Genomic DNA, 128694 nt, shown 5'->3' with positions numbered 1-128694 from the left:
ACCCGACTTGCTTAATGGCGGAGTTTACGGAGACGCTCCGCCATCTTGGACACGCTTCAGATTTTTAAATGCGAATATCTAGTGTGTGGATTGATCGATTCTAAAATAAATTATATATTTGGCCTTTCCAGTAGGGTCTCCATTCACAAAAATTATACTAAAGAAAAATATTGAAAAACAAAAAAAGTTGAAAAAGTGCACATTTTGAATTCACTTCCTGTAGCGACAGGAAGTACTGACGACACAAACGAAGGCAAAATTGCACATCTATAACTCATGGTCTATCATCTCTAACAAGTCTCCAGTTAATATCTTGAGCCATTTTCGAGAACATTCGAAGACAAAATTGCATTTTAAAATCAGGAAATTGCCCATAACTTGGCACTGGTAGCGAATTTTCCAACAAACGGAATTTTATATAAAATTCATATAGTGACCTTTTATTCCTGAAATTTTCATTGAAATCTACTGAATGGTTTACGAGAAATCGCCTGCACAAAATTTTGTCTAAAAAAAAAAGAATAATAATAATAATAAGAAACAATAGAATCACTATAAGGTCTTCCGTGAAGACGGAAGACCTTAATAATAATAATAAGAAACAGAGTAAAAACAATATGTTCCCCAACTTCGTTTGGGGAACATAATAACTAGTGCTAATTGTAACGGGAACCGTTACAGATGTTCCCCAAACGCTCCCCAACTCCCTTTTCGTGCCATATTCCCTGTAAGTTTCATTAAAGAAGGCAAAATCTATGCATTTAAGACATAAACAACGTTTTCCCAAAAGTATACCAAGTATCTCAAATTTAAGCAATGCAGGCGTGCGCATGTGATTGCATGAGCGTAATGACGATATTATCTTGTCTACATTATTTTACTCATTGCACGTGCACGTACGTGCATGATGACCATACCTTCTTGTAGGAGTCTATTATGTCTGTCTATGTTCTGAATTCCATCCTGTTTGGTTGAAAAACAAGGGAGTTATAGCCATTTAAAGTTTAAGCCAATCAGATTGCAGCGCACGTACATGCGCGTGTTTTCCTGACAATTATTATAAATCATATTGTAGGACATCTTAAAGTATGCCTATGTTTTAAATTTCAAAGCATTTTGTAAAACAACAGAAAAGATATTGATATTTTTGTTTTAGCCAATCAGAGCAAAGCGCACATGCACGCACGTGCATGCATGTGAATGTTGACCATACCAACTTGTAGGAGTCCTTTATGTCTATCTATGTTCTAAATCCCATGCTGTTTGGTTGAAAATCAAGGGAGATATAGTCATTTAAAGTTTCAGCCAATCAGATTGCAGCGCACGTGCATGCGCGTGATTTTATGAAAAATTTTATATATCATAATGTAGTACGTCCTAATGCATGTCTATGTTATGAATTTCAAAGCATTTCATCATAAAGCAAAAAAAATATTAAGATTTTTGTTTCAGCCAATCAGAGCAAAGCGCACGTGCATGCGCGTGAGTTCTTGCAAATTTGACCATGTCATCTTATCTACACAACTTATATATCTTTATATAATGAGTTTCAAAACATTTCATCAAAAAATATAAAAGTTACAACCATATTAAATATATCAGTCATTTTACTCATTGCACGCGCCCGCACGTGCATGCGTATGCGCGCAAAATGACCTTCGTTCCGCACATCTACACAACATGCCTACTAACCCTAAAAAGGTTTTAACTTAGTTTGGTGAACAGTTTCTGAGAACACTTCCGGACAAAAAAGTACCGGAGAAGAAATAAGAAGAAAAAAGAATAATAATAATAACTAGATGAGATCTCGTTGCGAGCAACGAGTGGGTCTTCCGTCCAATTCTTGATGAGATGAGATAAGATTTTGATTGCGATTTTCATTCTAAAATAATGATTTACCACAATCTGTAAAAAGACATTGAACATTAAAGACTTTAAAAAATCGGCATTTTGCCCCTAACGGCCCCTAATTTAAGGAATCGGCCCTCTTTTTTCACATCATCTTAAAGCTCTTAAGATTTTGAAGATTTTTTGTTCAACAACTATTCAGAAATTCCTATTCGTTTTTGAGATATTAGCAAAAGAAATATTTAAGGGCCAACCCTTCAACTCCCTAATGGGGACGTTAAGCAAAAAATGAAACGTTGCATATTGTTCAGAACATTATTTTGAACATCTTTTGTTCAATGTTGCTTATCAAAATATTTCTCCCTTTGGAGATATAAAGCATCAAAGATTTAGCATTCTGGCCCCTTGTGGCCCCTAATTATGTAATATGCGACATGAAAATCATAATAGATAGTTGTAGATGGTTGAGATGAACTTCTTTGCTTCAGTAATGTATTACAAAATATAAACTGATAAAGAGTTATCAATTGAAGACTTTTGGCCCCTCTTGGCCCCTAATTCGAGTGCCCAGCCCCTTTTTCGGGATCTCATCTTACAGATCTTAGGATTTTGAAGATTTTGTGTTCAACAACTGTTCAGAAATTCTTATTCGTTTTTTAGCTATAAGCAAAAGATATAATTAGGGGCCAACCCTTCAACTCCTTAATGGGGACGTTTAGCAAAAAATGAAAGATTGCATACTGTTTAGAACATTATTTTGAACAACTTTTGTTCAATATTGCTTTTCAAAATATTCCTCCCTTTTGAGATATAAAGCATCAAAGATTTAGCAATCTGGCCCCTTGTGGCCCCTAATTATATACCATGCGACATGAAAATCATAATATATAGTTGTAGATGGTTAAGATGAACATCTTTGCTTCAGTAATGTATTACAAAATATAAACTGATAAAGAGTTATCGATTGAAGACTTTTGGCCCCTCTTGGCCTCTAATTCAAGTGCCCAGCCCCTTTTTTGGGATCTCAACTTAAAGATCTCAAGATTTTGAACATTTTTTGTTCAACAACTATTCAGAAATTCCTATTCGTTTTTGAGATATTAGCAAAAGAAATATTTAGGGGCCAACCCTTCAACTCCTTAATGGGGACGTTTAGCAAAAAATGAAAGGTTGCATATTGTTTAGAACATTATTTTGAACATCTTTTGTTCAATATTGCTTATCAAAATATTTCTCCCTTTCGAGATATAAAGCATCAAAGATTAAGCATTCTGGCCCCTTGTGGCCCCTAATTATGTACCGTATGACATTATTATCATAATATATGGTTGTAGATTGTTAGGCTTAACATTTTTTGTTCAGTAATATATACCAAAATATTGATTGTTAAAGAGTTATCGATTAAAGATTTTTGGCCCCTTTTTGCCCTTAATGTGATGAGTCAGCGCTTTTTTCTTGGTATAATATGAAAGCTCTCGATGTTCTGCACAAATGATGTTCAGTATGTTTTAACAAAATAATTATACTTTAAAAGATAAAAAGCAAAATGTCTTAAAAAATCAGTCATGATTCGTGTCCTAAATTTTGACCCCTACCGAGCTTCCATACTAGACACTTCCGGAAAATATCCTGACCCAGGTGCAACATGGCAACATGTCCTCTATTATCACTGAAAATTTCAACGCTCTAGCTTAAGCCGTTATTGAGTTCTGTCACAGACAATGAGGTCATCTGAATTTTAAGAAAAGGGCGATAACTCTAGACCGGAAGTGATTTTCAAAAAATCCTTCAGCCGGAATTAACTTCAGATAATTGTGCACTAACCCTGAAAATTTGAAACAAATCGATCGAAAAATCTCTGAGGAATCGTCGGCACAAAATTTGTGCAGAAAAAAAGAATAATAATAATAATAATAATAATAAGAAAATTGAAAAAGAAACAAAAGAATGATAGAAGGGTCTTCCGCTGAAGACGGAAGACCCTAATAATAATAATAATAATAATAAGAAACAGAGTAAAAACAATATGTTTCCCAACTTCGTTTGGGGAACATAATAAGAAACAGAGTAAAAACAATATGTTCCCCAACTTCGTTTGGGGAACATAACTAGATACGATCTCGTTGCGAGCAACGAGTGGGTCTTCCGTCCAATTCTTGATGAGATGAGATAAGATTTTGATTGAGATTTTCATTCTAAAATAATGATTTATCACAATCTGTAAAAAGACATTGAACATTAATAATAAGAAACAAAAAATCGGCCTTTGGCCCCTAACGGCCCCTTATTTAAGAAATCGGCCCTTTTTATTCATCTCATCTTAAAGCTCTTAACATTTTAAACATTTTTTGCTCAACAACTATTCAGAAATTCTTTTTCGTTTTTGAGCTTTTAGCAAAAGAAATATTTAGGGGCCAACCCTTCAACTCCTTAATGGGGACGTTTAGCAAAAAATGAAAGGTTGCATATTGTTTAGAACATTATTTTGAACATCTTTTGTTCAATATTGCTTATCAAAATATTTCTTCCTTTTGAGATATAAAGCATCAAAGATTTAGCATTTTGGCCCCTTGTGGCCCCTAATCATGTATCATACGACATAAAAATCATAATATATAGTTGTAGATGGTTGAGATAAATATCTTTCATTCAGTAATGTATTACAAAATATTAACTGATAAAGAGTTATCGAAAAAAGGCTTTTGGCCCCTTCTGGCCCCTAATTCGAGTGCCCAGCCCCTTTTTCGGGATCACATCTTAAAGATCTTAAGATTTTGAACATTTTTTGTTCAATAACTATTCAGAAATTCTTTTTCGTTTTTGAGCTATTAGCAAAAGAAATATTTAGGCGCCAACCCTTCAACTCCTTAATGGGGACGTTTAGCAAAAAATGAAAGGTTGCATATTGTTTAGAACATTATTTTGAACATCTTTTGTTCAATATTGCTTATCAAAATATTTCTCTCTTTCGAGATATAAAGCATCAAAGATTTAGCATTCTGGCCCCTTGTGGCCCCTAATTATGTACCATACGACATGAAAACCATAATATATAGTTGTAGATGTTTGAGATAAACATCTTTGATTTAGTAATGTATTACAAAATATTAAATAATAAAGAGTTATCGAAAAAAGACTTTTGGCCCCTCCTGGCCCCTAATTCGAGTGCCCAGCCCCTTTTTCGGGATTTCATCTTAAAGATCTTAAGATTTTGAACATTTTTTGTTCAATAACTATTCAGAAATTCTTTTTCGTTTTTGAGCTATTAGCAAAAGAAATATTTAGGGGCCAACCCTTCAACTCCTTAATGGGGACGTTTAGCAAAAAATAAAAGGTTGCATATTGTTAAGAACATTATTTTAAACATCTTTTGTTCAATATTGCTTATCAAAATATTTCTTCCTTTCGAGATATAAAGCGTCAAAGATTTAGCATTTTGGCCCCTTGTGGCCCCTAATTATGTACCATACGACATAAATATCATAATATATAGTTGTAGATTGTTAAGCTTAACATTTTTTGTTCAATTATATATACCAAAATATTGATTGTTTAAGAGTTATCGATTAAAGACTTCTGGCCCCTTTTTGCCCTTAATGTGATGAGTCAGCGATTTTTTCTTGGTATAATATGAAAGATCTTGATGTTCTGCACAAATGATGTTCAGTATGTTTTAACAAAATATTCATACTTTAAAAGATATGATGCGAAACGTCTCAAAAAATCGGTCATGATTCGTGTCCTAAATTTTGACCCCTACCGAGCTCCCATACTAGGCACTTCCGGAAAATATCCTGACCCAGGTGCAATATGGCAACATGTCCTCTACCATCCCTGAAAATTTAAGCTTTCTAGCTTGACCCGTTTTTGAGTTCCATCACAGACATGGAGGTCATCTAAATTTTGATCAAAGGGCGATAACTTCCGACCGGAAGTGATTTTTTCAAAATCGAAGCGCCGGTAAAAACTTCAGATGCAAACACATCAACACCGAAAATTTGAACGAAATCGATCGAGTCATCTCCGAGAAATCTGCTGCACAAAATCGGTAAGGAGAAAAAAGAATAATAATAATAATAATAAAAGTGAAAAAGAAACCGAAGAATAATAGAAGGGTCTTCCGCTGAAGACGGAAGACCCTAATAATAATAATAAGAAACAGAGTAAAAACAATATGTTCCCCAACTTCGTTTGGGGAACATAATAAGAAACAGAGTAAAAACAATATGTTCCCCAACTTCGTTTGGGGAACATAATAAAAGGAGTCAAATTTACCTATGTTTTACAATTTTTCACAATTAAACCGATCCCGACCGGAATTATATAAAGAAGGAAATACTATAATTGTAATGTTAAATTTGGCTCTTTTGTTGTAATATGGCCAAAAAATTACTTGATTTATTTTTTTACATGCCTTATGGGTGGCAGTTGTCTTTAGTTTTATAACTTTACACATTTTGCATGATTTTCAATCGGGATCGGTTTTATTTCAATCGGGATCGGTTTGTACCGTAAAACTAGAAATATTCTGCATTTAATGTATCAGAAAAAAATTTGCTTGTCTTTTATTTCTGATCAGTTAGTCAACTGATGTGAAATTATTTTATCCATGGATTCAAATGTTTATACAATGTATTTTAAATACTAATGTCTTTTACGTTTATGAAGATTACAATTATGTATAACATCTATTCGATTTCTTGATACTCGATATTAAAAAAACAAGTATTTGTACATGCGTTATGCAACAACTGAGAGTAAACAGCTTATATTTATTAAATATCTTATTCCCAACTAAAGTTTTTTTTTCATAATTCTCTCGTGAATTAAAGAGTTCAATTCTATCATTGGCGAAAATATACTTGCACGTACCTTAATGCAGAAAATATTTAAATGTGCATAGTCTCGGCTTTATCCAAATTTGTTAAACCTGTCATCTATAAAAGCTGTTTCCCCTTTATTTTCATCTTATAAAATTTGATTTTATATTAATAAGAAAATAAGTTATTTCATATATAGTATCATTATTTTATTATTTAACTTATAAATCGCAAGCAAAAAGCCGCGGGACGGGGTGGTTGGGTGGGGCAAGGAGGCATATTAAAAAAAAACTTTCAATGATGGGAAAACATTTTAGAATTGGCCAACATGGTCACATTTTTTAACTTCATATTGAATGTGAGTATGTGATTGTTTCAATCACCAAATTTAGCCAAAAAAAAAAAAAAACAAACAAACAAACAAAACAAAACAAAAACAATACAAAACAAAAAATACGCCCACGAAATCTTCCGTTTTAGTGGCAAATTGAAGTGGGGTGTTCAACAGTAATTTTCCTCAGTAAATATTTTTTAAATCTTATTTTTCACTTTTTTAATTATATATTCCAAATCGTACCGTGGATCGTTTACTTTGGTTTACTGTATAGATAAATATAATCAAGTGTTTTTTTGTTTGTGTGTGAGGGTGTGAGGGTGTGAGGGTGTTGTGTGTGTGTGTGTACAAATATCATGAAATAAACATATCAACTCCATTGGCTTGAATTAAATGTTGCGTAAATCTAAAATATTCATCTTTCCTTGATAATCAGAAGAAAATAAAATCTCTTCACATCCCAATTCTATAAGAAATATTCAATATCAACAATTAATTATTTGTACTCATAGCCTAGTAAATCAGTTTAAAAAATTAGTTCTCTGACATGTACAAAATTACTTTCCAAAAGGGACTTCTAGCTGAGACGTTGCAAGTGAAAAAAATACATTTTATATAAAAATATATGATTATTTAACATGTAGGATAATGCACTCTGAAAAGTAATTGAACAGAAAAAGAGAAATTATTTATTTTCAATCGTTTTATTTGTCACTTTTATACAAAGAATTTACAAATTTCTTTGGAAAACTTGTAACTATTTAATGTAGGACCAAATAGATAGGTCAAATTTTTCCTCAAATTCCATTTTTCTGAAATTTTGATATTTTGTTCTTGAATATAAAATCTCTCTTTTTATATAATATGAAAGAAATTCTACTGCACATTTTTGCCCACACATTCTGAAATGTGGCCTATCAGACCCCTGTAAGATGATTGTGAAATCGGACATTCGTCTTGAGAATGAGCCTTATTTTAGAATTTTCTATTGATCTATTGCAAATTTGTGTAATGCTTTTAATAAAGATAACCTTTTTGTTAATTCAAATTAGTGAGTCACATTGATACTGGAAATTTTGAGTAAAATATTAAGTAAAATAGAACATACATTGTGTTAGAAACTGAAAATTCATATGTAAATATCCGACAGTTAAAGTTTTCTTAAGAGAAAATGTATCATTCAATTTTTACAAAAAATCAACAGAATGAACAGAATGGGTCTTAGAATAAAATGTGTAAAAATAAAGAAAATTTAACCGGTGGTTTCAGATATTTTGGCGATTAAATAAAATTCAATCGCAAAAAAACTAAAAGATTCAGTAGATGACGTCACAATATTTGACCTTTGACCTCTTTATATGACCTTGACCTTTGTAGTACATAAGGAATGGAGACTCCTTTTATATGTGTCCAAATATCACCCCTCTGCTATTTATGGAACAAAAGTTGCACTGCATTTTATAACAGACTGTTACATGCTTGTTTATTGCACTTGAATATCGTAAACTCATTCCAAAATGTAAGCTCCCAAGTGACCAATATATGTGATTCTCTGATTTTTTCACAAAATATAACGCAAGTATGCCAAAACTTATTATTTTTCTTTCAGACATCGTTCATTGATGTTAATGAAGAAATATTATTCTTTTTTCCTCCAGTACTTCTTAAGAAATGCGTTAAAATAGAATCCACGGGTGTTTTGTCCTACCTTAATTGTGACGCAATATTAGTCAGGTATATGACGTCACTGATACATCAATGGAAACGTGGATTCAACCTGAATAATACTGCCAATCTTAATCTAAATATTACGTTTGGAGGCGAAAATGAATTCTATTTTGAAAAAAAGTAGTAATTTTTTGTTAAACAATTTTATTTTGTGTATATATTCTTAATATTTCACTAGGATTTCGATAGTAAAGTGTTTAGCAGATTTACCGATGCCACAGGAGATAACTCTTACATCGCAAAATTTCATAAAAACGTCTATATATTTTGACAGAAAACTACAATCAAAAGTGTTTTGCCCACCAATTTTATTTTTGAAACTGAAAGACGAAATATTTCTAGATTTAGTTCAGCATGAATTATAGTCCTGTTAAATAAGTATCGGAAATTACAGTTCGTTGTTTCTGACCTAAATTCAATGGTTTATATAGGGGAATTCAAGAACACGAAACAAAAGGATATTTTACTATATAAGCAATATTAAAACAAATCTTTGATTACATTATTCCATTTAGACTACATTGACATTGTTTTCAATAAAATTTCAAATATTCGTCACATTCGATGTGCCGCCTATTAATACAACCCTGCCTGGTTTTCGGCGGACTGCCTCTTAAATATTTGATTTTGTGACTGCGCCGGATACCCCTACCATTGACACATTTTTAGACCATTGAAGATTAGCAAATTGATATTTATAAGGTATTTATTGCTTTTATAAATCTTAATTGTTTGTGAAACGTATATGCGAATTTTCAGCGAAAGACGTTCATTAGAAAGAAAAATATACACAATGTCTTAATACCAGGAACATCAACGATAGTGGGAAACATGTAATAATTTATGCATAACGGTGCCCTGGCATACTATACTAACTAGACAGTGATTCCTTAAATATTTTTCCCCTTCAAATATTCATGGTATTATGAATTGATTTTTAAATAATACAAATGCAAAGATGTCAAAAAAAGCTAAAATTTTACACTCTTTGTGCACAATTTGGAAATATTTTGCTGACAAACGTACAATTGAAAGATAATGATAATGATAAAAACGATGTATTGCAATTTTATTGAAGATATTGCAATCATGAATGAATTTCAGTGTTTATGTTTGCTCACTATTTTGCACAGTAGCAGCATTAATGTCACAAAGTTTGTTGTGAATTAAGTTTACAAGGTACCGTTTTTGAATTGTGTTATGCGAATTCCTGACCCTGTTTCCTATGTCTTACTTGAAGTCGTTGGTATTTTTTAAATGGCTTCTTTAATAAAAAGCCATCTTTAATGGCTTCTTTTTAAATGCCAATGTAAATTAATACTGAGATTCAGTATCCAGGCTTTGTGACCATAAAACAATTCTCAGACAAAAAAGTTCTCAACTCAATTTTTTTCTCAGAATTTTATTTTTTTCTCAAATTGAGAACGATTGCAGACCATGAAAAATTCTCAGACAAAATTTGTTCTCAGAATAAGAAAATTCTTAAGTTTGGTTAATAGCAGACTTAAGTAAATTCTCAGTCTCAAAATGGCAGCCGTACACAGACGTAATAGACGCTATCGCAGGGCACTGCCAGTTCCTCGGGTGTTCCGTGACAGAAAGGATCCCCTTGCCTTGGATGACAATGAATTATTTGAGAGGTACCGGTTCCGAAGGGCATCAATTCTCTTCATTCATGACGAAATTAGAGGAAATTTGGAACGGGATACACACCGGAACATGGCCCTCTCGCCAATTCTCTCTATCTTACTTTGCTTAAGATTTCTGGCCACTGGGGCAACACATCTTCTTATAGGAGACAGTTTAAATATTTCAAGAAATGCTGCAGGGAGGGAAATTAGGGCTGTTACCTCTTTGATCATCCGTGTTTTCTTAAGATTCATCGCCTTTCCCGTCAGAGAAGTTGCCTACAGAGCAATGGAGGGTTTTAGACGAATTGCAGGTATTTATTGTTTCTTATTCTGCATTGCAATATTTGTTTCTTTAACAAACAGATGAAATCAAAACTTGAACTTACCCACGCAAATGTCGCTTAGTTCATGAATGACAACATACAAAAGCGCCACCTAGATTAAAATATGTATAGTCAAAAAATCTAAGAGAGAAATTAAATTGTTAATGAATTTCAAATAGGCATATTTGGAATATAAAATGCAGAAAGAATAATATATATAAATATATAAGTATAATATATAATGCAAAATATATAATATATATGCATATATATGCAAAAAATATAAAATATAAAAAGAAAAGATAAACACTTAGGTATTTACCTTTTAATTGTTGGTATAAAGGGTCTCATCACCAAAATTTTTCATTGGTGAATATATAACGAGGGGGCATCTCAGAATGCAAAAAAAATTACCAAATTTTACTATTATAATAGAGTACTACAAAATGGATTCACATGAAAACATAATAAAAATATTGGAGATATTCTAAAATTTCTATGTATTAAATTTCCAGGGGTGTAGCAACAGGGGGGAGGGGGCAGTGGGGGCCTGCCCCCCCCCCACCTTTTTCCCCAACCGTACTTATACTAGTACTATAAGAAATGTTAATTGAAAGCCTGGTTGGCCCCCTCACTTTTAGACTTTTAGTGTTGTAGTACATAAAATGTAGTATCAGAATTGAGAAAAAGTTTACCTTACCCCCCCCCCCCCCCCCCCACGAGATTTTCGACTTTGGGCAACCTTTTCCTCCCCCCCCCCCCCCCTTTTTTTTATTTTTGCTTGTCAACTTTTTCAGGTAAGTAAAAAAGAATTTTTCTCTGGCTGCCCCCCCCCCCCCACTTTCAAAAACGATGCTACGCCACTGATTTCAAGAGCGTATGTTTATTACTTTTTCTTTAATAATATTTTTATTATCCCTTTCTTTAAGAGCTACAGATTAAAGTAACGCCAAAAAGACACTGCAACGACGTCAACCAACCTATCCATTGCAAAATCGGTTAAAAAAATCAGTTATATCAAATTGTAATTGCATTTTTATACCTATAATTTCTTGATTTTGTTTAATTTTGATAATTAAGAGTAAAAAAGTTGCATTAAAACAGTAAATACGCTTCATTTTACTATGATGCGCGAAATATTGCGCAATGGAAACTATAGTCGGCCCCCTTAAATACAGAAACTGTTCATTGAGTGCAAGAATTTCGAACTTAACCTTTTTACACACATACACACCCTAACACACACCCATCCCAAACGAAAAGATTTTCGACATTCTGTAAATTTCCTTTTCCCTGAATTATGATATATTTTTTTTATTTCAATCAGTAACATTTCAATAGTTTAAAACTGTTTAAAGTTGTTTTGCAGATAGCTCTGGAAAGTATTTAATATAATTTAAATATATAATTTTCAAGTTTTCCTGAAAAAAGGTTCTGTCTACATGCATCTTAAAAACACTTTTAAAAATGGTCCTGTTTGTAGTCTCATGTTTTATTTGTTTAGGTTTCCCCCAAGTACTAGAATGCGTGGACGGCACTTTTATCAAAATTACGATTCCATCTGAAAACGAAGTAGACTATGTAAATAGAAAGGGTTACCATTCATTGAATGTGCAGGCATTATTGCATGTATTATTTCATATTGGGGAAACAAAATTGAATACATCCGTTCAGAAATGATAAACAATTAAGTTTATTAAAGGTTAAAAAGGTGCTTGAAATGGCATATTTTGCTTCAAATTAGTATTGAGTTATGTATGAAATAACCAGGTATATAATATATATATTTAATATATACTATAATATATGCAGACCCCAATTTTCGAATTACATCACTATGTGCAAGATGGCCCGGGTCAACACACTACAGTAGGGTATGGAGATCATCCGTGCTATGCCATCAATTCGAGAGAGGTAAGAATAAGTTAGAAACGTGAATATCTATAAAATGTACTGTTAAAATTAATTCCTTTCTTTTTTCATAAAGTAAACTGAAATAATAAAACTATATACAGTCTCAACAACATATTATATGACATACACGGATCCAGGATTTTTTAGGGCGATACAATGATAGATCTGCGCATGTACATGTATGTGTAATATGTATGGCAATTATTGATTGAAAAATTTAACGTTTTTTTAGGAATACACCGTGGACTTTTACTTGGAGATTCTGGATACCCCTGTATACATTTCCTCATGACTCCTTATAATGTACCTTCAAACCGAGCCCAGGAAAACTTCAACAGCTCGTTGTGCCGTACCCGTGTTCTCATAGAACAAACCTATGGGGTTTTAAAGAAGCGGTTTCAGTGCCTTCATTACGGTCTGAGATGTTCACCCGAACAAGCTGTTGATTACATCACTGCTTGTGTCATACTACACAACATAGGGATAGAAAAATCGGATATTTTCATCAGCAGTAATTGCGCAGATTGATTTTGATTTACAGGAATGCATAAATCATGCCATGAATGTAGATCGAATTCCGCCTAGTAACGATGGTTGTAGGAAGAGAGATGAAATTGCAGATTTATTTTTCTCTTGAGTTATTTTGCTATATTCAATTGACAGTTACTGTTCATTTAATCATACGAATACAATTGAAGCATAATTTACCAATGCAATCCGGCAGTCTTTACGGGAAAATATACAGGTAATATTGATATGCATTTGTCAAATCTCAGTAGAAATGAAAATTAGTGGACAGAGATATCATAAATTTTATTACCATTTCATATAACTCGAATGATATAACGCTCGATCAGCTTAATCCTTCTTACTTTCAACTCGTATAATACACATTCATTTATCTACAAAATATGTGTATTCCTATTGAATATTTTCTTACCTCCATTGATTCTCTACATAAAATGTGATTTAACTCATTTAAGTGAGCGTATCAAACCTTCCGCCATTCATAAACTATAACTACGATAAGAACATTCTCTCTAAGTTCATAAATGCCTTTAACACTCAGAAATATCTGTACATTGATTTGTGGAAAGTGGTTCAGTAAAAAATGGATATGTTAGCCAGGATTTCAAATTCCAGTTTTGATTTCTTGGGCATTAAAATTTCCTTTTTGAGTGTCATGATTTCTTTGTTGGCATTTTGTTGGTTAATTTGCATCCGAAGCCTCTGGTTATCCAACGTCATATTTTCTTCTTCAAGTTCTGCTAACTTCCCCCTGTTGCGTGTATTGTTGCGTGTATCAGCTTTATATGTAAAAAGAAACAGTAATCTGATTTATTGATTAGTACTAGTATTTATTAATTGCGAGGGTCAAGAACGCAATACTGTGTATTGCTAAATATAACATATTTTACCTTTTTTTTTGATTTTCTATACGTGTAATTCGTAGATGTAGCAGTCGAAGATGTTGATTTGTTTATATATAGTTCTTGTGCATCTGCAATACCTTGGCTTGTCTTTGAGACTGTTAAATTGTATGAATAAAAAATGATAATTTTATCCAGGATTTTGATTTTTTAAAACGAAATATAGAGAAATAAATTTTTACTTCGAATGAAAATACTTAATAAAATTATTTACACTGGTTTTCCTCTTGAATGGCACTGTCACTACATGTAGGACCATCGCCAACTGTGCTGTCAAATCCTGATATTTCTATTTTTAAAACAAATACCTTACGCTTACTAAATTGAGTAAAATGTATCATTATTATATAGTATATAATCTTCTAATTTCATTTGTTAAAATCATCATTAATAAAATTTAAAATTGAATAATATTGAATTCTTGCCGTCTGTATCAATCCCGGATGCGATTCCCTCTATCTGAGGTCTTCCCTCCAAGGACTGAAGAAAAAGATCCTGTGCTGTGGTCAAAGCTATGGGTTTACCTCCCCCAGTTTTTGGTCTCTTTATTTGATCAAGTTTGTCCTTGCCTATATAAAATGGGATGGTCAATACATGTACTTTTTTCAACCCGATTTCATAGATACCCCTCTTGAACCCCCAAGAATGACGTGCGACATAATTTTTGTTGGGGTTCAAAAAATATGGACGAATGTTACATGTTCAGAAATACTTTTTTAAAAAAGTGAATGAGAAAATGGTTATTCTACAAAAACACATTGCACAGAGACGAAAAAGACATATTGGGTAATTGAAAACCCTGTTTATATAGCCATTTTGGACAAGCGAGTTTGCATAATCCAGAAGCTGAGCATGGTGGATTACTGGATCGAAACATTCTAACGTAGAAGAACTTTATAAGGAATTTTCACAAATATCGAAGGTATCTAAATGTACTTGTAATTCAAGGCCGATTTCTAATTTCTATTTCTTTTTTTTTCGATTGTAGGGACATATTATAAATATTCCATATTATAAATATTCCATTGGTCCCAGCTTAACAAAGGGAAGTCAATCCTTTTTGTTATCATTCACTTGATCTTAAATTAGATTCAGGGGTTTTCCAGTATCATAAGTCGCATTGAGCATGTAACAAGAACCTTTTGATTTATAAATATCGTGTGCCTTTGAATTGTTTTATGAAATATTTTGTTTTTAAATGTTCAACATTTACAACTTACGCGTTTAACACATCACAAATTTCCTTCCACCCCTTAGACCTAATTTCTCCATTTTTTACCGTTCCGTCCCCTTTCATTTTCCCAAAAAGTACATCTTCCCTCTTCCCAACCTCTTCCACCAAAACAATTTCCTCATCCGTTGTCCAATTTGCCGACCTTTTCGCCATTTTACATGTACATATACAAATAAGCAGACGAATATTTATTTATTACTCTTGTTTATTGTTGTTATGACTTTCTTACCATAAAAATCTGAAGAGTTCCACAGCCAGTGGTAAAAATCCTTGGAAACAGCAACGCGCGCGTCAAAGCGCAAATTAACGAGTCAAGAAATTTCTTATGTGAGAATTTTCTCAAGTCTGTTTATGGTCTACGATTTTTGAGGAATTCTCAGCTGAGGAAATTCTTAAACCTTGAGAACATATTTTGTCTGAGAATTTTTTGTGTTTATGGTCACAAGGCCAGGTCTTGTTAGCGTAATTCACTTTGATCAGTTTTCTTCTGCTCATTAACATATACCTATTTGGTATGTCAAAAGAAACAGTTTGTGTGTATTACTCAGTAGCATCAATACTTCAAAAAGCAGAAAATTGATTTAATGAATGCCCTGGAAAAGTCCTTGTTCCAAGTTAAATAATTTTAAGGTAAAAAACGGAAGACTGGATCCTACTCAAAGCATACCAATATCTCGCGATTCGAAAAAATTGTGGAAGGCATTCTATAAACGGAATATTACAGAATGATAAATACAAAAAGGTAATAAGAGATCACAAAGCTCTTCTTAACAAATGTTGTCTTTAACTAGACCAAGTCTATTTTTTCTACAAATTATTTTTATTTTTAAAATAATATTAATAAACATTCGAGGTTCTCAATTGTTTGAAATTTGACTCTGTTGCAGAGTTTATGCACAGCAGAAAAAATTTGCGGTATTTTCCCGATTAAATTCCAAACTGAATCACTACTCCTTTATACATGTACACACTTTATAAAAATCACTTATTCGTTACACAAATGGCATGATCGTACCTATGGATAAAAATTAAAATACCTGTTCTGAAGAGAAGAGGAAATTCTGGTCAATACATTCGAATGAATTACCATTTTTGAGAGTAGATTTGCCGCAATTTTTTGTCTGTTTTCTTGATCAAATTACCGAATTACAAAAAAAGAGAAACTTCAGAATAGTAAAATACTTTTTAAATTAAGTGTCTTGAAATTATCAATAAAAAAATTACATGTAACATCAATAAAATGATTTTGGAACGATGTTTTGTTTGACTTACATTGCCAACATTATTCTACTCTAGAGCCGTGACTCTTTTGAAAAGAAATATTTAATTTTTTTTTAAATAGAACAAAGTATTTTTAATTACAATTACCAATTTAACTTTACAGGGAATTTTTAAAACCAATTTGTTGTATTTGTTCCTTCAGGCTTAAAGTCCAGTGATGTCTAAGAGATCATTGATTATGCAAGGTGAAGACCTATTTAAGTGTCATACCTTTTAGAATTGAAAGGCAGTAGAATTGTTTTCGTTTTATCAATTAGAGAGAATTTAAATATTTGGATTTTGTGATTATCATATCTCTTACTCTTTTGACAAAATCTTTACTGTGTTGCACGCATACAGATCGAACCGTTACTGTGTAGCAGAAAACTTTACTGTGTCGGGACCACTGCAACCAAAAAGACCAAGGAGAACCCTGCTACACTATTATAGTTATTATGTTTAGATTATTGAATATACACCTCCCGAGTTCCTAGGGGCCATCTCAAAGGTTTTTTTGATTTTTTAATAATGGAACCCTATGGGAATTTCTTAGAAAAGCGCCTAATTATCATATTTTTTCAAGTTTTTACAGAGAGGTTTTTCAGTCAAGTACATGAAAGTTATTGTAAGTAGTCATATAATATTGTGAATTTAAAAAGAAGGTTGACATCTCAGTTTGTGTAGAAATTATAACAAAGTTTTTTAATGCCCAATACTTGTACACGTACCTCTAAATTTGCATGTGGTACATGTATATGTTTATATTATTACGGAGGAATATTCGGCGTTATCATTACGCGTTTCTTACTGGGAATTGAACTTGCTCTGTACGTAATCGAATCTTTACGGGATTTGAAAAAATGTCCAACAAGAATTCATTTCACCAATTATTTTTTTTAGCATATTTGTTTATTTCGCAAACAAGCTTTAGACTAGTTAATTATTATTTTAATCATCATTTTTAATTCTAATAAGTCTAGGTAAACATTTTGAGTTTTTCATCATTGTACAATAACCAATCAAACAATCGCTCATCATCTACTTGTTCGGTGTATATTTGGTCAAAAACATTCGTCTACTCAGCTGGCGCATGTTAAAAAAAAATATATTGCCTTTTTGCGCTTATCAGAGACTTTGCGTACTATTAAAATTCGTGCAAACTTTTAAACATGTGCACAGGAAAAGTACGCATGTTGTATTTAAAATGAAATGTAAAAAAAAAAATCCGACACATTTAATTTATTTGCATATTTATTTTGGGGATCTGACATATTAACAATTTGTAAACAGTTTCTGTAAAAGTGGTTAACCAATAGAGGCATCGTTCTGAATAATCCATATTAGCTATTTTTGCTTAAGACAATCATTCTTTTTATTCAGGGTTGGTTCATCTCTATTTAATTTTACATTACACTTCAATTTACGCTTTGTTTCCAGGACACTTATGCCCATTAATTTTTCCAATGTTACACACACTGTACTTACTAAATAAGTTGTATTAAATTCTAACACCCAAGCGAAAGATAGGGACAATAAATCTCTCTTCTACAACTTCATTGATTTTGAACAAACTATAGTTAACTATAGTAAATCAAAGTGTCAAATTTTTTGCCAAAGTTTTTCAAAGTGTCAAAGTTTTCACCAAAGTTTTTCAAAGTGTCAAAGTTTTCGCCAAAGTTTTTCAAAGTGTCAAAGTTTTTGCCAAAGTTTTTCAAAGTGTCAAAGTTTTCGTCAGAGTTTTTCAAAGTGTCAAAGTTTTCGCCAAATTTTTTGAAAGTTTCAAAGTTTTCGCCAAAGTCAAAGTTTTTTTAAAGTGTCAAATTTTTCGATAAAGTTTTTCAAAGTGTCAAAGTCTTCGATAAAGTTTTTCGAAGTGTTAAAGTATCCAAGTTTTTAATTAAGTTTTTTCAAGTATCAAAGTTTTCAATAAAGTTTTTTCAAGTATAAAAGTTGTCGATAAACTTTTTCAAAGTGTCTAAGTTTTCAATGAAGTTTTTCAAAGTGTCAAAGTTTTCAATGAAGTTTTTCTAAGTATCAAAGTTTTCGATAAACTTTTTCAAAGTGTCAAAGTCTTCGATAAAGTTTTCCGAAGTGTTAAAGTATCCATGTTTTCAATAAAATTTTTCAAAGTGTCAAAGTTTTTGATAAAGTTTTTAAAGTGTTAAAGTTTTTGATTAAGGTTTTCAAATTGTCAAAGTTTTTGATAAAGTTTTTCGAAGTGTTAAAGTATCCATGTTTTCCATAAAGTTTTTTGAAGTATCAAAGTTTTCAATAAAGTGATTAAAAGTATCAAAGTTTTCGATAAAGTTTTTCAAAGTGTTAAAGTTTTTGATAAAGTTTTTCAAAGTATCAAAGTCTTCAATAAAGATTTTTAAAGTGTCAAAGTTTTCAATAAAGTTTTTTTAAGTGATAAAGTTTTCGATTAACTTTTTCAAAGTGTCAACGTCTTCGATAAAGTTTTTCGAAGTGTTAAAGTATCCAAGTTTTTCAAGGTGTCAAAGTTTTCACCAAAGTTTTTCAAAGTGTCAAAGTTTTCGCCAAAGTTTTTCAAAGTGTCAAAGTTTTTGATAAAGTTTTTAAAGTGTTAAAGTTTTTGATTAAGGTTTTCAAATTGTCAAAGTTTTTGATAAAGTTTTTCGAAGTGTTAAAGTATCCATGTTTTCCATAAAGTTTTTTGAAGTATCAAAGTTTTCGATAAAGTGATTAAAAGTATCAAAGTTTTCGATAAAGTTTTTCAAAGTGTTAAAGTTTTTGATAAAGTTTTTCAAAGTATCAAAGTCTTCAATAAAGATTTTTAAAGTGTCAAAGTTTTCAATAAAGTTTTTTAAAGTGTTAAAGTTTTCGATTAACTTTTTCAAAGTGTCAAAGTCTTCGATAAAGTTTTTCGAAGTGTTAAAGTATCCAAGTTTTTCAAGGTGTCAAAGTTTTCACCAAAGTTTTTCAAAGTGTCAAAGTTTTCGCCAAAGTTTTTCAATGTGTCAAAGTTTTTGTCAAAGTTTTTCAAAGTGTCAAAGTTTTTGTCAAAGTTTTTCAAAGTATCAAAGATTTCGCCAAAGTTTTTCAAAGTGTCAAAGTTTTCGCCGAAGTTTTTCAAAGTGTCAAAGTTTTTGCCAAAGTTTTTCAAAGTGTCAAAGTTTTCGCCAAAGTTTTTCAAAGTGTCAAAGTTTTCGTCAGAGTTTTTCAAGGTGTCAAAGTTTTTGCCAAAGTTTTTCAAAGTGTCAAAGTTTTCGCTAAAGTTTTTCAAAGTATCAAAGTTTTTGTCAAAGTTTTCAAAGTGTCAAAGTTATAACTATAGTTAACTATAGTAAACTATAGTTAACTATAGTATTTTTTTTTTGTTAGGATTTGTTTGCTTTGAAAATGTGATACAGGTGAAAAATAGCGTTTCTCTTTAGTATTTTTTGTTTTATTTTGAAAAAAATCATTACCAATATTCATGACTGAAATTATCTTGAACTCTTTTTTTATATTACGTTGGGGAACATGACACTTTCACCAGACACTCTGTGTGCATGGATTAGAGTTTTATTGGATAATCCTGTTCTATAAAATGTTTAAAATACACATATGTACCTATGATTATGAAATTTACCAATTATTTTAAAGTTTACTCCAATTTAATTTTTTGTTGCAGAACAATATATGCACCTTCACAGGTTGTATATCAATGTATAAATACTTGGCAAAATAGGTTAGGAATCATACTTTTACACAAGAATATTATTTTCATAAACATGAATTTATGTGACAACAAGGCTTAAGTAGTTTTAAAAACATGTCATTTACACGATTCGATACTTAAGTCACACGTGTTTAATGAGTTTTGAGACATACGAGGGTTGCCCAAGAAAGTCGTAGACAGAGAACAAAGTTTATTTTTTCTTTGCTAATCAAATTTTTTTTCTTGTCATAGCAAAAAGTAACATTTTATGATCAAGTTTTTCAAGTTTCATGATGATACTACATTAAATAAGAAAACTATTCAAAAATTATGAAAACCATGTAAGTGTACTTCGGCGTACGAAAGCCAGAATTTACGTCTCTAATAAAATTAAAAATATATTTTTTGCTTCAAATGCATGCGTCTATTAATATCCAAAGGGATATTTTTTAAAGTGAAAAAAAAACACTCTTGATTAAGGGACTTATATAAATTTACTACTGTCCGTTTTTTAAAGTAGATTAAAATCTTAGTCAAAATTAACACTAAGGACCACCTTACATTTCAGGCAGCAGAGATTACACCTTGTTTGACGACGTTCATGGCCCAGACGTCGTGGCCCAGAATGTTCCCAACTGTCTGCGTTTAACACACAGTACTCTACTTTCTACGTGCAGTACCTATTTTTTCGATCTAGAGGAAAAGCTATCATTAAATCGCATGCCATTTGAGAACTTCTCTATAATAAAATCTAATGTGTAATGTCCTTTATGTACTCTTTTTTCAAGTCTCTGATGTTTATAAAACAAACCATAAAAATGATTTCCGTGCGCCGGTTACGTGTATGATGACGTCATTTTCATCAATCTCAATTCAATCAACACTTTGAAATCCATGACAAAAGTCGCCTATTTCTAAAGCTATTTATATGAAAATTTGATATATTATTAAGATTTCGATTCTGATTTCAATGATTTAAATTTGAGTACTATCTTTTACAGAGCACCAAAGAAATAAAGCAAATGCAATAGTTATATACGTAAATTATTCCGAATTTTGTTCGTGCATTGACAGACCATATCGGCCTTCATATTAATCGTGCCAATATTATTAATATGAAAAATTTATATTTAAGCATTCACAGTTTTAAAGAACATTGAATATGCTATGTCTATGCAAAATTTGGTTAGTATTGGTTGCGTGTTAAAAAAGTTATAAATATTGTCTATGACTTTTTGGGACAACCCTCGTATTGGTCAAGAAAGTTCGTGGCGTTAAAAAAGTAAATGGAACAATGAAAACGTAGAAGTATCAAAGAGGGTTTTCTTTTGGGAATACAAGAAAATCAGGAAGCTGGCAAAACGCAACGCCACGTTGCAGAAAGACATTATCCAAAGTAGAATTAACGGTTATTGAACCGATATATACAGGCAGATAATTTTCAAAAAAAGGATAAAATAGGGACGTCCAAGGTGTACGGTAGTCCTTGAGAATAGTTATTTGGCCAATTTTGCTAAGACGCATCGCTTCCAACGTGCTCTTAAGCTTAATACTGGGCATCAGAAAGCAATGCGCAGACGGATTCTACTCAAACAGTTTGAAAAAGACTTGCCGACCAGCCGTACGTCCTGTATTAAGATTAGAGAGCCACAGAAATCCACTACACTGGCCAACAGAACACCAAAATTTGGCAATGACGTCATTGGTGTTCTATTCTCTTCTAAGACGAGTCGTGATTTTGTTTTGACTTCCACGATGACAGAAGACTTGTTTTGGATTGCAAATGGGTAAAGATATGCTGATTATGTCATTTCTGAGCAATACACAGAAAATGAAGGTTTGGTTATGATTTTGGCAGGCATAAGTATTGACTGCAAACCTGATTTGCACATTAATGAAGGCAACCTGACAGTTTTAAAATACCGGAGCACTTCTAGTATACCGGTCCCAATAAATATGGCGATAAAATTGGTGCCTCCGAAGGCGGTTTAAAATATATAGACGATCGCGTGAGCGATCGACAATATCGAAAAAGAAGCAAAAAATTGCAAAATTGACCACAAATTCATGTTCCTTGTCAAAAATTAGGTTTAAAAAACTGGTTTTTAAACACAGTTTTTAAATGAAAATTAAAAGATTTCGTAAAATAACGTACTTGTTTAGGAAGCAAAACTCCATCTTGCGTTGTTTAGGAATGTGGTCACATGATTAGTTTTTGACGTAATCACATAAATATTCATGAGATGCGTCACTTGTACTTTGACGTAATGAGGAAATGCCTGATAGGACTCAAAGTGCAATGCTATTAAAATTGCGAGATTTTTGTGAGAAATACAGGGATTTAACAAATGTTAGCTAATTACTAGTCATTGATGGATTGAATTGTGCATCATCATCGATTTGAAAGGAAAAATATTCTGAATATTTAGACATTAGGAGGTCAGGATACCGGATATCGAGCTGCAGTTAACGGTAAGTCTCTTTTACCAAAACTTGCCTAAACTCAGCGCTGTTTCGTCACGTTTCGATACTTGTATAACAATTGATTTATCCGAACTTTCATTTACAAAACTTTCCTGTTCTTTGTAAAGCAAAAATTTCATGAAGTTTTTGGTCACAAAATTGCAAAAGGCACTCATAGTAGTGCAGGCCTTTTGTAAGCAAGAATTACATAAATTAGCTCAAAGTCAGAAAGATTACAGAGTGGATTTATAAAACAACCCCTATTTTAAAAACTATGTAACCTAACCCTAATCACTCGATCGGATGCGTTTTGTTGAAGCGAGTGGGAAATTGTGTTTGTTTACATTCTGCATAGCAACGGCAAGGGAAATAACTGCTCATGTGCAATCGCGTGATTCTGGGGACCGGCATACTAGAAACTTCCCAAAATACCTAAATCATATTCTTCATCTTTTTGTAAGACGTATTGCATATACTCTGGGGGAAGATTTCATCTTTATGGATGATAATGCTCGACCTCATAGAGTCCGAATCGTAGGGTATGGATTTTTATAAAAGGCTAGTTTTAGCTTAAATTTCTAGATTTTTTAGTAGAAATACTTTGTGAATATGTCATAGAAATATATTTCAATCAAAAAGATCAAAGAACCCTTGGAGTACGGAACACGGAAAAGGAGGTGGGATCCCGACCCAAAACACCTGTGCAACAATCTACGTGAAAACCGAATTAAACAAATTAAAAAAGTCGTCTATAACAAAAGCAATAATAAAAGTATTACAGCTGATTTTACCCCTGAGAACGGATTCCTTAAGAGATTATATTTCATGTTTTCTTTTATGAGCATGCTGGCAATTCTTCGATAAGTTTCAAACAGTATAGTAATAAAGATATATAGAGAGGGATCCAAAAAACAAAAGCACATTAAAACTCGAATGGGTTCATCGAAAAGAGGAAGCTATGCTAAATTAACAAGTGTAAAGCACAATATGTATTTGTCATTACCATGTAAATATTTTTTGTTGTTGAATAAAATATTGTTTTTTTTTAAATATTTTTTGAAAATCATTGTTTTTTTTTTAAGCTTTTTAATAAAATTGGAAGAAACTTCAATTGTAATCAAAAATTTATGAACGCAAATTAATATAAAAAATTGGTAGATGATTCACTAGCAGACACTGAGGTAGACGTTTATAGGACATATATATCAGTTTCTGTTACAATAAGTACTTGGCATACTTACAGGACACTTAAATTGTATAAGCTGGCGAAGACATTGTCCTGTATTGTGGTGATTTCGTTGTTGGCAAGATCTCTAAGAAAAGAATAAAGAAATACAGTGTAGATATTCCTATAAAACATACATCCTTTAAGAATCTTGATTTTCAGCAAAGTTCATAGAAAAAATGTGATAAACAAAACCATAAATTGCTCAGAGCCCTGCAAGCATCGATTGGAATACTTTTTATACGTTATATTGATTGCCTTTTGTCTCTTGCATTGATTTTGAAATGTACTTTCTCTAAGTTCTATTTTTTATGTAATTGCTAAAGTGTTGGAAATATAAATATAATATAAATACTCTGCATTGCAGTTCATTATTCTTGATAAAGTTTTGTGCATGCAAAAATATGTGACCCATATTAATATTTAACAACATGCACAAGTATATACTGAAACACATATGCATATCTAAACTGCCAATTTAAAAAAAAACATTGATTTTTATTATATAATTAAGGGACGACTTATCATAAAAGACATACAGTTACCTCCAATATTGTCTTATGCTCAAAGTTGTGAATTTAATATTTATTTTATTATTTCAGTTCAATTATTTTAAGTAAAGGTTGTCGTACAATAAATATACTAGGGTCATTCAAAAAGTTCGTTTTTTTATTTAACGTCATATTATATCCAAATTTGGTACAATTATTTTAACAACAGATTCAAATAATTTGAGTAAAAAAATTGGAATGTATCCTCATATTTATTAAAATTACCAAGGATTTAGAACAGCAAAAATGGGGTCACGGAGCACCGTCAAAATTGAGTAATTTTCTAATTTTCACTTTATAGTATTTACTGCTATACCTCTAATAAATGGAGCTAAAACGAAATAAAATTTACATGTTTAGATAAAGTATTGGTGTATTAATTAAGATGAAATCAGGTTATGTAATATCTCGTTGCATTTAAAAGATATCAGCTTCTAAATACATATGGACTTGATTAAAAAAGACAAAAAACCATGACGCTGGAGGACGTCACGGAGCAGCAAGTAGCAATAAAATCAGACTTTACATTCGGGAAACTTTTTCTACAAGCTTAAAAAATCCTTATAAATCAGGATCTGTATAGAAAAAAATCTGTGTATTTGTATTTAGTTGAAAATACAATTTTTGAGTGGTTGCAAGTTTGAATCGGACTTTGGATTGTCTGCAAAGAAACAGGTTAAAGTTAAAAATATTGTCAAAAGAGTTAGGAACGTCATTGAACGTGATGTGTGCTTCAATGTTGAAGAAATAATAAAGTTGCATGGTAAATCAAAGAATTTGAAAACAATAACATTCTAATTCAAGCTATATTTGTACAATTGTTAGCAAACCAGGTGTTAAGTATTGTGGATTATTGTTTTGAATGGAGAAGACGCAACAAACCGTGTTTGAAAGAACAAAAATGTGTATACTTTTGGCAAACTTTCTCACCGTTGTTTTTGACGTTACAATATTGGTTAACCGTGCTCCGTGGTAACAAAACATGTCGCTTTTAATTTTGGCTAACGTGAGTTATGTTTAATCAAATGGAATGAAACTTCACACTTCGACAAAATAAATGTTAATGTTTACGAAAATGTGTTGATCTATAATCTTGTAATAATCATATGACGATGAGAAGCATTGTCTACGTATTTTTTGAATGACCCTCGTATATATCGGCACAGGTTGTAAATTAATGGCATGCGTTTCATATTTGTGCATCATACATTATTTACAAAGGAGGAGTGGTAGGTGTATACACAAATGTACAAAAAATTATGTGAAAAACAAATTAAACAAATTAACAAAAAATTAACAAAAACAATATTTAAAGTAATACAGCTGATGTTACTTCTGACAGCAGATTTCAGGAGCGATTAAATTTGAAATATTAGTTCATAAACCTACTGGTAATTCTCCAATCAGTTTCAAACATTATGGTAAAAAACATAGAGGGATTCAACATTCTACCACGATTATTGAAAACTTCAAAGGAAACCGCCGGACATTATTCTCCAATAAATCACGAACGTCATCAAAAAATTATCAGATCAGAAACACGTATCAAATCTGAACAATTCAAATGCATGTTTGGCTGTAGAATGAAATACTTGTTTAGACCGCATCGATGTGTCGTCTTTTGCAGTAAAAACACTGTAAATTGCATCAGGTTGCTGATGAATGTCGGTTTTTATAGCTAAGCGGGGCTATTCCACGGACCTCCCAACACATTAAACAACGTGATTTTAGCAGTAATTAAAACAGGAATATGATTTTGTTATACAATTGTATATTCATTCTAACTGATCAATATATATTACGAACATATTTATAATCTAAAAAGGCTGTTTTTAATATAATGAAAGCTCAAATCGTCTGCATTCTATACACAGGTAAGCAAACAAATTTTACCTCTGGTGTTAAATGAAATAGCGAAATCGAGACATGTGACCCAATTCGTTTCTCTATAGAGGAAACGATCAGCCATGTTTATCGATCTTTGCAGAATAGAAATAACGTCCTTGTTGTCGTGAATGATGCAGAAGAACCTCCTCGGTCTCAAAATGTTGTTTAAAATATAAAAGCCTCGGCTAACGCCTCGGCTTTTATCTTTCAAAAAACATTTGTCGACCTCGGAGGTTATTCTGCAACATTCACGAAAACGCGGACTTTATATTATTTCTTAAATCACAAGCACATTTAGATTCGAATGGGTTCATCATAAAGATGTACCGGCAGCTATGTTAAATTAAAAAAATATATTAAGCACCATATGTAATTGTCTAAAGCGTTTGAATATTTTGTGTTGTTGAATAAAATATTATTTGGTTGAATATTATTTAAAATCTTCTCTTTTTCAAAGATTCTTGAACTAAAATTGACACCAAATCTAACTTTAACCAAAAATGTTTGAAAGAAAAAGTTAAATATTTGTAGAAAATGATTCAATAGCAGAGAATGTGATAGACATTTAGTGAACATATATAACGATTTCTGTTACAATAAATACTAGAACATACTTACAGTTTACGTAAATTGTACAAGCTGGCGAAAACATTGTCTTGTATCGTGGTGATTTCGTTTCCGTAAAGATCTCTAAGAAAGGAAAAAATTGCACAAGATATACAGGTACATACTGAAAATATGTGTATAGGTTAACTGTGAATTTTAAAAAAAATTGTTATTTTATTATTATTTGTTAGGGGCGACGAATTATAGAATAACACACAATTACTTCCATTACCGTCTTTTGCTAAAAATTATGAATTTTGCTATTTCTTTAAAAACAGTTCAATTATTTGAAGTGATTTGGAATACAAGTATATACCGTCACATGTCGTATCTTTAGGGCATGTTTTTTCATATTCGTGGTTCAAATGTTATTTACAATAATGAAATACTCAACACAGGTAATTGTGCCACGTACGTTTCACGTATGTTAAACGTATGTGACACGTACGTGATTTCATGTACGTTTTCTATTAAAAAAGCACCATGTATGTTATACGTATGTTTTCACACGAGTGAATATCATGCATGTCACTTATGTTAAACGTACGTATTGCCTACCATACGTTACACATATATTGCACACGTATGTTACTCATACGTTTCACATATACATAATATGGTACGTGCAACTTGTGTGTAACATATGTTTCTCATAACATGTTTAATTGGTTTATTATTTGCACTGCTCATATTGTAAATGTATAAATACCATATAAAAATGTGTCAAACCATGGTTAAACACATGTTTTGAACATTTTTTTCACATATTGTAAACGTTGTTGAAACAAAAATTACGTGCAATTTAAATATTCAATTCATGCATTTGACATAATTTCCCTCAAAGGCTGATTTTCTTTTCATCTGTTGAATGATCCACTTTCTGCCTGGTTATCCTTCACTTTAAATTTCCTGATCCTAATTGCTCTTGAAGCAATCACAACAAAAGACAAATTTAGATTTAAGCCAAATTTAATGTTGAGTTTGTTTACATCAATTCATTCTTCTTCATTTCTCTTTTATCTGTAAAGAAAAAAGAAAATATTAAATGCATAGAATAAGGGAAAACCCATTTTTTTTCCCTTGAACATTATTATTATCCACATATTAATCCTGGTTGATTCTCTGTAGAACTTAAATATAAATACTAAATAACAATAAATTAATTTTTTAGTATTCATAACCATGAACTTTTAAACTATTTTACACTATAGCCTAAAATATCTACCTTGTAATTCTCTTATCTAAAATTCATTACATAGCATTGATTTGTGGGTGAACTCGGAAAAAAGATGTATTTATACGTACTGATACCCTATATGCCAGCTTATGGTTAAAGTTTCCCAAGTACAAGTCAAACTCCAAAGTCAAGGTCAAAGGTCAAAATTGTTGACATCGAAGAAAGGACTTGTCACAACGAATAAATCTGTGAAATATGAAAGCCCTACTACTTTCATCTCAAAAGTTATGTTCAAAGTTAAAGTTTTTTAACAGTGGGTTAAACTAGAAGTTCAAGGTCAAATATTTTAATTTATACCCATTGAAAGGTCTTGTCACAGTAAATACACAAGTGAAGTATGAAAGCCCTTGCACTAACTCATGACTGTTCAAAAGTAAAGGCCAAGATTCAAGTAATGAATCTTTCTTAAAAGTGAGTCATACTCCAAGTTCAATTCAAAGGTTAATTTGGTGTACCAATACAAAAGTATTGTCACAATGAATACCCAGGTCTATGAAATATGAAGGCCATACTTTCACCCACTAAAATAATATGGCAAATTTGAAAAGATTTTGCAGACAGACAGACAAGGCAAAAGCTATATGGATGTATCCCAGAATCTTTGATTATAGGGGTATAAAATAGGGATGTCAACGAATATTCGAGTACTCGACTATCGTTCGATCATACCGACTATCGACTAAAATTTCTTTAGTCGATTATTCTTTAAAAATGTGTTTCATCAAAGTAATTTGGAATTCAAGGCTATAAACTTATATTTGCCCATTTCATTTATTTATAGATCATTATTTTCATATGTAAAAATTAAGGATATCGTTTAACTGTTCAAAGGAAATTATTTCTCTGTATTTGTACGTCGATTTAATTTCGGCAAACATATCTATAAAATACAAGTTATAAAAGTAATTAAACCATGTTTTATTTTTCTGATATCTTTTTTCTGATATTAATTTCATGCAATCATTGACTGTTTGCACAAAATTTCATAATCAAAATTTATCCCAAGCTATCCCTCACTCTTTGTTTTGTATAGGAGACCTAGGCTTTAATTGTTTACCTGTCAAAGATCATTGACGGACACGTAGAAATTGGCTTCAATTATGGGGTATATGTACTACCGTTATGTAAAAAAGGACAAACACGAGCTTTATATAGCATGTATTTAGATCAAATGTGCAGAAAATATATTAATTTTTAAATTAAATACATTGGATACATATTGATGTACTGTTTTTATTGTACTACGTACATGTTTACAATTCAGTTATTCGTTGTATAATGTTGATAGCATAGGTTGAATATTGTAAACTAGTCTGTTAAAGACAAACAATGGTGATGATGTGAAAAAATTATTAAAATTAAACGAATATTCGACGATCGTTCGATTAAAGCATCCGACTATTCGACTAAGCTGTCCGAGAAAAATTGACATCCCTAGTATAAAACTTATTTCTAATTGTCATGAACTTAGTCATTTTGCTTTCAACTTAGGAGCATTATATAAATTTTCAATGAATCAATGCATTTTCAGTTTATGATTAATTAATAAAGCTGTGCCTTTACATCTGATCCACTTACCCTGGGGCCATATGATTTTCATAATTTTAGTAGGACTCAATGCTTATTAAAAGCTTGCTAATAGTTTGCTTTATGTCTAATTAAAAAAAATTAGATTTGAATAAGTTTGATGGGTTAAATCCCCTCCCACTTAGTTTGGGTGATGGTGGGGGGGGGGCTGTAAATGCTTAAATTTTACCAGACAGAGCACAGTGTATGACAATGGACAACAAGAAACTTGAATCGCTCTTCTAATAAATTGTACAATCTATCACTAGTATTTGAAGCCTCTATGTTTATAAAACCCAAAATACCTCAACCAAGAAAATTTTATGATTCTTAGCAAGTTAGGACTGAAGATATTTCAACAGAGCTATAAATACCATAAGTAGGTCATGGTGACCTACTTTTTGGTCGACATTCTCCAAAAACCCAAGATGCCTCAACTGACAAAGTTTAACAATTCTAGGCCAATATAGACTTCTTTTGGTTTTATTTTCCTATTTATCTCTCCTTGTATAAGGGTCCAAACCCTAGTTTTAGTATAAATGGTAGCCCTTTGGCCAAGGATGCCCTGTGACAAATTTGACAATGACTGTCCAAGGGGATCTTGAGTTATGGCCCAATTCTAAAAATGTTATGCACAGCGCACAAAAGAGCTAAAAACAGTATACATGTACACCTATTTACTGGCTATGAGGACAAAAGCTAGTTTATCGTCCCCAAGACAGCATTTATTCCCCAAGATGCAGCCGAGGGAAATAGTTTGCAGTTGAGGGAGATGATAAACAAGCTATTATCCGAATAGTAAGTAAATAGGTGTTTTATTATGGCACCTGATCCCACCTCTGATGTTTCGGAGGTCTGTGTTTGCTTTGCTCTTATTTGGTATTGTCTTATGGACTTTGAGATTGAATATACTGTTCATTATCTCCATATCCTTCTATTATATACTGCATGAAGCTGACTTAACTTATATGTAAGGTCCGATCTGGATAAAACCAGAAGAATAACGAAATGAAAAATTGAACTTACCTTCTGCATTAATCTTTTGCTTGGCATTGACCCATCTGTTTTTTGTGTGTTCCAAGTTATACTTTTTGTCCATGAGGTTAAAAAAAATTATATGTTAAAAAAAATAAACGACTTTCACATTAAAATTTACAAAAGTTATTCCCCTTTGCGGGGTCAATCCAGCGTAAGGCCCTGTTTTCCCTCTGTAACCTTACCAAATTTATTGGTCAGTATCTTAAAAATTAAATATGTAATGAATATGTTCATTTAGATTTTCATGTTGCCCCAAACTTTGGCAATACAGGTACAGATCTAAATTGTTCAATAATGTTTGGAGATTGAAAATAATAACAGGTAATTTCCAAAGGACAAATCGGGAAAAATTAGAGTTATGCCGACAAAGGGAGATAACTTTTAGTAGTGTGAAACTCGTCAAACTCGATTGCATTTTAAATTTTACATGAAAAGCTTCAAGTTAAATGTAGTATTTGGCTATTTGCAAGTCTAAAAGAAATATGTTCAGAAAATCTTATTCCTTTTTAAAAGTATTACCATATCCAAGATTATACTGGTTAAACTTTAAGAATCTGTTTTGGAGTCCATTGTAGGCATTTAGGTGTTTACAAAGATGAGCTTCAGTCACCATCCTGAAATGCTTATTTAAAATCACATAACAAAATTCACAATCTCAAACACAATTTATATTCATAAGGATAAAAAAGGGCAGATACGTGAAAACAAAACTGTTACACCATTATTGCACTCAAAGATAATAATTTCCTTTACCATCTAATGTGATGTTTTAAATACTGTAAAAAGAAATAAATTCAGTAAGTGGAACATTACATCAAATTGTTGTTGTTTCATTTTTTTTGGATCTTATTTTTAAGGTTAAAAAACATTTTAAATAAAAGCTTAATTGTTGTTACAGTATTTTTAAACTTCATCTGCATTTTGATTTAACGTGCCCCGTGTTGATGGATACACCTGGGTGCTGACCAAGACAGCTTAGTGCCTAAACATGGTCAATATATTTTTTGTTTTTGGTAACCCAAGTCTCCATTATGTAATACACTGAAAAAAAACCCTGCCCCTTAGTTAAAATGCAACACACAAACATAAATTAATTAAATAATTGTTGATTTTATGCATTCCTCACCGTAATCTAGGCCCTAGAACTTGGAGACGTCAGACTTCTCTTTCCAGTGACGTCAGTGGTAACGTACATGTAAAACATAAATGGAGGCTGGAAAATTCCGGAAGGTATATTTTATACGGACGGTACCCACTGTATATTTGATAATTATCTAGGTGAATCATTTACTCCCTTTTGTGATTTGTTGTGAAATTATCATGAATTTCTTTCTTTCTTTAAAAAATATATTTTTGCTCTTGAATTCGGATTGATTATATCTACCGACGACCGAGTTTAATTTTATATGCCTCTACCGATATCCGATACACATGACGAGGTTGGAGAACTTTTTATGTAAACTTTGTTAACTGTTTTTAGAGTAAATTTCAAACCAATGCGAACTGATAATATCATGCCAGACATGAAAGTGGACGTAAGGTACATGAGGTAAACAATGTGAAATAAATTGAAACATTAGATACGCAAAACACACACGACAAGTTAACAACGCACACATATGTATGCTTCAGTTGTGATTGAGTATAACCAAATATCATAATAATGTTTATGTCAAAAACATATATTTTAGATTTTAAAATATTATAATTATTAAAATACATGCAACTTCTGCTCTAAGGACCCATTATACATGTTATAAGAAGGACTTTACAGATGGTCATATCACTATGATTGCTCCTCTTCCTGAAAACAGGTTAAGCCCTAAGTTCCTATTGATTGTTATGTTAGATAATATCTTGATAAGTTCTCCAAAATCACTTAAACTATTAAAGAAAAGAATTAGTTGTGGAAGTCCGCCATACCTTTATACATAAAGTTCCTGTATTTTAAGCGAAATTATGTAGTCCCTAGGAACAATAAATGTTTAATGCATTGTTTTTTTTTTCTTTATAGCAAAAACAAAATGATAATTTGATTAATAAATTAAATTTGAAATAAAGTAAAAAGGATTAGATTTATTGTCAACCTACATTTATCATACATGTATGTAATAGTATGAATTTACAAAATAAACAGCCTTCTCATTCTCAAACTTAGCTTTTTGCAATCATGTAAAACACCTTTTTAAATGTATATGTAACATGTGCCTGATAATACACATACTATATTCACCAACATATATGTAATGAGAGCTTTAGAATACAAGTTAACCAAAATTTGTTTATGTCCATTTGTATATTTAATGTGTGGTTATAATACACATAAATTATATATATACATGACATTTGTGCTTTATAAAACACATGTAAACCATGAGTTCATTAACGTATATGTTACATGTTGTTGACTATACACATGTAAACCATGTGTTCATTAACGTACGTGTAATATGTGGTTGACTATACACATATAAACCATATGTTAATTAATGTACGTGTAACATGTGGTTGACAATACACATGTAAACCGTACGTTTATTAACTTACGTGTAACGTATGGTTGCACATAATATATGTTACACGTACGTTTCACGTATGTTACACATACGTGATTTCCAAACATACGTTTTACGTACGTTATTTGAAACGTATGTCGTCACACATATGTTATACGTACGTTGTACCACACACGTGAAACGTATGTTTGTAATACACGTATGTGATATGTACATTTCACATACGTGATACATGTGTTATGTACAACCATATGTAACACATACGTGGCACAATTAGCAGTGAAGTGGTATACAACAATCTACGTGAAAACCGAATTCAACAAATTAAAATAATCGTCTATAACATGTATAACAAAAACAATAAAAAAAATATTACAGCTAATTTTACCCCTGAAAACGGATTCCTTGAGAGATATTTCATGTTTTCTGTTATGAGCATGCTGGTAATTTTTCGATTAGTTTCAAACAGTATACTGAGTAGTAAGAAAAATATATATGGAGGAATCCAAAAACAAAAGTACATTTAAACTCGTATGGGTTCATCGTAAAGATGTAGCTATGTGAAATTTACAAATATAAAACACTTTATATACTAGTATTTGTCTTTACCATGTGCATATTTTTTGTTCTTTAATAAAATATCGGTTGTTTGAACGTCATTTGAAAATTTATTGTTTTTTGTTTTTTAATTTTCAACTAAAATTGAAAGAAGCTCCAATTGCAATCAAAAATGTATCAACACAAAAGTAGAGTGTTGGAAGAAAATTGTTCACTAGCAGACATTGTTGTAGACGTTTATAGAACATACAGTATATATCAGTTTCTGTTACAATACGTACTGGATTACTTACAGTTCACGTAAATTGTATAAGCTGGCGAAGGCATTGTCCTGTATTGTAGTGATTTTGTTGTAGGAAAGATCTCTACGAAAAGAATAACAGAAATAATGTGTACATAGTCCTTTTACAACATACACCTTTTAAGAATCTTAATTTTCCACAAAATCTATTTTAAAATATTAGATAAATAAATGAGTCTCATTTTCTTTGTAAATTAAAAATTTTTAGAAATATAAATAGAGTTTAATATCCACAGCTAATTCACTCTGAGGTAGATGCTTGTAGAATAAAGCATGGTTAGCCTATTGTCCCCGATGTTAATGGATTTCCGGGGGGAAGGGTGTAGGGGGTAGCGTGGTTAACATGTTAACCTTGTAAGATAGGGTCTTAGTTACAAATAGTGAGTCTATTTAGATAAAAATGTATTTATAAACAACTACTTAAATTAAGAAACTAAGTAAAGATTTCTACGAAAGGAATAACAGAAATCAGATGTAGATAGTCGTTTTACAATATATACCCTGACGAATCGTGATCTTCATCAAAATTTAAAAAAAAAACGATGAAGGAAACACATCATTGTTCAGAGTGGTCCAAGCGTGCATGTACGTGTTTGAGAATTGTTTGATACGTAATATTGATAAGAAATGTCACTTGCATTGATTTTGAAATGTAATTTCTCAAATAAATGAGTTTTATTTTTGTAATTTATAAAATAATAGAATTATAACTACAGTATAATTTCTCTGCATTGCAGTTCATTATTCTTGATAATTTTTTTGTGCATCGATAAAATGTCATTCCTATGAAAATTGCACAATATATAAATGCAAATGTATATGTAACATGTGCCTGATAATACACATACTATATTCATCAACATATATGTAATGAGAGCTTTAGAATACAAGTTAACCAAAATTTGTTTATGTCCATTTGTATATTTAATGTGTGGTTATAATACACATAAATTATATATATACATGACATTTGTGCTTTATAAAACACATGTAAACCATGAGTTCATTAACGTATATGTTACATGTGGTTGACTATACACATGTAAACCATGTGTTCATTAACGTACGTGTAATATGTGGTTGACTATACACATATAAACCATATGTTAATTAATGTACGTGTAACATGTGGTTGACAATACACATGTAAACCGTACGTTTATTAACTTACGTGTAACGTATGGTTGCACATAATATATGTTACACGTACGTTTCACGTATGTTACACATACGTGATTTCCAAACATACGTTTTACGTACGTTATTTGAAACGTATGTCGTCACACATATGTTATACGTACGTTGTACCACACACGTGAAACGTATGTTTGTAATACACGTATGTGATATGTACATTTCACATACGTGATACATGTGTTATGTACAACCATATGTAACACATACGTGGCACAATTAGCAGTGAAGTGGTATACAACAATCTACGTGAAAACCGAATTCAACAAATTAAAATAATCGTCTATAACATGTATAACAAAAACAATAAAAAAAATATTACAGCTAATTTTACCCCTGAAAACGGATTCCTTGAGAGATATTTCATGTTTTCTGTTATGAGCATGCTGGTAATTTTTCGATTAGTTTCAAACAGTATACTGAGTAGTAAGAAAAATATATATGGAGGAATCCAAAAACAAAAGTACATTTAAACTCGTATGGGTTCATCGTAAAGATGTAGCTATGTGAAATTTACAAATATAAAACACTTTATATACTAGTATTTGTCTTTACCATGTGCATATTTTTTGTTCTTTAATAAAATATCGGTTGTTTGAACGTCATTTGAAAATTTATTGTTTTTTGTTTTTTAATTTTCAACTAAAATTGAAAGAAGCTCCAATTGCAATCAAAAATGTATCAACACAAAAGTAGAGTGTTGGAAGAAAATTGTTCACTAGCAGACATTGTTGTAGACGTTTATAGAACATACAGTATATATCAGTTTCTGTTACAATACGTACTGGATTACTTACAGTTCACGTAAATTGTATAAGCTGGCGAAGGCATTGTCCTGTATTGTAGTGATTTTGTTGTAGGAAAGATCTCTACGAAAAGAATAACAGAAATAATGTGTACATAGTCCTTTTACAACATACACCTTTTAAGAATCTTAATTTTCCACAAAATCTATTTTAAAATATTAGATAAATAAATGAGTCTCATTTTCTTTGTAAATTAAAAATTTTTAGAAATATAAATAGAGTTTAATATCCACAGCTAATTCACTCTGAGGTAGATGCTTGTAGAATAAAGCATGGTTAGCCTATTGTCCCCGATGTTAATGGATTTCCGGGGGGAAGGGTGTAGGGGGTAGCGTGGTTAACATGTTAACCTTGTAAGATAGGGTCTTAGTTACAAATAGTGAGTCTATTTAGATAAAAATGTATTTATAAACAACTACTTAAATTAAGAAACTAAGTAAAGATTTCTACGAAAGGAATAACAGAAATCAGATGTAGATAGTCGTTTTACAATATATACCCTGACGAATCGTGATCTTCATCAAAATTTAAAAAAAAAACGATGAAGGAAACACATCATTGTTCAGAGTGGTCCAAGCGTGCATGTACGTGTTTGAGAATTGTTTTATACGTAATATTGATAAGAAATGTCACTTGCATTGATTTTGAAATGTAATTTCTCAAATAAATGAGTTTTATTTTTGTAATTTATAAAATAATAGAATTATAACTACAGTATAATTTCTCTGCATTGCAGTTCATTATTCTTGATAATTTTTTTGTGCATCGATAAAATGTCATTCCTATGAAAATTGCACAATATATAAATGCAAATGTATATGTAACATGTGCCTGATAATACACATACTATATTCATCAACATATATGTAATGAGAGCTTTAGAATACAAGTTAACCAAAATTTGTTTATGTCCATTTGTATATTTAATGTGTGGTTATAATACACATAAATTATATATATACATGACATTTGTGCTTTATATAACACATGTAAACCATGAGTTCATTAACGTATATGTTACATGTGGTTGACTATACACATGTAAACCATGTGTTCATTAACGTACGTGTAATATGTGGTTGACTATACACATATAAACCATATGTTAATTAATGTACGTGTAACATGTGGTTGACAATACACATGTAAACCGTACGTTTATTAACTTACGTGTAACGTATGGTTGCACATAATATATGTTACACGTACGTTTCACGTATGTTACACATACGTGATTTCCAAACATACGTTTTACGTACGTTATTTGAAACGTATGTCGTCACACATATGTTATACGTACGTTGTACCACACACGTGAAACGTATGTTTGTAATACACGTATGTGATATGTACATTTCACATACGTGATACATGTGTTATGTACAACCATATGTAACACATACGTGGCACAATTAGCAGTGAAGTGGTATACAACAATCTACGTGAAAACCGAATTCAACAAATTAAAATAATCGTCTATAACATGTATAACAAAAACAATAAAAAAAATATTACAGCTAATTTTACCCCTGAAAACGGATTCCTTGAGAGATATTTCATGTTTTCTGTTATGAGCATGCTGGTAATTTTTCGATTAGTTTCAAACAGTATACTGAGTAGTAAGAAAAATATATATGGAGGAATCCAAAAACAAAAGTACATTTAAACTCGTATGGGTTCATCGTAAAGATGTAGCTATGTGAAATTTACAAATATAAAACACTTTATATACTAGTATTTGTCTTTACCATGTGCATATTTTTTGTTCTTTAATAAAATATCGGTTGTTTGAACGTCATTTGAAAATTTATTGTTTTTTGTTTTTTAATTTTCAACTAAAATTGAAAGAAGCTCCAATTGCAATCAAAAATGTATCAACACAAAAGTAGAGTGTTGGAAGAAAATTGTTCACTAGCAGACATTGTTGTAGACGTTTATAGAACATACAGTATATATCAGTTTCTGTTACAATACGTACTGGATTACTTACAGTTCACGTAAATTGTATAAGCTGGCGAAGGCATTGTCCTGTATTGTAGTGATTTTGTTGTAGGAAAGATCTCTACGAAAAGAATAACAGAAATAATGTGTACATAGTCCTTTTACAACATACACCTTTTAAGAATCTTAATTTTCCACAAAATCTATTTTAAAATATTAGATAAATAAATGAGTCTCATTTTCTTTGTAAATTAAAAATTTTTAGAAATATAAATAGAGTTTAATATCCACAGCTAATTCACTCTGAGGTAGATGCTTGTAGAATAAAGCATGGTTAGCCTATTGTCCCCGATGTTAATGGATTTCCGGGGGGAAGGGTGTAGGGGGTAGCGTGGTTAACATGTTAACCTTGTAAGATAGGGTCTTAGTTACAAATAGTGAGTCTATTTAGATAAAAATGTATTTATAAACAACTACTTAAATTAAGAAACTAAGTAAAGATTTCTACGAAAGGAATAACAGAAATCAGATGTAGATAGTCGTTTTACAATATATACCCTGACGAATCGTGATCTTCATCAAAATTTAAAAAAAAAACGATGAAGGAAACACATCATTGTTCAGAGTGGTCCAAGCGTGCATGTACGTGTTTGAGAATTGTTTTATACGTAATATTGATAAGAAATGTCACTTGCATTGATTTTGAAATGTAATTTCTCAAATAAATGAGTTTTATTTTTGTAATTTATAAAATGATAGAATTATAATTACAGTATAATTACTCTGCATTGCAGTTCATTATTCTTGATAATGTTTTGTGCATACAATGAAATGTCATTCCTATGAAAATTGCACAATATATAAATGTTCATACTGAATATATATGCATAGCTTAACTGTGAATTTAAAAAAAAATATTTTATTAATATGTTTTAGGGTGACGAATCATACAGTGAAATACACTTACTTTCCTTACCGTCTTTTGCTTTCGAAGTGAAGGTTGATTTGGGATACAAATATATACCGTCATATGTCGTAAATCAAGGGCATGGTTTTCATATTCGTGATTCATACATTATTTACAAAATGAAATAATGAAGTGGTATACAACAATCTACGTGAAAACCGAATTAAACAAACGAAAATTATCGTCTTTAACAAAAACAATAATAACAGTATTACAGCTGATTTTACCCCTGACAACGGTTTCCTTGAGAGATTATATTTAATGTTATCTTTTATGAGCATGCTGGTAATTCTTCGATTAATTCCAAAAAGTATAGAAAGAAAAATATAAAGAGAGAGATCCAAAAAAAGAAAAAAATATTTTAACTCGAATGGGTTTATCCTGAAGATGTAGCTATGTTAAATGTAATCATGCACTGATATATGACAATGGTTTTCATAAGAAATAAAGGAAAGAAATATTCAGTGGATGTAAACATTTCTAACTATCAACTTCAGCATACTTTTGTGTTGAATCCAAATGATTTTGCATAAATAAATAATATTCCGCAAAAATGCCTATGACATACACTGTACGGAAATTTATATTAGGATAGAAACAATTACAAATGCATATATATTAATGATTTTAAAAGATATCTGGCTGATAGAGGGCTTGTTTCTGTTAAATATTAAAATTTAGGACCTTTCTCATGAATTGTAGACTTAACAATGTTGCGAACTTTTTTTTACATATGTTTTGATATATTTCTCAATAGAGTATACGAGGGCATAATGAAGCAATATTCTGTAAATACCCAGGTCAACTTTATTTGTTTGTGGCAATATTTTGTATTTATTGTCTCTACATTATAACAATGACATCACATGCATCTACATGTATATCTGATGTAAGGAAAATTCGTTTAATTGTTGCATGTAACTAATGTAGTAGATATGCTTATGGTGAGAAAATAAGAGAAATTCTGTTGATGTAAACCGGAAAAATACTATCAAAATAAATGATAAAAAGTTATTGAATAGATATCGGAATGTTTATCCCCCGTCGGTATACGTGCATATTCGGTTGGTTTTATTGGGCATAGGTCAGATAGGTCTATTTTCCAATGTACAGACAATAAGTTATCAGTCGGATTTTAAGGAGTCGTCAACATTCAATGACGCAGTAAATAATCAGAGATTATCCACAGGTTCAGGTTGTATTCGGTTGAAGACATCCGTTAATCGGTAATTATAAGGTTACAGTTTTTGCATTGAAAAAAATCATTGATTTCATATACTTAAATTTGTAAAAGGAAACATATGGGGATAACGAACAGTGATCAAGATCAAAAGTTCATCAAATAATACAAAATACAACGTAGGAGCAAAGCAGACACGGACCTTCAAAACATCAGAGATGGGATCAGGTGACATGGAGGAGTGAGCACCAGTTAATTGGCAGATTAGAAGATTTTCAAAGTATAAATTTACTTTCAGTATATGATAAATAAACCCCCTCTAATACCACCCCAAAATGGAACAACTGACCAAGGGGCCATGAAATTCACAATTTTGGAAAAGACACTCTTCTTCATCATAACTGTGTACTTTATTCTTCAGCTTATTTGACAGAAGAAGAGGAGTAGATTTTGAAAGATTTAATGTATTTTATTATATAGTAATTAGAGTTCCACCCTATAGCTAATAACAGAACCCTGACCCAGGGCGCAATACAGTTAAGGTGCGCAATGGAAATATCAACTAAATTTTGTATTTAAAAATGTATTCGTAATCGGAATGGCGATTATTTTCAGTACATTATTTATATCGGATAATTGTAATTATGATTAATAACTACATATCGAGGACGATTATATTTTATATTTAGACTAGTCACGTGATGTGGCAGTCATGCGAATTTAGCACATTGACTTGCAGTATTGATGTTACATATAAATATCACTAGTGCAAGGGCATAACCGAGTTAATTTTCCAAGTTAAGTAGATAAATATTTTCAATACACATTGTAGTTTCTAAAAAGTGCTGCGATCCTGTCTAGATTCTGCAATTTCATTGTTAAAATTATACTTGTATGACGGAATGCTATATTTTTGCTGGTCAGCGGCATGAAATATTGATATAACTAAATTGTTTTTAGGATTTCATCAGGATCGCAGCACTTTTCAGATAACTTAATAGTTCTAGAGTTGAAATGTAAAAGCTTACTTTTATCCATAGAGTGTATGCCCTTGCACTAGATCGATTTATTAAGACCCCCACATTACCCTCCGAGGTACTTGCATACAAATATATGGCAGTGTCAATTAAATACGCAATGTACAGAAAATATATTAATAAAAACAGTGAAGAAGACATTAAATTCAAGTTATTGGCCCATAGAATATATATAAATAATACTTTATTTAATTAGAAAATACATATCTTGTTGAGAAAATATTACTTGATCTGTCTCTCACAGCATACAAACTACGTCACGTTGTAAGAAATGACGTCATATTGACAAGTATATTGCGATCAGTAAATTGTTTATAACTTAGTATATGGGATTTAATTAACGACAAAACAGCACGCTGTAGTAAGTTTTTATGTAGTCTGATGATTTCTTACTTGTTAAATTAGCGGATCAACTCATTTTGTGCACGTGGTATTCTAAAGAAATGTTGTATGACGTATATTGTCTATGATGTCATAGTCAAGTTTTCCCGTACAAATTAGGCTCCGCCTCCTTTTTGTAACCTTAACTGTGCTGCGGGGCCCTGAAATTCACCATTTTGGACGAGACACTCTTCCTCATCATAACTTACTTCTTAATTAGTTCATAAGCTTAAATCCCAATAGCAGAGGAGACAATTTTCAAAGATTTAATGCATGTTCACTATACAATCATTAGAGTCCCGCCATAACACCAGAACCATTGATCAAAGGGCCATTAAATTCACAATTTTGGAAGAGGCAGCCTACCTCATCAAAACTTTTTACTTAGTTCATCAGCTAAATGCTTTACAGCAGAGAAGAATTTTTTGAACGATTTAATGCATTTTCAGTATATAATCATTAAAGCCCTGTTATAGCGACAAAAATCCTGGCTCTAGGGAACGAATTTCAAAATTTTGGTAGAGGATTTAATGCTTATTACAATCAAGCCACAGTTTGACTCCTTGACTCCTTGATGTCCAGAAATATAGAAGAGGATTTCTAAAGATTGCATTTTTTTACATGGGTTTGGCCCACCTCTCAGGCCCGAGAGAGGCAGGGACCATGACATTTATAATTTCTGTTCATCCATAAATGCTTTGTTCCAAAATTGGTTTGAATAAGTTGAGCGCTTGCAGAGAAGAAGCCGAGAATGTTCAAATATTTGCGGAAGGCGGACAACGTACAGACGCACGACAATGGAAAAAAAAGATAGCAATATGTCACCTAAGTTTACTAAGGTGACCTAAAAAATGAAATCTAAAAAAACGATTTGAAATCATGCTCAAATGTTAAATATAAAAAAATAATTATGAGTAGATTAGACACGAACCTATAAAATCAAGAGATAATTGATCAAGGTACCTAGTAAGTATACTTGCAGATGATGATTACATGTATATACTTACAGTTTCTGTAAATTTGACAAACCATCGAAGGCATTGGTCTGAATAATGGTTATCTTGTTGTTAAATAACCACCTAAAACAGATACTTAGAATAAACAAAGTGCATTTGTTTCACTTAAAATAATTCATACAAGTATCATTTCTACAGACATTTGATTTATTCCATCAAAATGATATTGTTGGATGGGACTGCAAAGCTCTAAGCATTATTAAGTTTGGGGAATTTTTCAAAATGCTCCTCAAGTCGCTTTATGAATCACTGTTAAACTCAAAAACAGCAAAATTTACATATTATTTGTTTAAATCTATCATTCATGATAGACCAGAAAGAATTTTTTTAGTCTAATTTTTTCTCTGCTCTTATTTTGTATTGTTTTATAGACTTAAATACTTCTTAAATACTTATCGTTTTCTCCTAATGTTTCATTGTAATATGAAAAAAACACCTTTTTGTATAAGTAAATCAAGAATACAATGTCTTATGTGTTTTCTACCTAGAGAATAATAAAAAAAAGTATTTGGATAATGGAAATAGTCGCTTCACACACCAACCTACAAACCTACAATTACTACGAAAAATTTACAGAAAAATTCCCATTTCTAACCGAAAAATAAAAGGGATAACCAAAATAGTATTTTTGGAAATTAGATGTTTACTATACCTTTGCACTTAAACCAAATTCTGTTTGGCATGTTTTGTCTGTGTTCGTACGTATGTTAATTAGGTTATTTCTTTTGATTTTTAGGTACGATTACTGTTTCAATACTTCACATTTCATATGAAAGTTTTATTATCTCGGGGTTATAACAGAAGGAAATGTCCTATTTATATGTGCGTGCAAAATGTTTGTTTTGTTTTTGCTGATTTCCCCCCTTGTTCGTAAAACATATTTTTTCGTTGTTTTGAATAAATGGCATTTTCATTCTCACAGATATTTGTCCTGTCGCATTTGAAAAAAAAAATCGGAGCAAAACCAAGCTGCAGTGAGCTGCTTGTATCTTGGAAATAGTGAGAAACATGTAACACCTATTATATGTACGTAGATATAGCATTTTGGCGATACTTTTCCTGTTAAAATAGTTGCCCTTCTTTTGAAACCCCCATTGTTTTAACCCTGTTTTCGACCCCAAGAAATAAAAGCCGAGTTGATGGCGCATTATCCAATGAGAATTTAATAAAGAGTCACCTGGTTTTGTTATTATTGCCAAACATTGATGCGAGGAACACGTTTTTAGCCCTTTGGAGTTTAATTGCCCACCACCTCCCCATTATCATTCCCACCTATTATTTTTCATTTGCACTTAGAATTGAACCTTTTCACATGTTAGTGGTACAGTGTAACATCCCTTACATATTGAAGTCTGTCCATGATGTAAAAAAAAAAATTTAAAAATTCTTTTTTACGAGTTTTTGTTGAAGTTATTTTTTTTTAACATCCTTTGTCTTTGTGAGGCATATTTGTTGCCATCTTTTGCTTTCTGTAAGCCGTATATAATTTTTTTGATAAAGTTTATGTTGTATCCAGTCAGAACTAAAGTTTTCATTGTGAGCTATTTTCTAAGGGGGGTGGGGGGTTGGGGTCAGAACGTGTGTTCATATCGTGTAAATATATTAATATGTGCGTGCAAAACGTTTGTTTGGTTTTTGCTGATCCCCCCTTTGTTTGTATAACTTATTTTTTTGTCATTTACTGTATTGAATAAATGACATTTTCATTCTCACAGATATTTGTCTTGTCGTATTCGAAACAAAAATTCGGAGCAAAACAAAGCTGCGAGAAATTGCTAGTATCTAGGAAATAGTGAGAGATATGAAAAAAATTATTATCTCGGGGTTATAACAGAGGAAAATGTCCTCTTTACCTTCGTAAACCTTGAAAGAAAATTATATAAATAATGCGAAATTTTCTTTCATCTCTTAAGTTTGTATTAATGTTGACAATGTCAAGACCTACCTTAGAGTATAATTATGCCTTAAATCAAAAACAAAATGAAGGCAGGAATGTCACTGCTGTGGTGTTATGAATAAAGGTTATAGGGGCATTTTTAGATTTGTAAAAGAGTATATGTTCAACTCTGAGAAGTTGATATTTAAACGATGCTGGAGTTCCCAATGGAAAACAATTATGTTAAACTCGGACACAGATCTTTCAACAGTTTCCTGAAAAGGATTGATAGGGAGGTTCGTTTTTTTTAAATTTCATCTAAATGTCTTTTCAATTTCATTTTTAATACAGGTTGCTTGACGAAGAAACAACCACTACCAAATTTTACGGCTTATGTTCTATGTGGCGATCTTGAGCCTCCAGTTCACTAAATGCCGTGACTAGTCTTTATTTGTTTTTTTTTTACTTCAACTTCGAATAACTCATCTACCTTGATTTTTCTTTTAATTAAGGGCCAATCACAATAAAACTTATTTCTAGATTTGTTCTTTCAAAATTGTAAGATATACGCTACTGTTTTGATTTTTTTGTGACTTTTAACTGTAATGATCCTGTAAAATGTAGACAAATATCTGTGAATGTGTATACGTTCTATTGTTTAAGACATTCCATGTAAATATATGCTCAAGTTATATTTTGACAGGAAAGAATGTTGTGTTGATGCTGGTATCTTAGGTGCCGCAATGGTGAATGTTGGAGACGATTCAGTTGGCGACAGTGATCTGATAGATTCAACACTACCTACTTCGAAGGAGAAACCTAGTGATGTCAAAGTAAGTGATGAATTGATAATAAGTGAACGTTGACAAATGAAATCGTTATATGGAGAGTATAGTGATGTGTTATCAGATATTCCAAGATGTACGACATTGGATGAGCATCATATAAAGTTTACGAGTGACAAGCCTCTGCGATCCAAACCATACCCTTTACCTTTTACAACTCGTGATGAAGTGTGTGAGGAAGTTAGGAACATGATAAAGTCGGGAGTGATTGAGAATTCGAACAGTCCAATTATTGTTCACCCATTGTGATTGTGAAAGGGAAAGACGGTTCTTACTTTTGCTACTTTATAAGTTCCGTACTGTGGCGATTAAAGGATCAGAGAACGTTGTTGTTGATTGTCTAAGTAGGTTGTAGGAATTGTGTGAGACATTATAAACATTGTAGTTTTGTACATATGCTTTTTTCTTTGTTGATTGTGAGTTTTGCACAAGTTCAGTGAACTTTCTTGAATTGGGGAGGTGATAACACAATCATTGCCGATTTTGTTATATGTACAGTACCGACCGAACACAACCTAACACCAGAGCGAACCCGGAGCGGACCCCGGGTTCGCTTCCCGGGTTCGCTCGGGGTCCGCTTCGGGTTCGCTTTCAGAAATTTTGGGACCGCTCCGGGTGCGCTTTGGGTGCGCTCCGGGTTCGCTCCGCGTTCGCTCGGGGTCAGCTCTGGGTCCGCTAGAGCGAACCCGGCGTTCGCTTCCTGGGACCGCTTTACGCACTGATGCGTGAAGCGGACCCCGCTTTAATCTCACCGCCAGTAAGCCCCGCCCCTTGTATATTCCATACAGTAATGGTATTGTTGATCGATCATTATTGTTTATGCGACGATGCGGACATGTACACTGTACATGTAAACAGTGATATATTGGAGAACTTTGATAAATTTTCTAAAATTCAACTGTACATTCGACGTAGATTTACATGTACATGAATAATTGATTTCCTTGATTTCTCGATCCCGAGAAATTCAAAATAATTTAACAGTGGGTTATAAGGCATTTATTTTTCTTAAGTTATAACGAGAAAATAAAAAAGAAGAGGAAGAAAAGAGTGTTGAATTGATTTTCAGTGTATCGAATGTTGTACAAGTGAAACTGACGAAAGAAATCCAAACTTTATAACTTTTAAATTCATGCTTTATATAGTTTAAAAATATTCCTTAGGTTTTGCTAAATCGTAGTGTAAATGTTTGCTTACATGTTACACATGAATTATGATATCGCATCTATAAATTACATGTAACGTTTGTACATCTGATATATTTAGATTTCATTTATAGTAGTTACACATGAAAAGTTCGTAATAAATATTAACTGGACATTTTCTTTAAAAAAGGCAAATAATAATTGCTCTCCCGACCCCATAAGAATATATGCCCTCTATTTAAGACACATTGTCTTTAAAGTATTCTATTATTTAATTATTTTATCTATTATTTCTCAATTTACGTGTTTCATTAAATTATTCAAAATTTACATCAAAATTATTGATCTTCTTAATCTTCTTGGGCATGAAAAAAATGCGTGTATATGAAAATCTTCGTTCTGGATGCACAGATTGAAGTCATTCCGCCCTAATGGTATTAACAAACTGAATGATTTCACCATATTAATGTGATTTAGACCCAATTCTTGATGATACTAAACAAGAATATTCTTTCAATATAGCGTAACTCTAAAGTTAGTTTGCATTACCAACTCTCGAACAACCCACATAACTATGTATTGCTTACGCCTTTATTAATTATTTTTTCCCAATATTTAGTCCTAAAACATTTCAAAATTTAAAATAGATCACAATTCATATATTGAAATTCTCTGATTATTCTTTGTCAAGTATAGTTACGCCATTTTGAAAGAATGAAACACTGTACGATTTACTAAATGTCTTGATTAATTAGCGCAATTAATTCGTTCAATTATGTAAATCGCACTTCACCTGAGTTATGATCTCTTTCTCTCTCTTTCTCTCTCTCTCTCTCTCTCTCTCTCTTGTCTTGATGTTTCCTGTATCTTTTTATATTTAAATATTGAGCACGTTAATATTCCTAGACTGTTAGTATCTTGAAATGATGAAATTTTACAATAATTGTCGAAGACCAACTATGTTTCTTTTCTCCTCTTTTTGTCAGTAAAAATTGTAATATCAATTGATTTCCATTTTTATGCATTGACTGAGGTATTTACCCAATTTATTTACCAAATTGACTATAAATACTGGTATAAAAACTTAAGAAAATAAAAATTTAAATAACCATGTATAATTCTACGCGGAAAAATTAAAACAAATAATTAATTAGTTGTTTTAGCAAAATAAGAAAATAAATATATGAATAAAAATACAACCCGGAGAATTAAAATAAATAAATATTAAATAATATTTTAATTATCATAATAGATTTACACAGCACATTCACACGTTTTGCTTGTATGTACAGTGTTTGGATTTATATCGAATTTAATCAACACGTTCGATCTTATATCCCAATCGACAGATCAATATGCTATTTTGATTGGTTGATGCGCTGATTGGTTAATCGCTAATCCTGATTGACAGCTCTGTAAAGAAATACCGAACCCGCGTTCGCTCCCTGGGACCGCTACTGAATTTGGGGTTCGCTCTCTGGGTCCGCTTCGGGTTCGCTCGGGGTCCGCTACGGGTTCGCTTTGGGTCCGCTACGGGTTCGCTCGGGGTCAGCCCTAGCGGACCCCGAGCGAACCCGGAGCGGACCCAGAGAGCGAACCCGGGGTTCGCTCCGCGTTCGCTTTCTGTTAGGTTGTGTCCGGTCGGTACTGTATATTTATTTTTATTTTTAAGTATTGTTCTGTGGTGACCCTTGTTTGTGTTTAGTGTTTAACCTGCAAGGAGCCCCATTGTGACGCACCGGTGATTCAAATATTTGGCCAGTCGCTATATAAGGTGATGCCAGTTTTGTCTTGGGTAGCGCACGTTTTCCTTGACCAGTGAGTTTCACATGTCCATGGAGGGTTAGGTAGTTTCATTCGTGGTAACTGAATCTCCAATCAGGGTAAGTGCAATTTACTTACATTTCTTATATATAAAAGTAATGCAGTATTATATTAATTAAGATTTTTCTATATTTATCCACGAGAGAAAGTGTTTGAATTGTATACGGGAGTATTACCAATCGCACATGCCGTGAGTTTAAGCGTAAAGTAATGATATTAGTTTATTTCTTAGAGTATAACGTTACATTGTACATTATTTTGCTTCGCCGTACGAAACGGTGTGATACATATAAGGTAAAACTCTATGTTTGAACAATTATATGTGTAAACATTTATGATGTGTTGTAAGGCAGCTTGTTTGGGATCAAGCTGTTATATATGTTTTCGCATATTTGTTGAAGGTTCCTGTACATATATATGCATGCGTGTGGTTATACGATGGTTTGGTGCTGTCGGCTGTGGAAACCTGGGCGACTACACGAGGGTGTGGTACGCTAGGCCGAGACCGTGTGTGGGGAAACGTGGTTCCTTAAATTTGTCAGCAATGTGGACGCTTGGGACGCTTGGGATAAGCGGGACGTCGAGGACGTCGTGCACGTGGCATTCAGTGCAAGGGCATGGTACCCGTATGACATTGGCAATGATTGGACGTGGACGACTTATGAGCGTGGTCCAAGATGAAAGCGAATAGACTTTTTGAAATTGTTCTTTAATTTTCATTTTGTATATTTGTATATATTTGTTTTTACATAAAATTGTAAATACAACAACAATCTTGTTATCACTGATCAAGCTGAGGGTGGCGTGACAAAGATCTTCATTTAAAGTTTTATTTCAAAAATGTGATCAATTTAACCCTCTATTGTTAAGAGCCCTGCAAGCATCGATTGGAATAATTTTTATACGTTATACCGATTACCTTTTGTCACTTGCATTGATTTCGAAATGTTATTTCTAAAATAAACGAGTTCTTTCTTTTTGTAATTGCTAAAAGATTGGCAATATAAATACAGGAGAAAAATTCCGCATTGCAGTTCAATATTCTTGATAAGTTTTTGTGCATGCAAAAATATTTGACTCATATTTATATTTAACAACGTGCACAAGTATATACTGAAAAAACATATGCATACAATGTATCTTAACTGCAAATTAAAAACAAAACGTTATTTTTATTATATATAATTAAGGGACGACTCTTCATAAAAGGCACACAGTTACCTCCATTACCGTCCTATGCTGAAATTTGTGAATTTTACTATTTATTTAAAAAAAAAACAATTTTAGTTCAATTATTTTAACTAAAGGTTTCCGTACAAAATATGTATATATCGTCACAGTTTGTAAATCAATGACATGCGTTTTATATTTGTGGTTCTTACATTATTACAAAGGAAAAATGGTAGGTCTATATGAAAAATCTATGTGGAAAATCAAATACAAAAAAAAAAAAAAAAAAAAAAAAAAAAAACTTGAGTAACTTTTTGTGCATGCAAAAATTTGACTCATATTAACTTTTAACAATATGCACAAGTATATACTAAAGGAAATATGTGCATAATTACACTTATTCTGTTACAATAAGTACTAGACATACTAACAGTTTACGTAAATTGTATAAGCTGGCTAAGGCATTGTCCTGTATCGTGGTGATATCGTTGCTGGAAAGAGTTCTAAGACGAGAATAAAGAAATACCGTGTTAATATTCCTTTAAAACATACACACTATAACATACTAGACATACTTACAGTTTACGTAAATTGTGTAAGCTGGCGAAGGCATTGTCCTGTAATGTGGTGATATTGTTGTCGAAAAGATATCTACGAAGAGAAAATAACAGAAATCAAGTATAAATAGTCCTTTTACAACATACACCCTTTAAAAATCTTGATCTCTATCAAAATTTATATTACAAAATGTGATAAATAAAACCCTCAGTTGTTCTGAGCGCTGCAAACATTAAACAACATGCACAAGTATATACTGAAAAAAAAAACAGATGCATATTTAAACTGCAAATTAAAAAAAAAAGTTATTTTTTATAATATTATTAAGGGACGACATATCAAGGGTTGTAAATCAATGGCATGCGTTTCATATTTGTGGTTCAAACATTATTTACAAAGGAAAAATGGTAGGTCTATACAAAACTCTATGTGAAAAACAAATTACAAATAAAAAAAAACTTGAACAAAAACATGATTTAAAGTATTACAGCTGATGTTACTTCTGACAACAGATTTCTGGAGAGATTAAATTTCAGATATTAGTATATGAACCTACTGGTAATTTTTTAATCAGTTTCAAACATTATAGTAAAAAAAACATAGAGGGATTGAACAATCACTAGCACATTTAAACTCGAATGGGTTCATAAAGATGTACCGGCAGCTATGTTAAATTAAAAAGTATTAAGCAACATATTTATTTGTCCATAGCGTGTGCATATTTTGTGTTGTTGAATAAAATATTATTTGTTTTAATGTTTTTTGAAATCTCTTTTTCAAAGAATTTTTTTAACTAAAATTGAAACCAACTCTAATTTCAACCAAATATGTATGAAACCAAAAGTTAAATATTTGTAGAATTCTTTCATATGTAATATAGATTACGAATGCCACTTGCATTAATTTTGAAATGTAACTTCTCAAATAAATGAGTTTTATTTTTGTAATTTATAAAATAATAGAATTATAATTATATTATACGAGGGTTGATCGAAAAGTAATGTCACAGTGTCCATATCTTTTATATTTGGTGTCAAATTATCAAATACAATATATCAAAAGTTGCACAAATATAAATCTAATTAACATTGAAATTTTAATTTAATAATGTTTATTTGAATTTATTTTATAGATGTTTAAAACATAGAGCATAGGGGATGTCGCCGCATCACAACGGAACGTCACGTTTTCAAGTGTATATTTTCTTAGAATGAAAAAGACAAACACATTAAAAAGATTCTAAAAAAGCACCTAATCTCCCATTTTTTAAAGACACAATTCTTGTCATTTTCTAATTTCTAATTGAAAATTAAATGACTGAATTGGTATTTGTGATCATAAACATTGTGTTTTACTCTGTTGAATTGAACAATGGGATTGTCGATATTGGGAAAAAAGGCTCGACAAGTTGTAATGCATGTATTTCTGCTTCAAAAAATATGAGAATCATCACTACCGACATTTTCTTTCATCAGTCAGACTTACAGAAAAAAAGAATGTAAATAAGAGACATCTTAATAGATGATTTCGGCAATTTTGGGCGGGTGATTGGTCACTGAATGATTAGCAGAGGACAAGAAGACCTAAAGATAGGAGATCGGACGGAAACGTTCAATGATGCCTGACGTTGTCAAAAAAGACAGACGTATAGAGTGACTTGTGAATTTTTAAGTTTGTCTTATGCTACTGTTCAAAAAATTTTGACAGAGGGATTAATTATGAAATGAGTGAGTGTATAATAGTAACAAGAATTCTTAAAGAAAGTAAAATTGGTGAAAGTGTTTGCGAATTACAAATATTTTTTAATGAAACGAAGGGTGAACGCTTAAAAGTATGACGGTGTGTATCCGTTGGTGCGGCGACTACCATAAACGCGCATTGTTTAAAATCCGATATTTTGAAAATTATACATCATATTCCGTTGAATTTTTCAGGTTTGGTTTGAAATAAATAAAGCTTCCATCATGTACAATTTTTTTGCTTTACGTCGATTAATAGCAATTTTATCAAAGTTGTGACATTACTTTTGGATCAACCCTCGTAATTACTTTGCATTGCAGTTTATTATTCTTGATAATTTTTGTGCATACAATAAAGTGTCATTCCTATGAAAATTGCACAACATATACATGTACGTACTGAAAATATATATATAGCTTAACTGGGAACTAAAAAATTGTTATTTTATTAATTTTTTTTAGGGGCGACGAATCATACAGTGACATACACTTACTTCCATTGTCGTCTTGTGCTTAAATTATGAATTTTACCATTTCCTTTAAAAACAGTTCAATTATTTGAAGTGAAGGTTGATTTGGGATACAAATATATACCGTCATATGTCGTAAATCAAGGGCATGTTTTTTTCATATTCGTGGGTCATACATTATTTAAAAAAGGAAATAATGAAGTGGTATACAACAATTTATCACATATTGTCCCCTTTATCCCGTTGATATAGCTCATGTGATATCGTTTTCGTATCAACACTATGTATTCCTACGCCACGTGACGTAATGTAAATAAACAAATACATGTGTATGATGGGGATAATGACTTAAGTTGTCAAATTTCACTTTATTTGATGTATTTTTACAAGATTTAATTCATAAATTTAAAAAAAAGTGCTGAAATATTTTCTTTCTTTTATATTTGTACGAACTATTTCATACAGCGTTACTTTATTTATTACGTTATTTGGTCCAAGGCAACCGAAAAGGAACTTTGAATTAGAAATAACAACAAAATACACATTTATAGTGAACAAAAATATGTGATAAAAAGAATCTCCCATGGTTTGTGATTTGATATGATTTTTATCCAACTCGTTGTGTGTTGTGTTTAAAAAAACCACACAACTCGTTGGATAAAAATCATATCAAACAACAAACCATGGGAGATCCTATATCTACGTGAAAACCGAATTAAACAAATTAAAATTATCGTCTATAACAAAAACAATAATAAAAGTATAACAGCTGATTTTACCCCTGACAACGGTTACCTTGAGAGATTATATTTCATATTTTCTTTTATGAGCATGCTGGCAATTCTTCGTTAAATTCCAAAAAGTATAGAAAGAAAAATATATAGAGAGAGAGATAAAAAAAATTAAAAGTATATTTTAACTCGAATGGGTTCATCATGAAGATGTAGCTATGTTAAATTAAATCATGTACTGATATATGACAATGGCTTTCATAAGAAATAAAGGAAAGAAATATTCAGTGGATGTAAACATCTCTAATTATCAACTTCAGCATACTTTTGTGTTGAATCCAAATGATTTTGCATAAATAAATAATATTCCGCAAAAATGCCTATGACGATATACGAAAATTTATTTTAGGATAAAAACAATTAAAAATGCATATATATTAATAATTTTAGAGGATATCTGGCTAACTGAGGGATTGTTTCTGTTAAATATTAAAATTTAGGACCTTTCTCATTAATTGTAGACTTAACAATGCTGCGAACTTGATTTTTTTACATATGTTTTGATATATTTCTCAATATGGTATTCGAGGGCATAATGCAGCAATATTCTGTAAGTACCCGGGTCAACTTTATTTGTTTGTGACAACATTTTGTATTTATCGTCTCTAAATTATAACAATGACATCACATGCATCTAAATGTATATCTGATATAAGGAAAATTCGTTTAATTGTTGCATGTAACTAATGTAGTAGAAATGCTTATGGTGAGAAAATAAGAGAAATTCTGTTAATGTAAACCAGAAAATTACTATCAAATAAATGATAAAAAGTTATTGAATAAATATCGGGATGTTTATCCCCCGTCGGTATACGTGCATATTCGGTCAGTTTTATTGGGCATAGGTCAGGCGGGTCTATTTCCCGATGAACAGATAATAAGTTATCAGTCGGATTTTAAAGAGTCATTCAATGACGCATTAAACAATCAGACATTATCCACAGGTTCAGATTGTATTTGGTTGAAGAAATCCGTTAATAGGTAAGCTTCCAGTTTTTGCACTGAAAAAAATCATTGATTTTCCATACTTAAATTTGTAAAAAGAAACATATGGGGATAACGAACAGTGATTAAGAGTTCATAAAATAATACAAAATGCAACGTAGGAGCAAAGCAGACACGGACCTTGAAAACATCAGAGATGGGATCAGGTGACATGGAGGAGTGAGCACCAGTTAATTGGCAAATGAGAAAATTTTCAAAGTATTAATTTACATTCAGTATATAAGAAATAAGCCCCCTCTAATACCATCTCAAAATGGAACCACTGACCAAGGGGCCATGGAAGTAACAATTTTGAAAAAGACTCTCTTCCTCATCATAACTGTCTACTTTATTCGTCAGCTTAATTGACAGAAGCAGAGGAGAAGATTTTGAAAGATTTAATGTATTTTATTATATAATAATTAGAGTTCCATCCTAACAACAGAACCCTGACCCAGGGGCCCTGAAATTCATCATTTTGGACGAGACACTCTTCCTCATTATAACTAACTACTTAGTTCGTCAGCTTAATTCGCAGAAGCAGAGGAGACGATTTTCAAAGATTTATTGCATGTTCACTATACAATTATTAGAGCCCCGCAATAACACCAGAATCCTTGATCAAAGGGCCATTAAATTTTGGAAGAGGCAGCCTCCCTCATCAGAACTTTTTACTTAGTTCATCAGCTGAATGTGTTACAGTAGTGAAGAATTTATTAACGATTTAATGCATTTTCAGTATATAATCATTAAAGCCCCGTTATAGTGCCAAACATCCTGGGCCTAGGACACGAATTTCAAAATTTGGGTAGAAGATTTAATGCTTATTACAATCACGCCACAGTTTAATTCCTTGATGTCCAGAAGTATAGAAGAGGATTTTTAAAGATTGCATAATTTTTTTATGGTTTTGGCCCACCTCTCAGGCCCTAGAGAGGCTGGAATTATGACATTCATTATTTCTGTTCACCCATAAATGCTTTGTGCCAAAATTGGTTTAAATAATTTGAGCGGTTGCAGAGAAGGAGCCGAGAATCTTCAAATATTTGCGCAAGGCGGACGACGTACAGACGCACAACAACGGAAAAAAAGATAGCAATATTTCACCTGAGTTTGCTCAGGTTACCTAAAAATGAAATCTAAAAAATGAATTGTAATCATGCTCAAAATAATTTTGAGTAAATTAGACACGAACCTATAAAATCAAGAGATAATTGATTAAGGTACCTAGAAAAAGGATACTTGCAGATGATGATTATATACTTACAGTTCCTGTAAATTTGACAAACCATCGAAGGCATTGGTCTGAATAACGGTTATCTTGTTCTCATATAACCACCTAAAACGGATTAAAAAAACAAAAACAAAGTGCATCTGTCTCACTTAACATAATTCATACAAGTATCATTTCTACAGACATTTAATTTATTCCATCAAAAGGATATTGATAGTTGGGACCGCAAAGCTCTAAGCGTTATTAAGTTTGGGGAATTCTTGAAAATGCTTCTCAAGTCGCTTTATGAATCACTGTTAAACTCAAAAAACAGCAAAATTTACATATTATATGTTTAAATCTATCATTCATGAGAGACCAAAAAGAATTTTTCAGTCTATTTTTCCTCTGCTCTTATTTAGTATTGTTTATGGACTTTTGTTCTTAAATACTGATCGTTTTCTCCTTATGTTTCATTGTAATATGAAAAAACACCTTTTTCCACAAACCTGCAAACCTACAATCACTACAAAAAAATTACAGAAAAATCTCATTTTTAACCGAAAAATAAAAGGGATAACTAAAATGGTATTTTTGGAAATTAGATGTTTACTATACCTTTGCACTTAACCCCTTCTTTACCGCATCGGTCAATAGAGAAACACCGACATCTTACGAACGAACGTAACTATCCCTTACTTCCCGTATCTCGATAGTTTTCTCGGGACCAGTGATTGTACTCATATAAAGTTTAAAATCGAAAGAAATGACTATATGTGTAAAATAGAACGGATAGTATTTTAACCACTTTGTATTTGAAAATTGCTCATGCCAAATCTTTTGTAATCACTTGCAATGTTTTAAAAAAGCGAACAGATAGAAGAAAATACACCATAATTCTTTAGACGGATTATGAAACACGTTTGTCATGCGTCAGTGATTAAACGTATACTAACTACTCGTAGTGTGCGCCTTCTTCATATGGGGAAAGGTTACTTTTTACAGCTTGGAAAAAAATAGATCCGTGCAAAGAAGTAAATAGGTTTTGCGCTTTATAAAGTGTCTTGTATTGATCTGAGAGAGAGAGGGAGAGAGAGATTCTTTTATTAAATTTATTAAAATATCATTTCAAAGAAATAAACGAGCATTCTATGTAACAGGTCTGAAGCAATCAATTTCAGTTGGGTGGGTGGGTGGTGTTTTTGGGGTTGCATAACAAAAAGTTTAAAGTCACTACCAAACAAGTCCTTGGGAAGCCAAGACCTTTTTTATTGAAGGGGCACAAGTATACAGTGGCTAAATTTTCTATAATACCGGTATTACATTGTTTATTTATCGACTTTATTATGGGGGGGGGGGCTTATCCCCAACCCCTCAACCCCGTTCCTACATACGACCGTGCGTACATGTATATCTGTTTATATGTGTGGATTATAAAAAAGGCTGAAAATATGCATTTATGTAGGGTGTTGCATTTTTCTTAGTAAAGTTCTTTTCTTTTTCTTAAAGTTATGCTCAATTAAGTCATTGTTTGTTAACCATGCATTATTTGTCAAAATATAAAATTAGAAGATACACTATGCACTTTTGACCACACACAGAGTTATTTTGACCGAAGGTCCAATATACATATAAAAACTATAACCGAAATTATAACTTGTTTCATTTGTAAGGAAAATATATATATTCACCATCCTGTTGTAAAACAAAAAAAAAAAGATTGATTCCAGAATACCGACAATAATATGCGGACTTTTAAAAGTGTGAATAATATAAAAACGTAGTTGTAACTAAGTTGTCATGACATCCTTCAAAAGTACACATATGTGCACACATATGCTTAGGCCATTCCAAGTTTTTTCTATGTACTTTTTATTTTTAAATCACCTCTGACTTTTTAACAGTAGGTATCAATTTTGTATGTTGTAAATTGTAAATGTTATAAATGAAAGAAAGCCAAAAAAATATATTTGGACACGGGTTTATATATATTCCAGGGATTGGTGGGGGGGGGGGGCATAGGTCCTATGATGGCATGCTAAAATGGAACTTGCTCTTATATATTCTTAGATTATGTCAAAAACACAATTCACTAAACTTCCATTTCTGCGACCCCCGAAAGTTGGGGATTTTATATTCGGTCTGCCGGTTCGTCTTATAATTCTGTCCGTCTGTTACACTTTTGTTTCGAGCAATATCTCGAGAGGCCTTTGAGTTTTTACAGTGAAAATAAAAAATATCTGTGGGTCAGGGGAGGGGGGGGGGTTCCAGTCCACTAGCACCCGTGAGAATTATATGAAGATTTTTAAGATATATGTTTGTTAGAAGAAGCTTTATCAACCGAAAAATTACGAACAAGAATCCCCTTGGATTTATGATATGACTATTATACCTGTGTATTAAAGCCATATTGATTTTATTTTTCACAGCATATAGTATTTTGAACAATAATTTCTTTAAAGTTTTTGGGTTTTTGCAGTTTAATTTTAGACCATAACTCCTTGTTGTCCCGACCCCCATCATAAAGTACACCCCCCCCCCCCTTCGACCCCTACTAGATCCGTACATACTATTATTTTTTTATTTTTTGCCACAGAATGACATTTTTTAAATTTTCCTTTCATTTCCCTTCTAGAACCCCTTTGCTCGTTTAAATGTCCATTGAAATGTGTTGTAGCGTCACGTAGCGACTACGACAAGACGTGGATTAGAGGTATCTTGTGGGGATTTTTTCTATCGAAACCCCAATAAAATTGAAGAAATTAATACTCCAACCGTGAATACAATAGACTACAATGACTGATCCCCGTTTTTGGTTACGTTTATTCGTAAGATGTCGGTGTTTCTCTAATATGACCGATAGCCCGTTAAAACACGACATCGCGATAACAGGACCTCCGTATATTTTTAATAATAGCATTAAGGTATATAAATTATATATCATCTTTTAGGAAATTTTCTCTACTTTCAGACCCTGTAAAAATTTCGAGCCTTTTTAATCGGTAATGAATAGATTTTACGTTTTGAAAACATTCATGACTTTTTGAAAATGACGCAATTTTCCAAAGCAAGGACGAATATCCTGACGATAGGTATATTTTTTCCTGATTAAATCATTTAAATAAAATTAATATATTTAAAAAGGATATTTTCTCTGCTTTTAAAATATGTAAAAATTTTTGCTTTTACTTTTAAATATTTTGTAAAAACAAGAATTTTCTTCCACGCATGTGATTTTTCTGGGTTTTATTCGTAATATTTAAATTAAACGCAGTCTTACCTTTATTTCTGTGTTGAAATAGGGAAAACAAAATACAGCTGGTAAAAGTAGAGAAAATTTTCATTTCAACAAGCCTTCACTGGTCTCTTTATTTTCGGTATTTTCTGAATTAACGTAGTTTGAATTTTGAACCTCCGCGTAATTTTTGTAGAAAATTTGAATGTAGTCAATATTTAACGTCAAGGTCGTTTTCGTTGCGCCTCGTTCGGAACAACATGTTTAGTACTATTATATTTAATTAAATACTTTTATTTAAATAGATGCATTATTTAAAAAATGGTTTAAAATAACAGTAATTATCTTGATATAGTACATATGTATTTTTGTTTATTTATGCAATGTGCAATAAGTTCATTCAGTGTTGATAAAAAAAAGTTTGATTCCTAAAGGTCTACGTAAAAAAAATCAGATTTATTGCTGTTTGTTTTAAAATATATTCTTAATATAAAATACAATTAAACATATACTGACATGAAATTTAAAAAACTTTGAAACACAATGATTTAATACAAAATCTCGCATTTACACGACTCATTACGGTTGAGTTGATATCATTCGAGACTATAACACGTGTTTCCGCTGTAGCAGTCAACAACAACAGCATGGATTTTCATGATTATTTTACGATGGAGAACACGTCAATTCATCAGATATGACGGGTCTTTTCTTTGGCATTAGATGTGAGTAAGTATTGATTGAAAAGTTTAAAAGTGTTTTAGAGTACATTGACTGAAATGAAAAGACATTATAGACTACGAAAGACCTATATACTATAGTAGTAGACTGGACCCTGGCTACACATGTACATGTGATATGAAGCCGTTCGCTGGTTTGACATCATCGGTAGCCCAAAAATGATACTTTTCGGTTCTTTCAACGATCACAAAAACTTTTTTTTTCTGATGACAAAATTGTTTACAATACAATGTCACTGTTTTCTCAATATGGAATCTGAATACTTTGTTGACTGATTAATAAAATGTTTTTGTTCGATGTACTCCGTCCGCTCCGATCCACATTTTCAAGATGGGAGGTAGGTGGTTAATTTTCGTGTGGTTTACACTGCTGAAAAATTGATAACTGTCATAAAGTCACAGATTTCTTAGCAGTACACATTTGACATGTTTGTTAGCTACACAACTTTATTGTTATAAAAACTTTCAGTCAAAAAGCATCCTATAGAAATTATACATCTTTGCTTTGAAATGAAACAATTTTAGTAAATTTAAAAAGAAAAATAAAAGTTTACAGTGCTGAAAAAATTATTGGCACGGATAAGTATGCTTGCTTCTCATTGTGTTGAACTGTTACTAATCAGTTATCCTGTTGGCCATAACTGACCTCATTTATAATTTCATTCAAGAAATAACTGTGTGATCACTCATCAATAGCCCCCAAACTTTAAAAAATTTTAGTACAAAGTCTCTCAAGGAGACACAATTTGGTGAGTTATTTTTACATGCATTGTATTCAGAAGAGTTCAAAGTTTAATATTTCCACTGCAACAAGGTGCGACTTTTTGCACATATTGAAAAAATAAAACATTTGAGAAAAAATTGTGATAAAATAGCTTAATTAAGCTATTCCGAATAGCTTAATAAAGCTATATAGCTAAATCAAGCTATATAGCTTAATCAAGACATTGTGCCAGACCTGTCAGTGTACATCAAACAGATCAATTTTTGTATTGTGGGCCTGAACATCCAAACCGTGTTTTGCGATGATGAATTCGAATAAGTTTGGCTTATTTTTGTGTTGTTTTTGAAGTGGGTAAGTTTTCTTGACCACTTCGAAGTACATTCAAAGAAAAATAAAACATGACATAATTAACACAAAAACATAATTTTTTTAGCACGTGTAGTGTGCTGGTACCATTTAGGCTTCAGAACTTTCATCTATGAAGACCCACTTGCTAATCCCACCAATGGCCACCATGCACAGAAAAGACCATGATGTGGAGGACAATTAAAGGTGCTTAGTTATTAGTAAGTCAATTTTATTGCAGTCAAAATTCCTCATTACCACTGGATGGCTATGAGTCAACACTCCCAGGTACATGAGTAGCCGGACTGGCGCAGTGGTTAGAGCCTCTGCCCTATAGTCACGAAGTAAGGAGTTGATCCTTACATCGCATGTTCGAATCTTACTATGAGACATGGAGACCTGTTCTTCTGATGAGACACTATATAAATATCTTATATTATACTTATATAACCCAATTAAGGTCCCTTGTCGCAGTAGATGCTGGCATGAAAAAGATCCCTCACAGCTCAATAGCTGTAAGTGCCGAGTATAGAACAAAATTTGCATCTGTCCACCGACAAGTGGTGGCGTCTCCATCTGAGAGAGAAATTCTTGAGAGAGACATTTAATAACATACAAACAAGCCCATATATATAAACACCTTGTCCCAGGGATTTTTCTCTGAAGTAACAGTTTTCAGTCCAACATGCCCTTTCTCTTAACAAAACTGACAACAGAAACTAAAAAAGGATACTTCATGCATTTGATAAAATTAATGGTAAACTATGCTATTTTTTAAAAATTATAATTGATTAACCTTGATTGTTTAGTATAAGGCTTGCAATATTTCAGTCATAATACATTGACTTCCCCAAACCATTTAATTACAAGTATGACAAATTATGACATATATAATATAATATACATGTATATGATATGCTTTATAAAGACTCTTTATTGATATTATAAAAGGAAAGTTATATCAATGTGCCAATTGTAGATTTCTGTATAAACTGAATTATCTGATTAAAACTACATAATTGATTAGAAAAGCTTTTTCAAAACTTTTTTTTTTTAATTTGTTACAGGGGTCGGGACAGTATACATTTAGAAACTGATCATGCCTCGGTCAAATCAAAGGAGTTCCCTTGGTCTTTCAGAGAGATGGCAGAGAGTTCATTCAACAAGAAGATGATGTGCACATAATGTAATCTGGAATCTAAAGTTAGAGATAAAAACCTGCAAACTTACTAGCAAATAAGCCTATCTGCATGTTAATTATTCTTTGCCTGATACTTCACTTTTAGGAATGCTCTTTATTTCTATCAATGATGCAAGTGATTATTCAAGATCATGTCATGTGATATAAGGAATTCTGACTTTTGACAGCATAAGTCAAGGGTTTGTGAGAAGAGTAGCAAATACTAAAGAAATCCTTGGATACTGAAATTCAGTCAATGTATGCCACATAAACTGGATGAGTGAAAGATTGTAGCTGAAGTTCTGTGCTTGTCCATCTTTGCTGTTTTTTCATATGCTTATAAAATGACAAAAGTTGTTTTAACAAGTGACCCAGTAAAGACTTGAAAATGTAAAATAATTCTTGTAAGAAAAGAAAAATTGTAAATGTTTTCTTATACAATGTATTCTAAATGACAAAGAATGTGTTTGACTAAGTTTTTGAAAATGACAAAATAAGTTCTCTTTTGTGTAATTAAAAAATGATAATGGTTGCAATACATTTTTACCTTAATATGATTTTAATAGTATTTGTCACTAAGATTGAAATACTTGAGAACACATCTTACAAATTTTGGTCCAGTTTACTTAAGTCAGCGGTATATTTTTTCAATGACAACCAATATTTGAAAAAAAAAGAAAAAACAAAGTAAAACAAAACTATTCACTTTTGTGATATCTCTGTTGATTTTGTTGTTTACAATTTTATGTGTCAGTTATTGGACAATATGTCCATAATAATTACAGCATTTCAAATTTGATATATACTTACAATTTAAGGCAGATTTCTGTATTGATATGACCTTGACCCCCAAAGAACAGAAATTTAAGGGTCAATACTTTAAACAATTATTTGTTGGATGTTTAATACATTATTTTTGACCTTATATCTTACAAACGATACTATGGAAAACTGTCTAGAATAAGAAGTAAGAAACCTATAAAGCCAACAAATTGAATATTGTTGTTGCTTAGCAACCATTTAAAGGTCATTTAACACAAATTTAAACAAAAATAATATGTGGATATTGCAATACAGTATGATGCCTTCTAAAGAGTAAATTCAGAATTTTCTTCTTTAGCATCCATTGGTACAAATTTTAGCAAAAAAGATGACAGAAAAGTTTTGGGAAAAATTTCTAAAATTATGCACTTATTTGACCTTTGACCTCCAAAAAAGTGAATCTAATGAGGTCAAACTTCAGACACATTTATCTGATGTATATTATTTTCAGTATCATTACCCCACATTTGACTTTACAATGTAATGGAATGCATAAATGTGTGTGGGATGAGCGAAAAACAAGAAATACTGCCTGAAAATTGAAAAAATACTCCGTTGCTTAGCAACCTCTTTAAAGTCATTATTTGCAGAATTGAAAAAAAAAGTTTATGTGATTAATGTAGTACAGGAAAATGCCCTTTTGTGGGTTTATTCTGAATTTCTATTTCAATGTGTATCACTGTTGATTTTTAACGTGAAGATTAAAATGTGTCAAAAAATGCAATAAAATTCTGCACTAATTTGACATTTGACCTCAATTTCCACTAGCAAGATCAGTCGTGAGGTACCTGCATAGTTATGAAATATCATCTCCAGAAAATTCCGTACAAAATGGTATACATTATGCCTAGATTACTCTTTGAATAAAAAAGTTATAAATTGATTTATAAGGATATGTCAAAAGGTTTGCAAAAACGCTGAAAATGTGCCGGTAGAGAAAGGGTTAAACCAAATTCTGTTTGGCATGTTTTGTCTTGTTAGTATGTATGTTAACTAGGTAACATGTATCTCTTTTGATTTTTAGGTACGATTACTGTTTCTTTAATTCACATTTCAAATGAAAGTTTTATTATCTCGGGGTTATAACAGAGGGAAATGTCCTATTTATATGTGCGTGCAAAATGTTTGTTTTGTTTTTGCTGATTTCCCCCCTTGTTCGTAAAACTTTTCAATCTCACAGATATTTGTCCTGTCGTATTTGAAAAATAAATTCAGTGCAAAACAAAGCTGTGGTGAGCTGCTTGTATCTTGGAAATAGTGAGAGACATAAAACACCTATTACATGTATGTAGATAAAGCATTTTTGGCGATACTTTCCTGTTAAAATAGTTGCCCTTCTTTTGAAACCCCTATTGTTTTAACCCTGTGTTCAACCCCAAGAAATATAAGCCAAGTTGATTGCACATTATCCAATGAGAATTTAATAAAGAGTCACGTGTTCTTGTTTTTTGTTTTTGGTTTTATTATAATTGCCAAACATTGATGCGAGGAACACGTTTTTAGCCATTTGAAGTTTAATATCCTCCCCATTTCATTCACACCTATTATTTTTCATTTGCACTTAGAATCGAAGCTTTTCACATGTTAGTAGTACAGTGTAACATCCCTTACATATTGAAGTCTGTCCAAGAAACAATTTTTTAAATTCTTTTTTACGAGTTTTTGTTGAAGTCACACTTTTTTAACACCCTTTGTCTTTTGGGCGTGAGTTCGTATCTCGGCCGCGACTGACTTAGTCGTTAAAATTGGTAGCAACTATTCCTTCGCCATGTGCTCGGCAATTTGAATTGAAAGTTGCGGGTCCTTCAGATGAGACCTTAAAAACCGAGGCCCCGTGTCAGCGGCAGGCGTTGGCACGATAAAGATCCCTCATTGCTCAATGGCCCTGAGTGCCGAGTAAAGGTCAAAATTTGAAGCCCTTCACTGGCATACGGTGACGTCTCCATATGAGTGAAAAACTCTCGAGAGGGAGGTTAAACAATATACAATCAATCAATCCATTGTCTTTTTGAGGCGCATTCGTCGCCAGCTTTTGCTTTTTGTAAGCCGTACATAATTGTTTTTATAAAGTTTATGTTGCATCTAGTCAGAACTAAAGTTTTCTTAGTGAACTATTATCTAGGGGGGATCAAAACGTATGTGTTCATATCTTGTAAAATGTATATATCTATATATGCGTGCAAAACGTTTGTTTTGTTTTTGCTGATCCCCCCTTGTTTGTAAAACTTACTTTTTTTGTCATTAACTGTATTGAATAAATGACATTTTTATTCTCACATATATTTGTCTTGTCTTATTCGAAATAAAAATTCGGAGCAAAACAAAGTTGCAACGAATTACTAGTATCTAGGAAATAGTGAGAGATATAAAATTTTATTATCTCGGGGTTATAACAGACCTTCGTAAACCTTGAAAGAAAATCATATAAATAATGTTACATTTTCTTTCATCTCTTAAGTTTGTACTAATGTTGACAATGTCAAGACCTTCCTTAGAGTATAATAATGCCTTAAAACAAAAACAACATGTATGCAGGAGTGTCACTGCTGTGATGTTATGAATAAGGTTATAGGGGCATTTTTAGATTTGTAAAAGAGCATATGTTCAACTCTGAGAAGTTGATATTTAAACAATTTTCGAGTTCCCATTGGAGAATATTTATGTTTAACTCGGTTACAGATTTTTCAACAAAATCCTGAAAAGGATTGATATGCAGGTTCGTTTTTAAAATCTCATCTAAATGTCTGTTTACTTTCATTTTTGATACAGGTCGCTTGAAGAAGAAACAACCACTACCAAATTTTACGTCTTATGTTCGATGTGGCGATCTCGAGCCTCCAGTTCACTAAATGCCGTGACTAGTCTTTATTTGTTTTTTTTTTATTTTATTTCAACTTCGAATAACTCATCTGCCTTGATTTTTTTGTAATTAAGGGCCAATTGCAATAAAACTTATTTTTAGATTTGTTCTTTCAAATATGTAAGAAATACGCTACTGTTTTGATTTTTTTTTTGGACACTTTTAACTGTAATGATCCTGTAAAATGTAGACAAAGTACATCTGTAAATGTGTAAACGTTCTATTGTTTTACGGTTTAGTTATATTTTACATGAAATTGTGCAAAGGATTTGAAGTTGAATGTTCTATTTTCTGATATTTGAAGATATTATAGAAGAAACGATATATGTTCTCATTTTTCATATTTATTTTAAATTTTATAATTCTTTGGTTAGAGCATTCCATTTTTTTTCCAATACTTTCATTAATATATTAGGTTATCCACTGAGTACAGACTCTCAGGAGAGGGCGAAAATTTCCCTGTATATAGTATTTCTAAACTATATGGGTCAATTTGGAATTTCCCGATCTATTTTTAATCAAGATGGAGAAATTTAATTCGTTTATTATATAGTATATTCAAAGTCCTTATATGATCTTTTTAGGCACGAACACTTTATAACACTCTGTATGCATAGAATTTGTGTTCGCATTCCTCGAAAGATCATAAGACACTTGACAAAATACATTTTCGTAACTATTGACTGATATCCAAAACCATACAACTTCGGATAAACACTTTATCCGTGGAACAGAAATAATGCATGTCCACCACAACTACCACAAAATGGCAAGCATAGTCAATCATTATCAGAAATTGTATACAACGGCATGTCCATATTTCTATACAGTTATAATATTAGAACTTAATTCTGGTTGGACCTCTCACGAGTGTCAGACCCTGTAATACATGTATTCTCAAACTGTGCCCAAAACTCCGATTCAGGTGTCAGGTCCTCTTTCGTTGACGGTGCCGGGTGGCAATCACTTTTTTCACATACCTCTTATACATGTATCACCATATCAATTACAACCCCGGCGACACACCGTACACTTTTTAGACAATTATCTATATGCAATCAAAATGGGGTTATGTAAAATCCATTTCAATAATTTAGAGACAATTTGACTGTAACGAACGAAATGCCCTAACCAGCCTCCGCCATGAGCCTAACATTACTTAAAAAGGAAGTCAAATCTACTACAGTTGCAGTTCAGGACCGCGCCAATTACGTGCGGAAGGACTTATAATTAGTCAATTAAATGAAGGTATTCATTATGCCACTATTTACAAGGACAAAATACAATAAAATAAATATCTGGTAAACAAAGTTGTATGTGAAATGCATGTCAATGGTTCTACCATTTACAAAATTACTCAAAGATTTTGTCACAGCCCATTAGATTCTGTCATGTCAGATTAAACCTACTATTTAAAAATTCGAAGGGTAAGGAGCCCGGCATTACAAAATGATTATACCATGGAGGCCAATTATCTTTCAACGCTTTTCCCCTACAATGTTAATCGGCAAACATGTTGCTGTCAAAAACGAAATACACACTCTAAACAAACAGCAAATGAGGGTTCTCTCACGCCACGCGTATGTGAGGGTATGAAGGATATGGAGATAAAGAACAGTATTCGAAGTCTAAGTTCATAGAACGATACAAAAATGGAGTAGAGCAAATACGGACCTCCAAACTTTTAGAGGTGGAATCAGGTGATATGGAGGAGTGAGCTTTCAATGCTGACCTGTCATAATCAGGAATAACGAAAAAATCCGTCGTCAATTCAGTGTATAAATAATGGACTAACAATTTGTATGAAAAACGTCAGTCGGCATTTGACTCAACGATAAATTGTATTTGCTGATAAGGTCATTGTATCGACCATAGAACTAACGAAATCATGACTTTAAACGAGACCACTGATATTCTTCTTTTATCAATTTTTAGTCAATAAATTACCTCATATCAGAAATTGTTCAGAGGTGGAAATTGCTCTTGGATATCGAATCAACTGAAATATATGAACACCGTATGCAGGTGATGAAGTTATATTGCTGCATAAGTGAGGGAAGTTGACTATAGAAAAGTTAAGGTCATCACGTTTATCGCTTTAGAGCTTGTTTGTTAGATTACTATTAATATTTTTTTAAGAAAGTATGAAACAAATGTGTCAGACTTTGCTCTATCTTTTATATCAAACACAAATCGTTTCTATATACATGCGGGTATGGAAATTACCATTGTTCATTGACAATGCGTCGTCAATATATCTATATGTTGAGTTGGACGCCATATCGGGCGTTTCTTCTTCACACACATAAGACTTTGCTCAAATTCAGCTTCATATAAATACAAAAATAAGACTGCTTATAACGAAGCGCCATTAGTACTCATGGAAATTCCGATAGATTGGTAGAAGACATGGTTACTAACATCTTTTTAAGCCCAGAGTTTCTGATCCGCTCTGCTCCACATAAACCTCTGACCGAATAGACTAAATTTGACGGGGTTTAATATCGCGCAATTTAGCAAGATTACACATTTGAACTCTACTGATCTCTGCTTTTTACAAATCAAAGTAAGTGAATTAAAAAGCGACAAAGGTAAAAACGTATTTACCAGAAAAGGTCCGCCCTTTTCTTTTTTTTTTTAGATATCTTTATGCTATAAAGGGTAATTTTTGGACAGGGTTTATTTTCGTAGCTTAAAAACTAGATAAAGAGACAGAGCGTACTTTAAAACACAGTTATCAGAAAAGGTCCGCCCTCTGTAATTCAGATATCTTTATATTTTAAAGGGAAATTTTGGGACAGGGTTTATTTTTGTAGCTTAAAAACTAGAGAACGAGACTGGGCGGACCTTAAGTACGGCTCCGTGTAAAAATCATGCAGACAGTACAGAAAAGATGATTCATCGACCATCTTCAAATTCAATAAAATTGGGTTTAATATATTCATTTAGGTCTAAAATGAATATAAACAGTTGATTTTGTTATAATTCTTCTTTTTTCATATAGCCAGGGATAAAGTACTTGAGGTGTAATTTTGTATAGATAGTGTGCAAATAATGCCTATTTCAGAAAAGAATATCTTTAAAATCCTAGAAGATGTACAAAAACTTAATACATAATTCAAGTTAACATGGAAGGCTTAATAAAAATCTACTTTAATATTTTTGTGCAAACGAAATATTGAAAAGATACCAGGTGTTTTAAAATCGAGAAATTGTCAAGATTCTTCAAATGAGTTATTTCCCTTTGCAATTTTACATAGGTGGCGCTAGTAAAAAAAATGGCAGCCTCCATGGTTAACTGTACGCTGCAAAGTTATTTTGATGCATCCTGTGATGTTTAGTGCAAAAATATGCGTGAAGTGACATAAATTGGTTGAAAGGATTCTACAAGAACAGATTAGGCATAGTTTTCGGGCAAAAGTATAGCCATTTGTCGTGTTGATTAGTATATTGACCTTGTTGACGTTCTCCCGAAATGGTACTCGCCTACTGACACCGTTGTGATCTATCTCAGAAGTTTAAATTCTACGGTAATCCACCAGAGTCCAAGAGTAAACTCTCAGAGAGGGGTGGCAGTCCGATTTTGTCAGCTTAATCGACTTGGAGAGGGAAGATAATGTACATTTGGACACTTACATTTGACCAGGTAAGATCAGGTCCAGAACACTGCAGAACAATTTCTTGATTAAGATAATTAATTTTGTAGCTTGAAATAGCTATGAAGCTTTAATTTGTTGACGGTGCGACCGTTAGGGCGAGCGCATATACTTATCCATTTTCATTTAGATTGGACCTGTAAATCCGCACGTGACATTCAGTGCCTATTAGATTCTGTCGTCATATGACGTCGTTTGTATGTTGCTTTTTCTGACCGAAGCCTGAACAAGGTTTCAATCAGTTTATGACTATCTTTCGGCAATAAACAAATAAATTCATTAAATCAAGACAAGTTTATTATTCATTTAACTTTTGTTATTATTCTCGCGAGAATGTTGCTTTAGAGTTTGTGTATGAAGCGATGCATTGTGGGTCTAAATTACTGCGGCAAAAAATTCTTTGGAATGAATGTGCAGTAGTCTGAATTTTCTCTTTGCCCAGGCATTGTCATCAGAGCTCGCAGTTACATGCATCGCTTTGCGACCCTTGCTGCACTCGCTATTAATCTATTCAAAATAGCTTGGTAAAGCTTTTTATATGCAGTCAAAAGTATTTTACAAGTCCTATATGACAATGTATTATGAGTCTTTAATAAAAAAAGGAAAAATCATAGATACTTGTAGTATTGCAGCTGTTGAATACTTTTAATTAAGCAAAAGACAAATTTCCATTTTCTTAAAGGCTCGGGTACACTACCTTTAATGGAAGGTAATTTTCAGCACAATGTTTTTGTCTCTACTCTAGCATTCTACAATTAATTGAATGAGTCCCCAAGCATGACAGTTTACTATTTGTTAATACAAATCAGAAGCGACACACGGTTTTCGTCGATTTACTGCATACTTTATTTACTTCATCACCAAAAACAATAGAGTTTCTTTTTTACTTTATACAGCCAAAATTGAAAGATTAGTTTCCAAAGACACTGCTCGATGCTCACATTTAAAATTGTAGTTTTAGATGATAAATACAGTGAATCTTCGGATATCTGGACGCCAGATATCCGAATGCTTCAGTATTCAGACGATTTTTCATCGGAACGAAAATTTTTAACGTTATTTTGTCTTGTTTAACTGGTAATTCAGGTATCCGGACACTTCACATATCTGGACAATTTGATTAGGAACCAAAGCGTCCGGATAAATGAGGTACCACTGTAGTTGCTTCCAATACGTACCGTACAAACCTTGTGACGTTTTCATGTCTTACTTTTGATATTTGATTGAGGGGTTAAATGATAATTGTGCACCTTGTGCTGCTGTCTAAAACTATGTAAAGAAAACTGATAGCCAATTTACATGCAAATTTAAGCTGATGTGTCATCAGATAATCTTATCGTCTAGACCTGTTTAAGTTACTGTGCACTCCCCTATGTGCGATGAGGCATGAATAAGTATGATGGTATGGTTAAGGCAGTGTTTGAAATAACTGTTGCTCAACCACCTGAGATGCACAAATTTTGTCACAGGCAAACAGATTTGTAACAGATTACAGATTTCACACCTGACTGAAAATGAAAAACTTTTCAAAAACTTGACCTTGGTCATGACTTTTGAATGAAAAATAAAGGGCTTTTCTCATTGGGATTCAAAACCAAGGCGCACATGGATCTTAAAAAAAAGATAGAAAACTTGGAATGGTTTAAGTAATGATCATTTAAAATATGGACTCAATTTAATTAAAAACTATAATCCTGTTAAATTAACGTAAAAATACTACAAATGTGCTTTTAAAATTAATTTGTCACATTTTCCCCTCGCAATGTTTGTTTGCGTTATTTAACTTTGCAACGTCATCTGACGTCACAAACGGCTCTTACGTCTATTAACCGCATCAGTTTTGAAGGGCGTTAAATTCACATTAAAGATAAACGAAATAAGCAATTATGAAGAAGGAAAATTAGAGAATGTAAATATAAGCATTGAATTCATATTTTTGGCTGTGTTCGGTCCTATAACACACCTGGCCGTGCCGACAAATTTATCATACCGCGCTTACGCGCGGTATTCAATTTGTCGGCACGGCCAGGTGTGTTATAGGACCGAAGACAGCCAAAATATGAATTCAATGCTTAAATAAATTGGTTAAGTTAAACCCCCCTTTGGGTAGGATGGGGCCACAATGGGGATTAAAGTTTCACATTGCAATATATAGGGGAGAATCTTCCCTAGAACAGCAAAGTCATGATTAATATTGTACTGATATGGAAGTCATTGGAAGAAGCCTCAAGTGGTGTAGATTCTGTTTAAATTGTACTAAAGTTAAAACTGGAGACATATTGCAAATGATGAAAAATACACTAGTAGAAAAGATATTTCACATACAGCAAAACTCGTTTACTACGAACACGGATATAGCGAATTCACGGATATAGCGAAGTTATTTTAGATCCCCAGCTATATAAATTGAACAAATTCCTTATATGGATATAACGAGTAATTGATGTAGCAAAGTAATTTCATAGGTCCCGGTGACTTTGTTATAACTTTGTTTTACTGTATTTCATAAATTAGTATTGTTTTTTAGATGAATTAAACCCCATTTTATTTTCACAGAATGTATGCGATGGGCTGCATCATGGTTTTGAAGGTAAAGGTTACACTATTTATTACAGACAGCAAGAAAACATCATTGAACACCACCAACTAATAAGACTCCAAAGGTGGGAGAATATATGTCATGCAACCATTTATAGATTTTTAATGAAATTACTGCATTATATAAACTTGATATTCCATGTAAAGTAATTTATAAAATCAAAAAAAAACATTTAGTACCTTAATAATAATGTAGCATAAACTAAAGAATTCTAAATTGATGAATGATAAGTACATGTACATGTATATTGTAATTTTCATTTTAGGAATAATGGAAAATAAGATATTTAAAGCTGTCAAAAAGCAGAGATTAGAGTTCAGTGGATTCCATGACGGTACTTTGGATAATGTTAATCAGGTAGCAATTGTCTTCCCAAGGATCTTAAGTGCTTTTAGAAGAGGCTAATAAACAAAGGACAGTCACTTACTACAGAAGAGAAGCAGGGGAGATTAGTGATTTTCTGAGTGGAATGACTGCACCTTACAAAGATGTAAAACTTTAAAAATTGTGTTTACATATGCAATGATTACTGTAAGTTTAATTTATAATTTAAATTGAGAGTACCGGTACATCCACAATTTGACAGTCATTATGAATTCCATGGCTTTGTTTGTTCAATGATGTGTAACATTATTACCCTATAACGGCATGTGGATTTGCTAATCATGCCCTGCGGGTATTAAACCAACTCACACCTCCTAACCTCATTAGCATAAATCGGAAGAATTCGGAGATAAAGGTAATAAAACATGAACCAAATCCGTAAACGTCCGAACAGCTTTCCTCGCGAGAATTCAGCGAGACCAACATGCTACAGGTGAAAATCGAGAGAGAAATTCAACATGAAAAAAGAGGTAAAACTTTATGTTATCTCGATTTATAAGATTTGTAAATTGCAAAAAGTTGAAAAACAAACGTTTCTTTACCTGAAAAGTGAAAGTAGGTTTGCAGTTTCTTATTCTGTCAAGTGCTATTGCACTTAAAAGTGTCAAAACAGCACCTCTCGATTTTGTAAACATGTTTCCAAGTGGAAGGGAGTAGTTGTGATAGTCAAGATTAACCCACATACATTGATTTTGTAAACAAAAACACTCGTAAGTAGAATTTCATTTATCTTTTTGATTACCTGTAGCACAAAATGGCTAAATATTTTAGGGCATGTTTGTCAAATGCTGTTAACAGTATGTCATAAATTGAAGAGAAAATGCAGGTGTGCTATAGTTCGTTCCTACTTGTAAGGTAGTCTACTATGCATGCATATGCAGAGTTACGCGTATAAAAGTCATTATTCTTACTTATCAATACTCAGTTATTTGTGAGAACCATATGTGTTTTTTTTTCAAATACCAAGAGACTAAAATTTAATTCTATCCGTACTCGTGTGTATGCACAAGAAGTTCTTCCGAATTTCCTCTACACATTTACATGTGTACCTAGATAAAGGATCTAAGGTTTGTTTACATTTTTTTGCAGTTTTAATAATGTCAGCTGTTTATATCAATTATGAAGTTTTCACTAGAGCCTATACTGATCAAAATATGGTTGCTACTTTTCTAATTTAATATCATATAGAATTTATGATTGATCAGATGATGTCAATACAGTAAATTCTCACATACTTGTGTATATATCAGGTGTGTTTCATGTATGAAACTTCACTTTGCACTTGTCGCCCGCGTGGCGCAGTGATTAGAGCGTCTGCTCTAGAGTCGGGAAGTAAGGAGTCAATTCTTATGTCGCTAATTGGAATCCCACTGTGGGACATTGAGACCGGTCCTTGGATGAGACCGTATAAACCGAGGCCCCGTGTTGCTGTAGGTGCTGGCACAAAAAAGATTCCTCCCTGCTCAAAGGCCCTCACCCAAAATTTGTAGCCCTCCACCGGCAAATGGTGGCCTCTCCATATGAGTGAAAAATTCTCGAGAGGGACATTCTAAACAACATACAATCAATCAATCACATATGCAGTTTATGAAAATTTTGAGTTTTTCTATGTGTACAACTATTTTCCCTTTTAAAGTATTGCCCATCTAGAAGTAGCTACTGAAATAGTATAAATATTATAAAACTAAAGGTACTGTGAGCAATGAGCTCTGACACTAAATGAATTAATGATACCTACCGCTAATTGTCATATGAATATTATGACTGTCTATGTTTTGCTATGGGAAACCCCAAATATGTGGCGGATCAAAAAGTAAAATAGAAGATGCACGATTGCAATATGTAATATAGATTCTGTGAAAGTCATCAAATATCACTCAGTGATATTAGAGGAATTAGCGGATAAGAGATAAGTACACCAACGCATAACAGACGGACCGACATACCGATTACTTAATATACCCTCCCGCTTTTTAAGCGGGGGCTATAATAAATTACATGCATGCGTGCATGATCAATCTGTGTAATGAAAAGATAATTGCTAAAGATAATTTACATTGATGTTTTGCATTTTTGTTTGTAAGAGTACATGTATTTAATTTACATATTGTTTAATTATTTCAATGTGTTAAATGAAAATTAATTTTTCTTTTTTGTTTGTGTATGCAGGTACAGCTGCAGAGTATATTTTGAACAGCCATCTCCAGGTATGACAAAAATAACACAATTGATCCTATAAGGTTAAATAAACAAACATTATTGAATTTAGAAAATGTATATGCAGGTATATCAATGTCGTTAACTTGTGCAGCCATGTTGAGGAATTATTAACTTGACGAAGCGCAGTTTTTTCCTCTCTCATCAACGGATATTTAATGGAATTTTTTTTGTAAGAAAGCTATAGAAAAAATATTTTATTTTATTGTTTACCTAGGCATTAATTTTCTGCTTAAAATAATGAAAAAAGTTATTAAAGTGGCACAGATTTGCTCTGGATTTTATGTAAATTTTATTGGTTTTGGGGCATTTTTCGTAAACTTGAGCCTTAGAAAGGTCGAATTCGTATATTGGGCGACCCCAGCGGTTCTGAGAAAAAAGTATCGATCTATATCCCGAAAATTACGGTATATGATATATGTATCTAGTATTTTCAATATTTTCAAATGTTTTTTTTTTTTTACATTTTACTGTTCATTAATGAAAAAAATAATTTGTGTTGTATTTGAATTTGGAAGTGTAAAGGAACTTATTCTAAAATGTAAACTGATATTCATACATGTAAACATGTACTGGCATGTGTACATGGTGTGTATATTGGACTCTGACAAAAGATGATGCTACTTCTTTTTTTTTTTTGGTTTTCAAAATTATTAATCACATTGATTTTTGTGCACATGATTTTTTTTTAATTTTCCATAGGGTACGGTATCTATGAAACCTACTCAGCCTTTTTGTTTGGCTATTTTTTAAATAATAGATATATTTTATTTTCTTGATAACTGAAATCCTCAAAAAATGATATTTTGTTGTTTTTGTCAACATGAAGTATCTCCCCCTTTTAGCTTGAAATTAGAAATAATACTGTAGGTATAGATATAATTTGATTAATGAAAATAAATAATTGTGTTGTATTTGGATTTGGAACTATAAAGATATTGTTTTGAAATGCTATTTATAATTTAACATTGCATATTAAATATATACATGACATTTATTTGACCGTGACGAAAAAGAATTTCCCATTTTTTGTATAAAACTCTTCAATGGCTTTTGGAAATTAATAATCAATTGCACAAAAATGTTTTTAATATTTTATTTGCCATAAGGTATGGTGTCTAGGAAATAGATACTGCCTTTCTGTTTGGCTGTAGTGTATTTTTTTCTTTAAATTTTTAATCATACATGTGTAGCTGAATTTAGCTGTAAATCCTTTTAAAATGGAAAATTTCAGTTTTTCTTGGATTATCTCCCCTTTTCAGCTTAAAATTAAAAACTATAACTGGACATGGTAATATTTGGATTAATTATGAAAAGTAAATAATTTAATTGTATTTGAAAATGGAAATATAAAAAAAAATGGTTTTGAAATGCAATTTATTTTTTAAATGCAAACATATATGGCATACATTGGACTGTGACAAAAAAAGTGAAATTACCATTTTTGTACAAAATTCATCAGTTGTTTTGGGAAATTAATAATCATTTGCACAAAAATGTTTTAATAATTTTATTGACTTTAGACTATAGTCTCTATGAAACTAGCATGGTTTCTTAGTTTGTCTGTGGGGTTTTTAGAAATTTTTGATAGATAAAAATCCTAAAAAATGGATATTTTACATTTTTTGACAATATGGATTATCTCCCCTTTTTAGCTTAAAATTAGAACACATTACTGGTCATAAAAATATTTTGGCTAGATATGGATAGTAACTACTTATGCTGTATTTTAATAAGAAATAATCATAAATGTGTTTTATTGTTTAGTTTTCTTTTCATTTAATCTTCATTATTGGTATTTTGGCCTGTTTTTAGAGGAAATTTCAACGAATTTTTGCCCAAAACAGTTTATCGGTTGCCATGGATACCAATGGCAGAATTAAAAAAAAATTATAATTTTTTTGGAGTATCTTAGCATACTCTACCAACATGCAAAGTTTGAAGAAATTCTGAAACCCCCCATGAATCACCCTCTGCATGATTTTTACACGGAGCAGTACTTAAATCGCAATTATCAGAAAAGGTCTGCCCTCTGTATTTCAGATATTGTTATGTTATACAGGGAAATTTTCGGACAGGGTTTATTTTTGTAGGTAAAAAAAAGAGAAAGAGACGGGACAGACCTTAAAACGTATTTATTAGAAAAGGTCCAATCTCTGTATTTCAGATATCTTTATGTAATAAAGGGAAATTGTTAGACAGGGTTTACTGGTATTTTCGAAGCTTGAAAAACTAGATAAAGAAATAGGGCGTACCTTACGCAGTTATCAGAAAAGGTCCGCCCTCTGTAATTCAGATATCTTTATATTATAAAAGGAAATTTTCGGACAGGGTTTATTTTTGTAGGTAAAAAAAGAGAAAGAGACGGGACAGACCTTAAAACGTATTTATTAGAAAAAGTCCAATCTCTGTATTTCAGATATCTTTATGTAATAAAGGGAAATTGTTAGACAGGGTTTACTGGTATTTTCGAAGCTTGAAAAACTAGATAAAGAAATAGGGCGTACCTTACGCAGTTATCAGAAAAGGTCCGCCCTCTGTAATTCAGATATCTTTATATTATAAAAGGAAATTTTCGGACAGGGTTTATTTTTGTAGGTAGAAAAAAGAGAAAGAGACAGGGCGGACCTTAAAACGTATTTACCAGAAAAGATCCGCCCTTTGTTTTTCAGATATCTTCATGTTATAAAGGGAAATTTTTGGACAGGGTTTATTTTCGTAGCTTAAAAACTAGATAAAGAGACAGGGCATACTTTAAAACACAGTTATCAGAAAAGGTCCGCCCTCTGTAATTCAGATATCTTTATATTATAAAGGGAAATTTTGGGACAGGGTTTATTTTTGTAGCTTAAAAACTAGAGAAAGAGACTGGGCGGACCTTAAATCGCAATTACAGTACCCACATCGTTATTCTTTACAGGATACACGATACGATAGGATACATGCACGATACGATAGGATACACGCACGATACGATAGGATACACGCACGATAGAACAGGATACACGCACGATAGGATAAACGCAAAACACGATAAACGAAAAACACGATACACGCAAAACACGATAAACGCAAAACACGATAGACCTGATAAACGATCTTCACGGTAGGATAAACGCAAAACCTGATAGGATTGTTTAAAAATGCAGAACGTTTTCTTACAAGACGAAAAGGTTATCATTATTTTCAGTTACTACAATATCTTAATTTAAATACTTGCAAAACTTCAAATCTAAAACATAAAGTAATATTTAATTATTATTATTATAAAAGAAATACTTGAGATCACTGTGGTAATTTTACAAAAGTTGTTTATTTATATATATTTACATTTGCAAATGTTTTCCTTTATATAACACTACTGAAAGCAAGCGTTTTTATAACTGTGTAAATACAGGTATGGGGTCAAGAGGTCATAGATGTGCGTTTGGATAAACGTTCGACGTAATTTCTCTGTGACGTCATAAAGGGTCGACGCGCGTTTAGTGGATTACATACATGCCGTTGGGTTTGAAAAATTAACGCATTTCACACGTTAAAAGTAACAATCAGGCAAATATAAAGTATGAATAAGTCACAAATGTAAATATAAGTAATAAGTTATCATTTTTTGAGTTTTATTGAGATGTAAAACGGGTTGGCACATGATCAAATCTTCCATAAAGCCCTTCGGGCTTTATGGGATTTGATCACGTGACCAACCCGTTTTACATCTCAATAAAACTCAAAAAATGATACCTTATTTCTTAAATATTTTGACAATGATGAAATGGATTATTATGAAATGGAGACTGTAATTTTTTTTTTATTTCTACTCAAGGATGTGCATTTACGATATAATTTGCGTAAATGGCGAAATTCCAATCTCAAGGTTGAACTATGAATCGTTTAATTATGGATATTTTAACATACATGTAATTGTTGCACAAAAATCCCTTACATTATTATGTGCCGTTTCTCACGGGTACTATTATAAATTTATGAAACTCTATAAAATCATTTATTATTTATGAAAAATATATATTTGTACCTAATAAATTTATCTACTACGTTACTAAGTCCTAAGTTATTTCACGGAAGAAATTTACGCAATAAATCAAATATTTGTATTTAATGTCTAAAGCTTAAAATCTTGAAAAAAAAAACATGGAGAAGACCGGCAGAAAGAAAGGTTTAAGAAATCGGCTTTAACAAAATTAATAAATTAAACACGATAGATCTATCAAGAACTATGTAGTTCAAGAAAATTAATTTCCTGAGTAGAACTCTTAATAATTAATATAATGGCACTCTGCATTAATACATGTAAATTGTAACAACAGGATATGAATCTGCTACAACTGCACATGTACATGTACGTTTCCGCTAAGCTCTCACTTATGTACATGTAAATATTTATATATCAGATACGTACATGTAAAACCTCGTATTAATTAACGAACGTTGAATGATGAAATATTTTTTCCTTACCATACAAAACACAAAAATTTATAAATAAATATTAAAAGAGTGAAATGCGATTTTCCCGACAAAATAAATATAATCATTGCTATTTAACTTTGTGCGCACTGTTTTTAATAACAAAAAATATCTTAAGTCAGCAAAAAAATTATCAAACCCTGAAAATTATTTTAGACTTACTCGGTAATCTCATATGAGGCATATTACTTCTTAAATAAAGTTATATACACTGTACGCATGGAATGAAATCGATTAAAACTATAAATTGATTCGGTGTATTTACTTGTCTTGCAAGATCACGGCGGAATCAGACGAATTCTTTTGTTTCATTGTTAAAGTAAAATACCGTAAAAAAAATAATGCGAACTAATTGTCATACTTTAGAATGTTAGAACTATTTTATTCGTTTGTACGATCAATGAGATTGTGTCTTAGAGTTAATTCTATCCGTATTACGCAGAAAACCCGATGATTCAAATGGTCATGTTATTTTTAATAAGTTTATTAAAAGACGTATTTACATAAACATAATGGAAACATTGTACAAATGAAATAAATCAGCGGATTGAATTTCGGGACTTCATTTTATTAGATTGATTTATTTGAATTTTTATTTAAAATTCAAGCAATGAGTTGATTTCTTTTAATTAATAAATTGTACAATTATTTAGTTTATTTTGAATAAAATCTTTGATAAGTGTTAATCACACAAGTAAAGAACAAAATCTCGTAAATAAGTAGATGCGTTTCATTAGAACCAGGTAGTATTCGAGGTTACTAATTGACCCCAGGTGAGAGAGCAATACAGTACGGTGAACACACACGGGCCGAGGTGTCATTTAGGGGAGATGGGGGGGAGGGGGTGTTGACCGCAAAGGAAGGCAGTGTGATTAAAGAGGTACACATAAGTGTCAGTTTACTGGCACGGAAAGCTCTTCGATTTGAAAATCAGATGGATTATATTAATTTTTCATTTTATTTCCACGTTAAAAAGGTAAGCTATTAAAAAATATCATGTTTTCCTCTGTATATATCATTTTTAGATTATCTAATGCCAGATAAAATAAATGAAAAGCTTCTATTTTATAGTAACAGCCATGGTTTGATAAATTGGGTAGAATATTTTCATGCATTATATTTTTTAATTTTGATTTTTGTTTAATTTAGACATATATCGAGGAATTTAGCTCATTAAATAGTGATAAAAAATAAATTTAAAAATTGAACGTATACGGCCAAAATCGGTGTAAAATAATCTGGAACAATATCTTATGCTTTATTACATGTATTTTTGGAACATCAAGACATTTAATAATTGTGCATACAAGCTGATCATAGGTGTAAACATATTTCCTAATATTATCAGTCGATAAAGAAGGGAAAAAATGAATATTGCATTAAAAAAAGATATATATCAATCCTTTGCTAATTATTTATTCATTTGCTTTTGCGTACGCATACACCGTAGCTTACCAAAAATCTTTCTCCAGTAACTCATTCATTCAAGAAAATCATATTTCATTTTGACAAAATAAATCATACAATTCGATAAATAAAAAAAAAAACAGGCGATCGATTATAATTTACTTTCCGGAAATAGAGTTACTGATTAAGTTTTAATAATCACTCTCTGCTAGACTATTATATTACTATTTCATTAATTTATTTTATTAATTATTTAATTTATTGATGAATAACGTTATTTATTTATTCTTTTCCTTCTATGCCTTAATATTTCTTTTAATGATGAAAAACAATGGGATAAAACTTTCTTTTCTCTTTTTCGGTTGAACTAATCTTATTTAACTTAACAAAACGAAAAAGAAACTCGGAATACCTCAGTAGTTTCTTTCTATGGTAAAGATAAAAAGCGAGGGGTTCCGAATATACACGATAAACGCAAAACACGATACACGATAGAACCTGATAAACGATCTACACGATAAACGCAAAACACGATAAACGCAAAACAGGACAGGATACACGCACGATACGATAGGATACACGCACAATAGGACACGATAGAATTGTAAAGAATAACGATGCGGGTACTGTATCAGAAAAGGTCTTCCCTCTGTATTTCAGATATCGTTATGTTATAAAGGGAAATTTTCGGACAGGGTTTATTTTTGTAGGTAAAAAAAGAGAAAGGGACCTTAAAACGTATTCATTAGAAAAGGTCCACTCTCTGTATTTCAGATATCTTTATATTACGAGGGACGTTCAATAAATAATGTCATTAGCTCGATGACATACAACATAGTAGTCATATGACATAAAGCTTGACTTTCTCTCATTATTGAATCTTTAATGAATTTATAACAGTTTATGTGACCACTTTTCATCACATAGTTTTATCGTGAGAAGCTGGGAAACAAGGGCTATTCGAGACACTGCATTATAAATGAATGGAAAAGAATCAGTAAACTAGAGTGAAAATAAAAGCTACATTAAAGCTGCTGTAAAACTTGTTAAAAATCCCAAAGAAATATTCACTGAAATATTTGACATTTACAGCAACCGATGCCTGTTTTATAGACAAATGAGCAGGTGGATTTCAATGATAAAGAATTATATAGTGGGCATCAAAAATGGGTACCCTCCTTGCCAACAAAAATTATAACAACTTTTGAACTGTTTGCCAAATTTCAACAAATAATAATTGATGTTGTATGATTGACTTTAAGACACATAGCAAATTTGATAGACATCATATCGGGAGTAGTTTACACTGTTTTAAGGATTAGGTAATTAGTAATTAAGCTTGGTACTCTAAGGTCACCCTGTATTTTGAAAAATGAGTGAAAACGGCAGCGTGTACAAAAGTCGTAACAATTATTTTAAAATATCAGTAATTGCAGTAATCCACGTTTGTTTTATATTCAAACAGATATTGGAACATGAATATATTGCTTAAAACCATTAAAATAAAATTTAACATATGATGTACTTCACAGGAAGAAACAAGACCTTTCAGTTAAAACTGAAAGGTGGCTTTCAGTAACTTTTCAGTGGCCATTCAGCCACTGAATGGCACATACATTTCAGTGACTACTCAGTTGCCTTTCAGTCACATTTCAGATACCTTTCAGTCACCATTCAGCGGACACATTTCCGTCAACTTTCAGTGGCCTTTCCATCAACTTTCAGTGACAATTCCGTCGACTTTCAGTGACCTTTCTGTCGTCTTTCAGTGACAATTCCGCCACCTTTCAGTGATATTTAAGTCTCAAATTAGCCATTTTTTCACTAGCATATTATTTTATAATCAGATATTTTTCCTTAACAAGAAAGCAATATTTTGAGTAAAGATTTATTATTCAATCTTAATTGTGTTTTTTTTTAACTTTAATATCGTGATCAAATACGGGTACCTTAAAATATGTCTAAGTAATTATTATAATTTTATAAAATATGTGAGACTTATTCAAAATGATTTTTAATTTTCTAGTTACATTTAGAAAACAAAAATTCTTCAAGTGATAAAAAATGATGATCCGATAACCAATTCAAAATTTAGATAAATGCATAACATTTTATAGTGCTTATGTGTGTATTTTTTCATGGAAATATATAGTTTTGATTGATGAGACAGAATTTATATTAATTAAACCATTTCTGAAAGATTGCAAGTATTACTGATCTCTTTTGTTTCTTAATTATGTCATTATCAAAACTGCAGGATATTTAGTTTTTGAAAGACATTATTTTAAATTCATTTTTAATTACAAGAATAAATAAATCGTTTAGACATGCCTCTTGTAGAAAAAAAATATTAAGGAGATTTTAGCTTTCTAAATATTATTGCTTTAATAAAATCATTCTACTAAGTTTCTAGATAGAGAATTTACAACGATTTTAAATCTTTGACACAGGAACAGGTGCCCTTCTCTGATAATTGTCATCATCTCGATAGGAGATGTGTAATTAATTAGTCTGTCCCCAAAATCCGCGCAACTAACATAGAATATACAAAAGATATACAAGATATATACACATCGCAGCTCCTCGATACTACAGGTGAACTGATTGTTCCATCGATTTCTATTAATTAATTGATTTTAAATCCTCATTTTGTAACAACAAGTCGTAGCGTAATTGATAAGGTCGCGGATACCTACGCAGGAGACCAGGGTTCGATTCTTGGCATGGGAGCAATTTTTTTTCTTGTATTATTTTTTTTCTCATTTTTTTTATTCGGAATTAGATATATTTAATGCTATTATACCAGGAAAAAGTGAAATAAAATTTTTAGGTAAAAAAATAAGCCGATTATTCAATAAAAAGATTCAACTGAATGATCACGGAAAGGTCACTGAAATGTATGTGCCATTCAGTCGACTGAATGGTAACTGAATGATCACGGAAAGGTCACGGGAAAGGGTCTTTTCAGTGACCTTTCAGTGACCATTCAGTGGCCATTCAGCAACCATTCAGTCGACTGAATGGTGGATTTTCATCCTGTGCTTGATAAAAACGGCGAAGGACTGTCAAGAGCAAAGGTATGCAAGAGCACAAAGGCAGATTTACATGCAATTTTCTTGAATATTAGTGGAATTGTTGTTCAAATTCGTATTTGGTGAGACAGTTTAATATCTGGAGGTGTCTAGAAAGCAGTTTTTTTGCAAGGAAATCGAAAGGTTTATCAGAGAAAGGACCCAGAATCAGGAATCCACTACATTGAATTTCTTCATGACAGTGTTCAAACCTGCATGCCCTTAAGAGTAAAGGGGATATCGGGATAAACAGAAAGTTTATGTTTTTTCACCTTTACAATATTTGCCAGATCTTTGACCTTTTGACTTATTTCTATTTCCAAACTTGAAAAAAACACCTTTTAGAAGGAAAAAACAAGTCCAGGAAATCATGGATCTGCCATTTTGCAGTGTACTAAGGGTCATACCCAAAAATGAGTTCTAAAAACAATCAGATATTGGATAAAAAATGTTACGGACATGTGTTTGAATTAAAAGAGATTAATAAGTAAAATTATGAAGACTAAATCATTGAAAAGCGTCGTTTGCTTCTTTCTGAGCCCCAGTGACATTATTTATTGAACGCCCCTCGTATAAAGGGAAATTGTTGGACAAATTGTTGGGTTTATTTTTGTAGCTTAAAAACTAGAGAAAGAGACAGGGCGGACCATAAAACGCAGTTATCAGAAAAGGTCCGCCCTCTGTAATTCAGATATATTTTATTACATAGCAAAAATTGTGAACGGGGTACATCTCTCTCATTAACAAAAGAGAACGACGACAGACAACGGACACATTTTGATGAGAAAAACTCATTTGAGCCTTCGGCTGAGGTGAGCTATAAAGTTGAAGGGGGCCTTAAAACGCACCAGAAGGAAGGGTCCACCTTTTGTTTTGAAAATAGGTTTTTTTAATAATAGGCAATTGCTAACTTAATTTCCAACAAGTGACTACTGTCTACTGATAAAAACTGGAAAACATAAGAAAAAAATACATCGACAAAAATGACTGATTTATTGATTAATTGCTGCTTGGATGGGAGGGGGGTATTTCAAAGGGAAAAAATTGTCAAATCTCAAAAAGAAACTTGGGAAGCACAAAAAAAAAGAAAAAGAGAATTTTGACCAGGGAGGGATGGTTAGGTGATTTTAACTATTTCCAGAACCAATTTTTTCCCAAACACTACCTATTTATTCTTCTTTGACCACCTTGCAATGTGCCCGTTGAAAGGAATTACAAACAAACATACAAATTTAAAGATATCAAAATAGCCTGAAACAGACATAGAAAAATCTAACGTTAACCAAGTAGCTACAACGGAGTTTTTGATACGTCTTGATTTTTGATACGTCTTGATTTTAAAAGACACATTCTACTTAATTTATAAAAAAAAAATCATATGCCTGTCAAGTTCCTCTTTAATATATATTAGTTGAAAAAATTCTCCCTATAGCTAGTAAAACAGTGGAAAGGGAGAAAAAAATCTGTACTGAAGCAGCATTTCTCTTGTGAAAATCAAGTCGGGTTTTTTTCTTAGATGCTAACGGGAAATTCTAGTATGCCAGGCTTCTGAAATTGGAAGTGTCTTTGAACTCAACCTCTTTTTTCTGGATAAAAATGTGGGATATACAGGTATGTGTTCAATACCGGTATTCGTTAATTGTTTACACTTTTTTGACACGTATCCGCGTGATTTTCCTACGCCCCATTACCCCCCCCCCTCCCCGCCAAAAAAACATTTAGGAGGGGCATATAAAATGTTCGGATTTTCATTGAAACCAAGAGACATAAGTATAAATATGTTATTGATGCAGTGCACAGAGATTTTATATCAGAGACATGTATATTTAATATGAATAATAAAGGCATTTATAAATCCAGCAATTTATCAACTTTGGTTTGATTTCGCCAATTAATGCACACTTATTTTGTCCTTGAGTAATATTTAGTAGGCCGCATTCCATTTGCGGAATTTTTATTTATCTCCGACAGTTTTTACAATTTAAAAGTTTTCATCTCCGACATTTCTCAAATTCATGTCAGTATTTTTTCGGCAATGAAAAAAAATCATACTTCCGTTATAAAAATCCTTAAAGTAAAATATTTTAGATATTTTAAATAAAAGGCTTTGCTTAGCTGTCAAAGAAACTTAATTGATTCTACCCTGGAGTAAATATAAATATTGTGAACTTTCACTTAACTCGTTCCTTTACTTATAACTAGACATAATATTGTTTACAGAGTAATGTAATGCTTAGAATAAAAAAAAATTTGATATGAAATAAATAATATTATATAATACATATATACAATACCTTATTAAAAATCTATTTTCATTTTTGTTATATATGTAAACCTTAAATTGCCATAAAGGTATCTTTAAAAAAAATCCAAGAATGTGAAAAAAAAAATAAATAATGAAAATAAAAATGTCGGATTCCGAAATAATAACAAAAATTATCGGAAAATGCAATGCAAAATTTAGGAAATGAAATGCGAAGATCTAGTAGATATAATAATTAGCCTTTGAATAGGTAAGAAACAGTGTTAACTTATAAAAACACAGAGGATATGGTACTTAAGGTTTTCTCAAACGAGACAATTATGGGCTAGCCCCCAACTGCCCAATCCACAAGCATGTTGTTTTTACATATATAACGGGTGTAGGGTAGTACACCGTGACATAAGCCCCTGTCACAGTGACCCTCCAGTTATTGACAACAATATTAAACGTAAAGAATGACAGATTTTTTTATTAATACTACAAAGAAATATATTTTGAAATATGTGATTTTTTTGCGAGTGGAAGTCTTTTATCATGTTTATTGGAAGGAGAGTGTAACTAAATGATCCGTGTTGGACTTACGAACTTCATCTGTTCATTGCATACAGATAAATCTGCAAGTAAACAGGCGGTGAAGGTAAATGTATGTACATTTGTATTCCTAATATTTTTCAAATGATAATGTTGTCATCAGTGTATTTAAACGACAAAATAAGCATGTCCAATCTTCCCGACAGGAAACTCGATCAATAAATTTATACATTTCTTATTTATGTATTAATTTCTTACTTCTTGTTTACCACATTCTCTTGGAGGAAACACTATACTGTAGCTATTAATACGATTCTATATCCTCAATTAATTCTAAAACAATAGTTTTTCAATTAATATCGAATGAACACATACAATTTGTATAATAGGCCGAGGGCGGGCCTTTTCTTATAGAGCCAGGCTGACCTATTATATTATCGTATTAGGTCCGGCCGGACCTTTAAACGAGGCGGACCAAATACTATGTAACACCGGTCAGTATAATGATCATTCCACACATTCGCCCGATAAGTACCCGACTGACAGAAGAGAGGCCGACCTGCATATGCAAATAGATGACTGTCTTAGAAAGGAAATATAATTGATGAAAATAAATTAGTATACCTGTTTAATAAACTTTACCTTTGTATGAATTTTACATAAAATTCACCATGTTTTTCTTCGCCCCCTTTCACGTATCTTCGTAAATGTCATCTTTGCCAAATTTTTTGCTACACAACATGAACAGTTCCCAAGTTACTTGATGTTCACTTATGACATCAACGGTCGTATATTTTAATCCAAATGAAAGATACAGCATTGCAAAACCAATACATTATATTTTTGTAAATGTTTACATGATGCTATTCATTTCCGGTTAAATTACATCTAAAGATATCAATATCACGACAATTTGTGTTCCAAAACTGATATCACTGATATTGCCTACTACGACGTCATATTGTTATCCCTAATTAAGTAAACGAGGTTCGCTACTGTGCTTTTGAGCATATAATGTTTCTGTTGTTTTTGTTCTTGCAATCAATTTGAATTCTACCATACCAATTTGACTATATTCATTTAAAACTTAATGATAATAGTTCATACCAATAGCATTAAGTAAGGAACTATATAGTGTGGCTGAAGGTATTCCAGAAGAAAATGATTTTTTTTCTTTCGAAGTATTTAAAGTGTGTAAATTTTGGATTCTCTTTTTACATGCACCCTGTCTACAGAATTACTATGTGCAGTGGACGGTTTTACACTGTTTCTAAATTATCTATTAAATAAACTGTCATGAAATTTTTTATTATACCAAGTACTTGATACTGTGAAATCACAAATTTTCGTGGGGGTTAATTTTCGTTGTTTTCGAGGTATGAAGAGACTCACGAAATGTAAAATGTTACATACATAACTAAACAATTCTTCATCCACGAATTTAAATCCCCACGAACCAAGAGTTTTTACTCAAACCAAGAAAATTTTACCCCACGAAAATACGTGATTTCACTGTAAATATAGCATATATATTGTGCTAGCTATAGTGAAGGAAAAATAGTCATAGATTAAGCTTTAAATTTGCACCATTATAGTACTATAAAAATTCACATCACAGACATACACTTTTATTTTTCTTTTTAAATATATACGATTTTCAATCCTTCAGTAAAATCTCATTACTTTCAAATCTTTTTTTTTTTTTCTTATTAAATTTTCAATACCAAAGAAACAAAAATGTTTGAGTGCAAAAAGGTCAAATAATTAAACATGCGGTGGAATTTGAAAATTTCTTCGTAGTCACAAATTTTAATGTATCTATTTCGGATGAAATAAGACTGTTTTTATTCCCATTTTTATTTGAACAAAAAATATTGGAGGAAAAACTTTGAAAATTGTTTCATGTGTAAGATGTTTTTACATTGCAAAAGTGTAAAACTAAATGCTCTATAGCGCCAAAAGAAGCGCATTGACCCCCCCCCCCTTTTTTATTGTTTTGATTTTTCATATGTGTATAAATACTTAATATATACGAGATAAAAATTATATTTACTTTTGATGGCAGGATACAACTTCTTTCTGAAGTCAGAATTTTATGAATGTTTACTTAACACCCCTGCGTAGTTGAAACAATAGACCTAGTGTAATTTTTGACGAAAGACATTATAGAATATTCTCTACAAACCGAAAGCCTTTTTATGTTTTATGTATTTCTTATTTATTCGGCATTATCGCATGTAATCCTGGTAGGGAAGGAAATCTGGGAAGGTTTCACACAAAAAATTGTTTGTCTTATCTATAGATTTGTTTTCGAATTTCCTCTGTTCTTACACGTTAGTTTATTGACCTCGCTTCACAAGCAGCGCTTCAATGCGCTTGCTCTACGCAAATATAGCATTGAAAATCTCATCTAGTCAGAAACCAGAGAAGAATCCTACCTTAAGGATACAGATTGGAAATGCAAAATATATTATCTGTTGGGTATGGAGATATGATAAGATGTATCTAAGAGTCTTTCAAAAACCTAAAGGATTTCATTTGCATGATAAAGAAAATTAAAAAAAATATTTTTATGTGTCGTAATTTGACTATTTTTTCATGACTATTTTTTGATAACTTAAAAGTTTTCAGAAAACATAATGATGAATTAGTCTTGTGCAGCAGTGTGTCCTCGTCGCCTGACAGCGGAGTTTGTGTCTCGGTTTGCTCTGTGTGTGTGCAGACTCTGGAATGAGGTGAATTGTTGATAAATGGGTTGAAGGGTTGAGAGTTTCGGCGTTTTGTGAATTTGTGCGTTTATAACACCGTTGAAACAAATAAAAAAGTTAATGAGAAAAGTAATTGTCTTTATGTTGTTTAACGTCCTACGCGAGAATTTTTCACTTATATAGAGATGCCACCACTTGCCGGTAGAGAGCTGCATGTGCGCAGATTTTGACCTATACTCAGCAGTACAAACCATTGAGCAGTGAAATATTTTTTCTTGCTAGCACCTTCTGCAACAAGAAGCCTTGCTTTTTACGGTTTCATCCGAAGAACAAATCTCTATGTTTCTTCAGCGATTATTGATGACATATTTTTTACTCTTAATCAATTTTCAGTATCTGAAAAGTACAAATAAAAATGTTGAAAAGATTATTTTCCAACGTGGTGATTTATTTCCTCTAAGATTCCTGGGAAATGTTCAGTTAATTAAAATTGCCATCAAGGATATTTAACATTTTCTTTTTAAATATCACCTTAATCATACAGAAAAGTAAGTAATGCTCACACCAGTCATTACTGATCAATAAATACGGCTGACAACGGTCCTGAGCAGTGAAGACTAGATGCTTACTGCTCTTAGGTATGTAATTCCAGCTGCAATATTTCCAGAGTGCAGTTTTATGTTGATTTTTTCTTTACATAATTTGTTTTGTTCACTAGAAGTACGTTTACTCAATAATTACTAAATTATTAAGGTTACAAAGATTCTACATTAAAGAATTTTTTATGGATTGTATCAAAAACAGTAGAAAATTTTTAAAAACGGCCTTTAAAAAAAATACAGGCTTTGGAAAGTTGCTAAGGTGTTTATTATAAAGCTGAATGAACCATCACTTTGAAAAATATTTATATTAATAAAATTCAGTTAAAATCACTACGATAGAGCTTTATTATGGTTTGTATCATAAACTGTAGAACATTTAGAAAATGGCCTTCTGAAACAAATCCAATGCATTGAAAATGTGCTAAGGTGTTTACTATAAATCTGAATGAATCATCACTTTGAAAAATATTTAAGTTAATTGAATTCAGTTAAGATTTTGCAAATTTGGATTTTTTGTAATATTGGACTTTTTGTTATAAGTAAAGTTAAATGAGCTTTCAGGAAATGGTATAATTCCCCACAATTGAAAACCAATCTTCATAGAAATAGAATAATTTTTTATTAACTTTCTATGTGAAACGGGTTTTATTATAACGAGAAGCATTTACAAAAATAGCAAGATGAGATATTTTTATATGTTTTCTATTCCATTGTAATATTACTAATCTTATAATCCTTCTAAGAGTTAGTCCATTCAGTACCCAGTAACATTTATACAGAATTTTATAAACAAGCTTTTAGATTATATTCTCAAACTTCATAGCCTGAAATGGCTAGCAGTATCAGTGTATCAGGAAAAATATTGAACGCGACCTTATATGCCGTTGACAAATTTTAATCATTAATCATTTTTTATACATCTTTTACTTGCTCGTCAGTTTATCGATTTATTTATTGATTTCGTTTTTTATTCGTTAATTTATATATTAGAATTTATGCATTCTCTCTCAATATCCAATAAAATATTTGAAATTAGTTTTATTGCTTAATATAGACCTTAACAAATACAAACTAATTTTATGCTTTATATACTTTTACTTACTAGAAGCTTATATTTTCGTAATTTTAAAACATTTTTTGTCATATTTTAATCACAATGTCACGATTATGTTAAATAAATCTGATGGCTGTCATAGATAAACATCACTTTGAACTTTGAACATCAAAAATAAATCAAAAGTAATACACAAGAAACCATCTACATCTACAGCTACTTACAATTGACACGTATCTGTTGGGATGTTGGTAGGTACTTCAGTTAACCCTCTACTATCACAGCTTACATATGTCCCATTACAGAGCCCAGTCCTCCAACAGTCACAGACGCTAGGACAGGCCTTAGTCACAGTTCCGTACATCAGAACACAGAAAACTAACGTCCACACAATCAGAGTCATTCTGGGAATCAAGACGATGTGTTCCCCATGAATCCTTTATCACTTAGCAAACGTTTACTTCAGAAGGAGAATAAACTTCTCTGTGTTACTTAAATGCGGAAATATTTCAATGATGGTGTTTGTTTAGCGTACTGTGACGCTATCATTAAACATTTGTTAGTTACATTTTAGATGGCACTACGCATATAGACACTGCCATGTTACAACATGTATAAAGCATTCAATGAAACAAATGCAAAAAATAAACTGTAAATCTTATTTATTCTAAAGATAAAATGGCATGATTTTATTGGAATATAATCAGGATATTAGGGAAAACCGTTAAATGCCGTTGATGAAAAATAACATTTCCCAGTGACTTTTTTGGAAAATAATACTTTCTCTTTTCATGACAGGTATATTGCACGAAAGAGACGACGGACATTATGTACAAAGATGGCCTCTACTTATGACGCCCTTACAATATTATATCTAGAAGAGAAGATGTATGGAAAACAAATAAATATTCGATAAACTTGGGGACAACAACGGACTTAAAAAAATATAAAGCACAACCGGAAAAAATATCTTTACGATTGTTTTATTATTTGGAATTACAGCAATGCGAATCTAACAGTTACACAGTCACTGTCCCTGTAATGCTTCGTACACTCAGCGTCACTTGGGCCAGGTGGAGTACAATGAATTAAGGACGAATCTGCCCTGAATCTTAGCCCATTGTGACGTCGAATTTAGCTACGCTTCCGTTGAAGACGTTCATTGTGACGTCGTATTTTTTTACGCCGTCGATTTAATGTGTCATTGTTACGTCGATATTTAAAGGCAACGGCTCAAAAACCAATGATTTAGCGCGCATTGTTCTGACCAATCAAAGGAAAGCATAGAATGTAATCCACTTGGCTCTCCTGCCTTGGCAGGATGAGACATTTCTTTCCTAGATCACCCCTACTTGTGTTCGGAACCTTTTATTTTTCGGTGTTCTGCAAATTATAAAAGCTGATGAGTTCAGAGTTGTTCTAGCAGTGGCTCTGGAGAGAGTTAGCGAGACTACAGCGAGATAGGAAAAATTATTCACGGAAATGTTGCTAGGAAGTGTCTGGCACGTGGAGACATAGTAAACAGAAAAGTTATGTTGCGTTTCAGTTTTCACCACCCTATAATATCATTCTGCAGAAATGTACTTCAATCGATATCTCTTGAATTCATTCAAATTTAACATAATAAGTATTCTCTAAGAAACAATTTTCTGCTGTCATGAATTAAAAATTCTTTTTGGACAAGTATTTAAGCATGGGAACCGGGACTATATTTTTTGGCGTCCGATAAGCAAATGAGGCAACACTGTGATTTTAACTGACAAACCAGCTGAATGGAAATGAAGCATTATGTGTTACTGCGAATACTACAAGAATTTTACGCTTGATAAATTCTTTTATTGTACTATCGTGAATACAATTGTCAGGTGGATTCCTTGGCCAAAACACGTGATCACGAGCATAGGTATATAAAAAAAAGCTTTGTCCATTTAAATGCATACGAGAAGCTGCTCGTTTTCCTTACCCCTGAAGCAAGCGCTGGTGTTCTGAAGTTGGCACTAACTACGTATACATTTTATTAAACATATTTTTTTCTAGTTAAAGACAAAATAAAAACACCCGTGACATACTTCATAGTTTCTAATCTTTGCATTTTATTCATATTTTGTTTTATTTTGTACTCAATTGACATGATCATAGATTGACCTGAACCACATGTTCGAAGTAAAATGTAAACATGTATTTGGCGAAAACGTATTCTATCTACAATTGGTCAGTTGCTTGCGGTTAGATCCTCTGTGCGCATTGATAACAATAGCCATACTGTAAAACGAGAAAATTTGGCGCATAGGTATTTTAGCGCAAACGCATGTGGGAATGCATTGGCGCAAATAAATTTTAGCGCTTGCACTTGTCAGTAAAATATATAAATATGATATTTTGTTTTTTTTATCCACGCCCGTATTTGACTTTTTTGTTAGTCAAGCACGGAAACACATTAGTACTCCCCTATATCAGTTAACATTCGTTAGTTAACTTTACACGTGTTGCTAACATGGACGTGGCACAATATAAAAATTTATTTTATTTCTATTTTCAATTAAAAGAAATGGATTTTTTTCTCATTTAAATCATATCAAAACAATGCATACATCGACAGAAAATTACTTCGATAAAACGGTAATCCTAATCAGGTGTTGTCTGCAAGCTCAATCGCCATGCTTGATTGCATTTTTTTACCTCGAGGCGATAGATGATTGACACACCGAGAAGCCAAACTTTGAAGGCGCTAATGATGAGAATTAGGTAACAACACCGGGGTAACAATAGTTTAATTAAATTATAATTTGGCAGAACTCTCTCGATTAATCCTACCATGTACAGTGCTAGTGTGTTTATAAAATCCATTGAACCTTTGACATTACGTAATCGCACGTTCCGGTTTACATGTACTTGTAAAAGCTTCGAACACACACAAAAAAAAAAGATATTTAGAAATCCTTTAGCGCACAATAAATTTTAGCGCTCAGGGGCTCTTGCGCCAAAGGCGCTAAAATTAGTAGTGCGCCAAATATTCTCGTTTTACAGTATAAGGCAAAGAAAGGTTTGTCAGTGTGATTACACTTTTTTTACCAGCGTATCGGTAGCTAGTGGGCTCTTTTTTGCCGTAAACTATGATCTGATATATTGTTATTTAACCTCCCTCCTTTTCTGTTGAAAATCATGAAAGTCTTTCACAAAGGCCTGGAAACACATTTTTTCACTGGACATGTTTTCAAAAGAAACAGACTTTAACAATTTCCTGTCTACTGCCTATTTTATCCATAAAACCGGTTCTACCCTATAACCTTCGAATAGGTAAATCTAAACCACGTGTCTTGAATTTAAATCACGATAACAATAATAGGGGTGTAGATCTAGATTCTCACATACCTTCACAATAAACGAAAGTTTATAAAGCATTCCATATGTGGATGCTCTTATACCAGAATTTTGATAATGTCTTTCGACAGACATGCCATACACTTCAAAACGATAGATGTCCATCAATATTCAATTTCAATTCCTGTAATCTAAGTCAAACAAAACGTTTGATCCCTTACAATTTATCTGTACAATCCTATCCTCTTCAGAACGGAATCAAAGAGGCTATAGAAATCGAATAGAGAAAAGATATTAATTATTCAAAAAGAGCTACATCAGCCGATTCCGCGATATTACCACTTATATTAAAGAACAGGAATATTACATTAACCCAACAATACGTCACTTCAGCAACACTTTTTTAAACTATCAGTGCGTCACATCGACGTCATTCTTCAGAAGTAGCATATTAACCCAACAGTGCGTCACTTCAACATAATTTTACAGATTGATGAGAAAATTCAAAAGAACGAGATAAGATATGATTCATCAAAATGAAAGATAACCGGAAAACCTACGAAGAATATTGAGTAACCATACTTTTCACGGAATCCTTTTATAGCAAATAAATACTTCGATTTACATTGTAAACATGCCAGTATATACAGTACCCGCATCGTTATTCTTTACAGGATATGCACAATACACGCAAAACACGATATACCTGATAAATGATTTTCAAGATAGGATACACGCAAAACCTGATAGAATTGTTTCAAAATGCGGAACGTTTTATGACAAAACAAAAAGATTGTTTTGTTTAATTACTGCAATCTTTTAATTCAAATCTTGCAAAGCTTCAAATCTAATTTACATGTATATAACATATTTAAAGTATCATACTAAAAAAAAAACAAGAGGCCCACGGGCCACATCGCTCACCTGAGCACTGTGGCTAGCATAAAAGCAGAAATTAGTTTATTATTGAAAAGTTTAAACCCAAAAGTAGTCCCAACCATTCCTTAAAGGAGAGGTATGATTTGCACAAACTTGAATCTACACTACCTGAGAATGCTTCTATATAAATATGATCAATCATGGCTTTGTTATTCTTGAGAAGAAGAATTTTAAAGAATTTTCCCATATATTTCTATGTGAAACTTTGGTCGGCCATTGTGGCCCTGCCTAACCCCCGGGGGTCATGATTTGAACAAAATTGAATCTACACTACTTGAGGATGCTTTCATATAAATGTGACCAGTCATGGCTTTGTTATTCTTGAAAAAAAGATTTCTAAAGAATTTTCCCATGTAATTTTATGTAAAAAATTGGTCGGCCATTGTGGCCCCGCCCAACCCCCGGGGGTCATGATTGGAACAAACTTGAATCTTTACTACCTGAGGATGCTTCCATATAAATATGACCAATCATGGCTTTGTTATTCTTGAGAAGAAGATTTTTAAAGAATTTTCCTATATATTTCTATGTGAAACTTTGGTCGGCCATTGTGGCCCTGCCTAACCCCCGGGAGTTATGATTTGAACAAAATTGAATCTACACTACCTGAGGATGCTTCCATATAAATGTGACCAGTCATGGCTTTGTTATTCTGGAAAAGAAGATTTTTTAAAGAATTTTCCTATGTTTTTATATGTAAAAATATGGTTGGCCATTGTGGCCCCGCCCTACCCCCGGGGGTCATGATTTGAACAAACTTGAATCTATACTACTTGAGGATGATTACACATGAGTTTCATCTTTCCTGGCCCAGTGGTTCTTTAGAAGAAGATTTTTTTAAAAATGCCATTATTTTTTCACTAATTCATAATTATCTCCCCATGGAAGAGGGCATTTTACGCTTGATAAATTCTTTGTGCCAAGTTTGGTTGAAATTGGCACAGTGGTTCTTGAGAAGAAGATAAAAATGTGAAAAGTTTACACAGTGGACAGACAGCTTGACGGACCAAAACACGTTATCACTTGAGCTTTCAGTTCAGGTATAAAAAAAAACTGCCCTAGTAATTTTTCAAAAGTTTTTTTTTTTAATTTTTGTTATTTTTTGACAATGATTTAATGGATTATTATGAAATGCAGACTGTATTTTTAATCATTTCTACTCATGGGTGGAAATATCCGATTATCATAAATGTTGTATATGCTGAAATTCTTATCTCAAGGTTGAACTATGAAACGTTTAATTACGGATATTTGAACATACATGTAATGATTGCAGAAATATTCCATAGATATGTGCTGTTCCCGAGGGTATCCAATTAAAAATTTATATAAACACTATAAATGAATTTATTCTATTTTTATTAAAAAATATATATATATTTGTACCTAATTAATTTATCTACATAATAAGTTATTTCAAGGACGAAATTTACGCAATAAATTAAATATTTGTATTTAATGTCCAAAGCTGACAATCTGCAAGTTATTCAAAATTCATGATTTAATATTAAAATCTTAGGAAAACAGAACATGTAAATAGCCGGCCGAAAGATGGTAAAAGAAATCAGCTAAACAAAATTAATAAATTAAATATAATAGATCTATAATGAACTATATAATTATACATTTCAAGAAAATTAACTTCCTGAGTAGAAATCTAAATAAATATTAATATAATAGCGCTCTGCATTGTAAACTATATCAACAGAATATGAATCTGCTACAACTGCACATGTACATGTATGTGAAAGCTAAGCACTTATACATGTTCATGTAAACATTCAAATGTACATGTCAACATATATAAGATACTTAAATCCTCGTATTAATTTACGAACATTGAATGATAAAATATTTTTTTCTTTGCAATACAAAACACAAAAATTAAAAAACGCATTTTAATAGAGTGAAATGCGACTTTTCCGACTAAATGATTATAAATCATTGCTATTAGACTTTGTGTGTACGGTTACAAAAAAAATTAAAATAGATTTAAGTCGGCAAATGAATTAAAACCCTGAAAATTACTTGGAGTGACTATGTACTTTAATTTTTTGGAAAATAAAACACAGCAGAGGTTATGCTGCATTTTGGAAAATTCAATTTTTTTTAAACAATTGATTGATTTTCTTAAGAAAAAAAAAAAAACACCAGAAAGTTGAATTCCAACGAATTGGAAAAAAATGAAGTCAATTTCATTTGATAAATGTTTACAATTTAAATAAACATTGCATTAAATATTAAACACTCAATTATATAATTCTGAATCAAACTGTTAATGTTGTGAACATTGTTATTAAAATTTTACCTGGTTTCCTTTCTTTTTTTCTAGAAAATTCAAGGAATTGATAACAAATATTTAAAGAATGGTGTCATGTATCGCTGAAAATAAATGAAATGAATATACTCATTTATTGTGTGTGGGATTTGTTTGTATAGGGAATGACGACATGTAATTCAAACAAAATGTCTTTAAAAAATAAGATAAAAAATCATTTTATTTTAGCAAAATAAAAATACCTTTAACCATATACATGTAGATTTTAAATATTCCTGCAAAATATCACAGACGTACCCCCAAAATATTATAAACATTTTTATAGTTTTGAAATCAACACAAAATTAGAATCTTAAATGGCACTTACATAAAAATCTTACAATTTCACTGGTATCTTCAGAAATATATTTAAGATAGAACACAAAACGCCCATGGCTTTTACCAAAGCAGTTATGCAGCAGAAATATATTTAATTATTAAACCAACATACCCTGCGGTGAAGATAATTTGAACAAATTTCAATCTACACTACCAGTACGTAATGATGTTTCAATATCAATATAACAAATCAAGAACAAGAATGTTTTCCTTATAATTTCAATGTAAAAGACTCAACATTGGAGTCACTTCAGCAGGTCATGATTTGAAAGTTCAACTGGAAGAAACTTCCAAAAAAATAAGATTAAACATAACTTGTCTTTTCTTGAGAAGAACATTAAAAAGAATTCTATTCTGATGTAAAGCTTATATTAACCCCAAGGATTATGGTTTGATCATTTGTCATCACACAATTTTACAAAATAAGGAGATTGAGAGCAACCAGGCTCAAAAACAATTGAAACAATACCAATCGGGGGCAAGGATAAACAGACCATTAAAAGCAACAGTTGGATCAGGTTCCATGAAGGAGTAAGCATCTCCTGTTGAACATCCACATCTTGCTGCTTGTCATAATTGAGCGAATGAATATTTTTTAGATAACACAATGCTAAAAAAATTGCCTATGTATGAGTATGAGTCAATATATCATGAAGAACATGACGTCGACTTTGCAGTTCATTTAGTTTAGAGTACACCTTTCCCATAGATCCGAAAGCTATGTCACTTGTGAAATAAGTAATATCAAGGATTATTTCATATAAAAGTATATTTTAGACAGGTTCTCATCTAGCACGACTCAAGATTGTAAAGAATTTTGCGGTTCATAAGCATGATACTGAGCAATGGTTCGATTAACTTGACCTTTTTGCACTAACACTTTAACTCGTAAGCTAAAAGCTTTTATTTATATCATATTATGTCCCATATATAATCATATTTTACGTAAATAGTACGAATAATATCAATCATCGAAAGAATCGTACAAATCAATGCATTTAAATTATTGTGTGATCTTTTTGCACGAAGAAGTGTCATGTCTCGAGTATTCAAAATCCAAATGCAATACTCTTTTACAATACAATACTATTACAGTACAGTATGTCCTAGTATCAAGCTTTTTATTATTTTTGTGCCGATTTATTGGACGTACATTGTATTTTAACATATTGAAAAAAAAGTATGGGTCAGTTATGAAAATTATGAGATTTTCGTCAAATAATGCAATTTTTAGGCAAAATAAAACAAAACAAACATGATGTGTTTGTAAAACATTGATGCCCATATATGGCAACATAGCAAAGATTAAACTTTTCTTAAATGCAAGTTTAGTATTTTGGTACCCAAAGAAAGGTATTCTCAAAAAATATGAAAGTAGAACAAGGTTAAAGTTTTTTCATAAGACCGGAAATCTCCAAGGTCAAAAGGTCATGGTATTGGTATCCAATGAAAGGTCTTACCACAAAAAAATACACGTGTGAAATATGGAAGCCCTAGCCTTAATCCTTCAAAAGTTATGCACAAGGTTAAAAAGTCTACAATGTAGGTCCAACTCGAAAGTCAAGATCAAAATTATTGATATCAAATGAAAGGTCTTATAATAAGGATTCAATATGACAAGAATGAAAACACTAGCCAAAACTGTTCAAAATTAAGGTCAAGGTTATAGTTTAAATTTAAGAACGGAAATCCCTAAGGTCAAAATATCAAATTAATTGGTATCCAAAGAAAGGTCTTTCCAAAAAGAATACATATGTGAAGTATGGATGTCCTAGCTCTAACCCTTCAATAGTTATGGTCAAGGTTAAAATTTGAAAAAGTAGGTCAACCTCTAAGGTCAAAGTTAAAGGTCAAAGTTCTTGATATCAAATGAAAGGTTTGTCACAAGAATTAATATGTAAAGTATGAAAGCACTAGCCCCAACCCTTCAAAAACTATGGTCAAGGTCTGCTTATTAAAAGTAGGTCAAATTCCAAGGTCAAGGGTCGAAAGGTCACAGTTCTTGGTAGCCACTGAAGGACCATTTCACAACGATTACATATGTGAAGTATTAAAACACAAGCCTTGAGCGTTCAAAAATTATTGTCAAAGTTAAAGTTTTTTCCTAAGTACGGAAATGTCCTAGGTCAAGGTCAGAATGTCAAAGTTTTTGGCATGCAATAAAGGATTTTTACACAAAAAACATATATTAAATATAAAAGTCCTGGTATGAACTGTTCAAATGATATGGCCAATATAAAAGTTTGGATTTTTTTGTGCAAAAGTCGGTCAAACTCCAAGGTCAGGGTCAAAAGGTCAAATTTGGTGGTAGCCAAAGAAAGGTCTTGTTAAAAGAAATACATATGTGAAATATGAAAGTCATAGCTCAACTAAATCAAAAGTTATGTACAAAGTTTAAGTTTTTTGCGGATAAACACACATGCAGATACACAGATGGACGGATATGACAAAAACTATATACCCCCGAAACTTCATAAACGGGGGCATAAAACGGTGCATCTTTTGTTTAGTCATTACAGTCCTAGAAGTTATTTCTTTTTTTCCTCTTTTAAAAACTACATTTAAGACAGAAATATAATGAATAAGCATAATAAAGTGAATTTAAAATTAGCTTTTTTAGAAAAATAGATACAGGGAAGGAAACATTAAAAAATGTTTTTGTGAGATTCATAACTTCCTTTACACGACCGATTTCATAAAACATTATGATATATAGTGTCAAGTTTCTCTACAAATAAGTAATTTTATAAACCACAGGATGTACAATAGGTCCTTATACAGAAATACAGGAATAAAATACTACAAAGGTACCAGGGTGAATGAAATATTTCCTGTTTTCTTTGAAGTTCAGCATCCTCTGTGATTATTAATATCATGTTTCTGATGTTATTGTTAATCGCATATTTTTTTTTTAAAAAAAAGAGGTTTTATGTAAAAGAAAAAAGGGGGCTTCCATTTAACATTGTATAATTATATTCTGTGTTCTTGCATCTTTTAAATTTTTAGAAAGTTAGTGTAAAGCATAGTCAGCACTCTTATCTATCTTTTTCTATTTTTTTTAAAGCTTGATATACTTTTTTATTGGTAATTCTATTATATCTGAAGCATTTAGAAAATATTTTTTTAGAATGATTCACTCTTTCCACATGATGTTTGATAAAGCAGTGTCATTTTGAAAGTGATATATAAAATCATATATTCGCATTAAAAAAGATGCCTCTTTAAGAAATCATTGCTTTTAAACTCCCTTTTGAGAATGCCTCACTAATATGCAAATGTAATTAACAACATGCTGGTTAATGCTTCAAATTTATTTGGAACTCATGATCAGGAGCATTGTGCAATAAGGATTTTTATCTCGCCAACACGCTTTGGGACGCTGGTTTTAATTAAAGGACCGTGATTTGCACCTCTTATACTGTGCGCCTGAGATAGGAACAGTCACTACGATGATAGCGTCAGAGGTTAAAATGTTGAATGGTGAAGAAGAATCAAACGCAGGCTGCCGGATCACGAAGCAGACGTTCTGCCACTTGGCTATCATGACCTGTCTACATTCTTTTGAGTGTTAGTTCTACCAAAGATTTTTAACATTATATTTTTTTCATTTCTCATACACCTACTAGATACATTATCGAGTATTTTGCCTTTTTTTCAGAACTCTCGGAACTTTGTATTATTTTATCAAGTAATGGAAATGTTTGATACAAATTCAACACGTTATTAAATTTCCTATCATGAAAATATTTTTTGGAGAAGGCAGTTGCACAATGAATCTGGAGACAAGGATGTTAATTTTCTGATATATCTTCTCAATCAAAAGTTTTACATTCAAACAGATGTGTAAAGTAGGAAATTAACGCGTATTTGTCTAATAATTAATAAATCGAGGTATATTTAGTGAAAATACCTATTTTCTTTTCTGGCCATTCAAGAAAATAGTGGAATTGATTTTTTTTTTTAATTTTAATATCATGTAGCATAGGGATCTTTTGAGCTAAATCTTGCTTTGAAAATGTCAAATATTTTGGAAAGCTAGTTCATTAATTGTTTATTTATGCCTCCTCTTTTCCTAAATGCTATGAAAAAGGACAGAAGACAAATGTTGAATTTATTGATCAGATTAAATGTTTTGATCTATAAACAAAAATTGTCATCAAAGTTACCAACAGAATGGACAGTTGTTCTTTACACCTACAAAATATTCCTTACAAACATGTAGTAACAGAACACAAAGTCTATATTAACTTCATTTATCTCTGCGAAAGTCATTCATTTCCATCTTTATGTTAATGTTTACATGTGTATATGTTTGCTTAAAAGCTCTGAAGCCATCACTGCTGATTTCTCATTTTCATCGAGAAAGATCTAGACTAAATGTTGTGCAATGAATGATTTTAGTTACAGACCCTACTATGGCCATGATGCATGCATATTTTTGATTGCTATTTTAATAGATATGTTTTGAAGCATTTTTTCTTGCTACATTCTACATTCAAAATGTAAACAAAAGACAATGAATAAGTACATGTACAATATGTTGCAAATGGAACTCTAACAAAGAATTCGATTTTTAAAAACATTTTTTCTCAGAAAGATTCTTTCAAAGGTAATGAAACGTGAAAAATATTGTTGTTAAATATATATACTTTTCTCATTACATCAAGTATTTTTGTTAAATCATGGCATTCAGTGTCAAGTTGTTTTTTTTTTTTTTGTTGTTTTATTTATTTATTATTTTTTTTTTTTTTGCAAATACCTATAAGAAATTTGGTTTGATAAATAATGTTTTGGAGATAAGCATTTCTATAAATTTCCACGAGTATGATAACATAACTGTTGTAAAAAGTAAGACATTTTAAAAAATTATTTCCGCAACATGATATCGGTTACAAGGACGCCCAATATTCCGCTGATGCAAACTATTTATAATCATACAAACTTAATCTCACACACAATGCTTGATTTTTGAACAGCGCAGCACTGTTAAGGCCTACCAAGAGAAATCAACGGAAAAAAGACGTGCAGAAAAGGGGGATTATTTTAAACTGAATTTATTTTAATTAAACTGTTTTATTATCACAGAACTTTTAAAATACTTATGGAAATAGCATAGTATAAACCACTCTGTACTGCATAAAGTTTGTTCCCATCGATGGACAGTCACGTGATGAATGCATAGTTAGTGTACTGAATGTAGGTCATTAACAAATTTCAATATCGCAAGGGCATACCCTATAGTTGAAATTAAAAATTCAAGCTATTAATTGTTTCTGCATACTTTGTAGTTTCTGAAAAGTGCTGCTAAATGGAATTCGCGTTTTGATAGTAAAATTGTCAGGTAAATAAGCAAATGTCGAAACATGTTTGACTTTTACCAAATATTTTGTTTACTTATAAAATCACGCCCTCGATTTAAAGAAAGCAGCAGCACTTTTCAGGTTAAGCAAACTATCCTTCATCTATATTCAAAAAAATGATTAAGATCTATTTAGTTTATGTCCATGCGAAAGTACGATTTTATGAGGCATCTCATTGTAAAATATACCTATACATAAAAACACGACATAATTAATAAAATAAATTCTCTTGATAGTTAATGAATAATAGCACTAAACAAAGGATATGCATTGGTATTAATCGACTATTTAAAACCTGTAAATAATTATCCGTTTAATAATAAAACGCATTTTTCATTGTAAAAGAAATTCATCAATCTACATCTCTTAGCTAATAAAATACGTCATTTTTACCAAAAAAGTTCATCGCGATCAGTGCTTTGTTTATAACCAACTACATAGGATTTAACTAACAAGTTTTTTCAATGCATTGATAAGTTTTATTGTTGTTTATTATGTTAATACGGTTAAAAGTTGCAAATTATTTCATTTTCAGGTAGTATGAGAAATAAGTACATAAAAGTCATAGTTTTTGTGACGTCACATTTTTCCCGTATAAATTAAACAATCGCCCCCTTTTTAAGCCTTAACGATGCTTTAGAATTGAAAATTGGAAAATTATTTTTTTGAATTTTTAAAGTATGTGGAATGTTTAAAATCAGAATTTTTATTTTCACTATAAATATTGCACTCGCCTCTAATTTTTAGATTTTCAATTTTACATAAAAAAGGGATCACTTCGGATAAAACTGAAAAGATTTTTTTGACGTCAAAAGCAGTAAACTTTTCCTGAATAAATTTCATGGACTAGTTCTCTTCAATTTAACAATGCTTCGTTAATTGAAAATAGGTAATTTATTTTCTGAAAATGACATTTTCAAAGTATGTGGAATGTAAGTACAGAATTTCTATTCCCTTCACTTGATAAATATTGCACTCGCCTCTAATTTTTAGATTTTCAATTTTTACATAAAAAAGGAATAACTTCGGATAAAACTGTATAAACCGAGGCCCCGTGTCAACCCCCCCCCCCCCCCAAAAAAAAAAAAAAAAGCAGTTAATTATTTATTTCCTGAATGCAGATTTCATGGACTAGTTCTCTAACAATTTAACTGCACTTTCTCATTGCATATTGATTTAAAAGTTGTTAATTTACCTAAAAATAATATCTGCTCTTACATCCCTCAATATTTTTTTTTACATTAGAATTTGTCAAAATACCAAACACATATTTTCTTTTCTTCAAAATTGCAGCTATTTTTTTAACAATACATTTTATGAAAATTTTATGTACAAACACAACAGCAAATATTTTTTGTACGAAAAGAAAATGGTATACTTTTTTTCAGTATTGGTTGCTTTAATAACACTACCTTATGACTGTTCGACATACGATATTAACAGGTAGGTACAAAATTTAAGACAAAATGCCAAAACATAATTTGTTACTTGTATAAAATTGAATATGTCAGTTTAAATCTATTTCATTCCGAGGAAAAAAAAATAATTCTGAGAGTATTGCACAAGCAATACATGTCACCTACCGGGATCCCCTTTTCTCATCAGAATGTCATTTTTAATGCCCTGTATAAGAAAGGAGCCCCCAGAATGTTGATATTTTAGTAATGAATGAAATGTCTTTGAATTAAGTAGATCAGCTGCCTTAAAATATGTTAAAAAAAACGGTGCGTTTTAACACCATTAGACATACATGCATGCTTTGATCAAAACATATCAATTTACATGTTTAAAAAAACTTAATAAAACAAATCAAACTTGAACCATGGTTTGATCCTCAGATAAAATAATTTGTGTCTCAGGGCAAGACTAAACCACAGTTAGAATGCCTCTCATTCACTGGCAAAGTAGCAAAAAATTGCAGAGGCAATTCGAAACCATTTTGAATAATGCAAAGACAAAAATTTAACATTACATAATAATTAACATATTAATAAAAAAAACATTTTTGAGACTGTGTATGCTCCTGATCTAAACAGCATGATGCTCATTAAGGCAAAATTCTACTCACTTTTGACTTTTTTCATACTGATTGTTTGGCCATTATTACACACTGAGTTGTAAATGGATTCTTTTACCGTCATAATGCGATCATGACAAGGAGCAAATTTATTTAAAGCTTGAGAATAGAAAAAAAGAAACAGTTCATTAACGTCTGTTAGCATATTAAATGTTAACTTTATATCTCCATTTGAATGACATTTTTCGTTTTATTTAGTACGTAAACTGTATAATTACAAATAACGGACCTCAAAATATCAGAAGTGGGACAGTTGCCATATATGTGTGAGCTCTCCCTTCCTACCAGTCACACCTGCCGCGAGGTCCTTGTCATGATCGGGAAATAAGGGAAAAAATCTGTAGAAAGCTCAGTGTGTAACATGGCCTGATAATCAGCATGCAAAGAGTCGGTCAGCATTTGACTTGATAAATTGTATTTGCTGACAAGGATATGATGTAATTATTCCCATTTATTAATTATATTGTAACATTTATGAATTGTGCCTTGTTTAAATTCGGATACATATTTTGTTTTACATGTTACATATGTATATAATATAATGAATATACCGTCCTGAATTGTGTTATTATTTCCAAATCCTGTTTGGAAATTTTGTTTTCAGTATTTTGAGTACATTCCAACATCTAATTCAATTTTTTTTGTATTCTAGCCTCTCATTGGTTGATTTTCATAAAGGAACGCAAATTATTTTTTTATAATCTTGTTTGGTATGGGGATACACACCCTGACGATCAGCTGAATCATCTTATCCATGCATTCCTCTCATTTCCAGTCCTCGGAATCCATGGAAAATACCAGATTTAATAAATGAACTTTTAACTTCAAACATTTATACTCGTTCTTACATTGTACCTCATGTAATCAAATATTATGGCTGTTAGATCTATGTATCAGTTATTACCTCCCCTCGCTTCAAATCACTTCCGTTATAATGGTTGTATCATTGCGCGGTAAATTTGAACAACTCATAAAAAGCAACAAAATTTTACACCCGAAATTGTTTAATTATTTTAAAATAAAATTAAAAGGAATGACTCTAATACATGTTCAAGAATAAGAGTCATTCCTTAAGTGTTCAATTTTTTATGAACTGTTCAAAAAATTATGAACAAGTTTTATTTATTAGATCGAAAGTTTACAATGTGCTTGTATTTTTTTTTACTTATTTTTGAACGCAGGTATGTTAAGGTTACAACCAAATATTCTACTTGCTCATATGACATGACGTCATAGTAAGCTATGTACCTACTATGTACATAGTAAGTAAATTTTTAAAATCGATATCTAAAATTGATTTGAGATTTTATAGTTTTAATTTATTTTTCATTTCTCATAAGATATTAATTTACTTATGCTTTAATAAAAAAGAAGAAAAAAGCTGTTTGCTCACCAAGATGGGTGTGCGTAAGACATGGAACCAAAACGTATTGAGTTTCCGGACATGAATAACAGTGCTTTAACAACCAGAGAAATCGAATTTAATTTTTAAGAAAAAGGCTTTAATAAATATTATTTTGAAAACATTAAGTGTTACAGTTTCAAATGATTCAATGGTTTTTTTGATCTTCAATTGTTTTTGAACGAACATCGGCATTATCACATTGCATAACAAAGACCCACAATATCAGCATGTTGCACGTCCTTTATTTGTCAGTATTCAAACATTTCAAATTAGATAATAATGATACCTGTGGTACTTGAATTTGATTCAATGATACTTTGATGTTACCACTCTGTCTTTAATCCACAAATGTATTTACTTCGTTTGACCACAATGAAATTTGAATTAAAATATGTAATCATGCATGGTTACGCGTATTTGTTTTATTTTGAACTTTTCCTGTGTATTTATTTTTGTCAATGTTCTATAAAATACTAAAATTACATATATTTGCGGCCAAGTTGATGATTTGTATCAATTCAACTTGTTTAATTGTGTTCTATAGTTGACAAAAAATCTCACAATAAACCATCTTTATTAAATCCATAAGAAAGTTTTACCTTCAGTTATCTTTTACTTTTCAGTGAAGTTTGTCTTAACAGGCCCTTAATGTTTTTAAGTAGTAGAAGCGCCTGTGGATTTACATTAGAGGATGCAAGAAAGCATCTTGAATCAGGTACTTTTGATATCCGAATTCATGACTTGCTCTGGTTTATGAAAAAAGTAAATTTGTTTCGTTATATTATTTTTCTTAATTACTGTTATCGAATTCCATACCGGCAAAATGATACATTAAAATTTCTATATAATTTGGAGAATTACTTCCCAATATGTGTATACAAAGCATACAAAGATAATAATTGGTCAAAAATATTTTTGGAGTAATTAGGAAATCAGTTATGTGGGTAGTTAAAACAATCAAAGAAATTTATTTATTGTCTTTTCTCCTTTATTATATAGATGAGCACAAGGACAATTGTGCTCAGAAATGTCGAGTAAAAATGTACCAACTCTACCCGGGATATGAGTATCAACTGTCATATGCAAGTCTAAGTTACAGTGGGTTAAATGTACATGTAAATATGGCTACTATCACCAGTACATGCAACTCGTACCTGTATATAACATCATACAAACATTTGGAAATTATTTGCAAATTGGACTTAGGAAGTAGTAAGTTCTTATAGTATTTTTCATATTGAGTACTTTTCATTTTTCAAATCTATAAAACAATTATATCTTTCAAAATAACACACCCTATAAGAGGTTAATATTGTGACCTTTAAAGACGTAATCAAATACGTAATCTATGCATTTATGTAATAATGTATCCAAAAAAGGGCGCAGTAAGTGCTATAACAGGAACAACTTTAAATTGTATATTTTATGTTGATATGAGATTGCAGCTGTCATAACCTTATAAAAGCCAAAAATAAAAATTGTGTGATAAAACATTTTATTTAAATACATGTATATGGAGATAACGAATAGTATTTAAGCCCAAAAGTTTATTAAACAATGCAAATTTTGGAGCAGCGCAAACACAGACCTACTAAACATCAGAGGTAGGACCAGACGCTACGGAGGAGCAAGCACTCCCTAGCAACCGGCCAGACTATAGTCCGCCACCTATCATGATCGGGAACATGCAAAAATCCACCGACAATTCATCGTGCAAACAATTTCCCAACAATAATTATGAAAAACTTCAGACAGCATGTGACTCTAATATGATAATTTGTATTTGATGAGAATATACTGTATTGACTAAATAAATTTCCCGAATGATGATGTTAAACGCGACTGTCGATATTTCTGTTTCATCAACATGTTTGTCAATAGCGTACCTCGTTTTAGAAATTGTTCATACACAGAAAAAGCCCTGTGAATGATTTAGAATGGTTTTATCTCATGAATTTAAGAAAGTTCTTTTTCTCGTTGGGTAGATCTCTCAAAACATTTGTGTACATCAACGAAGGATTGTAATGATGTGTCTAAGATGTGTTTTCGATCTTGGACAGAACAATTGGGCATATGTGTATGTAGACCTGAATATATAGGATTTGAAACCGAATGTTTAAAAGGTAAATGTTCATCAGACGCGCTTATATTACAAAAGTATTGAAGTATTACTTAAAAATCTAAATAAGCTATAAAGTTTTATATAAGAAATAACAATATTTGCATAACGACATGAGTTAAGTATCACATTTTTGTAGGAAATTTGAAATTGGGAGACCAATGCCAGCGAAAAGAGCAGTGTTCTGTGACATCTGTTTCTGTTTGTAAGAACAATACTTGTGTCTGTAGGCCAGGATATATCCAGTAGAGTGATTCAGAGTGCTTTCCATGTATGCTCATTTTAATATTTTTACATTGCAGCTAAGTCACTACATCATTCTATGCAGACCTTAAAACTAAATAAATCTCGGCAAATAAATACAAATGCTAAATAAATGCTCAAACACTGCTTTTCTCCTGAATAATGTAAACTTAATTTGATGTTTGACTAATTTTGCAATATTGACACTATTTGATGTAGAATGCACTGACTTGGATAGTGTCAAGAACTAGTTGACACACAGTTTCTGCATACGTGAGGCTCACGACCTAGTAGTTCAAGAAAATTGAAACAATTGATTACATATTCCAGGAAGTATACCTACCGATATTTTGCAGTCTAATTGAATTTTAAATGTAGTGACGTCATATAAAGCCGCCATAAGGCACGGTTTGACAGTAACGTACTATAATGACAAGCAAAGCTCCTCGAAGGTCTCAAAAATACTAAATGTCTTTTCATTATAACTAGAATTTAAAATTCTAAAATTATTCAATGCGTATTGAATCAATGCAGAAGTTTTTTTTCAAGAAATGGCTTGACTTTACATTTTTTCCAGACGTATGGAAGTTGCTCCAAACACTTATCGTGTTCATAAAAGATTTGTCCGAAGAAGATTACATTTGATTTTACAGGGCAAGGATACGGCAAATATCGTCGAACGTTTTATAATTTTCTGAAGTCATTGAAATTGTTTTAGCCCAGCTCAGTGGAGAACCGAGAATATTAATATGCAAAAATGTAGATTTCAATTTCATCAAAACTAATGCTGATTTAAAAAAAAATATCTATATCAATATTACATTAATATTCTTGGAATATTTTATTGTAGATTTTAGCCATGCTGAAATGCTAAATAATTAAATAATAATTCCTGTAATAAAGATTATTGTGTTAATGTATCGATTTGCCAATATGACATGGAATTATTTTATAATAGAGGGTTTTTTTTTAATTAACGTCAAAAATATTTTCCTTTTCAGTCCATCTCACAAAAGATATGTGTACATCGACTGATGACTGTCGAGATGTTTCTAAGACATGTTCGTCTACAGAACATGTCGGCGTTTGTGTATGCAAACATGGTTATATAGGATTCGGAAACAAATGTTTAAAAGGTTATAAGTTCATAGAAAGACATGTATTTTAATTATTAAAACAGATGGAACTTTCTTGATACTTTGGCCGAAAACTTATTCAAAGTTATTCACTAAAACACAAATTAAAACAAGTTATATATCATCACAGAAATTAAATGTGATTTTTTTTTTCTTGTTTTCAAGGCGGATTAAAGCGGAATGAAACGTGTCAACGAAATGAACAGTGTTCGGTGCCAGCTGGGTCTGTTTGTCAAAACGATACTTGTGTCTGTAAGTGTCGTTATGTCCAATTCCATAATTCCAAATGCTTTCTTTGTAGGTTCATATTCTTTTACTTGTATATCTCATTTTATAACATAATTAAAAGCAATTATGAATTCAATACTGCTCTCATAAAAATAATTCATAGGTTTACAGTTCTTTCTTTGGGCAATTATCTTTGTTTTTCTATTTTCTAAAAATATACTTGGCTAAAGGATACTTAACATAGAACCTACGTCGTATGACATCATAACTAGTGAATGTGGTGTTTAGCTTGTGCTAGATCCATTATGACGTCATAATTAATTCAATGTCATTTCCTGTACTTTAAAGCCTCAGTATAAAAATGTTAGAAAATACTGCATTTTGAAATTCACAGAATTCAATTTAAAATCATGCCAAAATAATCTTAATTCGATTTATATATTTTTAAATATAATGCTTAATGAATATATTTTTCTTGAATTAGAGAAACCTGTAGGCACCTTTCATTTAATAGATCTTGACCTTAATTAAGTTGACAAATCCAAGACTATCTTGTGTGATGAAATTGCCATGTATACAACTTACTGTAATAATGTAAATGGTATGTAACTATTTTGAAGGAATGCAAAAATCCTTAACAATATCTTGAAGAAATGTGTCTAAGTCAAGATGTACGTGTTGTAGATTGTGTGTACATTTTGTGATATTTATCATGAAATGATGTGCATTCCTTTTCATAATTATTTGTTACTTATTCATATTCAAGGAGTTTTATTAAAATTTCTCTATTAAATATGATCTTTTAAATTAAAAGTACATTTTTTATAAACATTTTTACTCTGAAAATAGCCCTAAATAGTCATTTAATGATACAATCCATGTAATTGCAAAAAGGTCAAGAATATAAGCATCGGTAAATAACCTGTCTCTCATTAGTTAGAGGGGAAAGGTATATATTTTAATCACTTTTTGTAATAATTTGGGTAAGTTCTTTATCATATTAAAGATTGAAAACACTGTGACAAAGACTTCTGCAAAATAGTTACAAATGTAGGATGGAAAATTGACTGAAAATAAATAGAGTTCATTTGCCTATAGTTTTGAAAATGTGGACTTATCTTTTATGTCAATTGAATAAAAAAGAATTTATTGTCGGGAAATATTGTTTAATACTGTTCAATTAATAAACAATAAAAACAACGATATTTAAAGAAGTAATTTTGGGATTTTTTTGTCTTCTTTGCATGACGAGTACCCCTAATATGACTGAAATTGTGAAGTCGCAATATGTATTTATCATTCCATGTTTAACTGGCTGCACTACATTTAATAACAAGGAAACCTGTCATGTGCTTTTAACTGATTGATAAGCAAGTGCTAATTTATCATTATGAAAAGTTTGAAAATCTTGTGACAAAGACTTCTCCGACATAGGTTCTACCTTAAGTATACATTTAATGAAAACTACAAATCGGGATGGGGGAAAGTTGCAAGGACCATCGTGAAAAATCGTGAAAATTAACTCTTTTTACGGCAGCAGTACAAAACGTGCCATGGCCAAGCATGGTTACTTGTAATTCATAATTGTTGATCCACGACGTTACACCTACATTACTAGGTAGGCATACATATAAGAAAGCATTCTTGAAGATGTTAAAGGAATTTTATAACAACAACTTATCTGCCAGACTTTTCTTTCTCCCAAAACGATTTGAAGGACTGAGGTGGGTAACATCCATTTTCAATTAGCAATTTATCGATACAGGCACCTTGATAACATAAGACATTTCTTTGACATATACACTGTACGAGTCTTTTTTCTTGCTTTTAACGACATTATCCCTCTTCATCATTCATTTTACAAGGGCAAGAATTTTCACTAATAAAAGTTTCAATAAATAAAATCTTGAAGCGAGGGATCGCGTCAAAACTGGAAGTGCTATTGATAAAGCATCTACTCGTAGATAAAGCTTCAGTTTATCTCATGGGTAGAATCCCACACACGTATGAGATAAAATCAATTTATTATATTGACTATTTATACATGTATATGTAGTCCCTATATAATATATACAAATGGAGACAGTTCATAACACTACATACGCGTGCAACGGAATTGTGACATCACAATTAAAACCACAAGCAACGTTGTAAACAATGGTTGCAATGGCCGCAACCATCCGTAGTATCTAAGCAGTAAAAATGTAGACAAAACTGTCGAAGGCTAGGATTATTTTTAAACATTTAAAAGTCTTAAACATTGCAAAACTCGGAAAGCAAAACAAAGTTATTACAAACTGGGGAAGTTTCAAGTATGCCAGTCCCCAGAATCACGATACTAAGCATGAGCAGTTATTCCCCTTGCCATTGCTATGCAGAATGTAAACAAACCGCCATTTTCCACTTGCTTCAACAAAACGCATTCAATCGAGTGATTAGGGTTAGGATATATATACAGCTGACTCTCGATCTCTCGAAGTTCAAGGGACTGCAAGAAAAGTTCCTTAAGAAATTAATTTCTTCTGAAATATTTGCCTTTCTGGAATAATATAGACTCAAATAAAAGTTTAAAATCTATGGGAACGTATTGAAACGAATGTCTATAAATTAAAAAATTTCGTCTTGGATTCAAGTCCAAAAATGTTTATTTGTTTTACATGTATGTAAAATTAAAACCTGCATGCCACCCCCAGGCATTCACTGTTTTCCAGGTAAGTCCAGGCTGCATCAATTTTACGCTTGATTGGCGTGTATACACGCGCAATCAAAACTTCGGGAGAGAGAGAGAGTGAAAATCAATAAAATGTGTGTGACTAGACCCAGGTCTTGGTTCAAGAGATAAAGAGTTTCGAGAGATAGAAGTTCGAGCCATCGAGAGACACCTGTAGTGTTTTTTTTTTAATTAGGGCTGTTTTATCTGAAATCTTTCTGACTTTGGGCCAATTCATGTAATTTTTGCTTACAAAAGGCACTGCTAAGTCGCACGAATCAGCCTAATGTTGAATCGTGCCGATCTCCATCACTTTGCTTTTGATAAAGTTTATGAAATTGTTGTTAACAAAGAACAAGAAACTTTTATGAATGAAAGTTCAGATGAATCAATCTAGGTCTAATGTCCAAACATGAACGATTTTGAGTAATAAGTTGAGGCAAGTTATTGTAGAAGCGACGAACCGTTTACAGCATCTCGATATTCTGACCTCATAATGTCCAAATTCAGAATATGTTTCCTTTCAAATCGATGATGATGCACAATTAAACAAGTAAGTATGTTATTTTACGAAATCTTTGAAATCTTTTTTTTAAAACTGTGTTTAAAAACCAGTTTTTAAATCCAATTTTTCACAAGGAACACGATTTGGTGTAAATTTTTAATTTATGCTTCTTTTTCGATTTTGTCGATCGATCACGCTATCGTCTATTTATTGCAAACCACCTTCGGCGGCACCTATTTTAGCGCCATATTTATAGGGACCGGCATACTAGAAGTATTCCGTCCAGATTAAAAGGTTTTTTTTTTATTTCAACGACGGAAGATCACAAAAGAAAATGGTGTCGTCATAGAGCCTTCAATGTCTTATTTATTCCATTACGAACTACATAATAAAACAATTCTGGATTCTTTTGGTGTTGAATATGGTTTGTTATTCACCAGAAAAATATCAATATTGTCTTCGGCTTCCCCTTAATATTTTTCTGGTGAATAACAAACCATATTCTAAACCAATAGATAGTTTATGACTGGCCAAAATTTAGTAAAAGTTACCTCACGTTGGCCGCAATATTGGAGGTCGACTCGGTGAATTTTCCTCTTCGTCTAACTAAGTTTAAGAGGATGTAGCAAAAATATTTGGTGGAAAATCTTTATTTAATATTTTTATCTAAATAAAGAAGCCTTCAAAAAATTATATACTTCATAAAAATAATGATTCCTAATCTAAAATAGCAAATATAAAAATTTTAATTTGGTTGTACAATGAAGGAATATTAGCATTTGGACCTCCAATATGGCGGCCAACGGGAAATAACTCTTGTTAAGTCGAAAACTATCTATAGAGTCCATAATTGTTAATTATTGAATCAATACTTAAAAAAAATAATAAAATAAATTTTTCAGTGCTCCCTGATGACAAACCTCAATCGTTTATCCTCGATCATAAAGGTATCCAACTTTTAAAACAGTATTATTCATACAGACTATTTTTGTTTATTTATGAAAAATTGGCAACAAAACAACATCTTCCATAGATACATGTATAAAACTTTCGATGATAAACTCGTTTTACATTTTATAAAGTATTATTTTTCATTTATTTAACTTTTTAAAGAATATTCTAAAACACATCTAATAGTTAACTTTTTGATATAAATTTCAGTAAATAACCTTGACGGCATGACATTTGGAATTCTTTTTGGTGGACTCGTTCTGTGCATAATGTTAACTGCTATAGCAGTAACCATCTATCATAATGCACGACAGAAGAAAACAAACACTGAGGAAGAGTATGAAACATTTTTAATAGTCTTTTGTTCTTTTTGAATTAGTTGTTCACCTCTATAACGAAATATTATTAAAGATTTGATAAATGAAATATTTATACATGTATACTGTAGGTTCCTGTATATACTCGTGGAATTAATTATCTCGTATTTTCGTGAGAAGCGTCACTGGAGAAATTAGATTTCTCGGCTTCAATTATTCATGGTGTTGATATTTATGCAAAATCTCTTGACCAGCGATCCGTTCGCATATTATTAATCGCTCGATTTAATGATAGAGAGTCATTCGCCATAATTAGTACCTGCAAGAAATATAAGGAATCTAGGGTTAGTAATACATGATATGCAAAAAAGTGTTATATGAACACTTATGCCTCTGTTTAATATATTTTATCAATATTTACTAACTACATGTATATTTTAAACTAAAATTGCTTTAGAGAAGGTCCAGCAATAACATTGTTTAAGAACACAATTTATGGGGCAAACACATGTACAGATGTTGTTTATAATGATCCGCCCATGCATTTGACCAGTGAGATTACTGAGGTAAGATACTTACATGTATCTTTTATTTCAAAACCATATTTGTTTATTTAAGATTTAACATGGTTTTTATACCGTAGCTAAGTAATTTTGAGAAAACATGAATGAAAATACACAACATGAAACACACCCTTTAAGCTTGGTTTAATGGTGGCTTATAGGTCCTTAATGGTGGTTTAATGGTTGTCTTTAAGTCACCATTAAGCGCCTTTAAGTAACATATACACCACCATTAAGTTACCATTAAGCCATCTAAAAGTCCTTAATGGGTGATTAAATGTAGCTTAATGGTGGCTTAATGGTGGCGTACAGGTCCTTAATGGTAACTTTTATACCACCATTAAGTCACCATTAAGCCACCATTAAGCTAGACTTACAGGTGCTTAATGTCCAAACTCCATTAAGCTACCATTAAGCTACCATTAAGCCACCATCAAGCCACCATTACGCAGTCGATATTACTGTTTTTATGGGAGAAAAATTATTATTATAGTGATTTGTCATCACAAATTATAAATGTCGAGTTCACACATATCTTGATTTGGTAAAAATAAGTAAAAAAACAAAATTAAAAAAAAAAAAAAAAAAAAAAAAAAAAAAAAAAAAAAAACACCAAACACGGGGCGCGAACTCATGACCCTTCGTGTATATGGCTGTCACCTTAACCATTGGGCTATTTCCACTCTTGATTGACCACGGAAAATATTAAACATATATTTTGCACAAAGTTTGTTTTGGACTTGTAAAAGTATTTATTTTGTTGAACGTCTCCAAAGTCTTGAATTGATCTATTAATCAAACTATAAACATTTTTATTTATGGATCTTTTTAAAAGGCTTATATCACAATAATATTTCTAAACCGTTGAGTCCGGCTTTTAAATTGTCGCTCTGTTATTTGAAGATTAATACGTGTTAGCATTAAATCAAGATTGAAATTAAATTAATTATAGATAAAACACACAAAAAATCTATTATTTGGAAAGACAGATGAATTTTTTTTAAATAATAAAATATTCTGCGGATATTAACGGATTTTGTGTCTAAGATTAAGGCCTAGTGATAATCCTCGTTTACGAGTTACCTGGTTATTGTTTACAAAAACTTTTTTTCGAATATCATATTCAGTTGAAATTCTTTTTGTATCATAATGGGTATCAAAAAAATTGTCATTTTACAATGAATCATAATTTTTAAATTATTATATGCTTGCATTAAATTTAAATTTTGTCAAAATGATTGATCATCAAAATCTGTTAGTGTACGTTGTGTATGTATAGTTTCCTGTTTGTTGACCGGGGACGGTGGACACCTAATTAAGGTCTATTGTTTAACCAGTCGGTACTGTACACTGTTAATCTTACCCCGTTTCCCAATGTGTATAAATCTGGTCGGATGTCATGTTTAATCTGATCGGCTGTTCTTCTGAAAATCGATTTTGAAATAACAATGATTGAAGACCGACTAGATTTTGACAGATACTTAACGCTGCATTATAAAAAAACAATAACGAATTAATTCAAATTATTCATGATGTAAAAGTCAAACTTTGAAAACTAAACATGTTTTAGTCAAACTTTGAAAACTATACATTTTTTTATACCTGTGGCGGCAGCCCGCCCCCCCCCCCTCAAAAAAAAAAAGACAGATTTTTTTTTAATGAGAACATGACTTTATATTCCTGGGAATTATGTAGCAGAATATCTTGGTTTTAACACATGAAATAAAAATACCATATCTTTTTTTTTTTAAAAAGTAAAGTAATCATATTTGGTGTTTATACATAAAGATGGTTTTAAGAACAGATTGATTTTCGGTAGTGAGAAATTATGATATTTCACAAGGGGTTGGCCCCGGCGTGTAATAATATAATTATTATTTTTTTTTAAACAAAAATCATATACACAAATAATAAAAAAAACTTTTGTAATAATTATTTATTTAAGAAAAAATCATATGCGGTAATAAGATAAAATTTCTTTTTTATTAATTGATACTGTAAATGATTAAAATAAAATATTAGAAACCGGGAGCAAGCCCCTGTTACATTGTAGCTAACTTTATTCTCGGTGCCCGAGATTTTGCATGTTGACAGAAATGTTATTTAAAAATTAAGATCAAGACAAAATTATAAATCACAAAAAAATAGATTTTGCGTAAATGACATTTATGCCTCCTATGAGAAATATCAGCCTGATAGTGCAGTGAAAAACAACCAAACACAGATATGCAGTTTGTCGATTATGTCATTTAATTCAATGACATAAAGTAAAATGTAAAACAAATCATTAAGGGGGATCACCTAATATTATTAGTTACACAGTCAGTTAGTGACCTAATACGGAGTCATACAGGGTGCGAAATGGAAATCCGTATTGGGCGAGGCGAAGCCGAGTCCCAATACGGATTTCCATTTCACACCCTGTATGAATCCGTATTAGGTCACTAACTGACTGTGTAACGAATTTATCCCGCTGAAGACCTTTTTCAATATTAAAAAAATATTTGGGCATATTATGAATCCGTATTAGGTCACTAACTGACTGTGTTACGAATTTATCCAGCTGAAGGCCCTTTTTGAATATAAAAAAAATATTTGCGCATATTATCAAAATATTAAGTTTAATCCAATAACAATCAACATATAAAATCGTTACGGTAACAAGAAATCTAACTAAACTACCTACGTAAACCGTTTCTTAGCCGCCATTTTTATTTACAATAACAACAGTAGTATAAACGGCCCCGCTAGGGGAAGATTCTGATTGGCTGAGAGAAATCACTTGATCAATTTTGATTGGTGGAGGGGATAGGTGGGTCAACTGAGTGCAGTCCTAACCCTAACCCCTCTAACCCTAGCCCTCTAACCCTAACCCTAGCCCTAACCCTAACCCCCTAACCCTAACTAACCCTAACCCTAACTAACCCTAACCTTAACCTAACCCTAACCCTAACCCCTAACCCTAACTAACCCTAACCCCCCTAGCCCTAACCCTAAGCCTAACCCTAACCCCCTAGCCCTAACCCTAACCCCCTAACCCTAACCCTAACTAACCCTAACCCCCTATCCCTATCCCTAACCCCTAACCCTAACCCCCTTAGCCCTCTAACCCTATCCCCTAACCTATCCCCTAAATACGGAGTTGTTTACACTGTGTTTACATTGGTACGTTGGTACTACGTTTTGTTTATGGACACAGGTAAATGCGCCGTGTGCAAAACATTACAAGAATGTGATTATGACGTCACGCTTCACAGTCTAGCTTCATTTTTTGAAAACCTCATTACCAAGAAACAAAAGTGAAACTAACACAGATTTTGATTTTTATTCAATTTTTATTCAGAATGAAAATATACATACGGATGCAATGAATATCATATACAAAATACTATTTTAGAGGAGAATTTTACAGTTAAGAATTTTTTTTTCTTTAGTTTCATGTAAATATCACTGTTATGTTTATTATATGACGTCATCTATACACTCGGGTTCGGCGTTTCTCCCCTTCAATTTTGCTTTGTCACTGTGATGGAGCTCTTTTTGATCACATGACCAAAAGCGATTTTTTTGTGTTAGCCAATCACATTTAATCACGTGATTGATTTGTTGATGTTTTGCCGCGATTGCAGTATCGTCTCTATTGTGTATAAATTCCAACCCTCCGTGGTTTCAGTATCATTCCTTTGCGCTTGATTATTGTTATAAGAAGAAGAAGTAAGAAGAACAAGATGGCCCAGCAGCAGTTTCAAGAGGTTTATCGTATGATTCCCGGCATCAGTATTGAAACAGTCGTGATAGTCAGACGGATCGCCACCGGAGAGGAGCTCTCCCGGTATAATTTTATGCAGGTGACCTCCAATACGGAGCTGAACAGCAGGAGTCGGAGGAGCCACCCCTACACCAGGCTTAGAAGCAGACCGAGGACTTCGGGGCCCCCATCAAGACCGCTACCACCGCCGCCTACCCAGAGAATGGCTAGGAATCAGGGGCACATACCATCCTGGGGCTTCCGTGTCCCCCCACAAACCATCTTCTGCACCCTATGCTTGAGTGACGGGGAACCGAATAACTTTTGTGGTTCTCGTTGTATTCAAAGACCATCCTGTACCTTATGCGCGGCCAGGATTATCGAGGAGAACTTGCCCTGCCCCCTCTGTCGGAACACTAACCGATTGTTAGTTCCGTTGTCCCGGAGAGAGGAATTTGGCCCCCCTGAGGACAGTTCTGATGAGGAATCCATAGGACACCTTGTTCACTAGCTGCTGGACGCATAGGGACCTACCATCCCACCTTGAAATCAAAATTCCAGAAAAAACCAAAAAAAAAATCAACAAAATCAACCAAAAAAACCAAAAAAATCAACAAAAACCAACGAAACTAACAAAAAAAACCCTTTTAAGGGCCACCAAATTTTTCGAAAAGATGCCTTCATATTCAGTCAATAAAAAAAAGAAACGTGTGTGTATCTCAAGTTATAACACCAGGTCACTTTTTAAAAAATTTTATAACTTTTTTAAAAAACATTAACTTTTTTTAAAAATTAACTTATAAATTTTTTAACTTTTTAAAACTTATAAAACTTTTTTTAAAAAACTTTTTAATAATAATAACCCCCTTTTTTTCAATTCTTGGTAATACTATGAAATAAAATCTGCATGAGTATGAACTCTCAACATATCCCATTTGTTTTTCCTGCAAGGGTTTTTTTCTACTTCATGTTTTGTTGTTGTTGTTTTTCTCATAAAAAAGACAAAGTTGAACATGAAAATCAATCATACACCATTTTTTAAAAGATATTGGAGGGTATTCAGCATATATTGTGATTTTGTCTTAAATTTGATGGCTTATGTAATTAATAATTTGAGAATACTCAAATTAGGTAATGGGGTTAAAATCTATAAGTAAATTCAGTCTATACATTTAAGGAATTTCTGTATGAAATAAACTTACAATATTCTTGAATTCTTTTTTTGAGACGCCCAGTGTGTGTATGGTTTTTAATCAAACATAAAAAATCTAGAGTGGATCATGATCTAAAAAGTAAATACGAATGATTTCCAAAGCAGTACGAATCTTTTCATGTCAAATTTTCTTTCATAAAACATTGGGTTACTTAAAAAATCAGGAATGTGTATGTCCTACGTTGTTAACACCCCCAGTGTCACTACAGTGTTCGTTTTTGGTAAAAAAAAAAAAAAAAAAGCAAAAAAACAAACGATCAAGACTTGTAAAGGATCTAAAAAAGTAAATACGAAATGTTTTGAACCTCATAACATTTTATTTTTCTTAAAATATCAATCAGATAAAGGGTAGATTCCAAGAATCCTTATGTATCTCATAGTATGATTTTCTGAAAATCCATGACCTCTGACCCCCCATTGTGTTTATAGCTAAACCTATTTGAGCTTGTTTTTTACCCTGATCATGATTCTTTTGAAATAAAAACTATATCGGCACTCTTCCCTAAGTCCCTTCTCCCTAACCCACATGAGTTTTCCGGGTCTCACCCTCTAAAAAGACTGAAAAGGCTTATTTTATACACTCGGGTCACTGAATTTCACCTCGTCGCTTCCAGGTTTTTTACTCTTTTCTCCACGACGGATGCATGTCATGTATTAATTCTAGTATGAAAAGAAGCAGGAAACTTATCTTGTTTAGACCTGTATCATGATGGAATCCTACTATGAACACCTACTAAATAATCCATGAAAAGGTATAGGTCCCAAAGTACAAAACACATACAATTTCAGTTCGCCATGAGATTTCGGCTCTCGCCATCGAGGTGCTCTCTTTTCCGTCCGTGCTTTGTGCATAAATACAGACGCTCTCCAGTAGTCGGCGTCATTTGTTAGTAGCAGCACCTACGTTTAACAATGGCTGATCTTCCCAGATATTTTCTGATGAACGACATTTACTTGGAAGCGGTGTGGATCGTGAGGGATGCAGCGACCGGCCGGGAGCTGACCAGATTGAGTATTGCCACCCTGGGTCCTGCCAGTCCGCCAGCTGCAAGTCCGAGGAGCCCGTCCCCCCTTCGTCGACCGCCTACCCCCACCTGGTCCCCGAGTCAGAGCCAGCAGGGAGCGGCAGCAGCATATGATTCCGACTCGAATTGGGAGCCCCCCGTGACGGACGACTGGGCGCCGAGCGAACCACCAGCACCCCCAGTCAGTTTGCCAGTTCCCAGGGGACCCGTGCCAGTCTGGGGGATCCAGCTACCGGAGGCCCGGATCCGCTGTTTGATCTGTTTGGAGGAGGATCAGCCCTCAAACTTCGTTTGTTGTGAGTGCCGGAACAGGCCCGCCTGTTACCGGTGCTCGGAGGTGCTGGTCCTCCAGGCCCCACCCCTAGGCTGCTGTCCACTTTGCAGGAGGCGAGACCCCAGACCACCTTTGGCGAGGAATGTTGGCGTCAGGGCACCCCGAGGTGTGAGGCTACAACCACCACGGCCCTTGAGACCCCCCACCAGACTTCCCTTACCCTCCGTCAGGAGACCAATCTCCGAGAGACCAGAGTTCCGGGGACGAGGCAGGGGACATAGGGAGTAAACCCTACCAAAAATCAACCCAACGGCCGTTTTCACAGCCATCCAAATGTTTAGAAAAGATGCCTACTTAAACAGTTGGTAACTAAGAAACGAAATATGTATGTGTCTTAGAAAAAAAAAAGATCTTTTTTTTCTAAAATAACAGTCAAAGAAACGATTGTATCTTAGAAAAAAAAGAGAGGATCTTTTTATTCAGTCAAAGAAAAAACGAAACGTTCTGTGTGTTCAAAAAAAGAAAAGAGTACCTTATACAGTCAAAAAAACAAGAAACATTGTGTTTCTCTCAAGTTATAACACCAGGTCACTTTTTAAAAATTTTTTATGTCTCCAAGTTCGCCTTAATTTTCTATGTAAATTAGGCCGCCATTATGAATCTCCGCAAGATTTTACCCCAGTGTAAAAGGCTTGTAATCCATCGTGTAGGTCTTTTAAAGTTGTTTCACATTGTTTATGATTGTGATTATGTTATCGCTCACCTATATGTTTAATGTCAGCTATGCTAAATAACCCATTTCTGTGTAATTGGAGAAAAATGTTTTGTCATGTGCTTAAAGTATGGCCTGCTATTCATGTCATCATTTAAAAAGTCGATTCTAAATAAATCTGTCTTTAAAAATACATTTTTACAAATGACATTTAATTGATTAGAGTATAGGAATCCATATATATATATATATATATATATATATATATATATATATATATATATATATATATATATATATAGGTATATGAGGTTGTTTGTGGGCATCGATCTTCTAAGCTGGATTGTGGGATCTCGCATTTCTACATTGCATAGCTATGCCATATTCATAATTTAGGCGTTATATATGGTCCTTATAAAATATATAATATAATTTTTGAGTTAATATTAAAAATGTTGTATATAATTGTGGGTCAAAACATTCATATATATAGAGCACTGTGGGATAAACTATATACATCGCACAATCCTCTTCATATATGAATTCTATGACCCGCAATATTATCTTATACTATATATATTATTTGCTGCAATGCAAAATGAAAAGACAAAAGAATTAATGTTTGATAAAATATCTATATATATATACATGCATGTATATTTACTTATGTACAAAATAGAATAAATCATTAAGAACAGTTTTGCTGATTTCAATATAAAATTTTCAATATTACTTTTCAAGTACTTTCGGATCATATTAAATAATGATTTACTGAGATACATTAATTATGAGAATCTTTACAAGATATTCTAGGGATATCCTCTCTCGCAATATAATTTATACAATCAACTGCCCCACAATGTTATATATATATAGTGACCCACAAACAGCGATGATCACTACATTATTATACATAGAGTGTCCCACAATCACGTATAATCACATGCGGTATATTTATTCCACAATTCATTATATACATATAAACAATGACCTACAGTTCATAACGTACAAACACTGTATATATAGTGACCCACAATCAATTTTAATCAAGTGCAATGCTTTTATCGCAAAATTCCTTATATACATATATACAGTGACCCACAAAAATGTTATATATATATAGTGACCCACAAACAGCGATGATCACTACATTTATTATACATTGAGTGTCCCACAATCATGTATAATCACATGCGGTATATTTATTCCACAATTCATTATATACATATATACAGTGACGCATGATTTTAACCACCTGCCATATATTAATCCCACAATTCATTATGTACATATATACGAGGGGTTATCAAAAAGTTCGTGGACTAGCGCCATAAAATTAAAACCGCTTTATGTACATCAAATTTTAAAATATCTAGTAAGCATTATCTTTTCTATATAAAGAATAAACCATTAATCACCAGTTTCATTTTTTGATAAATTAGTAATGTTTTGTAAGCAATGGTATCATCAGGCGGCGCAACCTCGAATACAACGTTTTTGCAACTTAATTGTAACTGAGAAAATACTTTTGATATGAATATTTGACATATAAATATCCCATTAATTCAGGTATGTGTTGGGACACAATTGTTCTATACAATATGTTATTTTCACTTCATTCTGGAAGTTCTATGAAATTTTATCCTAAATTTTACATGGAGTGTTCAAACAAATGAGGCCCTGAATGTGACGTCAAAATGGCGGACGGCTTTCCTTACCCAACATTTTTATAGTTTTACCCCTGAAAAAAACTGTGATAGGCACAGTACTTGTCCTTTAATGTCAGAATAGATTCAGAGAGAAAAGGGATGCACAGTTAATGTCAATTTGTAGTCAAAGTGTGAAAAATCAATCACGTCAAATAATGACATTGATCATGTGTTGTAGATATTGAACTCCAAAAAGCTAAATAAGCTGGCTCAATCAAGCGAGGAACCTCTCCGAATGTATAAATCCACTTTAATTTTTATATTCCTTGAAAACCGCTGTTCATATCATTGTTAAGCCATGTAAACAAGGCGGGTTTAAGTCATTCCTCAGCTCCACGGAATTTCTTCAAATTAAGTATATGAGGTAGAAAAAGGGGACATTGAAAAACAATGACGTTGTCGGACGTCATAAAATTGAACGGCGACAGCGCGGGGTGATGATATAATGTCATTTTTATTTTCGTATAATTTGGCAAAATAATGAACGTATCAAGCTAAAATTTTCAACATTTCTTTATTTTTGGTTGTTTTATGTTCCAAAAAAATTTTGAAAGCACAGACTACATAGTACTAATTTTTTAGCCTCAGTCCACGAACATTTTGATAACCCCTCCAAAAGCGACCCACAATCAGTTTAAATCAAGTGCAATGTATTTATCGCACAATCCATTATATACATATATACAGTGACCCACAAACTGGTATAATCACTAACACCCCCTCCCCCATTCTTTACATACTTACATACAGTGACCCACAACCAGTTATAATCAGGTGCAGTATATTTATGAATTTTTAATTTTCTTAAGATGTAGTAGAGAACGAGTGCCACTTTTTATTGAATTGTACTGAATACTAGTACTTGAAATACAGATCAGATTTATTTACAAGCATATAATGCAATCCAACTTTTTCTATGTCGGATCTAAATACTTCTATTTTCCTTTTAACGCATTTTCCTAAGCAGACCTTAAAATATATTAATCATACATGCAAATGCAATCTTTTTTGTACAGAAAACTTCTATGCGTAATATTTTTGTGTAGCGATATATATATTTCCTTTATTTTTGTTAAACGTGGCATATATGTCCGATAGGCTGAGTGTTTGAATATTTGTATTAAATGTTTCTCATATGATTGTATTGTATAATAACGCATGCCGCTATAATAAACATTTTACTTATTTATCCAACAATTCTTTATAACATAAAAACAGTGACCCACAATTAGTTATAATCACGTGCGATAATTTATCCCACAATTCATTTTATATATAAACAGTAACTCACAATCAGTTTTGATCACGTGCAATTTATTTATTCCACAAAATTTTCAATATTATGTTTAAGTACTTTTGGATCATTTTAAATAATGATTTACTGCGATACATTATTTATAAGAATCTTAACAAGATATTCTAGGGATATCCTCTCTCGCCATATAATCTATACAATCAACTTCCCCACAATGTTATATATATATAGTGACCCACAAACAGCGATGATCACTACATTTATTATACATAGAGTGTCCCACAATCATGTACCGGTATATGGTAATGGTATGTCCAGGCGGTGCAACCTCGAATACGACGTTTTTGCAACCTATGTGTAACTGAGAAAAATTCTTTTGATATGAACATTTGACATCTAAATATCCCATTAATTCAGGTATGTGTTGGGACACAATTGTTCTATACAATATGTTATTTTCACTTCATTCTGGAAGTTCTATGAAATTTTATCCTAAATTTTACATGGAGTGTTCAAACAAATAAGGACCTGATCTTGACGTCAAAATGGCGGACGGGTTTCCTTATCCAACATTTTTATAGTTTTACCCCTGAAAAAACTGTTATAGGCACAGTACTTGTCCTTTAATGTCAGAATAGATTCAGAGAGAAAAGGGATGCACAGTTAATGTCAATTTGTAGTCAAGGTGTGAAAAATCAATCACGTCAAATAATGACATTGATCATGTGTTGTAGATATTGAACTCCAAAAAGCAAAATAAGCTGGCTCAATCAAGCGAGGAACCTCTCCGAATGTATAAATCCACTTTAATTTTTATATTCCTTAAAAACCGCTGTTCATGTCATTGTTAAGTCATGTAAACAAAGCGGGTTTAAGTCATTCCTCAGCTCCACGGAATTTCTTCAAATTAAATATATGAGGTAGAAAAAGGGGACATTGAAAAACAATGACGTTGTCGGACGTCATGAAATTGAACGGCGACAGCGCCGGGTGATCATATAATGTCATTTTTATTTATTATAATTTGGCAAAATAATGAACGTATCAAGCTCAAATTTTCAACATTTCTTTATTTTTGGTTGTTTTATGTTCCAAAAAAATTTTGAAAGCACAGACTACATTAGTACTAATTTTATAGCCTCAGTCCACGAACATTTTGATAACCCCTCTCACAGTGACCCACAATCAGTTTAAATCAAGTGCAATGTATTTATCGCAAAATCCATTATATACATATATACAGTGACCCACAAACTGGTATAATCACTAACACCCCCCCCCATTCTTTATATACATACAATGACCCACAACCAGTTATAATCAGGTGCTGTATATTTATAATTTTTTTTTCTAAAGATAAAGTGGAGAACGAGTACTAGTGCCACTTTTTATTGAATTGTACTGAATACTAGTACTTGAAATACAGATCAGATTTATTTACAAGCATATAATGCAATCCAACTTTTTCTATGTCGAATCTAAATACTTCTATTTTCCTTTTAGCGCATTTTCCTAGGCGGACCTCAAAATATTTATATTAATCATACATGCAAATGCAATCTTTGTTGTACAGAAAACCTCTCAGTGTAATCATTTTGTTTAGCGGTATTACATAATTCCTTTATTTTTGTTAAAAGTGACAAATAGGTCCAATGGGCCGAGTGCTTGAATATTTGTATTAAATGTTTCTCATATGATTGTATTGTATGATAACACATGCCGCTATAATAAACAATTTAATTACTTTTTTACTTATCCAACAATTCTTTTAAACACATAAACAGTGACCAACAATTAGTTATAATCACATGCGATAAATAAATTTATCCCACAATTCATTTTATATATATATAAAAAGTAACTCACAATCAGTTTTAATCACGTGCAATATATTTATCCCACAATTCATTAAATACATATATACAGTGACCTACAATTAGTTAAAATCACGTGCAATATATTTATCCTACATCCATTATATACATATAAACAGGGACCCACAAACTGGTACAATCACTATACAGTAAACCCCCCCCCCCTCCTTCAATTCTTTATATGCATAATTATACAGTGGCCCACAATTACTTAAAATCACCTGCAGTATATTTATCAAACAATTTATAATACAAGTATACATATATACAGTGACCAACAATTTATTTAGTTAAAATCATGTGCAATACTGAAAGGAAAAGGAAACGCAGGGATGAATAATGTTCGAAAAAAGTTTGACCACATGACCGAAAATTACAAAATTTGGTCAGAGGAGAAATTTAATTACTGCGCACCAAAATCAGTATTCAGAATTACTCAACCGTAAAATTTATGAGGTCACGTAAGGAAAACGCTAAAAAGCACAAAACACGTGCAATTTGATAACGACGACTTTGCAACAAATCTTGTTGCATTATTTGATGCATATGAGGTATGCATATCGTTTTTCAATATTAAGAGACATTTTGAATTTCTTGCAAACTTAGCACAGTTTACGGAAGTTCAATGGTCCGATAGGCTGAGCGTTTGAATATTTGTATTTATTGTTCAATTGTTTTCGAATTGCCTAACTAATGAAAAAGGCAACAATGGTTTACTTAGCAGTTTCTTTTAAATTTACCCCCATAAAACTTGTTACCTATTGTCAGAGAGGGTCTGGAATGGTTATTAAACAACTGTGACGATGACAGACGTTAAGGCGAAACAGAGCCATATAACGAGCGGGTTATTCGTCCTGCCATCTTTTAAATCGCCACCTTACTACCACAAAAACAGCCATCTATACAGAAGGCGATTATAATCATTCCATTCATGCGAAATTTGAAAAAAAAAACTATTCCGCATTTGATTTTTTGAGCCAGTCATCTTACTAATATATTCAGCTCACTGGCGCATGCGCGCGCCGTTTGACTTATTTTTTTTGCGTGGTTACCCATGCCAAATATTACGGCGCCGCTGGAGGGCCAGTTAAAAAAAATATTTTTATTTGTTCGGACGAATTAGATATTCGTTCGGACAAATTAGAAATTCGTTCGGACGAATTAGATATTCGTTCGAACAAGTTAGAAATTCGTTCGGACGAATTAGATATTCGTTCGGACGAATTAGTTATTTGTTCGGACGAATTAGAAATTCGTTCGGACAAATTAGATATTCGTTCGGACGAATTAGTTATTTGTTCGGACGAATTAGATATTCGTTCGGACAAATTAGAAATTCGTTCGGACGAATTAGTTATTTGTTCGGACGAATTAGATATTCGTTCGGACAAATTAGATGTTTGCACAAATTATCTTTTAAAGAGAGATATACAATTTGTCTATTCGGGAGGATTCATCTCTTTTTAATACATAAATAGCTCTTTGGACCATGACATACACACGTTGCAACTAGACATGTGCTATTAAATTCGGGTATGTTGATTGTAAATATTCGGAAATAATGGTTCTATACCGGTATATATTATAGGTTTAAATCTGCCATTCTGAAAGTATATTATCTGAGAGCCCACTAGTAAATTCAAAGGGTCAGTTACTTCTTATCAAACATCTTTTCACTCCCATCCCTGACACACTCATACGATTTGTCATAAATAAACTTAATCTAGTTCTACAAGACCAACTTTTGCTGGTGGTGTTAAATTGGTAACACTGGGGTGCCAGTGGTCAGTTACCACTTCTTTGAAAAGATGAGATCCACTCCTTAAGGTTTTATTCAAACTGCAGGCAATTGGTACGGGAAAAAATTGGCATTGAAAAATTAAGCCCCCCCCCCAACGAGATAGGACTGTCAACTTTGGGAAGCTTTTCCTGTGTCCCTTTTTTTTTTTTTTTTTTGCTTTTCAACTTTTCAGGTATTTTTTTTCTCAGCCCCCCCCCCCACTTTCAAAAACGCTGCTACGTGGCTGTATTGTATTATATTAAATAAACTTCGGACTCGAAATATCGAGCCTCTTATTTGATGGGTCTTAATTTTTTTAAAATGGGGCTTACTAGCTAGGACATTTGTAGTTTTGCTTCTATACCGCTGTTGTCACATTTAAGTATTTTGTGATAAAGGAACAAAAAGAGGGAATCTCATAAGTCCATC

At 32.0% G+C, this 128694-nt stretch overlaps 1 protein-coding gene and 3 long non-coding RNA genes across 4 annotated transcripts; 3 read left to right on the top strand and 1 right to left on the bottom strand.

Moving 5' to 3' along the window:
• Positions 1 to 13699: 13699 nt before the first annotated feature.
• Positions 13700 to 90654, bottom strand: LOC134256791 (leucine-rich repeat-containing protein 3-like). The gene is made up of 8 exons (XM_062739460.1): positions 90370 to 90654; positions 34124 to 34195; positions 26928 to 26999; positions 23888 to 23959; positions 16300 to 16304; positions 14454 to 14597; positions 14243 to 14317; positions 13700 to 13905 (listed from the first exon to the last, which is right to left on the bottom strand). The coding sequence occupies exons 1-8, from the start codon at positions 90546 to 90548 to the stop codon at positions 13700 to 13702; spliced, it is 825 nt and encodes a 274-aa protein (XP_062595444.1). The 5' UTR covers positions 90549 to 90654.
• LOC134256793 (uncharacterized) lies at positions 59097 to 62446 on the top strand. Its single transcript, XR_009989788.1, has 3 exons — positions 59097 to 59232; positions 60401 to 60533; positions 61380 to 62446. It is a non-coding gene; the product is annotated as an uncharacterized LOC134256793 (long non-coding RNA).
• A 16289-nt stretch (positions 90655 to 106943) lies between the features above and the next one.
• On the top strand, positions 106944 to 108276 carry LOC134256795 (uncharacterized). Its single transcript, XR_009989790.1, has 3 exons — positions 106944 to 107115; positions 107889 to 108026; positions 108162 to 108276. It is a non-coding gene; the product is annotated as an uncharacterized LOC134256795 (long non-coding RNA).
• A 1296-nt stretch (positions 108277 to 109572) lies between these two features.
• Positions 109573 to 114187, top strand: LOC134256794 (uncharacterized). The gene is made up of 3 exons (XR_009989789.1): positions 109573 to 109653; positions 113747 to 113791; positions 114006 to 114187. It is a non-coding gene; the product is annotated as an uncharacterized LOC134256794 (long non-coding RNA).
• The last annotated feature ends 14507 nt before the right edge of the window (positions 114188 to 128694 follow it).

Source organism: Saccostrea cucullata, unplaced genomic scaffold (genome assembly GCF_032062105.1).
Source record: "Saccostrea cucullata isolate Sc308-1 unplaced genomic scaffold, CSIRO_AGI_Scuc_v1 ctg1355, whole genome shotgun sequence".
NCBI lineage: Eukaryota > Metazoa > Mollusca > Bivalvia > Ostreida > Ostreidae > Saccostrea > Saccostrea cuccullata.
The sequence above is the reverse complement of the archived record's forward strand: the minus strand, read 5'-3'. Positions and strand labels throughout refer to the sequence as shown.

Bases quoted from the DNA above. Each gene is read 5' to 3' on its own strand.
- LOC134256791 (XM_062739460.1), bottom strand. From the start codon at position 90,548: ATGACTCTGATTGTGTGGACGTTAGTTTTCTGTGTTCTGATGTACGGA. The intron at 27,000-34,123 runs GTAAGTAATCCA...TTCCTTTCTTAG, and splicing joins TTATACAATTTACGTGAACT to AGATCTTTACGGAAACGAAA. The intron at 14,318-14,453 runs GCAAGAATTCAA...TTTTAAAAATAG, and splicing joins ATCCGGGATTGATACAGACG to AAATATCAGGATTTGACAGC.